This window comes from Enoplosus armatus, chromosome 12 (assembly GCF_043641665.1).
Source record: "Enoplosus armatus isolate fEnoArm2 chromosome 12, fEnoArm2.hap1, whole genome shotgun sequence".
NCBI lineage: Eukaryota > Metazoa > Chordata > Actinopteri > Centrarchiformes > Enoplosidae > Enoplosus > Enoplosus armatus.
This window is the reverse complement of record NC_092191.1, coordinates 5834245-5978423: the sequence shown is the minus strand read 5'-3', so window position 1 is coordinate 5978423 and position 144179 is coordinate 5834245. Positions and strand designations below refer to the sequence as shown.

At 39.9% G+C, this 144179-nt stretch overlaps 5 protein-coding genes and 1 long non-coding RNA gene across 8 annotated transcripts in view; 2 read left to right on the top strand and 4 right to left on the bottom strand.

The window, feature by feature from the left end:
* Positions 1–8483, top strand: part of LOC139294285 (uncharacterized) — a 72949-nt gene extending 64466 nt beyond the window's left edge. The window contains exons 5-6 of one of the 2 annotated variants that reach the window (XR_011598401.1): positions 4735–4955; positions 5038–8483. This is a non-coding gene — a long non-coding RNA (uncharacterized lncRNA). Of the gene's footprint in view, positions 1–4734 lie in introns of both variants that reach the window. The other variant, XR_011598400.1, reaches the window with a different exon arrangement.
* A 34244-nt stretch (positions 8484–42727) lies between these two features.
* Positions 42728–62252, bottom strand: bcl2l11 (BCL2 like 11). The gene is made up of 4 exons (XM_070916485.1): positions 62214–62252; positions 59371–59810; positions 54105–54223; positions 42728–42874 (listed from the first exon to the last, which is right to left on the bottom strand). The coding sequence occupies exons 1-4, from the start codon at positions 62228–62230 to the stop codon at positions 42728–42730; spliced, it is 723 nt and encodes a 240-aa protein (XP_070772586.1). The 5' UTR covers positions 62231–62252.
* A 23048-nt stretch (positions 62253–85300) lies between these two features.
* LOC139294396 (monocarboxylate transporter 12-B-like) lies at positions 85301–96249 on the bottom strand. The gene is given in 9 exon segments (XM_070916281.1): positions 85301–85817; positions 86057–86316; positions 86402–86748; positions 87810–87970; positions 88192–88287; positions 88652–88795; positions 89417–89520; positions 91490–91849; positions 96216–96249. Coding segments are annotated over 8 exon segments (1437 nt in total). The 5' UTR covers positions 91627–91849; positions 96216–96249; the 3' UTR covers positions 85301–85629.
* Positions 96250–104068: 7819 nt separating this feature from the next.
* pank1a (pantothenate kinase 1a) lies at positions 104069–122808 on the bottom strand. Of its 2 annotated transcripts, XM_070916053.1 has the most exons (9): positions 122526–122732; positions 117136–117156; positions 111452–111598; positions 110846–111051; positions 109835–110088; positions 107871–108047; positions 106372–106495; positions 104397–104522; positions 104069–104301 (listed from the first exon to the last, which is right to left on the bottom strand). In XM_070916053.1, the coding sequence occupies exons 1-9, from the start codon at positions 122626–122628 to the stop codon at positions 104242–104244; spliced, it is 1218 nt and encodes a 405-aa protein (XP_070772154.1). In that variant the 5' UTR covers positions 122629–122732; the 3' UTR covers positions 104069–104241. The 2 variants fall into 2 exon arrangements, with proteins under 2 accessions (XP_070772154.1, XP_070772153.1); XM_070916052.1 differs by lacking the exon at positions 117136–117156 and having other exon boundaries at positions 122526–122808.
* A 2347-nt stretch (positions 122809–125155) lies between these two features.
* LOC139294646 (C-signal) lies at positions 125156–127557 on the bottom strand. The gene is made up of 4 exons (XM_070916568.1): positions 127216–127557; positions 126459–126636; positions 126160–126254; positions 125156–125966 (listed from the first exon to the last, which is right to left on the bottom strand). Exons 1-4 carry the CDS (start codon positions 127540–127542, stop codon positions 125775–125777), a joined length of 792 nt encoding a protein of 263 aa, XP_070772669.1. The 5' UTR covers positions 127543–127557; the 3' UTR covers positions 125156–125774.
* A 679-nt stretch (positions 127558–128236) lies between these two features.
* On the top strand, positions 128237–136634 carry nphp1 (nephronophthisis 1). Its single transcript, XM_070916117.1, has 20 exons — positions 128237–128302; positions 129056–129117; positions 129354–129414; positions 129755–129888; positions 130186–130360; positions 130748–130849; positions 131185–131336; positions 131508–131556; positions 131731–131818; positions 132523–132617; positions 132755–132883; positions 133210–133284; positions 133446–133556; positions 133713–133795; positions 134194–134270; positions 134496–134595; positions 134709–134821; positions 134916–134989; positions 135346–135390; positions 135521–136634. Exons 1-20 carry the CDS (start codon positions 128237–128239, stop codon positions 135797–135799), a joined length of 2070 nt encoding a protein of 689 aa, XP_070772218.1. The 3' UTR covers positions 135800–136634.
* Positions 136635–144179: the final 7545 nt, after the last annotated feature.

Here is a 144179-nt window from a genome sequence, read left to right as displayed (position 1 = left end):
TTATCAGGCAGGGAGGACAAAGCACCGAGCCATTAATCAGACTGGTTAATCCGGTCCTGTCCCTTCAGTAAATTATTCATCCTAGTTATACGTCTTTGTCCTGAGTGAAAAAGATCACTGGAGTGAATGGGCATCCCCGTTTAATCCCTTTGTTTCTTGACTGTCTTGTATTTTTTTTAAAAAGTCATACAGTTTAAGAGAGCTGAGTGAGGTTTTGGGTCGAATGTTGCTGCTGGTGTTTCTCTGCTGAACAGCGCCTTTGGAGTTGTTAAAAATCGGCCGTGGTGTCTCAGAATTGATCTCTGAAATATGTGTTTTCATGTCCTGAGAATCTGATTTAATATATAATACTTGTACTAAAATTGACTGGAAAAAAAAAAAGCCACTCGTAGTGGAATCTTTTTCACAGCTATATGTTGAGTCTGAAACTAAGTGGTTGTCCACTTAAAAGGGCAACCGACTAATTAATCTCCTCAGCTCTTAACAGGATGATTAACAGCGTCACCAAAGCTGAGAAATTTCAAACTGTCTGGGCAGCAGTCGGTGTAATGGCTATGGTGTGAGGAAAGAGGGGTTATAAATGGAAGACTGTAATTTATCTTTTTTGTACTTCTTACAAGGTCTTTAATCACAGTGTCCATCTTTGGGACTTTAAGATGGCTGAAGACGTTCATCCTCAGGAGAAGAGCCTCTCAGTTGGTGGACAATGTGTATATGTGTATATATTACATGTATTAACATAAGATAGCTCTGTTTCTAGGCATTTTAACTGCGTCTACCACAGACAACAGGATACATTTGTGTGCGTACAAATAATCTTCATCTTATCAAGTAATTTTTGTCTATCTTTGAGCCATTAAATCCTTGTTTTCTTAAATTAAATTAAAGAATCCTCCAAGAAGGCAAATCACTGCACTGGAATCATGAAATGATGACACTTGATTATCAAAAATGTTGAGGTTGAAATTACCGCAGATTTTATCACCTGTTTTGAGAAAATAAGACTTTAAACACTCAATTACTACTTGATTAGATGGAAATTCTAGCAGTGCACTGCAACAGACTGCAATACGAATGTTGTAATGTAATGTTGTAATGTGTGTATATATATATATATATATATATATATATATTTCCTTTATTGTTCTTCTATTTACCAAAGTTTTCTCCTAAGTAAAACAACACATTAACATGTTGTGCTGATACGTCACCACAACTAGGCATAAAATATGCATTTAAAATGCTGCAGCCTTTGCAGAGAGAGTACATGCGTTTGGTCACCAGTTCTTATTTGTATGTGATGTCTTTAGTTTAAAATAAAATAAACCACACACCTGATGAAGGGGATATTCTGTCACCAGATTATTGCAAACAGAAAACATACATGTCGTTTCATCCACAGTCCAAACATCTCACTTGTGTCGTCTTACACAACAGTCAGTGAAAACTTTCCAGAACATCCTCTGTGTGTGTAAATGTCTGCAAACAGCTTTCTGCTTCATCTTTTCCAGTGATGCACAAATCTCTGAGGAGGAGGGTCCTATTGTCTGTTGTATAGCCAAAACGTGCGAGGCGCTTTTATTGTACCAGTGAGGCAAAGCTTCAAAGTAAAGCAATCTGCTTTAATCGGTTTAGACCGGGCAGACGGGGTCCATCATGACTAACCAGTGTGGTCAAATCAAAGAGACCCTAATTATTAGTCTTTAAAGTAAATCTGATGTTGTAAATTATGTTTATTCAAGCTACAGTTTCAGGAATTTTAATTGACCCTGTTCATCAAAACACACGTTTAAATTTAGCAAGTTCAGTTTAGCAAGTCCATGAAAACATGATAAACAATAAATAAAAGTTGGAATGACAGCAGAGTAACATTTTACTTCTTTGTGCAGAGATTACATTTTTTTCAATGTCTGCAGTAAATTATAATTTTTAACATGTCATGATGCGTACAGTAGTTCTGTGACAATAACCTGCAGCTGCTAATTGGCCAACAGAACACACTGAGTGAGCTGAGTGGATGTTTTGGTTACAATGAAAAACAAATTGAGGGATGTCCTAAATGTTGCACCTCTGTGTCTGTGCTGCAGACTGTGTGTTGTTCTGTCGTCCATTTCCTCTGCAGAGAACATGTTCGGTATCTGTGCAGGTGACTCGGTCTCCAAACTCTCTCACTTCTTCATGTCTGTGCTTTTAAGGCCGTGAGAGGCCAGGAATTGCTGCCTGTCGTGCTTTTATACTTTGTATTTCCTTTTACACTTTAGATTAATAGCTTAAATTTCGTGTGCCATAAAGCTGGTTTTCTGTGCGTGTAGCCTCAGATGTAGTGGTGTTGAACGCAGCTTAATAGTGAGACTGAATGGTCAGGGTAAAGGTACTGTATCTCCCCAATTTGGTATGATATAAAGATATGACTTTTAATAAAATTGAAGACAGTATAAAAGTGACATGTTTCATATATTTTTAAGGTTCGTTTAAGTTCTATTTGGTCTTACTCATTGAATTGATTTACAACAGTCAGGTCGACTGTTTTATTTTAGCTCTGGTGTAAAGTTTGTCAGATGTCCCTCTAGCTCCAAGCCACCCCCCCCCCCCCCCCCCCCAACACAAACACAAGTTATACGTTATATTAACATACACTGCCCCTGTCCCCCCTGCGTTACATTAACGCACGCACCCCCTACTGGACACTTTATCTGGACACTTTATTTTGGTCACTGCACTGTTTGCTATTTATCTCATCTTATTCTTTTACCTTTATATTTTTACATGCTTGTTGTCTGTCAGATTATATGTTATATGTTAAAAAAATGTAGCACCTTCAGACCACGGCAAATTCCTTGTAATGGATGTTACTTGGCAATAAACAGTTTCTGATTCTGATTCTGATCTGATTCTGATTTTATGTATATATATGCTACTGTTACTATTTTATTATTAGTTTCTTTGACAGGGAAAACTGAACTATTAATGAGCTGGTGCAAGAGGGCTGATTTTCATCAGTTGACCCTGACCAGATGTTGAAAAGGCACCGTTGAAAATAGAATAAAACTACATATTTGTATTGTTTAGCATTAGAAATATGTACAAGATAAAACAGCACACATTCACCAATGAATAATGCCGCAGTATAACACATGGTAGTTTGGACAAATGGGCAAAAAACAAGAAAGGATTAGCTGTTCTGTTTGTTTTTTTAACTTTTGGGCCTAAACGTACTCTCTCTCATTGTTGAGCGTCCATCTGTGACCAAAACACTGACGGAAAAAGAAATAAAATTCTGCTTTAATAAGAGCGGGAAGGTCATCTCTGGATTGTGACGTGTGTGTGTATTTTTAGTCAAAATCATAGCCCGACATTTCCTTTGTTTTTCGTCACTGCTGCCTCGTAGTGTGTGTGTGTGTGTGTGTGTGTGTGTGTGTGTGTGTGTGTGTGTGTGTGTGTGTGTGTGTGTGTCTGTCATGTGTCCTGTCAACAGTCTGATCCAGAAAGTCTGGAAGGAAAGCAGGAAGCTGCAGTGACATTGAACATTGTACACAGATGTTTATTAAATACAAGGGTGGTAGTAAAGAAATAACATATTTATGTTTGCCAAGTTGCTTTTTGTCTGGACTTGTATTTCTGTTTGTAAAGGCAGCAGTTATGTAAGTGCATGGACGTGTGTTTTTTACTATAATTACATAAAGTTTCCTAAACCTTGGGAACTTCACGGGGGACACATGATGTGCAGAAGGGGACTGTTAAGACTGATATATTGATACCATCAATTCAGATTTCAGAATAAAAATAAATACATGTATTATGTTGGCAGACTCTAGTTAATTATGGAGATTAAGAAGCTTAGGTGTCAAAGGCATATTCAGTTTTATGTATTAGATATTTGTAACATGATAACGACTCCTAATTAATAAATTGAACTCTGTCACGCTAAGCACGCATTAAAGAAGGAATGATTTGTTGAAGGTTAATCAGAGCATGAAGCTTATTTCTTCATTCTATTTTTTGATGCTAGTCTGAATCGGCAGAGTCAGAAAAAAGACATGTTTGATAGAAACAACAGCTCATCTATGTTAAAATACCAGCTCATATACCACTTCAATCATTTTGAAAGAAAAAAACCCAACATTTACCAGAAAAGCAACAGAGGAAAAATGTGTAAAACCAGTAACACAGTCCAGATTTTGATCCATCTGCTTGTTATGACTGTAACACATCAGTAGTGCCAGAAGTCATTATGGAGCATTACCTCAAGCAGGTCATTGCTTAATATCCTGTCATTAACAGTATGCACCCTGCGCTGTTTTTAATTAGCCATGCTAATGCAAGTTATCTAATGCAAGTTATTATATTATAGGTTGTTATAATACCTGGGGACGATCTGAGGAACCTTGATGAATCGTAGTCCAGCTTGTTCCTTTTGTTAGCTTCATTTTTAGGGAATTAAAATGTGTTTTCTTCTCTGTAGGTCTGTAAAAAAACACATTTTTATTTGTGAGCAATAAAATCTGATAGTTTATTGTGTTGCATTGTCTGTGCGTTCCAGCCTGTTGTATTTTATTGGCTGACAGTAGGCCTATAATGCACTTAACGATGTCCTATAATACCTGAGCACCACTTAATGCAGCGCGTCACCTTTTTGTTTTCATATTTCTAATGTTATTTTCCTACGTTTCCGCTCATGTTTTTTCTTGTTCTTTTCCTGCATCCTAACAATGTTTTTCTCTTGCTCTGTTCCAGTCGAGATGTTGCTGAGTCAGTTTGGGGTCATGACATCATCATCATGAGATGGGGAGGCTGGCGAGCGGCGACCACAGGCAGCGACAGAAGAGGTGGTGCCTGTGTGTCGTGGTTTTGCAGCTGCCTGGTCCTGGCAAAGAAATTGCGCTGTGGAGTTGCCTCAGGGAATAATTTGCTCAAATGTTGAAAGGAAGAACAAATTCAAAAGGTTTAAAAAGGCAGTAAGTAAGATTTTTATTGTCGCATTGCACCAAATGACCATAAAACACCTGCAGGAGGTTGATAGTGTTGTTAATTGTCCAGGTGCTGAGGGGCTTTTTTGGCTTTCCAAACTGTCTTTTCCGGCTTGTGGGCTGTTTGGGAGCAGAATCTCCACACCCAGTGAAGTCATGATGCGGCTGTTGAAATCCCAGCTGGTGGTGAACACCGCAAGTAACACACAAGTAAAAGATGATTTACCCTCTGGAGTCCTGAGCACTTTTTATTTACAATAACATAACTTTATTTATATATCATGTAGAGACAAGCTGAGAGCACCGGTTGAAAGTGCTGATGTGGAGCTTTCACACATTATCTCTGTAGACTATAACACATGTTATTTATCAAGAACATCTTTTAAAATGTTGAATTATTAATATTTTAATTTGGGCACAAAAACGGGTTGGGATAAAATAAGTTAATATGTAAATAGACTGTATAATATTTTTATTTCTTACCATTGTACATTTCTATAAGTAGCTGTGTCATTTTTCTTGGCAGCAAGGAACAAATAAACTGACAGAATGACTGAATAACAGACTTATAATTGAGTTAGTGTTTGAAAAGTGATACCATGCATGTGGGATGAGGACAGTTTAGTAAGTAAGCACTGCGTTTACGTGCTATTTTATCTGAAAAACAAATATTAAAACAAAAATGCAGCTTACGTATGACAGCTGTTGTTGTTGTTGTTGTTGTTCCATCACAAAACCTGATTCCTCTGTTGAGTCGAGAGTTTTAAAGCTCATCATTAATCAAAATTTTAAAATTAGGCAAGTACATTTTCTGTCCTCCTAATTCAACATTAAACTTTAAATAACATTTTCCAAAACACGAGTAAAGCCTGAATGACTGAATGGATTTGTTCTTCCTCTTGTGGTGCTGTAGGTACAGTAATGAACCTTGCCTGTGTCTTAATAATCAATATAATAAAAATAAATAAATCAACTTAAACAACTTATAATTCAGTTAAATCCTGCTCTTGTTTTGGTATTATAATGTAAGGTCATGAAATGCACCTGACACGTAAATGACTCACTCTAGTCAGAACAAATGCATATATCAATCACACATATCAGTGATCAGCTTGTTAATCATCACACCGTTTAGTGTTGTAACTAACGCTTGTTTTCATTATTGATTTTCTTATTAATCGTTTGGTTTTACAGCCATTACTTATAAACAAGCGAATTAACATAACTTAACTTTTTATGAAGGATAAATCAATATTTTCCGTGTGTTCACACAAACCAGTGGATGAAAAGCTTCAGCACTGAACATAAACAAGTTATTTTAACATTGGATTTATTCTGCGTCGTCAGAGGTTACACATGGAGGCATTGCAGGACCGTTCTGCACTTCCTCAAAATTGTAACTACATGTGTGGGCTGCAATATGGCTGCTTGTGTGTTTTGGCAGTAGAAGGTTTCCACTTCCAGAGCTGCAAACTGTCATGATTGGACCAATTTCAGTGATTAGGGCTAAAAAAAATGAGTCCAGCTGTGATAGATTTGTGTGAATAAGTGTGGGTGAAGGATTTATTAAAAGAAGAGATGTGAAATGCGACTACAGTTTGTAAAAACATCAAATAGAAAGGAAGTTAAAAAAAATCCTAATGATGGACAAAGTTTGTTTTTAAAGTTGAGGAATGATTCTCATAATAGGATCATTATCAAACTTTTATCATTTTAAGCATTTTCTAATACATCCTCAGATAGCACAGCTTTCATACAATGCTCTTCAAAAGTACGCAATAAAAAAATAATTTAATCAATTAAATGTTTCATCATTGATCAATAAACTGTTGATCATTAAGCTTCTGGCTGAGTGTGACTGCTGAGGAACACTGCTGTGTTACTATTAAGACTATTAACAGGTCGTCGTTTATGAGTTGGGTGAGTTTCATGGCCTTCAGGGCTGTAAAGCCACATTGTTAAATTTCAATCAATCAGTGAGAACTTGCATCGTTCCTGTGAGATTTACCATTTCCAAAACACACTTTCCATTTGTTCTACAGATAGTGACTTTCTGTTTGTCCTGAGATGAACCTTTGTCTGCAGGCACGGTTTCAACAGAAATCCCACAGTTTGGCCTGAGTGGTAATTGAGAGGTCCACACTAATGCAGATTTATAAATAACTTTCTGTCTTCAATCCACATAAAGCTTCATTTTCAAGCACTGAAAACTGCACTTGTCGTAAATCCTGACCTCCTGTACGATTGACACATTTTATAGTCCGGTGATCATTTGAGAGACTAAACGGCGCAAATTCACATTGAAAAGAACATAAAACTGAGCAAGCAGACCTGAACACGCCCAGTGAAAAAGATATTGCCGTTTTTGTTTCAGCACCTCAATATGGACGGCAATTTTGTGCGGATAAGACACACTTGGCACCATTTTCAGATTTAATCTGCATTAATGTGAACATGGTCTCTTTTCTACATCAGTATTTTTGTCCTCCTGTCTTCCCCTTCCTTTCTGTCTCAGGCCAAGTGTTGCATGTTGGATAAAACATGTCTGATTCTGACACACAAATCTGTATTCATTTTTTGGACTATTCGCTTTGCTTGTTTGTGAAATCATGCACCACATCACCTCTTCGGGCCTCCAACAGTTATTAAAACGAAATATAAGGTTTAGAGGGAAAATGTCTATTACATCTCACAGCGTGACAAGATACGTTTTTCCTGTCACAACCCAAAAATGTTGAGAAACACTGGTTTAATCTTTTGAAGATGCATTGTATTTTCTTAGTTTATCATATGTTTTGTTCATATGTCAACTGCGCCTGTCAGATAAATGTGGTGCAGTAAAAAGTACAATATATCCCTCTGAAATGTACTGGAGAGTAGAAGTGTTACTTCAACTATCATAAAATGGAAATACTTAAGGACAGGGGAAGACAAATAGCTCAGTTTCTCAGTGTGTACAGTTTATTTTGAGGGAGACAACCCCGGTAGGAGAGAACAGCCAGTAATTTGAGTTTGAGACTGATTTAGGAGCTTGTCTGCGTTTTGTTTTTATTTTAAGACGTTCTGCTGTCATCACAAAATCTCATCAGCAGCAGGCTGAAAAGCATAGAGAGAGAGAGAAGAGATCAAGAGTGAGAGGAAAAGAAATGCTGAAAAAAACAAAACAAGGAAGAAAGGCAGTCCGTGTGTGTGTGTGTGTGTGTGTGTGTGTGTGTGTGTGTGTGTGTGTGAGTGTGTGAGAAGTGTTTGAAAGAGAGCGTGTGAACTAGGAAGAGAGGGACAAAGACCGAACAGGAAAGAGTGCGTGTGAAAGAGAGCAAGACGGAGTGAGTCAGGGAGAGAGAGGAGGAGGAGGAGGAAGAGGAGGAGGAGGAGGAGGAGGAGGGGAGATACAGTATATTTGTCTGCCTGTAAAGCTCAGCATGCTTCTCGTTTTGGATTCAGAGCAAGTTTAGCAGAAGTGAATCCTGACTGTAAGAAACGATGATAATACACCAATAAAACATCTCAAACCGACGAAGATGTCTGTCGTTGTTGTTGTTGTTGTTGTTGTTGGTATGTTTGAAGGAGAACAGCGAAAAGTACATTTAAGACTTAACGTTCACACGCACGTTTGGCTCGACTAGAGAATAATTCGACATGAGGTGAAACCTAAACTGAAACCACAACACATCTCACGACTGATTCACACGAAAAATAAATATAAATGTGGGCGAAGGACACAAGTTAAATGTACTAACCTTACATTTTGAGCATGGACAGATACAACGGGAGTCAAGGCAGTGTTAGAGCTAAGATCAATACATTTAGCTACGAGTAAAACTACATCTGAAATTTAACAGTATATCATAGTTGATCCATGTATTGATTCAGATTTTAACACTTTTTTTAGACAATGGTTATTTATTTTTGAGCAAAGGAGTAGTATTGTTTTCATTAGGATCAGGTTAGTATATCAGACAAATACTGGTCTTTCATTAAAAACAAGCGTTTGTCACTGCTACGTAAACAAGTAGTGTTCTTTTGTTTAGAAATTACTTTACCATTAACACTAACTTAGCTGCAGCTGCAAATCTTGTTTTTGGTTTAGCTTCTTACCTTCCTGCAATGATGTGGAAGTGTAATTGAGGATGTGTCACTTCTGACCACACCCAGCAGAGGTGCATCAGACTTCAAACTTTCAACCAGAGAGGATGTCAAACAATGCATTTTAGCCTGGTATTAAAGGAACAGTAGGGCATTTTGGAAAATCTGCTTATCTACCATCTGACGGAGAGTTAGATGAGCAGTTTGATACCACTCTCGTGTCTGTACAGTAATGATGAAGCTACAGCCAGCAGCTGGTTAGCTTAGCTTAGCATAAAGACTGAAAACAGGGGGAAACAGCTGGCCAAAATGTAACAACATCTGCCTTCCAGCCCCTCTAAAGCTCATCCTTCCACTTAAAAATCTTGAAAAAAGATGCTACTTATAACTCCAGAACTTGCCTGAGAATCATGATGTTTTCTTCAGTATCAAAGCAATTCAGTGATAGCTGTCTGTACGTCCATGGATACAATGCAAACAGGAACTGTTAATAGCTAGTTCAGCATACTTTTGACAAACAAGCACCATTTAAACAAATTTTACGGCTCAAGTTGTAGCCCACAGCCAACTCACTGACTCCATGGCTACACTGTACTTCCTGTTTACGTCCCCAAAAGCCCACAAGTTATGGGAACTATAGAACTGGGTGCAGTTGTCTTGATTTGTGAGGGGGGGTCCTGCAGTGTTAGACTTTGAAAAGTCCCTCTTTAAATAAAGCCATTAGCTCATGAAAAGTTAATTTTCTAGAGACATCTGATGTCATCAACTATGTATAGTAAGTAAACTGAAAAGGGGAAAATCTGTGGCTCTACACTTTTTTTCTAATAGTGAAAAGGCTGGAAACCCCTCAAACAAGTCAAGTCAAGCTAATAAGAGAGAAAAGATGGTCAAGTATTCAGCCTCTCTTGATTTTAACAGAGAAATATCTACACTTATTTTATTAGTGCTGGAAAAAGACAAGACAGTACTTGTATCAGAATTCATGTAAAAAACAATATTTGGTGATTAAATTAAATATGAAAATGCCAAATAAATAAACAAGCATTTAGCGTGTGTCAAACAGAAAAAGGTTTGGACATTTTCTACCGTTGGATATCAGATATAATTATACCCACAAATGTCATTAAATGAGTCAACAGTTCAGGCAGCTCGGTGCTTCAGCTTTGCAGGGCAGACTAGAACAATATGTCTGTCTGTGGCTTTGGTTTCATCTGGTGTCCTAAACAGAGATCAGACAGACAAGAGTACAAACTAGGAAAAGAAAGGTTGAATTTTGACATTTGGATCAGGTCAGGTGACAACACACACACACCCTCAGAGACCCTGCAGAGAGACGGACAATTATCAAGAACAACTGGGAGTCAAAAGAGAGATGGTGTGTATGTGTGTGAAAGAAATTTGGGTGTACGTGATTAGAGACGTGACTTGCAAATCCTGCAGCAAGGTCACAGATTTTATCCTCAGAAACCTCCAGAATTTCTTTGAGCAAAGCACTGAACTCTCCAACCTGCTCTGGACTGATCATGTTGGTGATCCTGACTTTTTATTCCACATCATCATCAGTCAAATATTAAATTCGTCCAATACTTTTTAACTAGATATCTACACCTGCCTGAGCTGTACTTTGTGTTTAATGCTACTTTGCAAATGGTAGCATGCTAACATGCTAAAGGAAGATTGTGAACATTGTAAACATTATACCTGCATCCATCTGTAGCATTGTCTTTAAGAGCATGTTAGCATTTAGCTAACATGCTACAGCCTCTTTTAGAGCTGCTAGCATGGCTGTCAACAATTTATTAAAATTTCTTTCAAAGTGTTAAGTACCTTCCTCATTTCCTTTGTGCATTGCATTGTGGGAGAAGAGTATTTTTCACACTTCACGTCACTTTTCCTGTGTGAACAGACTACTATATACTAAAAACCTGCTTAGAATCAGTATGTAGTTCGGATTTGGGACACGCCGTTACTCTTGAGTGACAGTAATTTGTCAATGCTTCAGTTGTTTTTCATTTGAGTCCAGGTGCAGCACACAGGCAGACAGGTAGATGACCCAGGTGAGGCTACTGTAACACAGTGCCCTGATAACGGTGAGTCACTGGAGTCTTTTCGCTGCAGACGTCAGACAATAAGGGGAGCGTTTACAGATATTCATCACGATGTGCTTCACGTGTACTCTGGCACCTGGACTTCTCACTGTGTGCGTAAATGTTTTTCTTCACTGTGCTGACTCCCCTCTGTCTCAGTTTCACTTTAATACACTCATTTAGTTTTTAAGGACTTAAATAACATTAAATGGGCACTTGGACCTCCTGTTAAACGGCGCCTCTTCAGTGATGATCCAGTGCTGCACTTGTAAATGTAACTAAACTTTCCAACAAATAAATCCGTCTGTCCTATCAAATCAGACTGTGCTGTGTTTCACTCCAGAGACCTGTTTCAACAGGGATTACAGTGATGATAACATTCTAGTGGACCTGTTGTTGTTTTTTTACTGTTGCACCTGCGTGTGACTTGTCTTACTCTCTGTAACCTCCAAGTCAGAACATTATTTCCTGGAAAACACACACTTTTGGACTTGGATTCACCTCCAGATATTTGGATTAAACTGTTGATGAAGATGTTCCGGAGGGGTGGTGTTCATTTGCAAAACAAAAGACGATGCTTCAAACCACTTCTACCTTCTGTCATCAGGGAAACCTAATACATAGGCTTTTAGAAAACCTGGTTCAAACCAGACGGGTTTGGTCTAATTCTTTTAGATAATTTCAGTAACTGTTAACTGTTCAGTTATCTTGTCTATACATTGTATTTCTATATTTCTAACATGACAGACTACAGTAAACACTGTTACAAAACCTTCCCCTCACTGCTTTCCATTGTCATATATTATTTGTTTGTATCTTTATCGTTGACTATAATCAGTTTGTTTTTATTTGTGGGCGAGCTGACTAATTGTGAAATAACCGTGCCAAGCTGCTGTACAAAGTCTCGTCTTGTTTGTGAGATTATAATTACTGAACCGGGCGGCGGTGTTCATCACACAGACACTGTTACGTAAACACAGAAAACAAATACACTGTTCGATCATTTTTAACACTGTGATGACAGCCAGCTGATGGTTAAACACACAGGATCACAGGAGAAACACTGCCGAGTAAACAGATTATTTTTCTATTTCTTTTTCTTTTATTTCAAAAATGTTTTGATGGTTTCTTTTTCAGGGCATTGTTTGAATTTTCTTTAGGATAGATTAGTTTGTATTTATGCTTCACTGGACAATACAAACTACTGTCCTGTGTAGGTGTGTGTGTGTGTGTGTGTGTGTGTGTTGCTCAGTCATTGCAATGCCTCAGGCCTCTGCGCAGCACTGAGTGGGAATACGCCCAGACATGCCTAAGAGCAACCTTTCCACACACACACACACACACACACACACACACACACACACAGAACCTGCTACACACAAGCTTCCATAAACACAACACACACACACACACATACACAGTCATGGACTGTGGTTACAGCCAGCTGCTCAGCTGGTTTACAGCCCAGATAAGACAGTCCTGGGTTCAGCCTCACTCTGACACTGTGGACTCGCTGTTCTGGTAAAATTAACAACAACCTATGACCTCAATGACACCTTGCACAGAACAAGTCAGTGAAATCACACGTACAAGCTGCCCTCTTCAAAGATGAGCTTTGAACATAAATGACATTGTCACTGGTGTTTTTTTGCACAGGTGTTTAGGTATCCACCTCTCCAATACATTAGAGGTGCCCTGAACAGTTTTCACTGGAACTACTTTCTATCAGACATGTTGCTGTTGATTTTTTTAAAATTTAATTTTCAAATGTTTCAAGCAGCACAAATGAAATTTCGGTTTTGTTAAACAAACTCTGGTGCATTTATTTGCCCTGAACTCTGGTGCAGACTAAACAACTGAGCCGAGACCATCTGAAAATGGTGGTCCAAAGGACTGTGTGATAGTAGATATGTGATTTCCACATGAATTAACTACACTACTAAACCCTCTGAAATACAACAGAACAAGATACGTCTTACTCGTCCTCTCTGCGTCTGTCCTTCACTACTTCTGACATACGACGTGCAGATCTCGACTAACGATGCTCATAAATCAAATCATTTCTCGGTGAGAAGATAAATAAACACATAAGAGTCAGTAAAGTGCAACATGACGTGCTGTCAATCTTAGGAATTTGACTTCCTCACATGGGCTCGTATAGTGCTGATGATGCAGGATAACAGTCACCAAAAATGTCCAGTGAATGAGTTAATTCTAACTTTTAATTGTTTGTAAAAAGTCAGTGAGAAGAGAAACTGGAGGTGGAATAAAAGTATAACAATGCATCTTTTTTTTCCTGGTCGAGACCAAGTGAACCAAACTATAGGTATGAAAGCAACCTAAGAGTAAGATACAAAATGGGTTTTGTAAATTTGGTGAACCCACCCTTTTAAATAACTTTCAATAAATCAAGATATATTATTCCCCCCCACATCCCATGCTGTATTGGCATAAGCTGCAGTTAGCTAGCTCATCATAAAGCCCTAAGTGTGGTCAAAGTTCAGTGCTGCCAATAACATGTAACTTTAGAGTGATCATGTGAAAGGGAAGTGACAGGAAAAGAAAAAGAGAAATAAGGTGAAAGTGGAACACGTTTAGTATTTCCATTTACTTTCAGTACAGTCGCTAATGCTCTAATCTAGACTGACGGCACGAGAAAGCAGAAAGCTAATCAGCAGTTGTACACCAATGAGGAGAGACAACTCAAGACTCAGACTTCAGATTCACCATCTTATTATAAATTGTGGATCTGTGTCCTCTACAAGAACCCTACAAGTCTATTTTACACACTTTACACAGTAAAAATACAGATTTTTTTTTTTTTTGATGTGCAGTTGTTTGTTAAAACATTTATTTTAAGGGGAAACATGCAGAGAGCCTATTAGTGTTTGGACAGTGCATATATGAGCTAAATAAAAAATCATAAAAAGAAGCTACAGAGCTGTTAAAACCGACTGAGGGCTGATTCAGCAGTCCTATCTTCTACAGAAACAGATGTCACTTGAGATGCAGGGAAGGATGTCTCATTTCTTTAAACATGTGTAGATTGCTCCCTCCTCACATGTTCTCGTTGCACGTCTCCTCTCCTACACAGCCTTTGACAGCTCCCTCACAGCGCTGAGCCTTTTCTGCCAAATCAAACTGTATAACCATTTGATATAAACAGTCAGTTGTTTGACACAAGTGTCACTGAATGAACTCAAACCACATTAAACATATTAGTAATCACAGTAGCATACGATTGTGCTCAAAGATCCAACTAGCAGACACTTTGCCGGTGTCTGGCAACAAAAGAGGTGATTCACACTAGTTTCATCCACTCAGACGATCACAGGGCTGTGATGCGTTTGTGGTTACGTGTTTCATAAATCTGAAGGAGCATATTTGCAGTGAGGATGGTGATTCAAAGTGTGTATTTTCACAGCAGAATAACTGCCTTGTACGCGCACCAGCTGTCTCTCTATGAATGCTGTGTGGTGTACAACATAGCACCTGAAGTATTATATTGTTATTACAGTTCCCACAAAACAAATGAGTAGTATGTAAACATAATTTCTGGAAGAAGGAGTTGGGACGCTGGCGTGGTGGACAGGGGTGTAGCACATAGGACTCTGAGGAGACTTGCGTTTGTGTCCCATCACAGACCTGCAATTAAGGTTTTGTTTCTTTGTCTTTTTTTAAACCGTACCTATGATCTTTCCCTAACTTTAACCAAGTGCTGTGAATACCTAAACATAACACAAACATTAATAGGTTTAACCGTGCTGTAGTTGCTACGAGCGGATGTTGTATTGCAAGAGTAGACGCTGTCAACAAGTGAAATACGTTGAACATTTTGCAAATACGTTCAGTATCAACATTTTCCAACCACCACATATGTTAAATAACTTTTCCTAGTATGTTGATTAAAAAAAAGAATCCAAGCAACATTACTGCTTCCACCAAGACATATTAGTAGCAGATACACTTGGTTGGATGTCCGCACCTTTCTTTTCTGCCTCTCTATATAAAGGACACACTACTTCCTGTGTTTGCACTGAACGTTGGCTTTGGACATAAATCGACATAATCGATCGTTTAATATCAATGTCGGAAAATGGGCTGTTAAAATCTGTCTGACCGCTTGTGTTTCTTGCAACATTGGACGTTGCTGCATTCTCAGATATCACGGTGCGTTAAATGTTATTACCAATAGGAATGATGGCTAAAACTAAGAAAATAAAATAAAAAAATTGTAACAAACTGGAATTATCCTTTAAAAAATCAATTACTGTACAATCCATAGATTGCTTCAGGCTCTCTGGCGTGTTGTGAAAGTCCTCGGTTTAATAGATTAGACCTAGTAGACTAATTAAAAAAACCTAATTTCTGAAAACACTCCCTTTCTTTTCAATGTTGACACTAGTGGTTGAGTGAAACATGCTGCGCAGGACACAAAGAGGAAGGGTTGAGGCGTAGGAGTATCACTGGCACTGCACAAGGCTTCCTTGCATGAAAGGAAAATCGTTTTTGACCACAGGGGTTTGTAATTCCACAATTCACAACTGCATTTTAATATTTTACCTAGCAGCTTGTTTTCATTTTTCTTTAGAATAACAAATGACGGCTGGTTACCTGCCAAAGTGGCTGTCAGAGTTGAATGATGCACCAAGCACTGAATCTTTATTCCGTTTTATTCAGCGTGAAAGAAATTGTAATGTGTTTGCTACTTATGGAGAATTCATTTTCCAGTCGAGACCACTCTACAAGATTGGTGTGACAGTTAAATTGTTAAAAATAGGAATTGTGCAGAGAGCCCGTTTGTTGTACTAATTCAATGGAAAGTGAGTCGAATCCTGCCCTGACATGTGTGAAACCACACACACACACACACACACACACACAAATTAATGTAACACAATGTGCTATTTTGAAAGTAGCCGAGTAGATAAGATTTGCATTGGCGGTGTGGGACATATACTGCAGTGTGGCAACTGCAAATGTCAAATCTATTTTTGTGACTGCATGTTGAAGCTACACGTGAAGGGTTAAGAGTGAGCACTGGTTAAAATGGAGAAGCTTGTTGCTGTGAAGAGGAGGAGGCGCGCACACACACACACACACACAAACAGTGGTGAGGTTGCCGTTGAATCTAGGGAACACACTGTCTTTCTTGTTCAGACAAACCGGACATCAGGAGGACATGTTGAAATGTGAAACTGCACCGTCATACTCACCCTGATGTGGTCACGTATGATATCATCAGGACGTTTTGCAATTCTTGTATCCCTGAGTGTGTGATACTGCTCTCTGTGCCTTTTTTATTGTTTATTCATGAATATTGAGACCTCTTGCACAATCACTAGGTTTGTGTGAAAATGATGTTACTTTATTGTCTGTGTTCATGAAATATACTTACAGCCCGATTTCTTATAGGTCAACATCAGACCAAATGAGCATGGTTTAATAAATGACATTGTGGCATGAAAATTTGATGTTTTGAAATAAGAACACAAAGTAATAATTACGTCTCAATTTCACCCCATAATGCTGCTACAGATGACTGCTGACACTGTGGCTCTGTGCTTATAAACAGTCAGCTTTAGTAAAGGGCACTGAAGCTGAGAGTGTCATCATTCAGGATTTAGGAGTCCATTCTGGGCATTTGGAGAATCTACTGAGGTCAAGTCTGATCTTGAATGCTGCTCACAAGAAAAGCATTTAGGATCACTGTGGGGAAATTAAAATCAAAATATGAACTACAGAGAAATACAGAACAAAACAAGAAGTAGCAGACACATTAAAGTAATGAAAGCAGTAACATGGGACAGAAAAAATAGATGCTGCTGACAAGGAAGCTTCTAGTAGGTTGTAAGAGGATGAAGAAGATTGATTCACTGTTACGCATGGATTTAGAAAGTAGTAGTACTTGCTGTGTAGTAGGCTGCATGGAGGGTCGCAATATAATGATATCCAATACAATAACCCTTAATCAAAACCGTCAGACCCAATCCAAATAAACCAGAAGATAATTAGACATGATCCAAATTGTGGTCAAACGAGACAGACCCAAAGAGAAAGAGAAGAGCAACACTGGCAGCAGAATGTTTCACCACCAATTAATGAGCCGTCAAAAAGAGAAATTATACACGTCATTTTAACTGCACTTCACACTTCACGACTGTCATCATAAAACAAATATTTTTTGAGGCACCAACTGATCACAGCTTAGTAAGTCTGACAACTCTGGTCCTGGGTCGGGTCTCGGTTTCCAGGAACCAAGTGGACCCGTGAACACCTTTACTATAATCAGAGGGTTAATTTATGCGTTGAGCTCCCAGTCAAATTACTGCAGTGGCACAGTTAAAATGAGCACATTTCGAAGTGAAAGCATGGACGTTTGGCTGAGCGCAGCCTCCTCTGACAGTTGAAAGTAGCTTATGTGAATGTGGAAGTTATTCAGTCTCCGAACACTAATGTGAAATCTGTAGTGACACAGACTTTGGGCGTTACTTGTTAGCTCTGAAACACGTGAAATTGTAAAGGTGGAATTTGGGCCAGGAAACACGTCAGAGACTGTGGTTTTAGACAGAAATGAGGATTTAATGGAGATGAATAAAAGTCTTGTGGATTTATTTTTTTTTCTCCAAAGTTTGAGTGTATCGTTGGAGCAGCTGATAACAGAACAGCACAGATCACCCTCCATCCAGCCGTCTATTTAAACCAGATTATCAAACCTTTATTTTAACGCCATTTTGATTTCAATCTCAATATATTTCTTGGCAAAAACTGTAAGAAAGCCATTAAAAAGTAAAAATATTTTACATTAATCACGGTGTTAATGCACTGATTTACAAGTGAGATGTGAGTACTGGTGGCTTGTTTACTTCCACTCATAACCTGGATTAGTTTATAGACTTAATGTGTGAACAAGTGTTTGCAAAAAAAACCATACAGTGCCTTTAAAATCTGAACAACAACAGTCTCACTCTTGTTTAACCACAAAAAGCATCAAGTGCTGTACTTATTGTATAAAATTTGAGCTTAGAAAATTACATTTGGAAAGAAAATAAAGCCATGAAATATTTGTTTATGTATTCAGTTTTAGATCTGCTTCTACAGTGTCTCAAATTACCATTAAAAAACTAGCACAAAATAATGTACCTATAGCCGACATCATTTACAGGTATATCTTATGTTCCTGTCTGGTTGTTATATATTTAAACATGATTTTCACACAGTCAATTATCCAGCTGACTTTCAAATGACACTAAATATTCCAAAGAATATCTACAAAAGGAGTTTACAATCTTTTTACCATTACCAACTTGTGTACACAATGAATCTATGTAGCCTCCCCCTCTCTCTATGTATCTAAATACACCAACAAGGTCTCTGCTGTGTTTATATATCTGTACAAGAATAGCCCAGCCAATCACATGACAGGTACACTGAATCACCACCCAATCACGTTAATATTTGGAAGATGAGTCACAGCGGCTAAATAGAGGCAGGAATCTGATTGGTGGGAAGAGTTCTGAGTCACCAGGCAACAGTTCCTCATTGGTGGAAACGCTAACCAATGACAAGTAAGAACTTTTCGCGCTCAAAGTGAGAACCAGTTTAGGAGGCAAAAAATTAATGATTGACCTACACTTAAAAACATTTCTGACTTTAGCTAATATTAGCTCATATGAGCAGTGGACTGCAGGTTGGAACATATACAGAGTGTAGAGTTGCCTCTGTATTTTACAGATGTTGATGATAAACTACAGGTTTAATAACACTTTTACATGTTTATTTCAACTGGATTATATATATATATGTCCAACTGTCAGGCCCAGTTTACATTTGTCATTTCATGTGTCTTATATCCCGATACAGATGAGATACTTACACTGTACAATTAGCCACATATTTGCGTCTCTGTTGGCCACAAATCTGTTTGCAATCCAATACAAGCAAATCAGGGTCGGCCCTCCTCCAGTCCAGGAGGTGGTGGTAATGCACTTGAAGCTGTGTGTTGACTAAACCAAAAACTCCAGAAGAAGAATATCTTCTGCACTTAAGCAGTTTGGTTACAACAATAACAGTTAGCTGGCTAACTATCAACACAAACACATGACTTAATCGTATTTATGAATGAGCAGCACAGGCTCTAACTCATGCTGCTCTCTCGCCCACACTGATCCTTCATTGGTTGAACTGATCAGGGATCAGTAGCTGGAGCCGTTGTTCCTTTTTGCTTTAATGAGACAGAGAATGACTAATTTCAGTGTAATTTTATAAGTTCTGTGTAACTTTAGGAGACAGATCATGGTGTATTAAGGAAATCAGGCTGTGACACACATATATATGTATATACAATATATTGCGCACACACTTTTTTGGATTGAAATCTTTAGCCCAAGATTTCTTTCCCTTATCTGATCTCTAAAGCTGTAATCAATTATTAATCAACCATTAATGAAGCCATTAGCTAATTTGAGGTTTCAACCACATCTCACGGCCTTCATTAACGGATGGAACTATTCAGTCATCAGTCAAGACCGTAAGAGGCGGTCGAAATCTTCAAAAAAAGCTGGTTAGCAGACCTTGAGTTGAGAATATTTTGTCACCCCGTTGTCCAAAATGAACTTACATGCTCACAAGTCACAAAGCATTCAACCTTTATAAAGTATTCCTTGCAGAGGAAGAGGCCAAGCAAGTCTCCTGCTCCCAAAAACTAATATTCATGACAGTTTTTTTAAAGATTCTGTATCTACAGAATTGGTTAACAGAGCATGCATGACCGCCCACATCACCGCAGTGCTTCACATTCACGCAGCAACACATTTGTGGCACAGAAATGCCACGCCCGACCTCAACCTTCAGCGGCTCCACTGCTCAACTTCAGCTCTGTTTTCCCACTTTCTTTGCCCAGATTTTACCCACTTAGACCTGGATTTACAGTAAACCCACAAACTGCCAATCTCAACTCCACCTCTTCAACCTCCAGGCTACCACTGTCCCAGAAACAAGCATGAGCGTGGTGACTCTAAAGTACGAGACTCCCTCTGGACAGCGAAGGCACCTGGTGAACAAACTGTTTACTTTTTCTTTATGCCGCCAACTTTCCCCCACACCAGATGGGCTTATTTCTACATTTTTGTTTCAGCAGAGGTTTTCAGTTACATGCTAAAGTTTCCATTAAACACTTTGTGGTTTTGAATAAACACTAAGCGCTCATCTAAGGAAGCAGCTAATGAGAGCCATATCCAGGCTTTCTCCCCTTGGTTTGGGTTTTGGTGGTAAAAATGAAAGTATGGTTTTTATTAGGTCTGAAGACAAGTCATTGTACTTAGTTTTGTACTTTCGCTGATCGAGTGTCACAATTTCAACTCAATTTTGACTCAAATCAAAATTTGCCTCAGAGGGCTTTACAACCTGTACAACATACAACGCCCTCTATCCTTAGACCCTCGATTCGGGTAAGCCTCATCCTGAGATGAGACAAGATACATTCATTGATCCCCGAGGTGAAATTCACATGTTACAGAAGCACAGAAACAAGCTGAAAGGTAAGAAAACAAGCGCTTAAAGACATTAGAGAGGTGACAATAAAGAAAGTCCAATGGTGCAACTCCAGCAGCCATAATGTGTGAACTACTGAGTAAACTGTATGTAGTATAAGTGTATTTGTCTAGGTACTCTAATTTCCCCCCGGGGATCAATAAAGTATTTATGATTCTGAATCAATATATTATACAAACTATATGAATTAATATCAGTCAGCTGAGAGCAGAGGTCAGTATGGGAAAGGGCCTCATAACATCAGTGTGCTCGCCCCAGTTTCAGGGGAAAATCCCTCAGTTTTCTACTGGCAGCCCTGGGGCAACGAACAATTCATAGAAATAGACAAAACCTGCCCAACATCCTACCGTTGACAGACTAACTAATATCTAAGACAAAGTAGAGTGATGCAGGCGTCTGTTTCATAGTTTGCTCATCTCAGTTAACCACACAAAATACCTGCTTACTGTAAGTCCACGGTTAGGGTTAGTTAAAGCACTTTCAGTCAGTTTGCAGACTAGGTAGCTAATTAGCTGCTCAGCTGCAGCACATTAAACAGCATGTAAACGTAGCTGCAAATGTCGCTTTGGTCCAGTTATTTACATTTTGAATGCAAAGACGCCGTCTTCAGCAAACACGTGGCCCATGCCCGCTGAGTGAGATGTTGTGCAGTCATTGTGATGGTCAGGCATGGTCTCTCCACTCACCGGATGAACTAAAACTCAGGAATCAGACACACGAGCTACATTCAGAGGAAAACAGACTCTTGATTGTCATATGATGTATGTTTTTGAAGAATTAAAGACCCGTCTGAACAGGCTGATAACTGCTGTCAGATTAGCATTTTGAGCTCCTGCTGCTGCTTCATTTCCCCACTCTGGTATTTCTGTATTGTGACTCAGAGCTGATTCATGCCGTGATCAGTTCAGTGGTATTTTATACTGGACATTTGAGGACTATGAATATGATAAATATACAGTATTATTTATCATATTCATCATATTTCTATCTAAAGGCACAGCTTACAGTGTGTCAAATTATTAAAGCTTTTGCTGTTCTAAACTCCTCTACTCTCCTGCTACACAGACACTGAAGTTCGCTGCCTACAGAAAGAGAAACTAAAAACATTTTTGTGATAGGGGACAAATTCGATGGAAAAATGTGTCACAGCAGCGCACACACTGTATGAGGCATCTGGAAAGTGCAGTACAGATGGAAAGAAAACAGGCCAAAGTTTGGGTTTTCTGGATTTAGGACTTATTGGTGTCTTGGTCCTTGAAAAATTCATAAAATGGTGTTTTAGGTGAGATACAAGGAAGATAATTCAAGTTTATACATGTTTTAGAGCAGGCAGTTTATTCCTGCTGGTGGAAAGGGGATCAGAAGCTGCCAGGTACTTTCAGATGGGACGGGAAACTACCTCTCACTAAATGTGAAATAGCAACAAACGCGTACAATTTGATGTCTAACATGAATTGAGATTTTACAGGGTATGTACTGTAGATGGATGTAGAAGTGAAAATAGAATAATAACAATATATTTTACATGTCTGGAAGCAGGTTGATCTGCCAACACAAATAACATAAATATTATATTGGGGAAAAAGAAGCTATAATAAAGAAAATGAAAATAGAGTTGAAATGGTTTCTCACCAGCAGCCTCCAAACAGTCAAATCCAAAACCACTTTGTTTGTTTTTAAGCAGTAGTGGAAGAAATATTTGGATCTTAAGTAAAAGTAGCAATACTACAACGTACAAGAATACTCCACTACAATAAAAGTCCAGACCTTTAATGATGTACCTGGTCTGCGGTGGAGCTCATTTGAATAACTTCATATGCTGTTGTATTCACTTTGTTTTGCCTTCATGCTCTGAACCAGATCAAAGAACAATCAAAGAACTTCTGAAACTCAGAGGAAGAACTTCATCAGGAACCAACGACGCCACCAGCTGCGCTCCCATCCGAGATCACAGACTAACTGAGACAAAGAGCTCTCTGATTGGTGCATAGAGAAACAAAGGCGGGTTTTACAGCATGGAGTGATTACCAGTAAATGGGGATGGATCCTTATGGAAAGTACCTGAAGATTTTAGATGGGCCTGGAGTCAGGACAGGGTAAAGTGTATTCAACTCAAAGTGTGTGTGTGTGTGTGAGTGTGTGTGTGTGTGTGTGTGTGTGTGTGTGTGTGTGTGTGTGTGTGTGAGTGTGTGTGTGTGTGTGTGTGTGTGTGTGTGTGTGAGTGTGTGTGTGTGTGTGTGTGTGTGTGTGTGTGTGAGTGTGTGAGTGTGCCTGCAGGCTTGCTCCGCAGTGATTTGAGTAAACCTAGGGGTAAAACCTTTTTTCTTTTTCAATCAAGGAAATTAAATTGAGTGACTTCAACTGAACATCTCCGGTTCTCTTTTTATTTTTGCTCGAGTTTCAGGGGATAGCTGTGTCTTAGACTCCCTCATCTAACAAGAACAATCTCCTGATCTAGTGTTATTGAAGAACTTGTTGCGTGACATACCGTGACCTGTGTGTTTAATGAATTGGAAAAGCACTCACGCTCAGTCACACATGTCATGCTGGCACAAATCAGCTCAAAAAGACACAAATGATTCGTTTTAGCATAGAAGGAAGTTGTAGAGACGAAAACTGAAAGACAGATTGTTTTTTATCATGTCATGAATTCATGGATTTATTGAGAAAAGAGAGAATAAGAAGTGAGAAGATAGAGAGAAAGAGACAGACTTACGGACGGAGAGACAAACAAAGAGACTCTCCTCGCATTAGTGCAACCATACATTGTTTGCCTCAGTTTGGCTCAGTGACACATACTTTCCATGACCCTGCAAGAGGCCTTTAGATGTGGTTGACCTGACTGTGAGACGGCCCTGCGTCCACATCACAACAACTCCAAATGACACAATCATGTCTGCTGTAACACAAAAGCGTCTTTTGATTATTTCAAATATTCTTTTATATTATATATTAATATATATTTATATATTAAATGTTCTTGCTGTTGCTACAAATTAAAATACTAATATCTATAGAAAAATAATTCATTTTTAAATTAATTTCCATATACACTGCAGTCACTCGTAACTGTACTCTCATTTGGTGTCATGACAATTTTTCCATTTCTCAGATAAAACAGTTGCGTTAATATCAGACTCCACCACGAAAATGTATTGACAGATGATTATAGAATGCAAATACATTGAATGGTTATTGCTGAAAAAATGCCATAAACAGTTAGTTAGTTATTAGGCTGACAAATTAAAATTTAATTAATTTAATTGGTGTCTAAATGGACATTTATACAGTAGGAGTGTATCTCAGCCGTATTTTGTGCAGCTTTATGATATGAATGTTTCCATTTTAACTTGTTGCAGGAGCGGCTACCATCAGCTGTGTCCAGCTTGTAAATAACAAAAAGTCCTCCAAATTTAATCCTCTCTATTAACTGCATCAAACACAAACTCTTCATTATTAGTCAGTGCACAAAAATGGTGTCTTCCTCTAACAATCACAATTACTCAACTTTAGCCGCAGACTCCCTTAAATACAAACATTTCCCAATGACTTGATGAAGAAAAGGGAAAGGGAGATTGTTATATTAAATACGATCACACACTTACATAGTTAGACGATTAATTGTTCATTCATCTTTGCAGCTGGAGCTCCAGCCACACCAGGTTAGGTGGCCAGTCTATCACAGGGCATGAATCATACAATGATGGTTATTCAGCTGATGAGTATGTGTATGTGCAAAAAGAGACATTCTTGGAGTCCAAATCATTAAAATTAAATTAAATCAAAATCAAATTGTGACAAAGTTGTTTCTGTGTGTGCAACAGGGAACTTCACCCTCAGCCTCTGCAGTAGAGCTGCGCGGTAGATGACTGGGCGCACATGTCATCTCCCAGATATGCATGACACCATGTGAAACCGTGGTTGCCTGCTATATTGTTTTGACAGATGTTTTGACATATTTACTGTATATCTGCAACTGTTTTCTCTGGAAAGGTTTACTCACACTTACACGGGTAGCCCAGTTACCACAGTTTGTGGTCGAGTCACGAACCAAATTCTGTGAGTATGAACTTACAACGTCCACTTCCTTTTTCTGACTGTCTTGGTTTCCATTTCTGGGAAATCAAGGTATCTAAGAGGGCACGGTGAGCAACCTTTTCCTGTTTAGTTCCCTTTTCTGAAGTTCCAGTATGTTTGTGAAGCAGGAATGAATTTAAATTTAGTTTGTCCTACAAACTATAGGTGGGATATTTAAAAAAAAAACAAATGAAACGACAAAATACTTACATAGAAGCATTTTCTGATCTGACAGCTGGATGACATTGTTTGTCAGTACTTTCAAAAACACAAATCTAATAGTAAAAACAAAAGCATTTTCTGATCTCACACGGCTATGGTTTGCTAAATGTTAATTCACTTGGATGTTTGCTTCACTCAGAATGATGTATGTGCTGTTTGACACGTGAACGTCGAACAAGTTTGAGACATCACAGCTAGTCTGGAAGCCAGTCGTGGTCAAATATGCAACGTACACAAATGTGAAGTGAAAACTTGATGCCTTCCGTGCACAAACACTAATAATGGACTTTTCAGTGACGTAGGAGACTTTTGAAATGAAAAATATTTGCATATCAATCTGGATTCTGGATTTTTCAGTGAGGAAGTAGATTTAATTTTTTGAATGTATAAATAGGTAATTAAACTTTTTTTGTGGAAAATCATATCAGACACACATTTTTATTTAAAGCAGAGTATTTCAATATGTCTTTACACGTGTCTTCTTTAAGTTCAAGCCCAAAAACGACTTGCTGGGGAAACATCGTGGTTTGGGTTAAAAGTTTTTGGGGACCTTCGTCATCATGGTTACAATAATAACTACTTTGTTAACGTTGGAGGTCAATGGTGAATGTTTAAAAGAAACTAACATTGACTGCAGATTCGGTACGAAAACAGGAAGCAAACAGAGGTCTCCTGTGTCAAAGTACGGTATCCTGTTGGTCCACCCAACCACCTAGATCTTGAGGTTAAGAGGTCTTTGCTCTCGACGGACAAGATTCATAATTAATTGAAATACTTGTGACTGTTTTTATGGGAGATTCATTCATTTTACTCATCTGGCATCAGGTGACTTGATTCTTTTTAGTTTTAGTTTCATATTTGTGCAGAGAATAGTCTGAGTCAGTGTATTTCTCGTTTCACATCCTAATGTGAAGTCATTCCTACACTGACTCACTCGCTGAGCCAGATGAGTACACCATGAAGACATGCTTACGCTTTTCCTAAAAGGTATTTGAAAGGGGCATTCTAGTGCTTTAGTGTTGCGCTACCATAAAAAGACAAGACAGCAGGGCCTAAAATATTCCGATTTGTAGTCTCAAGTATGAGTCAAGCCCTCCAAAGACACTGAATCCTACATTTCCCATAATACAACACAGTAGGGTATTTCCTGCTTAGTGAATATCCACATATTTCACAACTCCACACCCATAGATTGTGGCCCAGGCTTTCTGTCTCAAAGTCCAAGCTCAGATGTTTTCAGACTTTGGAAAGCTCCTCCAGAACTGCAGAAGACTGACAAGTAAACTGAACTCCAGTGTCCCTTTAAGTGATCCTTTCTGTGATCATTTTGCCCTGAGTGAATGTACCTTCTCAGTTTTATGCCTTTTTTTTAGCAGCACACAAAATAACCTGATAAAAACAAGACAACAGCACAACAAAACGCAACGCTATGCAACACCGACCCTCAAAGCAACACTGTATGTCTAAAATAAATTAAAACAGTAAATGAAAATCTTATCAAGCATGTTGCACAAGCCTTTGGACTCTTCACTTTAGTGAGGTCTATCTCACATCATTTTTCCCCTGAGTTCAGCGAGAAAAATCAATTTCAGGAGCGTGAAGCTGGTAAGTGGCCTGAGGTGATGGAGCAGCTTTGATATCTTTGTTTTTGAAGATGTGAAACCTTTTGATTCTGAAACCTGTGGTAGAGTTTCTGCAACACCACCTGATTTTTTACTTAAGTGGGGTTTAAAAGGTGTTTCACCAGCTTCACAGAGATTAGATCTATTTGTCTGCGCGCCAGCTTTACAGTGAGTCAAACGGCTGATGAAATATTTCAGAGTGGAGCGATGAGGCAGGAGAGGAGGAAGTCTTGCGATGGAAAACCTGAACATGTGTTACTGCTAAACCAGAGCTTCACATGTAGTGTGACTCTACTGTTTTTCATTTTTTTTCCTATCCAATAAAGCTGTCTTGTTGTGCGACGATTTACATGATCATTGTGCGACGATTTACATGATCATTTTTCAGCATTTAGTCAAATTCGGTGGGTGTAATGGAGGTTAAATAAGACAATTCGTGGTGGAGACAGAAGCCGTACACTCTGTGTTATCAATGCAACATGGGGTGAGTTTTTCTCCATTAAACCCACATTTAAACCCTTACTTGCATGACTTTAAATCACTTAAACAACGGCACTAGCCTGCAGCTATAATAGCAACGAAACCACTTGTCTGGAACAGCAGTCAGTGCACCATTATCAGGGCCGTAGCCAGGATTTTTATAAGTACTGAGGTCATGAGTCCAAGTCTGACCAATGCAACCTTTTTTTATACTTTATTTAGTTCCTTAACTGTCAAATTATGTACATTTTATTTAACAATTATGTTTTAAATGCTGTTTCAAATCCCTCTCCACTCTGCCAGGAATACAATTCTAGTTGGGGAACACTAAATTCTTTCTTTATTTCTTAACTTTTGTTGGCCTAAAAGTTGTCACACGTAAAATCTATTGAGTCTGGAAATACTGGAATGTGCCCCTAAAATAACCACCATGTGCAGGTTTTAACTGTAGAATATAAAAGCCCTCCAGTTCGCAAGAAAATGACCTCAGTGTCTTCACATTAGGAAGCCGTGGCCACATTAGGAAGAACGTGGGCCGCATTCTGCTGCTGTCAGACAATCACAGGTCGGATGTTGTGCAGCACTTAATCATGACACTCTTTCCATGCAAGTAATTCAATTCAACTTTGAGCAAACTTTATCCTAAAACAGAATACGTTTGAAAAACTCCCGAAAAGTTTCTAATAGGAGTCACTTAACTTTTCTTGAACCACAGGAGAATAACAGCTTCTTTTGTTTGGGGATCATGAGACAGAATAACACTGAATCTCGCTGTGAGTCACTGGATGACGTGTTTGCTCTGCTAACTGCCAGCGATTATATGTTGTGTGAGACAAACCTGTCATTAACCCAGAGGGCACAGAGGCAGCAGCCCGGGCTGAGCACCAAACTTCCCCGAGCAAAGTCAAAACTGTTAATTTGGATTTCCAATATTCCCTACACGCTTGAGTGACATCAAAATGTAAAAAAAAAAAGAATCTATTTTCGTGTTGTTTTGTTAATGTTTTATTGAGGAGACGAAACTACAAACCTAAAGCCATGGTTCTGTATTTGTCAGATGTAAACTGACTGACTTCCTGAACTGTACAGTATGTAGATGCTTTTGCCCTTTTGCCCTCACAGACTCACATGGCATTTGTCACACACGCATGTCACACTTACTGAGAAGAAAAGTGACACAGGATATCCAGAAAGAAAGGGAAGATAAGACAATGTACTTGTGACTGCGTGAACCAACTTGCAGCATGAAAGAGCTGATAAAATTTTTACTTTCAAAATGCTAAATATAACAATAATATCAAAGTCCAGCTTGCAAAACAAAGTCACCAAACAAATATCCATTTCCTTACCTTTCCTGAAGCGTGGGGTAATGTAAATTAAAGGGAACAAAACCAGCATATTAATAATTAGTCCAAGTCCATTAAGACCTGAGCAGAAAGCACTTATGTTATCTTTTTAAGCAGAGACAGATACGATCCCGGGGAACATCTACTGATTTTAAAACAACTGCAGCGCCTGTCTGTGACTTTGATCCTGTGTTTGAAAAACGTCCTACCGTGCAAATTCCCCATGTGCTGTTTTTGGTGGAAGACAAAGGATCCTGTGTGAGTGTTTCAGCATTCGTGCATGGTCTTCCTCCTGTCATAAAAAAAATATGAAGGCACTTTTATTCAGTTGGTCTTGAGAGGATTTCTTGATCTTGAGGATTATACAAGAGTCTCATCCTACTAAAGAGCATTCAAATTACCAAACGTAGACTAGTAATGTAGTAGTTTTTAGCAAAATAACATATATACAGATCATGGGGTTGAAAGTCCACTCATTGTTCAACCCACACAACCCAAACCACAGTGAGATCATGTGCAAATGTCCACACTTTAATCTCACATTTTACAGGAAAGCAGAAATGCCATGACAATAACCTCTATGTGACTTACTTAAACTCGGCCGGGCTGCAGGCTTTGGGGCCGGTGTGTAGCATTTCCTATTAGAGGAGCAGGGGTTTGTGGGATGTTGGAGCTGTAAACAGGAAGTTAATTTGAGCATGAGAGCCAGTACAGGAAGTGCATCAGTCAAACACAATTTATCATTTCCAATAACTGGATTCAGTTTGTTGCCTTTTACAGTAAGTTGCAAGTTTACAGGCACAAAGTGCACCACTTTTACATAATGTGGAAATTGTTGTTTCCATTTTGTCAAATAGTGATAATGATACACACTTTGAAGGTAACTGACCATTTTCTCACTATTATTCCCTAAATATACAAAGCCACTTTCATGACACAGACAAATCAGATGAATCCAGATTTAATCCTCTCATCCCTTATTTATTTAAATCCAATTAATAATGATTGGTCACATTTCATCCATTTTGTTGGTCTCTGGTTCTCAGCCGCAAGTCCATTAGTTCATAGACGTAAATCTTTAAAAACAGGAATATATAGTCTCATTTTTTAAGAGGTATTTTCCTAAAATGTCTCAGCACTGTAGTTTTAGCAAACATAACTCAAACAGGAGAAAATAGGTCATTTGTTGGGGACTATTTAAGCCACAGATTGATAAACATTTGGTGCGGTTGTGAGTATTTACAGTGGGAAGGTGTTTGTGGGATTGACTAAAAATGTAATAGTTTTTGGACAACAACTCTGGATACACAGACAATACTCAGTAGGACCAATTCATTGTTGTCTTTTGTCCTCTTAGGGAATTTATTAACAATAAGAAAAATGGAGTTGTGAAGTGGGAGGAGTGCTTAGTCCCATTCATTTTTCCCATAGAAAATTTTACGTGACTCACACTTGGAGCACTTCTACTGGTTGGATCATCGGTACAAAACATTGCGAGCTGCGTAACAAAATATCTGGTTCATTGATAACGACGACTGTGCAAGCCTGTGAGCATAAAAAACAATCGGGGTAAAAGTTAACTATGACTCCCATGGTGCATTTTAGAAAGAAACATCCAATCAACAAGCTTAAAATTCTGTCCTGTGTGCCGATAACTGCGTGTGCAAGGTAAAGATTATCGTGTGGGGCTTACATCAATTCACTTTTCCCAACAGGAATCTTCTCCATGGCAACGGCGGGTCGAGGCTCATGGGTATTGTGTCAAATGATTCCTTCGAGTTGAGTAGCTGGAAAGTCAGTTGGTCAGTAGATGATTCGGCTCAGGTTGTTTGGTTGATTGGTTGATCTGAACACTTAGCAGCTAATTTACTCTTTTGTGTGTTTGCTAGCTGGTTTATTTGGTTTGTGTGGGTTCATTTTAACTAGCCTGGAGATGTTTTATTGTTATCCTGATTATTTAGTCCAGGGTGGGTTGGGTTGTATTTGGTTTTCCTGTTTGGGCTCTCTGGCAGTGGGTGTTGTGGTTTGGTTTACTCTGACATGTTTTGTCCAGGCCACATTTGCTCGGGACTGTTGTGATTAGTCTCGTGGACCAGCCTGGTCTCCTGAGCATATCAAGTTAGTTAAATTGATTGCGTCTGTCTGTTCTGCTTGCTTTGCTGTGGGTTGCCTAAGTTGGTTTTATTCCCTTTACTTTGGTTCGCTTGCGGTTTGTCCCCTCTTTAACTGGGATTTGTTCTGTGACTCTGGTGGCGGCTGGCTTGATTTGCCTCGATGACTCTGGTGATATACATCGGTCTGAACTGTTACAGAGCTGCATATCTGCTTCACTGAGGCTGATGTAACTCTGAGCCAAAGAGCTGCAACACTGTGCCTGACACTGCAGTGCTGCTCACATATAGAGATGCTTTGATACAAGACAAAAACAGGCTCATATACTGTATGTGCATGGACACACACACACACACACACACACACACAGATTCTCTCAGAAAGCCACAGCCGTCTGAAGAGAGGAACTTTTTTTCTTGCAGCGCTCATCAAAGGGACATCACAAATCATAGGAAGTAGTCTAAATTTTAATGAGGACATGTGAATAAAATTTTAAAAAGAAAGGAGCGGGGTCACATGATGTAAGCGTCTGTGTGAGGAAACATGTCATGGAGAAAATGTTGCAGAAGAAATGTAAATAAGCAGCAGCCCCACAAACAATATTTTAGCATTCAGCTTTTGACTGTGTGTGTGTGTGTGTGTGTGTGTGGGTAGGTGACGGTGTGGGGTATTTCCACTTACACACTAAGGGGCCTGTTGACGAGGCCCAAGACAAAGAAAGGATAACTTCCTTAAAATGGAGACTTGCTCTACCTCATCTAAAAGTACACAGATAATAAAATATCTCACTGCTCTTCTCTCTGATGCCTGACAAACAGATATATAATATGGCTCACTGCAGAGTTTTCTCATAATTAGGGTACAGGGTTTAGGTTATATGTTTCTGCCTGTGGTAGAAGTTGGTTCCTTACTTTTCATGAAGCGTGCTGATTTCATCATTCACAACGAGGACTCTCAGTTTGGAGCAGTAGTTGCAGACATGCTGGTTCAAGTAAACCCAGAGCATAAAACAAAGGTTACACTTTTTTGTTTTTGTAATCTGTATTTCTTTTAGATTTACAACACGTGTGTCGACAATATTCAGAAATGTGTGAGTAAAAAGATTTGTATTGACAATGTTTGGCTCATCTCTGCACTGCTTTCGTCTTTTTAAACAGAGCAGTTCTTCCTCATCATTGAGGAGTTGTAAGGCAGCGCGCGTAGCCATGTTTGATGTTCTTCCGGTAACACTCGTTGACTTCTTTGGCTTTGGTGTCAAAGCTTTATCTCCCAGAGAGTGTATACTGTATACCTGTCTGGTAGCTTAATGGCCCCGTCACATCAGGGTTTACATAAAAATGTGGTGCAAAATCAATTCCTTTAAATGGAATCACCACGATCATCAGATCTGCATGCTGGGGCGAAGATCGCAAAGTGGGTGAGGCCATACAGCGTGACACAGAGCTGGTTCATACTGGTTTTGTATAATGGGCGGTGTTGGGTAGTCCCTCTAAATCACATTTAATTGGATAAATGTATGTATATGCCCCCGAGTTCAAGATGAGCCATCGATATTATTATAATGTTTTACAGAAAGAGAAAAGAGAGGGATTTTGTTGAATAATTATCAAAAATGGGTTTTATGTTTGGATGGCACAACCCCGCTCCGTTAGCTGCTTTGACCCACAAGCTAACGGTAAAGAATGGTTTTATATGGTGGGAGGTGAAAGCTGCATTTGACTGGATACCTTTATGCCTCTGAGTGTAGGATGAGTCATCAAAAAAATAAAATAAAATCAACATTTAGAGAAAGAGAAGGGCACAGGAAGGACACAGCAGAGGTGAAACTCTTACAGAGAAGAATGGTGTAAGTCGTACAATGTTGATATCTGTCTTGTGACCTTTGCCGTGTCATCCCTCTCATCGCCCAGCACCACAAAAACCATCTCAAAAGCAGAACTACTACAAAAAAAATCTCTTTTTAGAGTTAACACTGTAAACATATTGTAAGCCTCAATTCATTACTACACTCACTTCTCACTCCTGCAGCAGTTTCAATACAGTTTTTCAGCTGATTTTTCAGCTAATATTATAGAGAGTACGGTCCAGACCTGCTCTATTTGTAAAGTGTCATGAGATTACTTTTGTTATGATTTGGTGCTTTATAAATAAAGTTGAATTGAACTGATGTCATATTAATTCCACCATGTTGCTAAATTCATCTCTTTGGCTGTTTTCTGTTCTGCAGTCAAATGAATGTCTGAATTATCTGTATTGTCTCTTTTTTGTTTGAAGTGGTTATTGGTAATGAGCCTTTATTTGTTTATTAGAGGCAAGATAGCTGAACAATAAACATTACTGTACCAGATGATATCTGATAGCCAACTCGAGTGGGTATTTTCCAAAGTTGCAGTCAGACATTCGTGCTCGTGTGACTGTGCTGTTCCTCCACTGCAGCTCAGCAAGGAAACACCGTTATCTCTGACATTGGAGTTGTACAAGGAAGCATCTCTTTACGGTCAAGTGGAAAAGAAAACTGAACTATTCTTCAAATTAACTGGTAACTACAGCTGTGTAAATGTAGTGGAATAAAAAGTACAATATCTGTACTTGAGTAAGAGTACTTAGCTACATTCCTCCACTACTGCCAACACGTACGTTGACGCTGATTTATCTGTGATGAGCCGATATCAGCTGATGACATTGGCCTGCCGATAGACAGACTCTGATTCGCACTCCAGCAGGCAGATTTCCATCTAAACCCTAAAGTTTTCCGTAAACCAAAACCAAACATCTATTTTGCATTTCCATAAGCCTTTCATAGCATCTGCTTCTCCATATTTGGTTGTCTGGGGTGTCAACAGATAGTAAACAGGTGAGATCTGATACCTGTGTGATGCAAAGCCTGCTGAGGTTTGTGTACAGATACCTTCTTATGTAACAACACAGAATATCCAGTAGGAGATACTATCTGTTGTGTCAGGACGGTTTAGCTGTTTGTCACGAGCTGGACTGAATATCATGAGGCACAAGGAAGTGAGCGTCGGTGTGTGGGAGTTTGTTATCAGGATCAGCGGCACATCAGGTCTGTTATGTTGTATTAGATCCCTGTGCCGTGTCTACATGTGTCTAGTATGTGTGCCAGTGTCTTTGTGGATGTTTGGGAACGTTTATGCATGAGGACTGCACATCTGGGTGTGTCAATTTGCATGTGTGTCCTAGAAATAACGTTTTATGTGCTGCAGAACTCAATGACCAGATCAGTTCAGTCGTCTCAGGTCACACAGTGTTGAAACAGACTTCAGTTTAAATCTTTTGATGATGATTTGATACCCAACTGAAATTAAATTGCATGTTTCTTTTCTCTGCTGCAGCATACATACACATATCAGCTCTGTGATCCACATGTCCTGTATTCTCCTTTGTGAAAACGTCAGAAACCAAAAGGGAGAAATTTATATTTTATATTTTCTGGCTTCATAATGGTGTCCCCTCCCTTTGGATTAAGTGGGAAGTCCCAGCCGTTTTCCCCATAGACAATGTCACGTGACTCACAGTTGGAGCACTTCTATGCCTTGAAGTTTTGTAAACTCTCCCGGTTAAAAGATTAACAACTGCGTTAGAAAATATCTGATTACACATGACATGTAATGGAAAATACATTTTCTAAAGTATTGTAAAAAGAGTATTGAGTTACTGATACTTTACCTTTTTATTTTTTGCTACTTTCTACTTCTATTCCACTTAATTTCAGAGGGAGATATTGTACTTTTTACTCCACTACATTTTCACATACAAAACACAGTGAGTACTTTTACTCGGGCCCTTTGCTGATAATACTTGTGTACTTGCACTTGTGAATGCAGGACTTTAACTTGTAATGGCTTACTATTACGATATGGTGTTTGTACTTTTATTCAAGTAAAGAATCTGAATACTTGCGACACCATTGGTGGCTCACACTGCTCACACACAAACAGCAGTCAATAGAGGAAGAGAACAGACTGGAGGTCTCTGACCACAGCATCCTGAATATGTCTCCTCTTGGCCCCAACACAGCAAACACACAGCAGACTGAGCTGCAGCACAGGCTCACATACGTGTGTGTGTGTGTGTGTGTGTGTGTGTGTGTGTGTGGGAGAGAGAGAGTGACAGAGAGAAGTTGAGAGTGAAATGTAACAGTAAGGAAACGATGTGCACACCTGGTTCCTGCTGTGTTGTACACAGTAGGTGGTGGTAGTTTGGAGGAGGTTCTCTGAAAACCGCAAGGCTATCCTGCTACCAGGATTAGAAGTGCTTCCTGTGTAATCATGGCCTACGTTTTACTATTAGCGGTATTAATATGTGAGACACCACAGGTAGGACTTCAGCTGCTCCCACACTGGACCAGGTCAGGGCTGGACAGCAACTTGTTGTATGGCACAGATGTACATGAATGACAAAAACTGCACATTAAAGACATGAGGGGCCTTTAAAGTCCAACTGAATCACGATGTCCATTCCTGCTAGGGGGCACTGGGGGCAAAGATGAGCTGCTGGGCAGTGGGCACCAATACACCCCAATCCCCTCTTTAAGTGTGTAGTGTTCATAAGCTGAAATATCTGGCCCCACGTTTGTAGTGTGGTCATTTGATTAAACACAAATTCATTTAGGGGAAATGCAACATATACTGAAATGAAATGAAGAATGTGTTAAAACTAGATTTAAGACAGGGCCTCAAGATCAGGCAGTAAAGGTGGACCCACATTACGGCTCTTATCATGTCAGTTGATATTGTGCTTCAGTGGCACATACTCCCAAACAAAGTTACACTTGAATTACCAAACACAGTTGCACAGGTGCTTTTGGGGTCCCCTGGCGGCCCGGTGGCGGTTGCAGAGTTGCCCAGTTTTCAGGCACGCAGACACAATGTTGCCGTGATGTGTTAGCAGTGGTATTGAAGAATAAAGAACAGACCATTTAGCATTGAAACATGACAGATATGTGCTACAGCCAATTAGCTAATTAGCTTTCAAACTGACTGTCGCAGTGCACTTTTCTCCCGGTGGATGTTTGTTTGAAGGCTCATTCAGCGAGCGAAGATGAATACACAACACACATGTCCATGTTTGTCCATAAGAGGAAAAGGTGATACTTTAAGCCCCCTATTTAGCATTTATAAAGCATTTATAAACATGTAATAAATGGTTTATAACACAGCTCTTTTATAATATTGTAAAAGATAAATTCCAAATGTCAAAAAGAATACGTATCTTTTTATGACGCCTCTTTGCTCCACTTTTCTTCCTCTATCATCTGGTCTTTCTCTCTCGGGTTGAAAATCAAGCTGTTCCACTCGGCGCTTCCCCTAGAGGCCGGATAGCTTTTTTCTTTTTCTGGTGCATTTGTTCTCAGAGTTTGTGTGTTTTTGACTTTGCATTGTTTCTTTATTTGCAGCGTGTTTGCTGTTAGTGTATTTGTTTTGGCTTTCTGTAACACGTTTCCGTTCTTGTATTTGTTTTGGATTTTCACATGTGGTTGTGAATTGGTGTCGTTTCTGAAGCTGCAACACGTTTCTCCTAATGGAAATGTTTTGGGCAGCTGTAGCACGTTCTGCGCTTGGCCACCGTAGAGAAGTTATAATAGTTGACCATATACAACCACTTAGAAATGTGCTTATGTCTGCTCACAACTACATTATAGTGTCGTATAAATTTGTTAAATGTTTATATAGTGCTTATAAATGCTTAATGGAGGGGTTCAAGTAAAGTGGTACTGAAGTAGACATTAGCTAGAAAGCTAAAATGGGTTGCAGTCCTTTTTGTGTTTTGGGTTGTAGCTGCTGTGTGGCTGTTGATCAGTTTTATTACCAGCTAATGACAGAACAGTGACGGTTTGAGTAAGTTTTAATAAGTTTGAAATCAAATGATTTAGCAGAAAATACTCATGCGAGTTCAGTTGAACTTAACAAAAGCAAACCTGCTGTAGGAAAGTAAATTTAGTCTTTTTGTCCTCTCACCTTGAAACCATTAAGGGTTAAAAGTGTAACTTCTCTCTTTCTCTGCAGATGGAGGAATCCACCCTGCCGGACTGCTGCTCTGACTCATGCACACATGTGTGTGTGTGCACGCCGAAGCCATTTATGCGCGTGACCATGCGTACGTGTGTTAATGAGTTGTGCGTATGTGTGTCTGTGTGTGGAAGACGTATAATTATCTGAGCATGTGTTTGTGCCAAACTGTGGAAGGCACCGTACTTTCCGTGTCCTGCAGATGAGTGCACACACACACACACACACACACACAGATGCATAGAGGACATGAGGAAGAAAAAAACAAGAGAGAGAGAGTCGGCCTCAGACAGAGTTACACAAATAAAAAAAAAATCTGTCCTCATTTCACCTAAATGAACTTTTAAGCCAACAAAGTACAATGACCTCAACTGAACTGCGATGCTGCTGGTGGACCACAGATTTCATTAAGAAAAATATATTTTTGTGTTTTTTTCCTATAATGTGTTGAATGTTGTGTTATTTTTATAACATACTTGATTAAGACTAAATGCTAAAAGAGAAAATTGAGGACAGTTAGTTTATGGTATAGTTGATTTGTTATGTGTTGTTGTTTTTAATGTTAAATTTTAGCATGAAAAATAAAGTACACTGTAAAACACATACGTACAAGAATTTAGTGGATTCAACCAATGTTTTCTGATTAACTTGATGTAAAGTTTTGTCAGTTTCAAGTTAATTTACATCAGAAGTTATAAACATGAGTTCTTCTGACTTGATGAGAGAAACATCATCAGCATATCAGCAGACTTCATGTGTTGTTTGAGAGTTAAAAATCTCCTTTTTTGTAGTTTAAAGGATATTATTTTTTTGTATTATTATTATTGAATTGATTCATTAACAAGTGAACAACATTGTTGTATCTGAGCTAATCTTAAATTATTTTAATTTTAAATACTTTAAATACTGTTTGGTGGTTTAATCTGTAACACTGTCATATTCTATGTCTTCATCTGCAAAGTATCTACAGTTAGATAAAAGTACAACAACTGCCTCTGAAAAGTAGTGGAGTAGAAGTACAAATTAGCATGGAATGGAACTACTCAACTAGAGTACAAGTACATCAAAATTGACAAACAAGCACTTTATACATCACAAATGCAGTTTTATGTAAAAAGATGTAAAAGCTTTATTTAAAGCATTTTAAACCAATTAAAACAGCATAATTACAATATTTTCAGTGTACAATAACAGTATAAACCAAAAAAGACATCATGTTGCTACAGTTATACTGGGTCATTTGGAGTCGTTCAGATTCATTTGTCTCTGTTTCTCCAACGGATGCATTTCTGTACAGCATTTGCAGCAAAGCACAACCCACCACAGTGTCTCTCCACAGGGTCCCCTATATTCGTGTTTTATCTCTTTAATAAATCCAATGAAAAAACAGTGAGTATAAATTTTTGCGTATAAATGACTTTGAATGATTCTCCCGTTCTATTAATCTTAAAAGCTCAAACAAACACAGCGGCTCCAGCAGTGTTGATGCGAGTCCATAAAACCCTGAATGTCACACAACCGTTTCTGTACTGTAACACCTACAAGTGATAGGCGGTGAATCAACACATTACCAGGTTTCCATATCAGTTTCAGAAGACATTAATTCATCTTTCGGTTTCCTCCCTGCCATGCTCTCCTCTCACACTCCAGCTGTAATACAGTACTTCAAAATGAGGTCTTAGGTTTCACATGGCACAATATCACAAATCAACATGCAGTCACAGCGCTCTCAGTGTCACAGTGGAGGAAAAGCAAAGCGAGTAAATATGGCGCAGAGGAAGACGAGCCTGAGACGTGTGCATTTCCAAAAGGATACTGTATGTAACGAATCGAAAATGTTTCATGTTATTTCATACATTTCTCCAGCATGGGAAGGTTTAGGACGAGGAGGAAACACAAGTAGAAACAGAAAGTAGTGTGATACAGTGTGGTGAAAATTAAATGTGGACATAATGACACAAGGTTCATTTTTTGCGTAAGTTTTACGCTTTCGACGGTGACCGATGAATGAAAAAAAGAAAAGTGATGACAAAAGTGTGGTTTTAGGTGTGGTTTTGTGGTCATTTTTGGTCTATTTGTAGTCATTTCTTTATGGCCATTTTAAGTCTCTGTAGTCGTTTTGTGGTCTTTTTATGTCTCTTTGTAGTCGTTGTGTGTCTCTTTGTGGTTGTTTTACATCTCTTTGACATCTTTTTAGGTCTATTTGTAGCCGTTGTCTCTTTGTGGTCATTTTGCATCTTGGCTGTGCCCAGTAGGCCTGCTCAGTAATCCACCCATGATACTAATAAGTCAACCTGTCACCCTCTGACTCTGGTAGCACGGACACCTCCTGGAATTTGATTGGCCGCCCCTCTGGCCCCGCTTGTCAACAAGCTTTGGTTACAGAATAAACTGCCTGATATCAACCCATTTTATAGAACAGCTGATTTAACATTATTAAAACATGAGATTACACAGATGACAGAGTTGTTGAAATGATAGTTTAGGGATGATGAAAGCCAGGATCTCACTTAATCTGTGATGCATTTGTGTTGACATAACTGTGGTGCAAACATCCAAGCTTGGCTCAAACGCAGACGCAGATGAATTTGGTTATCGATTGTGTTACAACAAACTTGCTGCTGCTCTGATTTGCTGTACTCCTCACAGGGAGCAATGCAACAGTGATGAAACTAATTTGTTTTAGAAGATTACGTCCAACACACATAACAACACAGTATCTGCAATTTCATTTGAAACACGAGTAAAGCTTTGAATGCAATGTGTGATTCCTGACACTGAACTTATTCAGATCTTTTTTGACAGTAATTGATGTTGCCAAACATAAAACGACAAATTACATTTCCATTTTTATTCCAGTCAGGCTGAAGCAGACACGCACTGTAGCTGATTGTGTGATTGATTGGTACCAAACAAAACTACATACAGTATGGCAGAGAATTTGGTAACATTCGAAACAAACCAGAAAGCAACAGTTTTGCACAAATCTCTTTAGTCAACATTCACACTGCATCAATGGACTTCTAAAACACAATGTTTGATATTTACTACTGTGTAGCTCAATGGGCAGAACATGGCACACCCAAATCCAGTGTGGGTTATGGCTAGACTGTCTCATCCACTGCTTGGGAAACATACACAGATGGTTCCATAGAGAAGCTCAGGGAAGTGGCTGCGCGCCGCTCTTTAACAGAGGCGGGGCGGTTAACCAAACGTACATTAGCCAAACCAACCACTTAGTCTTCATCCTTGAAGACTTTTCTCTTGTAAAACCTGAAAAATACAATTTGAAAACATCTCAGATGAAGTATAAATCTCACCTTTGTGTGCCTTGTCCAACTAAGTGTTTTGAATGTGGCGTCTTCTTCATCTCCTTCTACCATAATGAGCTCATTACTGCCCCCTGAGGCCAGACAGAAAAGAACCACTGCTACGTCGTAATGGCTGTTTTTACACCATTGCCACGAGGGGCAACAATGAGCCCATTCCACACTAGAAGACAAACTTGGACAAGCCACAGAAAGGTTACATTTATGCTTTATCTGAAGTGTTTTCAAACTGTTTATTGGTTTTACAAGAAAGAATGCTTCAATGCTGAGGATTAACTGGTTGCTGGTGAATGCACATCTGGTTAAAGAGCAGCCGCTTTCCTAAGCTTCGATATTGGAATTCTTCTTAACAACTGTATATTCAAATACTTAACATTGTTCAGTTAACTAAATGAATTGACATATACTGAAATGCATCCTCCAAATGGTAAGAAATCCAGATATTTGTATACAAAAAAGCAGGCATTTCATATTCATTTTACAGAATTATTGTTATTGCTATTATTATTATCAATAATACAATGGCCTACTTTTGGTAGTTCCTCACATGACAACAGAACGGGTATGTTTTAATGAGCCTAAAGAGTTCAAAGATAGGAAATTATGTACTTAATCTGAAGCCCCTATCACTGTTTGATATATTGCTGTTTGCTAACTAGTTCAATGACAAAACCCTCTTTGAGTCTGCATGATTCAGTGTTTGGTTGTTGTCCAGAACTCTCTTTCTGAGAGTGTTTAATGACCTGGCAAGCGCGAGGAGACTTGGCCGGGTCTGAATCACTGAGCTAATAAACGGATAACATGACCTTGTCAACAAACCAATACTTGCCAACTACATTCAGTCTGGCTGCTAATGTTAAATCCAGAAACTGAACCAAAGAATGGTGGAAGACGGTACTGTGTGATCAGTTAAAGAAGAAAAATGCTTTGAATATTAAAGTCAAAGGTTTGGAAATACAGAAGGTAGAGGATGAGTAAACAAGAGAGCAGGAAATGACACTGTTTAATGGTTTAAATGATTGACATGACTGCATTATTGATTTTGTTCATCATCTTGCTCTTTTGAGTTTCACTCCACTAATAGGGCAGTTTAATGACAAGTACTCAGATTATCAATGTGCAAAATCCACTGACTGCATTTACTGATAAAAGTGATTCTGAAATTCTTGGAAATCTCTGAAGTCAGATTTTAGTGAGTAGAGAGGAAGTCACACGCCTTCACCATTCAATCTGGTTCTAGTGGTTACAGAAACACACAGGCTTTTCTGTACTGAGGAAGATTGGTATCAATTACTTGAAGGCTGGTATAGTATCATCTTACTGGTATCAGGGGATGAGGGTTATTTATGCAACGCTGAACCATACAGAGGGTGAAATCTGGGCTGGGAAAGGTCATAATGTCTATTGTGTACCAATAGCTGTTTAATAAAACATTAAACAATAAAACATTAACATTAAAGAATAGAAATATCAATAATATAGATGTTTAGAAAACTAGTGGTAATTCAAAGAAATATGCTCTCTTTTTTAAACTGCAGGACTGGCGCATCTACTTAAAGTACCTTTGAAGGGTTAATAATCCTGATTACAGATGTGTAGTAGCAGGAGAGCTACTGTAGCTAAAACTTGACCCAGGGTGTTGAAATATGACACAAAAAACAAAATGGACACTTTATGATCAATGCAGACAAATACGGTATTAAGCTGCATTCGGACAGGATTCATTTCTCTCTGGAAATCTTAATATTGCATGTGCTGATCAGTTGAGAGCGCATTTTTCTCCCACTACCACAGAATTATTCACAGTTCCAGTTATTTTTGCAAGCAGAGATCTGCTTTTCCTGTGATTTTGTTTTATCAGCTCATGGTCATGCTGATTTCCCCTAATGTCTTTTACCACCCAGAACAGGGAGCTCAGTTGCTGAGGACCGAAGCAAGTATTTTATTACCCACCTGGTATACCGATCCTGTCCAAATGGGGCTTTAGTTGTAGAAAAATACAGTATGTCATGGCATTTGATGATCTCTTAAGTCAAAACCTGTGTCATTTAGTACTCAAATTATCAGGACACAATTCATTTCTGGGGCTGAAAACACTGGTGTGCAGCTGGCTCTTACTAACTAACAATGTTGAGATAAACAGATTTGTAATTCATGGTAACAATATGTTAAATGGCACAGTAGTTTAGGAACATTATGAGATAAAAATGTTGGATAAAAATTATTACTTTGGCCCAGTTGGTTCCCACCCCGGTCACGAGTCTGTTGCATGCTGCATCCTGACATGACAGGAGTGCAAGATCACTTTTTCCTGCCTGAAACCATCAGGGGGAAAAGATACGGGAATAGTTTGTTGACTGGACCCATGTACTTTAACAACCCAGGGTCTGCAGAGTTGATCACGGGAGAAACACCTTAAAAGAAGCTAAAAAAGGTAAACAACAGGAAACTGTACAAGGCACGTTTGAATTTCCACAGGCGTAATTCTGCACAGAGGCATATTTAGGTGACATGACGGCCTCTGCGCTGGAAAGGAGTGCAAAATCCCGGCTCTTTGGTAGCAAGGCTCAGAGACCGTGAAGGAAAAACAGCGCTGAAAAAGCAAAAATCCAGGCATTTTAGAGTTTTTTTAAGGGTGTTAACGAATCATCTCCATCCAAATTAAGAGTCCAATGTCCCCTTCCTCAATTGGGAAAGGGAATGAAGCAAAGTAAAAATTTGTTCCCGATAAACAAAAAGGATATTCAAGATGAGATAGATCCAACAACACAGATACATTATTAAAGAAAAATGCTACGTCTGCTGGGTTTTCCAAAGGCTAAACCTGAGAGTGGTCGTGGCTGTCCGTGTTGCCTTGCAAGTAGATTATCCGTCCAATCAGAAGGAGCAGGAGGCCCACGCAGAGCAGCACGGTGGGCTCTGGATTCGGATGGATCACGACCCGTCTATATCCGCCTGCCTCATTCTGGAAAAAAAAGGAGAGAGAGAGAAAGAGAGATGTTACAGTATTAATGAGAAATATGTTTCAAATATTGAGCATGATTGCGCCAAACTGAGAGAAAAATGTGTTTCAAGAACAGGAAAAGATTGAAGGGACACAGAAATAAGGTAAGGATGGTGATGTCAGGGGAGGTGGATGGGCACAGACAATAATCTTTCACTATGATGATATGGATTCAATGGACCGTTCACTAATCTGCTAATCTGTAAAGCTTTCCATTCTTGCACAGCTGTCACATCCCAGGCTCAGTGAGGGAGACCACACAAGTTGCAGTTCACAGTTGGATATGCAGTTCACAATGATAATGTCTGCAGATTTACCATAGAAACTCATAGTAAGTGGTTGATTTCAGACAAAGGTAAACAAAAGCAGGATTCTTGTTTCTAGCTTGCAACTCAATTGACGGTTGCTGGCTACAAATTTACAACTGTTGCTAGCAGATTTTATCAGATGTAGCTGGGTAGCTAAATACGCTAACATTAGCTCCACGACTGTCATTGACTCCTTTTAAAACCCAGTTAAAAGGGTCTGAAATTTGCACTTGGTGGCCACATACATGATATTGTGCTGAAAGCATCCCGTTAATGATCCATGTAGAAGACATGCCAATAAAGACACAGCATTGCAACAAAAGTGTGAGAACAGCATGTCCAGTTCATGAAGTTCATGTCCACATGAATAGTAGGCTAATAATAGGCTTTTCCTTAGTGTGCTCTCATTTCACAAGATGTGTGAGTGTGTTGTAATATACATCAAATGTTCAGATAAACACCTTGAGGTCCCTTGATGATTTAAAATCAAAGAGACTCACACATACTGTATGTTTACATCCACAGGAAGCAGGTAAGTACAGTTCTCTACATCCTGCCACAACTCTCTTTACTTTCTCCGTCTCCAGGTGTGATTTCCTTACGTCCGTGTGTATATGAATGAATATGTGCAACATTTATATGTCTGAATTTGTCTTAAGGCTTTTTTTTTAATGACATTTCCAGTGTTACAGCACCTGCATACATAAAAAAGATTTAACTGTCCATTTTAAAAGATGCTGCTGTAACTGTAACCACCTTTACTCAGAAAGCACACATGAAAACAAACTTGATGAAGACGATCAAACGGACCTTTGTGTAAAAATGGTGGCGTGGCCAGTTCAAAATCAACTAGTTCATAAACTATGAAGACAAATGAGACATTCAAGGATTATTGGCGTGACTTTCCCCAAATTTCCTTCTTTAAACTCTGATGGGAGGCAAGTCAAGCTGAGTCTGAGTCTTGCTGGATTGTGCAAGATCTTGTTAGAAACATCCAACAAAGGGATCAAATTCTGGCAAACCCATGCTGTCCAGTCTTCAGGCATTTCTTCCATAAAACGTTGCAACATTTTCAAGTAGAGAATTGCATTAATAAGTGAAATCATCTTCTGTAGTTTTGATTAGGACTCTAATAGTTCCTTCACATTGTATGCCTCAACTGTCTTTCCTGTCTCTTGCTATTTTGAACAGCCTCTCTGCAGTCATTCCGACACACTTGGCACGGTGTTGACTCAAGCAGGTGTTTTCTTTTCTGCTCTCTCATCCCTGCAGTCGAAAGCCCTGTGCCTTGGCCTCGGTCCATCGCTCCAGCAGCAGCAGCTTCTCACCAATAAGAGATCTGCCCGGTCGACAGAAGAGAAAGAACATTTCGCCTGGGTGGATGCGCACCGGGAAGATTGGCCCAGAAGAAAACACTCTCCAGAAACAAACATGGTTCCTGTTGCAAAGGTGGAAACGTGGGTGGGGATCTCCACAATGAATGACTTGAAAACTATCTGGTAACTGCTCACACCAAGAAACGCTTCTAATAATAGTAACTAAAACTTTAGTTACTTACCATATTTTTTCCCTATTAGCTCCAGTTCAAACCTATATTAAAAGTAAAGTTTTTCTTATTGAATTAATGAACTTATGGTAAAAGCTCACAAACAGCTCGTAGTGGCCGACAGTCGAAGGCTGTGGTTGCACTATGCAGCTCTCAGGTGTGAAATCTTGGAGCTGTGTGAAAGTGAAAAAAATCCATCCTCAGCTACTCTTTCTCTAATAAATAAAGGTTAAAAAAAGAAACCTTACACTCTAACTGAAGCATTTACAAGAATAACTGAGACGTTTACAAGAGTAGGAATCAGTTTTTCCGCTGGAAGTTGAATGTCCTGTTTTGGCATGAAGCCCTTAAAATACAGCCCAGCCAGATGGACTGTACAATACCATCCAGACTTCAACTGGCACAGAAGAAGCCTTTTGCCCCGGGGCGAGACTGTTCTCTGAAAAACAGGATCTTTACGGACGAGAGTGAGAGAGGAATATCAAAGCTGTGTGGTTTGATTCGAAAAGTGAGCCAAAAACCACAGAAACCCCTCATGCCAGAGGAGGAAACAGGTGAGGGGAAGACTAGTTAACCCTGTGATGGATCAGTCTGCGTGTAATTCTGCTTCTGACTCTGACCAATGCAAACAAACAAGCTGCCAGAATACTGATTTGAACAAGACTTGACCCTGATTTCCGGTGCAGAGCCAGTTTGACAAGCCTGATTTATAAAGATTCGTAGAGACAGAAATCTGCATCCGCAATATCTGAAAATAGACCACAATGCAGACACAAGCTATATTTGCGGGAATCCATTTTCTTGTCATATATTTTTGGTTCCAATGCTGAGCATATTTTTTTAGCCATGCTAGCGGTTGGTTGGTTCACCAATTTGCAAATGTTAGCATGTAAGCACCCTAAACTAAAATGGTTAACATGGTAAACATTACACCTGCTAAACATCATGTTAGCATTGTTATTGTGATCAGTAATCATCACCTTATGAACTTTAAATCAATATTTGAGGAGACTCCAGTGTCGGAGGTAACTGATAGAGTCTGTGATCTGTGAGACTCACTGCAGCTAAAACTGAGCCTTGATTTCCCTGAATGTCATCCAGGGACCGAAGTGTTTGACACTGAAGTGAAGAGCAAACACTGCAAACATTGATTTTTGGGGGATTTGGTTTCATCTCCACAAACTGAGCTTCTCATTATTATCATAAATCGAGACTTGTGTGGGTGTAGAAGCTTAAGCGAACACCTATTAGTTCCGCCTCTTTCATTTGGCAGCACAGATTAGAGCGTCGCCTTTGTTTTGAGTTGAAAGTTATAGTGGATTTTTCAACTGAAGAGCCACTTTTGTAAAAGCAGCAAAGGGTTGAAATTTTCCTTCAGTGATTTATTTTCTCAGGTTACACCATTTCTGGCCTTTAGATATGTAATTATACTTTTCTGTTGTGAAAACTTTACAATTATTGTTATTAATGTTAATTTGCTTGCAGCAGCGTTTATCGTATTGCACATTAGAGACTTGTCTCTCCTCAAAGCAGCTTTGGAGGACCGACGCAAGCTTTGTGGTTTTTAAGTTGGCAGAGTTTCTGTGCTCTTTCCTCACCTCACGAACCGCTGTAATGATTTAACTGTCAATATGGTCTGCAGTTTGCAGAGGGAAGAGACCATGTTGTCAGATTTATGAGCCTCAAGACAAAAGGCAAACTTACTGAAAGCTTGTATCACTGTGACATGTTTGTCTGGATACCTGGCTTTGTAACGAGGAAAGGGGATAGTCAGCTGTCTTAGTCATTTTTAAATGTTTGTATATGTTTGCAAAGAGCATGAAATTTAAGCTCCATGCCCACTACAACCACAAACTGAGAAGCACTTGAGCAAGGCAATGTCCTTCCACATTACAGCATACCGTGCTCTGCAGTCATGGTCGGCACTTATTGCATTTGACATCCACAGCTAAAGAAAGTGCAGGAGAAACTGTCAATGACAACATAACAGGAGGATGTGGTGTACCTGGGAGGAGCTCAGACTTGATGTATGTGGTTTAACACAGCAGACGCATTTACATCTGACCAACGTCTGTATACAATGTGTCTCAAACCACCTCTGGATCAGATCATTGTCCTACCTCAGTGCGTCTTGGGTGCATTTACATCTGGATTCATTTATATGAATCATTGTCGCACAGCTGTCTGATAACAGGTGGAGCACACTCAGACTTTCTTCAACTGGTTTTAAGGATTCAAATGAATAGTTCGTAAACATTTTGGCAAATACACTTATTTGCTTCCTTGCTGAGTGTTAGATGAGAAGATCAATATCGCTCTCATGTCTGCATGGTGAATATGAAGCTAGAGCCAGAAGGTTATCTTAGCTTAGGATAAAGACTGCACGCAGGGGAAAAACAGCTACCCTGGCTCTCTCCAAAGAAAGAAAAATACAGTTACAAGCACCTCAAAAACTCACAAATGAACATGTTGCAATCCAAACAGTAATGTCAAAAAGGTTACAGTAAATCAAGTGTTCTGGAAATACTAATAACTACCTAAGATTAAAAACACCATGTAGACAATGGAGGTCATCTGTTATTTGGGTGATTGGTTGTATTTCACAGTCAGGATGAGAGGTTTGATTTCCACTGCAATGAGAAGCAGATGTACTCCTCAGCTGACAAACTGCAGGCTGGGAGCCTGACACAAAGCCAAAACCAGTTTCACCAAACACTCTTGATATTTATCCTTATACCTCAGGATTACAGAAAAGGAAATACACACACACACTCATGCGCACACAGACACACATTTGTAATCCTCTAATAGTTTCCTCATTTGAACTCTTACCTCAAATAACCCCTTCCATCATCTGAGAATAGAAAACCTGCTGCCACAAATCGTTTTCCTGCTGTCACTGCAACTGCAGGCATCTAACAAGTAGTTCAACTGGCACGCACGCACACACACACACACACACACACAGGCACCACCATGTACAGTCCATGCTCTTGCACATACACATGCACACAATAGTGTTAGTGTGATGCAATATGAGAACCGACGGATAAACATGCAACAAAAAAAAAAAAAAAAAAAAGAAGCAAAAAGCAAAACATCCACCACACAAGACCAAGCGGGCAGTCAGCCAATCAACTTACTAGATAAGTCAACCAGAAAATCCACCAGTCAGAGTAAGTCACAGCACCAGTAAGTCAAACATGATGATACAACTTGTGTGCACATTATCTGCAGATCTACTTTAGACACGCACAACGGCAATGAGAAAAGAGACAAGATGTTCACTGTGATGAATTGCCCATCTCAGGTTTAACGTGTCTGCAAGTTCATTTATATTGAAATTAATGGAAAACAATGGCTACCTGGAAGACAGGAAGTCTAATACTTATGGAACGCTTTACAAAGTGGATGGCAGTATGTGTGATTTGTAGAAAGGGATAAAACACAAACATGTTTGAATGACTGCTCAGTATTCAGTTGGGACACAACCTGGAAAATCAAGATGATAGGATACAATTGAGACATCTCATATATTTTCCATATTCTTCTGTTTGGGTTTGGAAACTGAGACACATCTCTGAGGCAGAGGATTTCAAATATCTCATCTTGCTTTCTTGCTCTTCTCCTTGTCATTTCACAGTGGAAACATTGAGTCAGCCTGTTCCAAAAAGCTCATGTGATTTTGTTTGGTCACCACAACTTACTATGCTGCCTCTCAAAAATAGCTCTCTAAACAAGGCTACACTTACAAGCACACACACACACACACACACACACACACACACACACACACACACACACACACAAACTGCAAACTGCTAACTGACTCAGGCTTTGTTATATTATTTCTCCATCTTTCTCACTCTTATCATCTCCCTGCTTCTTAAGTGACACTATGCAAACCTCCCCAAACACCATAATTTGAAAGGTTTTACCTCTTTCTTCACGCATAAAAGTTTAAATACAAAAATATGCTATCCTTTTCATGCAAACCCACACAACACATCAACACTTACACACAGTGTTTGCATTAGTGATGTTGTGGTACTGAATCTGACTGATGACTTTCAGCACATACTACTAATAATATCTCTTTTGTCTTTTTCACCAAACATTTGTGGCCACGTTGTGACTGCAAAAAAATATCCAACAAGCTTCTCTCTGTTTGATTCTGGCACAAAACGTAACATTTGTTGTGTCCATATCTGTCAACAGCTGCCATTACTCTCTGCTGAATGTCCACTCATCGCACCTTCGGTTTTCACACTGCAATATGAGCATCATGTTTTAAAATACAAACAAGGTGCTTTACGCATGGAAAGTGAAGGAAATTGCACCACTTCAGCAGGAAAGAATAGTGAAGAGGACACATAACTAGAGCTTGTTGTAGTCTGACACTGAAACAATACAAGAGAAGATTTCTTTTGTCAGAGGAAGTTATTTCATTTCAAAGGTTTTCCTCATTAAACCAGAAATCATGGTTTAGCTGACTATCATTCCTTCAAGTCCATATACTTGCCTTGTACTCTTCCTATTCCACATGTCATCAATATTTAAGAGTTTCACAACATCATGACTCATGATTTTATACTTTTCTCTGTGTCTATCTAGCCTTAACTGTTGAAAATATTGCATACTGATCACATTTTGTGAGTAAAGTAGAGCTTAGAAGGAAGGAATTTGTGCAATATGGAGTCATCACAAAGCTCAGAAAATAAACAAATATAGTGATGCTGAAATAAAACTTTGTGAAGATCTTCCTCGTGTCTTTTATCCAGGACAAGCATTCAGCAAAACAATCCATCTGCTAGCAGGCTGTAAACAGGCTACTGCTAAAAATAAATCAGTGTTTCATTCCATTGATGGAAACAGTGATACACTCTTAACTCATGGCTTAACAAGGGTTAAAAACACTGCTGCCTTTCTCCCGCTCTTTGTTTTTCACGCACACTCAAGCACACACAAACAAAAACACAAGCAGCCAGCCAGTGACACCCGACTGCTCCACAATGTTCCACAGAGTTATTTCTGTCTTCAGGACAAAGGGTTTTACCTCTTACTGAAAGATGACAGAGTGTGTGTTGGAGTTTGTGTGAGTGTGTATGTGTGTGTGTGTGTGTGTGTGTGTTTGAGTGTATTTAAGTGTGCATGTGTGTGTGTGTGTATATGTGTGTATATGTGTGTGTCTGTGTGTGTCTGTGTGTTTTGGCAGGATAATTAGACCTTGTGCTTTGCTCCCTGAGAGTTCTTTAACCACAGGGCTGAGCCATAATGAATCTACACTGTCACGGACACTAGACTGTCACACACACACACACACACACACACACACACTACACCATACTAAGCACGTTTACAGATGTTTGAAAACAAACACGCACACATTATCATGCACACATTGTGTAAATGTTTAACTGAGAGAGGCTGGATTAAAGGAGGACAAAGGAGAGAGAGCCAGCGGGAGAGGACTACTGAAAGACAAATTAGTTACTCGTCATTGTATTAGTGATTACACACTGCTGTACGTGTTTCCCTGACAAATTATTAATCACCTCAATATGGTTTGTATGTAAAAGTATTTCTAAAAAGTGCTTTGCTAATTTCTCAGGCAATAAAATGAAGTGAACCGAGAGGAAACACCTGTGTGTGAGTGTATTCTCAAATGATGTGAGTCATTTTAAAGCCTCTACAGCCTGAAGTGATGCAGCTCTGCCTCTTGGCCGACGCCTTCAGGCCATGAAACTAAACACGCATCCTGAGAAGAGCATGGATGTCTGAACTAAATGTAATGGCAATCCGTCCAATAGTTATTGAGATATTTCACTCACAAAACAAAAAATGTCAACCTCATGGTGGCGCTAGAGGAAAAGTCAGGGGACCCCAAAAGTTAATCGGGATCATCCTCTGGGAAACAAATTTAATGGCAATTAATTCCAAATCTGTTCTTATCTTTGCTGTTTTTCTTTGAATTTTACCTCTGAAATGTATTTAGAATAAAAGGAAAGAGGAGAGAAAAACGACTCTTTGGTTGAAGTGGTCATAACTACCAGAGGGAAGCTAGAAAAGGGTTGCAAGTAGACATTGCTTTTGTTTTAAGGCGTCACCGGTCAAAAAGGTTGGGAATCACAGCTCCAGGTTCCAGATGTTCAGCCTCCCGTCCAGGATTTGAGCCAGATATGATTCACGATGATTCGCATATCCTGTTGGGCCTGTTTGATGGCAGTGTGATGTTCGTGGCATTGGTGAGAATTTTCTTTTTCTCACAAACGTCCTCAAGTTCCTTTCAGATCTTTCAACCCTCCAGCTCGAGTTGGGAGGCGTAATCCCTTCAGTGTGTCTGGCTTTGATCCAGGTCACATTTCAAGGCAAAGATATGATGCCTCAAAAAAAACTGAAAAGCTCAGAGTGTCACCTGGAATAGAGACACTAAGGCTCACACCTGGAGTCAGGCCTTGGAGTGGTGGTCTTTGTCGAATGCTTGGTGGTGGAGTGAGCCCTGTAGTTTGGCCATGCACAGACACGGGACCATTAAATTGTGGAGGGCAGGGAGTTTTCTCTTCTCTTATACTGTGTCTCTTGCCCACTGTTAGCTAAGGGAGAAAATAGGCAGCTGCTTCTTTTTACCTGCCAACGAGGAAGTGAAACATATGTCGTATCCTCATAAAATCCCACCCCTTCCATGCAGGCACCATAACCCAGTAGGTGTTGCCAGTACATGTAGTGAAAAAGACATGATCCCTCACCAACTTCCCACAGGTGTGTTCAACCACTATGGGGAATTCAAACTCGGATCTCTGAGGTGGTTTCCAAGTGTTCTGCCCTCATTTCTTTAGCCACGTGTTCATTTTGTGAACGTTCTGCTTGGTTTGTTTCAGCGACGTCTTTAAGAACGTCTTTCTTCTGATGATTAAGTGTTTTAAAATCTGAAAAACCTGGAAAACATGTTGTGCTACTGTGGTTATGAAATCATGAGTAACCATGCATGTGCACTTGTCCACAGCAACACCAACACCTGGCAAGAGAACAGGGAACAAGCCTCCACGTTCCTCTTTTCTCTGCCTCCTCAATGTTATACAGCACGAACAAACACACATTCACACACTTTCTAGATAATTCTGTGCCCAAGTTCACAGTAGGCTACGACACATACAAACACACACAGTCCTCTTGTCTTTCTCCTCCTGTCTTCTTAGTGACTAGGTGTTGAGTCACAGCCTCGACTCATTACGCTCTCACATATTTCTCCAACCTCCCTGTGTTTGCTTCGGCAGCTTGAGTCACAGCTGTGAAGGCCAAACCAGCCTTCCCTTGCATGACTCTTGGCACATACCTTATCCCAGCTCCTGGGATTTTTCATTAATGCATCCAGAAGGCAGGTAAGTGACCTGAGAGATGCTCTGTTAATGATGGGTTTTAGAGTATGTGAATGTGATGACTGCTGGAACCACAAGTGCACTCAAATAACATCCCTTAAGGGGTATCATGGCTTTGTTAGGGGGGAAAACGTAGAACCAGGGGGGCAGAAAGGGTTAACTGTCTTCATGTTTGATGCTCATTAGCACCCAGAAGGTTAAACACAGCAGGAGAAAAACATTTCAGACTGATCAGACTTCTCGGCTGGAGAGTTGTCGCTTCATCGCTGGTAAGCTGAGGGAGCATTTTAAGCTCTTCACTGGGATGTAACAGTCCTGTCATGTCTGTTTCTTGACTTTTATTTTTTAATCCGTTTCTCTGATGAGATTAAAGTGAATTCAAACCAGCTCTGACCCCCCCCCCACCCCTTCCTCTCTGGCTTCCCAAAGCTCCAGTCAGTTCTTTGATAGAGGAGTAAATAAAACTGTGATGATGCAACATGCAGAAATGTTGCCAAGGAAACAGAAGCCAAGAGGAAATGAACTCTTATTGCAACTTCCCAACACACCCTGCCTGACTGACTGACGGGTGAACTGCACCATTCACAGGATTTATATTCTCTGCAATAATGTGATTATCTCTTCAGTAAGGCAATAGTCAGACGACTGTCAACCGTCATTTCATGTCATAATCAGAGCTGATTGACGGAGCTGGATTACTCATCCATCTTTCAAAATATTCTTGTCATGTATTTTCTTAAATCTGCAAACCCAATTTTATTTTTATTGTTTTAATCGCGCCACATTTAGATCCATATTTGCTAGCTTGCAGTCTTCTTTTACTGCCAAACGTTGATAAGCAGAACAGTGTGAAACCAGTGGCAGGAATATGTATAATATTGCATACAAAGTTTAAAATGTCTCCATCTTTTCATTGCTGCAAGTAGAGACTCTGCCTATGATTTTAACTCCCTGTGATAGTTAATCAACTGTAACACCACAAAACAATAATACTATTCATAGACATTTACATCCAATATTCACAAGCTAAATTCCTTCCTCTTCTCATCTGCCAAGGAAGAGTCAGCATTCACAAACACCTCCACGTACATCAGTTCTTCAGTCAGCCAACAAATAATGGCTGAGCAAATAGGCCTCGCTTTTATAATGTGAGCAGTCAATGAGCTTCTTTGGGTCTCACCACATTTAAACACCCAAGTTGTACCACTAACTTTTGTTTTTGTTTCTCTCCCACTGCTGCAAACTGACTGAGGGCTTCGCAGAGGATAATGGGACCCCCCCGCCCCCCCGCACAACAAGTCCATCTTGGCTTTTTTTTTGTATCATATGTCTTGTTTTGGTTTTTTTTAACTGCAGTGGTTACTGTGGCATCTGGGTTTTCTGCAGCTTCAGGCTGTCTGCTTGGTTATTTTCTGATCAAAAGTCATTTCGTTTTTTCACCCCGAGCGCAGTGGAAATAACCAGCTGGTCACAGGCTCCTTCAGATCACCCACGTGGCATTTTAGAAGCAGATTTGTCCTGACCCCCCCACCCCCCCTCTTTTATTTCTTGCCCTGCTGAGCATATTGCTCATTTTCAACAGCATCCTGCTTCACATTCACACAGTTAAATAGCCGCTTGTTTGACTTTATTTGGGTTTGTTTTGATTTCTGTACTGCAGTGATTTGATAAACACCGACTAATCAATTATGGCAACCATTAACATTAGTGAATTGTGTTGGATATTCACAATCATATCTAGATGGGACTCGACTTTTGACAAAGTTGACAAAACTAAGATAACCATTACTCCAACATGACAGAAAAGACAAAGACAAAGTCATTTACATGTTAGCTAACCAGTCTTCTTCTGTCTGACAATCAGCTGTTCTGCTGCAGCTGTTGAGCGTTCACCACAAATGTAGTCGATGTACCCTCTATACCCAGATCCCCTCTCCCACACAGTGTCTGTGATCACTGACCCTCATCAGCAGTCTATTGAAGTCGTCTCCAATGCGTCGGAGATCTCGTCCGATTGCCTCCGCCTGCATGTCCCCTGCTGCGTTTCGTGGCTGCGTGCTAGAGGGGCTGGGAGAGTGTCCTGAAACAGAGCGGAAAAACATGCCAAATTTGCTAATAGAGTACTGTTTTGCAATGATTCAAAGGTTTAAAATGCATGTTGAACTTATCGTATTTCGATGCTTCAAGTCAAACAAGAGTCTGCAACTTTATGGTTGGTGGTCAGGGATTTAAGCATGAAAACATTGTTAATCTTCAGCACCAAGATCTTTAAAAAAAATGACATCAACAGAAACCAGAGAGGGACGAGACTCTGTGGATGTACAGAAATGAAATACAGAAAAAATACAGTGTTCCAAGATGGCGGCACACACATCGAATGATGAGCATCACCAGACCTGCAGTTCAGACTGTGGCCACTACTTCAAAATCACCACACGGCCTGTGAGCTTGATCGATTCATCCTCTGATTTTGACTCTTATGACAGACGGTGAACACACGTGAACAAAAAGCAGACAACGCTTTTTTTTGTGAGAAACTGTCCAGTTTTCCAGCCTACACATGAATGCAGAATAATGGTTACAGTCACAAAAATGCATCCGGATCATCAGCAAAACCCTATCAGCAGTAACAGTTTGAGGAAATGAAATAACAGACAAAACAAAAAAACCTCCAGACAGCCGAGTGTGATTCAGAGGGTGGGTGGTTCACAGTATCAGAGCAGACACGTCTTTAGTTTTGATCCAGTTGAGTTTATTGATGTTATAAAAGATGCTCACAATGCTGAAACCCACAGAAGTAAAACAGAGTACTTTTTCATGTAGGTGAGACTGAAAACAACATCCTTATATTTTTGTTTTTACTGTCACAAACTATTGTTGTCACTTCATACTTTAGATAGATGTATAGATACCTGAAAATCTAAAGCATGACAACAAATATGTCTGACCGCGTGTACGTATGTGTGTTTTCGTGGTTAATCTGTTATATTTTCAGTCTGAACTACAGTGTGACTATGAAAGGCTCTGACCTCTTACCGATCTCCACTTATGACTCATGAAGGCTGTTATGAAACCCAGACTTTTAATATTTCTCACATCCTCCAATATTGAAGAGACCAACACAGCGAAGAGGCTGCGTTCCAATCAATCCATCAGGCTGCCGACTACACCAACAACAGCCACAGAGTGTTTATGACGGCAACACAAAACACTACGTGCCACATGCCACAAAAATACATCAAGTGTCAGAGAAGTCCCTCAAACTGTGTCGCTGAATTATCCAATTACTGTTTGCCCTAATTTGGAAATGAGTATGCAAAGGCAGGTTGGAGAGGATTATGCTGCCAGGTGACAGTGATGCCATTTGAACACTGGAAACACCAAATGATGGCACAAGGATGGCTGAAAATGTCTCATGGATATGGATGCAGTTCCTCATTCCCCTGAAATTGAGGTCTGAACTGATGTTCATATTCATCTCCCAATTACAATGAAAAAAGACGAAGAGCTCCGGTGAGTCAGTCATGCAACGTTGAGGTTAACTGTTGTGTCATTTTGGGGCTGGTTGTAGAAAGATTTGCTGGCCTGGAGTTAGATTGTTTCTTATATGGCCTGAATGACAAATACAGCGATACAATATAACTACAATAAGCTCATTTTAGCCGATATATTGGTCTAGCTCTAGGTTTTAGTGTAAATTAGCTTTTTAACATCCATCTCACTTTTGGGGTTTTTGGCTATTTTTGATCATTAGACCATTTGAATTACTTTGTAAAATAAAGCTCAGGATTTATTACATTGCTGGACATCCAGACTGCTTTGAAGGTAGGTAGACACCATATTTTTAGAGTTACTTACTTTACTTATAACAAGCATTGTATCAGGATTATCTGGTGCAGTTTTCATATTATTAGCAGTCTCTGAAAGTTCTTTACATGGCTTACAGTTTGTGGTTTGCGAATGCTGAAGGGCAAGCAATTAAAAGGCAAATCATTTTGAGACAACACACATCTAGGATCACTGAATTTCCCTCTTGAGTCTTGATTTACCCAGAATACGATGGATGACTCCTACTTAAGACAGTCAATTATTAGTCAGCTTTGTGCAGCCTATTATTGTTGTGCAACCTACTATACTCTACTAGAATTAAGATTAAGATATGAGATTTACAGTTGAATAATTAAATATAAATCAAGCAAAGACAAAAAGGCATCAGAGTGGACTTGTTCCACTCTGGCTGAGACTGAAGAAACCTGACTGTAGGTGTGATCTTCCTGCTGCAGCCGGAGGAGGAAGTGTTGCGATAGCACAGCTGTAATCACGCTGTCAGAGAGCAACAACAACAAGATGATAAACCGACTCTATCTCGCTCTCTAACACACCATCAGGCCAGCATTCTTGATAACCCAGACTTTTCGTGCATTGTATGATATTTTGTATGAGTGTGTGTGTGTGTGTGTGTTTACCTCGTATCTGTTCCTATCTGATGGACTTAGCGGACTGAAAGAGAGGTGAAGGGTTTCTGTCTGCATCTTACAAAAGACCTGCAGGCCTATTTTGACTGCCACACACACATACACTGAAGCCTATTTTGATTGGCGTACTTAATGAATGACACACACACGCGCTGGTCTGTTTTGACTGGTATCTTGTCTGTCTGGCTGCAGTGAAAGACAATAAAAGAGACACAAGGCAATCAGTGAAGCTAATCACTGCTATTATAAAAAGCAGAGTCATTCGTACAGAGGTTACAATGCACTTACAGAGGTTTTATTTCAGCCTCTGGGGATTACTTTCTTACTTACAAAACACCTCTATCCTCCAGATAGATATGGATGTGGTTCAAGCTTAACACGCAGTATTGTGCGATTCTGCATCTGAAACCGCTCAATTTGGAGAATCTGAGAAAAACAAATTAGTCAAATTTCATCAAGACAAGAGAACAATGTCATTACATAGTGGATATATTTCTCATCCACTGCACCAACACTGGGAAGGGATTTACTTTGTTTGTTTGTTTTTTTTCTTTTTTTGTGCCAAATATCTCAGCCTCATGCCACAGTTTTGTTTGTTACCAAGCAACAGGATAGGCAACTTTAGCCGACAGCGTCATAGCTAAAGGCATGCTCTCGCTCTGTTTTTGTATCTAAATAAACAGCAGGAATAAAAACAGGATCCGGGCTGTAGGAAGTGATGAACGTCTAACAAACACTTTGGTGGCTCCATCAATACGAGCTCAAACCTACAGAGCTTTATTTAACTTTTTATTCTAGACACTAAAGTTGTCAAATAGATATTTTATCAATTACATGAAATGACACCAAAGGGATTTTTCAATCTAAGATTTTGGTGCAGTCATAAAACAATGTTGTCATTCTTGACCTTTGAGACCAGTGTATGTCATGAAATAATCTAGTAGACTTCTGTAAATCTCTGATCGAACTGTTTGTGGTCAAGTTGCATTGTGGGTAAAGTTTTGACAAAGACGAGGAGTGCGTGGAATAAATGTTTGGTTCTGCTGCATCAATTTGTATACTTTTAATTGTCCATCGTGAGTTGTTGTAAATGTTGTTAAGTGCAATGCTAAGTTGGTGGAAAGTGCTTAAACTTCAACTGTAAATCTTTTATTTTAATCTTATCTTGTTCCATATAAGGTTGGACTTATTTCACTTGATATTAATTAGTTAGTGAGGACAGACTCATTCATGTTTTCGAAATACAGACTGATTGAAAAAGTATTTTTCCCCTTAGTTCCTCAATGGATGCTGCATCATTTCTTTTCATTTTTAATGTGATGGTACACACACACACACACACACACACACACTTGGGCGTGGTTGGTTTTTCCAGAAGTCAAGACCCTTCTTCCTTCCTGTGAATCTGAGTCAGCAGGTTTCCATGAATACTGTGGATCCGAGGCAGCGATCCAACATCAGCAGGTCTAACAAAGCCTGCTGAGACGCCCAAAACTCATTCACAAAGTGAGTGATGCCAAACACAGAAAAAAAATAGAAATACATTATGTGTTTGAGTCCAAGAGGCCAAAGGTCTTCACACCAGAAAGTAAAGATGATGACAGACTGCCCCCCTTTCTCTTTCAAATAGATGTATATTGGACATAACTGTTGTACAAAGTTGTGAAGTTCCGATTGGATTAGGCTTCTGTATTTGGTTTAAATGTATCCTGTGATGTTTGGGAGGGTTTCACACACTCAAAAGGCAGTAGACATTACTCAACAGGAAGTAAAGTAATACTATGATGGAATGAAAACATAGGAATCAGCACAAATGGCAGCGCAGAGGAGTCATGTTTCTGTGTGTGTGTGTGTGTGTGTTTTGAATCTGCATGTTTCAGCCTGAATTTGTCGGATTTCCCTCTGAGGGCCAGTGGAGCGCGGCGTGCTGGGTATTAGTCAATAAATCTGAATATGAAAACAAACACGACTGATTTACTCATCTGAGAGTAGCAAAAAAATGATAGAGTGGAAAAAACTCTTCCCTCATGAGTAACATCTAGTGAGAGGGGAGTACAAAAACATCCTGAGTAGGTTTTTGTTCATTTCTTTTTTCTTTTTTTTTTACTGTCATTGCTAACATTCAACACCACCACCCGCCCAAACCCCCAAATCTTTGATAAAGGAAGCTTCAGGGAGCTTGTGCTGAGCTCATATCTAGTTTCATATTTTGCTGTACACCCACACAGCAGCAGCAGCAGCAGCTGAATTTCACAGTAAAAACAGCCAGAGAAGCTTGTATTTGGCTGATTCAGACCAGGAACCTTCACACACAACAGTTACTGTATTTTTTAATGTAGTATCGGGGTGCATTCATGTATTTAGACACCTACACTTACTTTAAAACACTTCAATTTGCAGGAATTGAGTTTACCACGTTCTTAAAATTTATTCTGGATGAAAAAAATTAGTAGTGGAAAAATTGTTTCAGGCGTTATTAGAAGCATTATTATTAGTTTTTTTTTAAAGGTTTTTATCACCTGTAGCAGCCGCAACAAGACAAGTTAAAAATATGATTATTGCAATGATGGAAAGTGTTAGTATAATTATTTTCTTTCGAAAGTACATCCGAGTTATTAAATTTCAAAGAAACATCAGTTTATTCGCCGCTATATTTGTCACTGCAACACTTGTAATGAGAAACTCTTCCACCTCCGTGTATTCAGTATCGGCCGTTAATCATCGGTTATGTATGCAAAGTGCCTGTGCTCACCGTGCTGCTGGTGCACCCACGGTCCTCCGCCGTGCGCCTCAGCCATGCGCTCTAGGGCGTGTGTCATCACCTGGCCGGTGAGGCTGGGAGTCTGCGTGGCTCTGTCGACCGTCACTGGCCTCGGGGAAAGCGGGGAGCTCGGCAGCGAGTCGCCGTCGAAGGAGAAATATCCACTGGAGGCGCGGCGAGGGAGGTGGAATATTGACCTCGTCTGAAACACGCCTAGGCTGTCGAGAGGGGAGATGGGTTTGGTTCTGCACCGGGACCACGAGTCCGGCTCTGGTCTTCCGGTGGAATTGGGGTTGCCAAAGCTCCGCTCGCCGTCGTTATCTGAACGGGAGGTTTGCGCTGATGCTCCAGCGGCACCGGCGGGTGGTGGATCTTCTCCGCTCCCCTGTGTCGCCGTTAGTGCGGTCGAGCCATCGGACCGGTTTGGTGGTCTGTTGGGTGAACAGAGCGGCACCGTCAGCCTGGGCTTTCATCACTCTGCCCAAACAGCCTACAGCCTGACGTCTGTGCTGCCTGTGGAGCTGCAGCTGGATATGTAGCAGCGCGCTGCTGCGTCAGAACTGGACCTCCTGGATGCCTTTTCCTTTAGATCTGCGGGATTTCTGTAATTTAAATCTGATTAACTTCACAGGGAATCGCGGTGACTGGCGCGCCGACGAGAACCGACTTTAATAAGCTGGTCAAATAGGTTTGTCTTCTATGAAACGTTACCATATTCTAGCTCACGTCCAGCTGCTGCTGAAAACCCACAGAAGCGTTTGGAGTTGAGTGGGTGTTTGACTAGTTTAGGTGCAGTGAATGTGTCCCTGTAGCCCAGGTTTCCTGCCCAAACTGGCCGCCCGGCGCGTCTCTATTGTTTGACAGAAGTTGCTGATTGCAGCAGATCTTTGTTTGACTTGTGGGCAAAAAAAAAAAAAGATCAGGCATGAAGGAAGCGGCTGGAGTAACTTCAACTGCGTCACATACAAACAGCCTGCAAGAAACCCGTCTCAGCGGACCAGAGTCCGTCTGGAGGTTTTTGAGTAAATCAACAAAAAAAAATCTGATCGGATATTTCTGCACACTGACAGTTGACGAGGGACTTACTGAATCAAGGTCAAATTATGCAGATGTTACTTATGTAAAGTCACACACTGATTTTCACGGAGATAAAACACCCTAAAACGTAATTTTCAGTTTTAATCACCGAAACTCAGACTCTCAACGTGACAGTCTAAAAAAAGGACTCAACATGTATTTTGTTGCCGCGCTTCCTGTTTGTCCAGACTAAACTACAGCTTCCTAAGCGTTCGGATTCCCAGCGGCAATGACCTACTTCTGTGCCAAAATGACCTAAAAGTATAACCAACCGCTTTTCAGCACCAAGTCTCCATGCACCGACAAACACACTTTTACGCACCTTTGAAGTAAATAGTCATCCTGCTTTTTACGCATTTTTACGCACGGAGAAACAGCGGCAACAGCAGCACTTTAACTGGACGCGATGTCTGTCCTCCAGCCACATGAAAATGTAAACCCTTCCTGTGGACTTCAGCGCAGATCCGAGCGCTACGAGGAGAGATATTAAGCGTGTCAGGCGGCACGTAGAGAAATGGCACCAAAAAGCACCGGAGGCCACCTCAGCCGAGAGGGAAAAGCACACGGAGGGAGGAAAAGGAAACCCGCAACGCCGGTACCAGAAACTAACAAACATTTGATCAGGTGCTCTGCTTTTAACGAGACCCGTTCAGCGGCACGTCTGCACCGTCACTGTAATAACATGGAGAGGCAGGCTGTAGTTTCTGCGTCTCCGTGGGCGACGACAGAAGGGTCTAGTCTCACCGGAAAAACTGACATTTCAGATTACACGATAAGGTTTCACTTTACTATTAAGACAAATATATTAAAATAATTGAGCAGCTGTCACATGGACGGCTTGTGTCACTTGGATTAAAATTTCTACAGCTTTCTTCTTCAAACCCCGGCGGTGCGTGTGCGCCTCCCTCCGGAGAGCGCGCTCAGTTCGTGTTTCTTGAACTGTGGCAAAAGTGGCAACATCATCCTTTACAGGCGGGTAGCTTTTCTGGTATTAGGACTTGTGTTAAAATGCAAAGGTGGACAGGGCTGAATGGGTCTTAAAAACCTCACGTGAATTCATAACCTGACATGGAGCGGCAGCCCACACTACGAGGCGGCTGAACTCTGTGACCTCGAGCATAACAAAGCAGACGGTCTCTCATCTCTGAACACAAATCAGCTCTTGTGTTAGAAGGAAAACATCATATCGTCGAACAAGTGTGACATTACTTAGACATATGTATAGTGCTTAATGCCTGCACCCTGCAAATAAAATTCAGTTTATCCTCTGCATCCCTGAAGACAAAGCGACACACGCATTTAGACCCAATACAGCCGTTAACCCGGGAGAAACGCCGTTTACGCTTAACTAATAGGTTATCTGGAGCTGGAGCCGGTGCACTGCGTTGCCAAACATACCCGCAAAGTCAGAGGATCACTGCAAAACGCACAAACGTAGTCCTAAAGTCCGATATAATACAAGAAAATCGGTTTTGAGTAACTTTTTACGCACGATAAACACTCTTCAGTGAGATTACAGTGACATTTCACAATAATAGACAGCATTACAACGCAAAAGCAAAGCTATTATTCATTTCCTGTATTTTAAAAACACTGACAATAAACATTAAGGGGGTATAACTGCGGCTGTTTGCAGCGTGACAGCTGACATGCCGGTCGGCACAGAGGGAAACTGGATGTTTGTGAAGTAATTGTTTAAAGAAAACAACACACACACACACACAAACACACTTCTGCTCCCTCTGTCCCAAACTCACCTGGACGGATGATGCATGTCAGTAGCGGGACATCACCGCTGGCGCCGAAAATGAAACGGTGACAAGTTGGCTGTAAAATAAATATGTCTAAATAATATCAATGCGAGTCCATGTAGGATCCACAGGGCCAAAGTGAGCACAACATCAACTTCTAAAAGCAGAAACAAAGCGAATAAATCCCAGAGTTTTTGCTGACGTTTGCCCGGGAGGAATGGTAGAATAATCCGCCTCTTCCGAGAAGAAACTGCACTAGAGGAGGTAAACAAAGTCCAGCCAGAAGCAGCGCGGCACCGAGAGGCTTTCCTTCGCTCTCCCTTCGTCTCTTACACTCCACTGAACTGGCTGTGCGCTGTGCTGTTATGAGACGATTCTCCATTCAAAACCACCCACCGGTAGGTTCAGCCGAGTAGGTGGGTGGGGTTTCTCTCAGCTCTTTTCTCTGTCCTCTGTCTCCCCCTGTCTTTCACTCTGGCATTAAATACTCCAGCGTCCGGTGCCCAAAGAGGAAAAGTGACAGAAAGAAAAGCGATTACAACAACAGAAAATATTTCAATAAAATATGCAATTGCAGTCTCTCACTGTGACTGTGCCTCTGTCTATAGCTGTGTTTCACTTTCATACTAACCAGATCTTGAGTGTGTACTGCATCAACACTGACCACCGAATTAAGTGCATGCTACTAGAAGATCTCTCAAGGACACTAAAATAACTGCAATACAGTTTTTGATAAATCCTTTTATCCAGACTCTGTAATGCTTTATGTGGGCCATCTGGAGTCGTGACCTCTCTGGTAGCAATGTAACATCCTGCCCATTACTTCATTTGTATTATTATTAATCATCAGGATTAAGCTTATTCCTGGACATGTACTCTTATTTCTTGTGGTTGCTGATTTGCAGTCATTGCATCTTTGAATATCACTATTCGTTATGTAAAACTGAATTAAAAAAAAAAAAAGTATTAATGCATGTTTGGGAAACATTTTGGAAAAATGGATAAATGCACTAACTTCTTGCACTAAAATGATACTTTGAGGATTCAAGTATTCAAATCCACCATTAAATCTAATTTGTCATCAAAACCCCACAGAACTAACATAAACTCCATCATGAAATGAAATAGTAACTTACAAATTTGCCCTTTTCACCAGTGTTTCCCCTCATGCACAAGAAAACTGAATGTGCTTTTAATATTGACACATTCACAATTTGGATGAAAGTGACGCCCACACTTGTACTATGACGGCTGGCATGAAAGTAGAACCCAGTATAAACTACTACTGAAGTTATGAATCATCCTAAGAGCTTTGCTGATGCCAAGCATTCAGTGACAATATTTTTCCACTCTAATACAATACAGTGATCTCTGCTTTGTAGAACGTCTCGCACTGTTATTTTTGCACCGTACGTGAGCTACGTAGTCCCTGCATGTGTGTGTGTTATTATGAACTATTGTCCACATTTCTGATTGGCTGGTTAAAATCAACTGAAATGAACTGTACACAGGCAGAAGTCCATTCAGAAGTTTTGCATTTTCTTGTGACAACAGAACAAAGGAATCGTGGCTCATGCTGCCTTACAAAACAAATAAACAAACAAATAATAAATAGCTCTTGCACCTAACATAACTGAGACAAACATCAAGTCAGTGCGCGGTTGGTGACGCGCAAGAGGGCGTCAGGCTTGGTTCCCACCACCAAGGTCGCCGGAGAAGAGTCATCAGTTCTCAGCTGAGACCCGCATCATGTCTTTGTCGTCGGCAACCGATGGCATTAATCACATGTGACAGCCTGTAAATGGCCGATACGGTCTCAAGGCTTGGTGTAAATTAATATCCATACACATGGACAACAAATCATCTCCCCAGTTCTACCTGCTCCTTGACTATATAATGCAAGAACTGACTATACATTTGTATAGGAATTGTTTCCACTTACAGGATGTCATTACCGCATTCAGAGTTTTCACATCTTGCTGGTAGCGCTGGCTCTGTGATGCCGAGGCCGAGTGGGCATGGTCGGGCGGAGAGGAGAGTAGTGATGGGTGCCTGGAAGTAGCAGGAAGATCCCATCCATCCACACACACACACACACGAGCAGACACACACAAATCAATACAGACAGACAAAAGGGCGAGACAATCAATATCATTTACATGTCATCAATAGCGATCAATTCTTCAGAGTGTGGGAAAATGTGTGTATCTGCCTTGGTTAATGTTAACTCGTGTTTTCTGTTGCTGCTTCTGTTTTTCAGTTTTACTCTCTGTACATCAGGCAGATTGGAGCTCTGTTTAGTGTGATGATGATGATGATGATGATGGTGGTGATACTGCCGGGACAGCCACGCTAACCCAAAAGAAAATGGATAGATGTTTGTATGATTTCTGTGGGCCATGAATGTGATGGGCGGGGCATGAGTGTAATAATAGAAATAAATTCTTAGTTATAGCTACAGTGAGGCTTTAATAATATCAATACCTGCTCACTTGTCACTGGTCATGATGTATGTTGAGGAAAAAAGAATCTAAGACAGTTTCTCATTGAAGGCAAATTGGAAATAGCACATAGCAACACGTATACTGGCTAAGTGTGGCCGAGCTGTGCAGGAAAATACAATGAAAAGTCAGGTCAAACTAATCATATGACTCATGCTAATGCTAGCAGCGTGTTTGTGGCCTTTGTCACTTTGGTCTGTGGTTGGATGAATTGTCATGATATTTGGTACAGATATCCATGTTTCCCAGACGATGTATGATAATGACGATGTGCTAAAAGACAGTGAGACGTCTTTACTTTTATACTTCATCATTATTTTAACTATTGGATAGATTGCCATGATATTCATGTCCCCCTCAGGATGATGTGTAGTAACTTTGGTGAGGTTAACATTTCAATTTGTCAAATACCTGCAAAATGATGACATTCCCATCAGCCTCGGGTCTGCCTCGTGTTTAGGGCTTACTGACAAGTGTCAACATGCTAACAAGCTAAACTAAGATAGTGCCCATGGTGAACATTATACTTGCTAGTCATCAGCATGTTAGCATTTAGCTCAAAGCACAAAACAAGCTGCTAGCATGGCGGTAGTCTCTTGGCTTGTGGTCTTTTTAATTGACAAACAATTGATAAAACATCAAATTTATGGAAAGGGTTCATAGTGCATACATCACACGCATACAGTCGCCACTGTCCTTGCAGAAATCAAATGAAGCTGCTGTTTAACGCCAGTATTAAACATATGAGCTAAGTATAATTAACATGCAATTAGAGAAAGTGAGTCACATTTTGAGCCCAGGTGACAGAGATGCATGCATCATGATTTTGGGTCATTATCACTCCCATCGACTACCACTTCTGCCGAGTTTACAAAGAGGACGAGATAAGAAATTGGGGGGTTTTCTGCATGGCTGATTTTATACAAGTGCATTTAAATGTTTCCCGCTTTATGGTGATGTTTGTGGTTGCCCGTGCTCTCCTCTGCAAATTTGCTTAAACAGGCAAATCATTGTTGGAGCCCGACACCACTGGAACATCGAAACCTAATGAAGTTTTATGGCATCATTCAGCAGCCCTGAGGGAATTTAAGGGTAATTTCAGATTACTCACTACAGTAGACGCCATTAAACACAATAGAGCGTAAAGAGCTGTAAATTAGACTGTGGTGCGAAGCCCACAATTTTGTGCGAGTCAACAAACAAACTGATGGCCATACAATAGGTCAGCTGTGTTATGATATGACAAGAGGTGACGAACACTTCCCAGTTTGTTCATAAAATCTATCAGTTTCTATGGACACAGTGGAAGTCCACTCAGCTAAACATTAGTTCCTTATTGAGAAACAGCTGCAACCTCAGAAGTTGCTGGTAATGTTGGTAATAAACGAATGACTACTATTATTTTACTGTTGCAATCATGTGCAAAACACAGATGTAAATCTCTATCATCAGCATGCCTGTGTCGCCTCAGGAGAGGCTTCATTACAGCATATTGACCCATTTGTGAAAGTCAGTGAGGCGTTAAAAATGGGTGAGTCAGGCTGCTGAACACACTGTTTACTGAGAGACGACGGAGTGTGTGACTTGTTCAAAATAGTGGGCGCATTTTACATATAGTGAGAGGGTAATACAGTTAATATTGGTAAAACTGCTCTGGGAAACACTAGCACTTTAGTTAAATTAATGTGCACAGAGATACATTTTTACGAGTCACCAGAAAAGTAAAAGTTAAGCGAGATTATGTAATAACAAAATGCTCAGAAAGAGACTAAGCTAAATGTGTATGTGAACCACATCAACCTGGCATCAATGTGTCCAAATGTTCAGTCCATAACATTTTGACTTTATTAAAACATGTCCACCAACCACCAGATACAGCACTTGACACCAGTGTTAAAAAAATAACACACAATGTTAAACACCATAAATGATATATTTGAATCAAGCTGTGAAGCTGACAGTTCCCCAGGCTCAGAGGCAAAGAAACACAGATTAACAAAAATCTAACCTCAACAGTTATCATCTTAAAGCCAGTTTAAGATCCTCTTTACTGCCACCTACTGCTTAATTACTACTAATTACTGCAACAGTCACCATAAATATGACAACACATCAAATTCCACGACAACTGAGCAAAACCCATTTACAGATGAAGACCTTGTGATGCAGCTGAAATCTCCAGAAGAGGCTACACGTTAAGATTAGTTTGTCAAGCAACATAAATATTAAGAGTTTTTATACTGATAATCAATTAATTGTTAAACTAAAGCCCCTTTCACACATGTAGTCTATCCCCAAAATGTTCAGCAACATTTCCTGCATGGGGCCATGTGTGAAAAGGCGGAAATGTTCCTAAACGTAGCTGTATGTGTGAATGGTGAAAATCACTAGCGGTGCCTGAAAGGTTATCCCAGTAATTTACTGAGAGCTATGTGTGAAAGAGGCTTAAATATGCATATCAATTTGTGTGTGAGTGTTCTTTTTTGTTTTTTTACAGATATTGACTACTGGTCATTGAGTGCTAATGGAAAGCCAATCTGTTCCCATGCAGTGAACCATGACCCCCCCTCCTCTCCCACTAAGACAATACTGACCACCTGGACCACTAGTGTGTGTGTGTGTGTGTGTGTGTGTGTACATAATAATATTGACTGGTTGTAATGTGAGAGGTCAGGACACAATAGCACTGTGACTCTGAAGAGCTAACACCATGCTGTGAGAGGTCACAGCTATGTGTCACACAGAAACACACACATACACACAGATGCTTCTACATCACTTGTCCATCTTCAGTCAGCCTGGCTCTGCAGCTGATCTCCTCACGTGACTCAGACGTTTTTTTTCTCTGATCTGGATCTCGTGCAAGGACTTTAGAGATGTATTGCTCCCATTTGTCATGGTTTTAATGGTAAGTGGGTGATTATGAACAAATACTCAATTATTTGGTTCGAGCAGACTTTCATAAAGGCTGCAATTGATCATAGCCAAGACATCACATGCAAGCTTGAATGCAAAAAATCATTATACTGAAGAAACAGAGGTACTCATTGAAGTATTAATTCTTATCAATGTCTTAATGTTAATTACTTCAACTTTAACAAACAGAACACACCAATATAAGAAAGGGGGAAAATACTTTTTTCAATGGGGACCCTCTTAAAAATGGTCACGTGGAGCTATGGTATTCAAATGTTGTCCTGCATATGCCACACTAGCCAAGAAAAGACAACATTTAGGCTGTTGTTAATCTATATATCACGATATTGACTACGCTGATCATCTGTCTGTGTTGTTACGGTGTATTTGCTGATGGGCCTGGCAGCACGTCAATGTTGAAACAGATCTTCACTTAAGTTAGAAATTGACAGTTGTCATCCGTTGCTGCATGACCGTGTTCCTTAATCCCCTAGGAGTTTGAATAGCCTGAAACATTTCTGACACACTACATTGCTTTGTTTACTGATTTGCAACAAGCCCACTGCACAGAAATGGAGGAGGGTTATTTGAATGCATGGCACGATGTCTGTTGTAACAAATTTTTCCCTATCACTCCGCCCGTCTAGTCTCTCGATCTTTATCTTACAACTCTGCCTGGAACTGCGTTTATTCATTTCCATTTGGTACTCTACTGTGAAACAGGATACGTTGCGCTGACTGAAAAACATTGCTGCATGCATGCATGTGTGTGTGTGTGTGTACTCTGCTTGTTGATAAGTTACAGCAGTCTGGTAGTACAGTTGTTCTCACTTTGCTGTGATCAAACAGTAGTGACAGACACACTCCTCTCTCTCTCTCTCTCTCACACACACACACACACACACAGTATGTCATGCAGCATGCTAATTAAAGACTGTACTGTAGAGTTGTCATGTTTGGAGTCCATTCATCCCACCGTTTATCCTTCAACCGAACAGACCACAATGACTAGCGCTGACAAAGACCAACACAAATACTGCCTCACATGCTGTTAAAATTTGCACTTGAACACACCACTGGGACTACAGCTGATGGCCAGCTGAATGCTGACATGCATGTATGTTCTGTGTCTGCAAGATAGGAAATAACTAGTCAAATCTGAGTGTTTCCGTCTAAAAAAAACACAAAACACCACACACAGCCCACTAAAAATGCCACTCATATCTCGTCATGTGCATGGAATAAAAAGTGAAACTGTTTGAAAAGTTGCAGAAAAGGTTTCCTTAGCTTTCCTTTGGGACGGTGTCATCTTTTGCTAAATGGACACTAAATGGCCGAAGTCACTGATTCACCAGGCTGAACCGTTAGTCAGACAGTTCGCTCTCAATGACTGCTGACGCTTATTCCTGAATCCTACATCCTGAATTGGCCAAACAGACAGATAAGGGGTGACGCATCGTAAAAATAACAGTCAATGGTTGGCCACAGGCGGCCCAACGGCACCCGTTGGCTGACTGACTACTTGGTATGCCAGAGCCATAAGCCTATTTTGGCTGCTGGCCTTTTGTTGAAAAACTAAATTTTGCTTTTACTGTGCCTAACAGACTGCTAGCCAAGATGCTTAATACATCCTGACAACTGTGGATTACATGACAAACATTCAACAACCAGATACTCTAATCAGTAAGACAACAAAACAACTAATTAAGCTTTTTTTTATAACAATCGCAGGCATTCGAAGCAGCACTTTGTTTTTGTTAAAAAGGCATGAAGTAATTTCTTCGCTTTACTGACTGCTACTGGCAACAGGAACTGCAACAACATTGACACCCGGTGGTAAACTACATTAATGTGTAAAAAAACAATGTAGTAATAACTTACTGATGTTTAAGGACTGCATTGGTTTAGTCTGTTTCACATGAATTTTACCTTACCGCCAACCATTTTCAAAAACATGCTGTAACTGTTCAGATTATTAGATCGACTTCCAACATTTCAGGCAGACTGTGGTTTCACTTCATGTCAATGCGCTATGGAAATCAGTGTGCAAAGACTTGAAACTCACCTGAGACAGATAAAACCTCTGAGTCAACATATAATCTGCAGTGTTTTGTCGAATTTGCATAATTTAATAGTAACGAAGGGACTGTTTTGAACATTCTTCCTAGAATTAAGAAAGCTCTGACATCCAAGACTTCAGAGCTGCTAACGGAGTTAGCAACAGGTTATCTTCACTGGATTTAAACTTCGGATAGATTTTACTGTAATTTCACGCTTACTAATCAATACCTGCTTACTTCACTGCAAATGTAATTTCTATCAGATGAAGTTTGCTATCAATAATGAGGATGCATTTCAGAGGTCTCTTTGAAATTCAGAGGTCTACTGAGGTGCTTCCTCAATGCTTGCAACTTTCCTCTGCAGTGCACTGCAGTGGAAATGTCAGAGGAAGTGCGTAAATATGATGGGCGTCAAATTCTCTCTGAATGCTTTTTAGATGCTCCATGCCTTAAATCTAAAGTTGACTTACACCGTGTCTACACAGGCGGCATAGCATGAGCAGCACGTTAGCAGAGCAGCTGCTTCAATCCTCCATCTGCGTCTACAAAAGACGCGTTCAGGTACAGTACTGAGTGATGGTCACCTACGTTTTCGCAGCACTCAGGGCCAAACTCACAATCACTGCAGTTATGCACATAACACTTTCTGGGCAGATATAAATTCAATTAAAGTAAATTTCATTCTTCCTCAGCAGACAGAGTTTGTCCAGTACTCCAGATGTTCAAATTTCCTTTTTTCTGTGCACTTTACCTTCCTAGATCTTTATATGTAACTTCATATGTTAATGGGAACCTGATTTGATTGAAAGCTCCAGAATAACTACTACAACCTTGCAATGAGATTTTCTCAAGTGCAGTTTCCAAGGTCAAGAATGAACATGGACATGAACGAGGAGTCCTTAAAGTGCTCTGAAAAAATGGGAATTTGAACATTTACAATTCCATGACCATGTGATATGATTGAAAGCCCCATAACCGCTACTAAATGGACAATGTAGTGAGATTGTTTTCTCAACTTAAGTTGACTGGTCTCCAACATTGTGAACCTTATTCATGTGTTGACTTCGGTCTGTCTGTTGCATCTACATGTTTCGGTGTTCTCAAGTCTTTCAAGTCTCAAGTCTTTCAAAAGCTCTCCTTCTCAATAAGATCGTTAGATTGAAGTTTAAGTTACGTCTCCATGCATCTGTATTAAAGATGCTGCATCAAAACAAACAGCATAGCTATTAAATTTTTCAGTCATGTCAGCGGTCGTGTAAATCTTCAAACTGAAACACACATATTGAACTGTGTTTTGAGCTGTTTTGTGAGTAGGTGGTCAATTTGGTTATGGGAAAAGAAAAGCATGTGGTTAGTGAGACACCTAAACAGCTCAGTGTTAACAGAGGAAATGGAAAAATAGACATGGTTGCTCTAATAGATGGTCTCTACTGTGTTTGTGTGTGTGTCAGTCTAAACTGCCACATGAGGTCAAAGCAAAGAGTGGAAAAACACATTGTGAGGTGCACACACACACCTTTGTGTCGACATTGTCACATCTGAGAAGAATCAATGGGTTTATCCGTCTATATCTGTATATATTTGTTCTACGTGCTAAATTTAGTTGTTAAAGCTTGTGCAACTGCTGTAGGTGCTTTCATCCAAGTTTGGATGTTTTGGATAAAGTTTTGGTATTGCAGCCCCTTTATCAACTGTTAATTGGCCCTTACTACATCCCTGTTAAACCCATATTCATAGTAACCACATAACATGTACTTTATGTGTTATAATATAATATAAATATAGTAACACATACTTTATGATATGAGTACATATCTTTCTGATTAAATCATTGGAGCATTTCCAATGTTGACAAATACATCATGCTACACCCAAATTACACACAGATGTTAAATAACATTAACGATGTCTCTCTACTATTTAAGCGTCCCAGAAAGCCATGACAGCGAGACAGTGAGCCGGCATGCACAATACCAGGAGCTGGAAACGGGCAGCTAAATGGAATTGAGCCATCATTCTTTTTATTATTTACACCATGAAAAGGTCTTTTTGCTGAAAATGGAAATCAGCCACAAATGGAAGCAAACATTTGAAAATCCAGAAAACCTTAGATTCTTTCTCTGAGTGAAAGTCTGGAGAGCCGTGAATCCTGCTTGTGAACAGAGGGTTGTAGGTTCCAAACCCAGTACAGCTGGGAATTTATTGGAGCTAAGCAAGAAACTGTTTCTTTTTTTGATAACTATCATGAAGGCTACCATATGCTTCAAACCAAGTGCCTGTCTAACAGCACCTGAAAGCCCTTTTCTGACAGCAAAACAATGCTTCAAAAATTTTACAAAGCAGGTAATCACACTTCAGCGATTGGCCAGGTGTGAAAATAGGGCAGATCAGGGAGTGATGTGTGATGCAGCCAGGAGGCTATGATGGACAGCTTTTCGCCCCACCCTCAAGTGTGGCCACTCTGAACAGGTATAAATACTATGGACGTGATCGCAGGAACAGAAAACATCGAACAAAAACTAGTTAGTTTCAAGCCCACTGAAACCTTTAGTGTGTTCTTGAGCAAAGTGACAGGAAATGAGGCAGGACAAGAAAAGAGAAAACACACTCAGTAAACATGTGCTTTTTGTACAAATTCAAATCTTTTTACATTGGCAGCTTTCACACTGTTCATTTGACCTCAAATGCAAATTTTGGCAGTACATGATTTGATGATGTAAAAACTCAGCTATACGTCACCTTTTACAGGTGTAAATGTAATTGCATTGCAAAAGGAAATGTTGCACTAAAACAAATGTCATGAAATAAGACCAGAGCGGATGTATGCACAGGGAGGAGTGACCTCACGACATTTTCTCATCTGAAACACTGAATTCTTTAAAGTAACGTCTTACTTTCTTGCTCAGTTTCTCTAGTCTCATGCAGCACAAACTCCCCAAACATGTACATACTCACTAACAAACGTGGGAAAAATAAAACCCACTACAAACTTTAAAAACCTTAAAAAAAACAAAATATGATATTTCAGAGGCCGGATACAGATATTCAGATGAAGGAGGGCAGAGACAGTGCAGAATGTGCTCTCGGTGTTTCCCCCCGCAGAGGGTCTGGTGGGGTTTTAGCCCCACAAAAAATATTACTGCATAAATATTAAAATCAAGTACAGGAAATGAAACCAAAACACACAGAATTATGGGTAGAAGCAGACAGGTGCAAGGGGTCTTAAAATCCCACCAGATTATCAACCCCTATCTTAAAGCATTTCTAATGCTGCAATGATTAAACAACTACTCCGCAGTATGAGCGATTAGTTGTGAGGAAAGGTCTCACTGAGTGGACGAGTTACATTTCTCTTTGTAATATTTGTTTCGAGGCAGCGATAGCCTTTCTCTCCCTCCCCTCCTGAAGCTGTCCATGGTTCTGACAAGTTCTTTAATAGCCACAGTGTCGTTCAAACACGGCTTGGGAAGGTGAGCAGAATAAAATAAAGTCCATTAGCCCATTGCAAAGAGACAAACTGTCCCTGGAGCTGATGGAAAGTTACACAGATTTGTTGTAATTACAGGTTACCAGACGTGTGACTTCAGCGTATAAATTTGATTGCAAATAGGCAAACAGACAACAAAATAAGTTTTTTGTTTCAGGTTTAGATCTAAGGAAACAAAGTAGGAAATTGTGAGCAGTGTTTAAAACTTTTTTGCTCTCAGACATTTAGAGGAGGCAACTGTGAGTATTTTTGTAACAAAGAACTTATAGCAATAGCACTTAACATGATGCTTTTTTTAATCGTTGTTTAATTGTCGTCTTTGTTATATTTAGATCTATTTTTTTAATTTGTAAAAAACCTGACAGATGCACACATGTTAACGCCATGTTCCGTCGTGTGCCATGTCTCTTTGTTTGTGTGTGTGTGTGTGTGTGTGTGTCATTGTGTGTGTGAAGTTTCCAGAGAACAGTGGGCTGACTCAAAATGAGAACTCAGGGTTTCCTCTACGAGCCTGAGAGACTGAAGACGAGTGGAAAACTGGTTTCACACACACACATTATTCTACAAAACTATACTATACTAAGTTATACACACACAACAAACAACATGCCCTGAAAAATGAGAAATGCAAAACACAGTAGCGCGCACACACACACACACACACACACACACACACACACACACACACACACACACACACACACACACACACACACACACACACAATCACAGCGTACTGTGCACACACTGAGACAGGGACAGATACATATTGTATGTACATTGTGAAAGAGACATAACATTACACTCACCTGCCCACACACACAAACATACCTTTGTTGGCAAGGCATGGTAGGAACCGTTCAACAGCCAAAGCAAACTGCTCCAAGGTAACTATGCAGAAACACACAGGGGGCTAAATAAACAACACGATTGCCACGAGGTCAAAGGTCAAAGAGTACAAGCATTATAATGTAAAGACACTGGACCAAAACAAAAAAGTTAATGAAGGAGCAACTGATGTTTTTATAAAAAATAGAAAACCATTTAAACATACATAACAGTCCTCTTAATTCCAAATATCTGATTACACTTATGATATTTTTATGACGCCAGAGGGGAAATTAGGTCCATTTCAGCTATAAATCTAAGGCTATAGCAGAAGAAAACAGCATAATATAACAATAGAACACATCTGACATTTCAACTGTAGAACATGGGGAGCAGCATTTATGCAGGATTCACAAAACCCATGCAGCAGAAATGTTTTCACAGGAATAACTACTGCACCTTCTTTGCTTTTTTATTTTCGTAGGCAGCAGCATAGACTCTGAGCTCACTCTTCCAACAGCAGCGGAACATACCATATACAAGGTTTAACAACTTTAATATACAGAATTATACACTGTTCATGTGTGCAATTGAGAATTACCATCAAAACGCAGACATTCTGCAGTGCCTGTGTTTCAAAAGTTTGAGTTGAGTTACCTTTCCTCTGTGAAGTACAGTTTCTTACTGTTAAATATAGTTGTAATCAAATCTCTTGTGGTGAACATAAAACAGCATGTGAGAAAAGGCAATAGCCTGCAAGACAAAGGAAACTGCCACAACAAAGCAGCACACCTTTTACTTTTCTTTTTGCGTTTCTTTCTTTACCATGTTTGTTTTTCATCTGTGTTGTTTCTTGCATACTGTGAGGTTTTAATATTTAAACACAAATCCCCTCTCATACTGTGACTGTTTCAAAGAGCAAACCTGCCCCCAACCTCGCTTATCTTCTCCCCTTTTTCTTTGTATTTTCTTTCTCTTTTCTTTCTGTTACCTTATATCTGTTCCAATCCAATTTTTTCTTCTTTTTCTCGCGTATCCTTTAAAGCAACTGTCTGCAAAGGTGTGTGTGTGTGTATGTGTGTGTGTGTGTGTGTGTGTGTGTGTGTGTAGGAGGGTGGCGAAGAAAGACTGTAAAGGTTATGGTCTTAAAAGGTGTGAAAAATTGTGTGGTTTTCTTTACCTTGAACTATTTTAAGAAAAAAAAACTGAAGTAACAACTTACAGCAACATAAATCACAAAAATGATTCCCGAGCGCCTTACCCTAACATGAACCACCACAACTAAGCCTAACCCCAAACCTTTTTTCCCCACTTGGGACGTAGTCCATCTCTCTTCTAACCTGAACCTTAAAACCAAGTCTGACCCCTGGACCGGACAAAAATGTTCTCCCTCCCAAGGTCTAAAACTCAAATTGGTCCTCACAAAGGTAGATGTTCGAGTACACACTCTCAAAAACAAACACTACACACCCACACATACAGGTAGATCACATTCACGCTCTCATGTCCCCTACACATTCTGAAATAGTGTATTTTGGGTGAAGAGGACATGCACACACACACACAGACATGCTTTTAAGAAAGGACTTATTGAGTAAAATACATGATCTGTTACTAGTGTGCGTGTTAATGGTATAATGTGTGTGAGACTGTTCTGAGAACAGTATTAATATTATGAGCCTCACATCCCAATTTTTACAGATTAATGCTGCATCATTCGTGTATCAGACAATCCTTTGTGAGCAAATTATGTGTGTGTGTGTGTGTGAACTCAAGCTCCAGGAAGGGTACTTTTTAAAGTGTTCTAATGTCACTGTCCGATCACAAGGCCACATGTAGCGCTGTACTGTCAACAGGACAAATGTCTTCACTAAAACCTCGTTTCCCCCGACTGTACTTCAAGTCAGTCAGTGTCACGTTACTGGAATGCAGAGGAAGATGCATTATTCATCCAGGTTTTATTAAAATCAGGTAAGTGGTATCTGAGATACTGGGTAGATGGATTAACTAATTATGCAGCGTGTCCCCCCTCACAGATCAGTCTAATTTGAAAATGTGACAACACATAGTGGTCTTGTCATGCATCATCATCTCATGTTACAGCAAAATACAAAGCATACTAAACGTATAGCGCACAGCGGAAAGTAACAATCATACTCCCTAATGTCTCTAACGCTCTGTAAAATTTCAATGAGTGGCATTCAAGGTTCTGTGCTTTAAAGAAACAAACACTGTGGCCAAACTTGTGAAAATCGATCATCAGCAGAGGTTGGAATCCCTAAATCCCTTTATTCGTCAGCGTCCAGAGCTACTTTAAGTTCAGGCTATTGCTTCACTTGCCGGAGACACTTAAAGGAATTGACAATTCATAGCAAAGTTATAATAGTACAAAAGTATAATTTCCCCCCCCCCCGGGGAATAAAGCTAGACTTCGTAGAAAAGACTCGAAGGCAGACTTATACCAACAGCCTACATCCTGTGAGCCGGACTAGGTTATAATCGTTTCGTTGTACACCTGCATGAATGTGATTGCATGTTACGAGGCAGCTTACATCCACACATAATATGAATGAGTCATAGAATGAGCCACTTTAGTGCTCTGCCTGCTACGCTTTATTTATGAAAAATATTAAAAACACTTCATGAAGGGCATTCTGTTGGCTTAATGGATGTGACACATACCATATGGCCACAACGTCCCCGGTTCGATTCCTGCTGGGGACCTTTGTTGCATGTCATTCCATCTCTCCCTCTGTGCTTGTTTCCTGGCTGTATGTCCACTGACTGTGCAATAAGGACAAAGATCGTCTTAAAAAACACTTAATTTACAAATCTACAATGTATCATTGAACTGAAAAAATCCAGTACTAAACTATTTTACTGCTGTGGTGTTCCAAAGGGGATACAACTCGCACAATCAGAAACATCTTTTAAAACTTTTATCGACTGGACTTTATGGGATGTGACTTGTTTCCTAATCTTTTCTACCTCTTTAAACCTTTCTACATCTTACTTTCATTCTAATCTTTTTAGCCTAAATCCTTTTTTATACTTTTATTCCTATTATGCTCTACATTCTGTCTTTTCATTCCCTCTTTTAGTACAATTTGACTGCTGCGTACATGCTCGGTCCGGTTTTCTATGCTGGACCCCCCCGGTAGCTGCAGGACCACACTTTGAGAACCATTCATCAAGCAGAAACACCACTTCTTCTTGGCATTGGCCTTGTTTTGATGAGAATTATTTTAAGCCAGACCCATGGAGATCTGGTGTTTTCCAGCATAAACAACGTGTGTCCGCATGGTGTTCTCACTTGGCCGGAAAAAGTGAATTATGTGCCTTTGTGACTATTTTTCTCCACATGTTGTGAACCACCACCAAACAGGGTCACTGAATCTCCCGCCAGTCTTCAATGCGAGAAAAATCTGATTTGTCCGCATTGCAAGTGGTCACTTAATGCATTCTGGCTTCAGCGGTGGACAAAGATCGCTTTCAAATGTCAAGTGGAGCGGGGAAGCCTTGTGACTGAACGTGAAGACAGATGAGGACAGAGTGTTCAGTTTAAGACCAAACTTGCAGGCCTCAAATGCTCACTGTCTTTAAACTGGACGACTAGTTGGTTAGCCAGTAAGTCGAGATATCAGAATTAGAATCATTTGCAGTGCTCAAGGACATGCTGAAGGAGCACTGCTACTCAAGGTCGACCTATAGTATAGTGTGCATGTTGGGCATGTTGGGCAGTGCCGTGCTGATTCGCAACACATTCCTCCATTACTCGGAGGCTTTAAATCAGACATATAATTCATGAAGAGATGGAAACGTTGCATAACACAAGGATTAGATTGGTTTCTTAAGGTATCAAATAAGGACAAGCAGTTCAGTCCTGGTTAACTTTTTATCAGTCCAACTTCAAAATAAGACAACAACCATTCAAAGTTAGATATAGCAAATCTAATTAACTGTTTTCTATACACAGCATCTGACAGTTGGGACAGTCCAGCACTGAAGGTTAGTCCAGTTAAAGAATAAAGTTAAATGTGTGAAGACAATGAGACAGTCCCTAACAAGACTAGCAATCCATAAGCATTTTAGGCTGGAAGTCTGTAAAACATAAATTCAGTAAGTAATTTGAAACATAAATTGGGAGTCAGAGCTAGGTGTTTGAGAAGGCCAGAAAACTCAATTAAGATATTAGCACGGTGAGTTTACCCTCTGTCCTGAGACAAAAGCTTGACACTTCTGACGAGAGAAGACATTTGAAGCTTTGACATGCAATAAACCCTGAGCGTGGCTTAGAAACACCAGATCCAGACCGAGTAATTGTTGCATCACTGGCATCAGACATCCAGATCATTCATTCATTACACAGTCTACAGATACACAACATTATGGTGAACATAATATTTCCACAATAGGACAAAAATCATACCTGCTGACCGATCTTAGCTACTTCAAGTGTCACCTGACCTCTTACACGTTTCAGACCGATACAGTGAACACATGAATTAACCCGTGTACGATGTTGGTATAAAAAATGTCTTCATGGCCCTGTGCTCGACTGTGATTCGAATGTGAAGTACTGCATTCATTTTTGTAAAGTCATCAAAAAAAAAAGAAAATGAAGTATATAAAGTTGTTGTTGTTGGTAACCTGATGGTAACGCTGAGAGCAAGAGTTGTGGCTGCAGGAGGCATCACTTTGAGATGAATCTGTTGAGATGAATTTATCAAAGGTCTTCCCCACAAGAACATAAAGATGGTCTTGCGAGCATCTGTTCATTTGGCAACACATATACAAGGCAAGTGTTCATAACACTGAGGACATCGAGTTAAACCAAACATGAAAGCATCACTGTGTTTCCACATGATTGTAACCTGTTTAAGGGTTATCATGCCCACTGTCCTAGACCTGCAGTCAAGAGTTTACAGGTTTCAGTGATCCAGTTAAAGTGTCACTGTTTATAACCATCAGATCAAACTGATGTACTTCACGTAACCACGGGCATTGCTACGATGTGACTGTCCTGCTCTGTTGGATTGTGTAGTTCTGGAGTAAACATGACAGCTGAAATACTACAAAACAACAAATAAGATACAAGTCAGAGAAATAAATAAAGAGGGATAACAAATAAAGTCTACAAGACAAGTAAGGTAAAGATTTCATGAGGTAACATACAGTATCTGGCTGCATGTGGAAGTGTCTACATGTGTCCTTTTCACCTGTACTTCCTCAGGAGTGTCTTGTGTTTCGTCGAGTGTTTGTCTTCCCACAGAAGTGTGTATGAGTGATGTGGTAGCACACATACATGCGTGCGCGCACACACGCACACACACACACACACACACACACAGAGGCATTATGCACCTGGCTGCAGCATGACAAAAGTTTATCAGCAAGTGAATCTAGTGTAAACCAACAACGCAGGTGTCTTGCATGAGAGAGAGAGAGAGAGAGAGAGAGAGAGAGAGAGAGAGAGAGAGAGAGAGAGAGAGAGAGAGAGAGAGAGAGAGAGAGAGAGAGAGAGAGAGAGAGAGAGCTTCCTTCCTTCACGCTTCCTGGCTGACATCAGTAGTGCTGTTCTGCAGTTCATCAGTGTCTGTGTTTAAAGTAGCAAGAAATATTTGATTTAAATCAAAATTAAAACCTGCTCAGTGCTTCTCTCCAGAAGCAAAATTATTGCCAGGCTGGAGACGGCAGCATATAAACATCAGTGGCACAGTGTATGATACACTACACAAGCACCACGGGGACAATGCAAAAGGTCAAACTGATTCTGATCTGACATATGAAAATGTGCAGTCCAAACTTTTCTCACTGCCTGTGTGAACAAATGAAAATGGAAGAAGGTTTAGAGAAGAATCTGACAGAAATAAATAAGCTTTTTGCACTATTGGAGAATATATAAAAAGCACATGGTGGCCATGTTTAAATGCTCTGCTTCAGCATCACATAGGCTTTGCCTCCCCCATGTGGATTAGCAGTCTATAACTTCAGAATACAGTGAGCCCAACATGCTGATGTGAGCATGCTTGCTTTGCAGGCAGTGATTATATACACTGCATGGTTGCATTATTATATGTATGCCCTCATCAGGACGAAAGCCTCCATTGAAACCTGGTACCATAAGAAAGAGAAGAAGAGGGTACTACTGACACATTCTACAATGCATTGTTGTGTGCTTTGGTGTTTCACATCAATTAAATTAATTCAAACCTGAACATCAGGAAGACAGAAACAGAGGTTTTATGTGTGTGTGTGTGTCATTACAGAAGCAGGGGAAGTCCTTTTCTCTTCTGTGTCTTTTTCTGTTCGGGGATGCCAACCTCAGAGGAAACCCCTCCTCTGCCTGCCTCCCACGCATCCACCTACACAGTGGAAACTTCTGTCTGCAAAACACACATGCGCACACGCACGCTCTCACACACACACACACACACACACACACACACACACACACACACACACACACACACACACACAGTTTGATCACAGAGGTCGCCTGTGGATGCTTTCAGGTGATGTAAAGCACCATCTGGCAGCCATGTTGGAAGTAATTTGAGGAAACGGTGGCATTAAACAGCTGGTCTAAACATCAAATCAACCATCTCACCAGAATAGATTCACTTCACAAGTTTTGATGACATCTCTTTTTCATACCCACTAGTAAATACATTTGATTTGTACAGTAGATCTGCGTATTAATGGCTAGAAGTTGAGTCAGTGTTTCCCACAGTTTGAAAATGTATTTGTGGTAATAGACCCGTCAGGATCCTCTGCTGGCGGGACACTGTGGCCCAACTGACACATCAGCATCAGCAAAACAAGTGGCCTCTGAAAGCTAACCACCAATTACAAAAGTAACTTTTCCAATCTATGCAATTTTTTCAGATCAGTTTTGGATTACAGACTAGGGTTTAACATAAAACTGTTTACTAGAAACTGCCTTATCAGATTGCTCACTGTCACACAGAACATCACTGAATTAATCTACAGACAGACAACGACAAGCTATTTCAAACCCGGCTGTTACCAATCCTTTCTCACAGCAGATCATGCAAGGGACTTCTGTGAGATGCCATAAATGTGGTTACAAAGACATGACAACATAACTGACAGTCACATTTAAACACTTTTAGAGACAGTATCTTCCAGTTTTATTAACTGATATTGACTGATGACCTTCTGGTTTCATTTTGATCTAAAACTATAGATATACCTACATATTATGAACTCTTTATTGTGCAAGCCCTTTATACACAAAAAGCATTTTGAAGAACTGAAAGTGACTTAATTTCTGCTTGACACACACCAGCGTGAGTTAATAAAGACTTCATACAAATAAAACAAAAACATCAGCTGTCAATAAACAACAGCATACACACAAAATAAGAGACTGTATGTATAAAATGAATCCAAAATACAGGCTGGCAGATACTGTGTGATGGTACAGAAAAACACATGTCACATTTGAGGATGCAGAGAAAACATGCAACCGTGGTTGCAGCAGCGGAACAACGCAGGGCTCCCTGTGTGGGGGAAGATACACTCAGAACGGGATGTTCTCTTTGGTGAAAACACACACACACTTCGTCTTACATGCATACATAACAAACGCTGCACACCCAAGATGACCTACACAAAAAAAAGCTGTGTGTGTATATGTGTGGAAATTGACGTTTCACAGTCAGTGCCTGCTCCAATGTGATCAATTTGGGATTTTGTTTTTGCAATTATTAATCATAACAGTCCAAATTCTAACCAGTTTTCTAGCACTTCTGGTGTCTTAAATCAACATCTTGGCAGTTGGTAATGACAGTAATTTTTCTTCATGAAACTCAAAGCTTCAATATTACTAGTTTGACAATATTTATCAATTTATTATTCCATCATGGAGACTAAAAATAAATTATGCCACCCAATTATACAAGTTCATACAGTTTAGATCTATCGAAAGACAGCATAGAGTCTGTGGATGATTTTTAAGAAGAGAATTTAAAGCTGTTTTTTTTTTTACCTTGTTGTTTTGGTTTCATCAAGCAGCATTTTCACTTCCTCACAGTCCAATAGCTGCCTGCTGGTAGACCATTTGTTTTGAATAAACTTCAAATCTTTTTTTTTTGTAATGTACAAAATGATCAACTGACTGACTAACTGATGGACTAGACAAACTAAAGCTGCACACATGAGTCTACAGCCCCCTAGTGGCTGAAAACACCAACTTCACCCTGTTGGACCTTCATGGCAGCTGTAGCTTGAGGAACCCAGTCTGGAGGATGTGGAGGCTTCCAGCGTGGAACAGAAACATCTTTTTCAGGATGGGAGAGGACAACACCTGCAGACAACCTGCCAGATCTATAACACACACACACACACACACACACACACACACACACACACACACACACACACACACACTTAAAAGGTGGTGTGCAGCTAATTAATTTAATTTCTTCCGTTACAAATTTTCTACACAGCCAAAGGGATCTCAGCTACATTTACATTTCACAGCTTCAGCTGACAAAGTTATTCAGAGGAGAAAACAACACTGCAAGCAAAGTAGTAACAAGTCAGTCAGAGGTCAAATGGTCCCCTGAACCTTAAATCTTCAAGTAGAATTGGTGGCTAACATTTAAATAATATCTATGGATACTTGGAGGTGGTTAGACATGGTGATGTTGTGATGTCTGTAATCTCTTTTTTTGGAGTACAAACGTTCCTTCAATCTATGTTACTTCAGCTAATGATGCTCTACAACTCACTACAACCTGCATGAATCTGTTGTATATACTGTAAAGTTGTTTTGATAATGGTTATTCACTGGATAATTGTACTTCCATCTTTAGTCACTTGAAAAACAAGGAAAAAAAGACTTGATGTGTGTCTTTTCCCTGTATGGCTGCTGAACGTTAACAGTGCTTAATAGCAGCTCTAGAATCATCACACCACCACTGCTACAATCATCTTGTTGTGGCATCATGTCCTCCGTCTCTGGCACACCGCCAACAGGAAACTAAATGAAACCAGAAATGCAAAGTACATCTCTAAAAGCTTTTTAACACAACAATGTGTGAATAACATTATATCTGATGCATCTTACTTTAAGTTGTTAGGCTGATTCCAACTAGAGTGAGAAGTGTTTTTCCCAATGCTGAGAGAAACTGTAGAATAGAGTATAATATAACAACACAGAGAAGAACAGAACAAAAAATAAACAATTAAACAGAACTGAATAGAATAGAATAAACAGAAAGTAAGATATCAAAATAAAACAGCAGAGTACAATGGAAAAGAATAGGATAGAATCAACAGCACAGAATAGAATAGATCCAATAGAACATAACAGAACAGAGTACAATACAATAGAACATATTAGAATAAACTCAACAGAAGTAGATTCAACAGAGCAGCAATAAATAAACTAGGCTCAACAGAACAGAGTAGACTAGAACATAATTGAGCTGAACAGAACATGATAGAAAAGAACCAATTAAACAGAACATATTAGAACAGAATAGTCCAGGTGACTATTCTTTATCTAAAAATCTAAACGCTGGATTAAATATAGTGCAGTTCAAGTATAAAGTAGCTAACATAAAACGGAAATACTCAAGTAAATTTACCTCAAAACTGCACTTCAGTTCAATACCTAAGTAAATGTACTTTGTTATTTTCCACCGTTGCTTGAGTGAGGACATCTTAAGGACAGTTGGCTGGTCCTCTGTTGTCCAAAAGAGGCGTTAGAGGGTTAACAACGTGGAGTCACCGAGGTAACCACCGGTTTCTTCGGCCATCTTTGTTTACATTCGGAAACAGAGGCGCAACTCCGGAAACGGAATATACGTTTGATTATCAACAGAAACGGCATATTTTTAAATGGCTTTCTGGATATTTCAGACATCGCCTGTTAATTACCTTTTGGCGAAACCGATGGTTACCTCTGAGTGTATGCTAATAACGTTACACGGGAGGCACGTGCTGGGGCTAGGGTTGAGCTAGCCCCATTTATGACCTCAGCACTTGTACGTTAAAGGTCAGTTTCAAAGCACGACACCGGTCCAAAACGTTATTTTTGTACCTGTTCTCCGGCAGCTGCACCTTCAAATTAATCTACGTGATCTCAAATTTTAGCCCGGGGCGAAACAAAACGTTTAAATATTAATATTTCTATATTATACAGACACCACCGAGTTGCTGACAGGTGTCACGCCAATTAACTGATCGTCCGCGGGAGCGCGCGCAGCCTGTTAAAGCTGTTTTTTTACCAGTTGAAATATCTTTAAAGGGCCAATGCAACCAGTAACATGCAGTTTCCACTTGCCAAAAAGTGATTGCAGTTCCTACCTTGTGACTTAAAGATTATTTCTGCCTCAAAAGGACTTGATTTCATTCATGAGGGTTATATATGACAGATTATAGCCAGTCCTTTTTACCTGTTGAAATACCAATACAACCACTAAACACTGGCCAAAAAGTGATTTGCATAGACTTTCATGGTCTCAAGTGATATTTTTAATGTGATTTTCATAGTCAAAGAGGTTAATGGTCCCTGTAAGAAACCTCAAAGTCTGAAACAGAAGTTCACATACTTTTCAAATCAGACATAAGTCACTGGAAATAGTCACAGTACCCTGACATCAGCACATTGCCTTTGCTTGTCTCACCCGTTTTGATATTTGTTGTTGTAAATAATAACATTAATCATACTAAACATCAAAATAATAAAACTAAATCACAAAATTGAAGTCATAGGAATGTATGGGGGGAAAAGGAACTCCAACATTTAAAAAAAGCAAGATTCATGTCCTTCAAGTAATCCCTTATATCACTAATCACTGTATGAATATCACATTTTCCAAATATTCATCCCTCAGAGACCAGCTCCAGTGGTGTAGGTTAAAAGACAGTTTCATATTGTTATAACTACTTGTAGTGCAATCTGAGGTATTGAAATTATCGTTTGTTTCCACATTAATACAATCAAGTATACTTGATGAAAAATGGCCACTATAGATTGTTCAAGATTGATCATAACTTTATGGTAGTGTACTGACCTAGACATCATAATGAAATACAATATGGTAAAAGTGATGAAAAGTGTGCAGTATTCCTTGTCTATTCTCAGTCTGCATTGTTTTGGTCCTGTGCATCTTCCACTAACACAGCGGCAAACTGGCAGCCAGCAACACAAACACAGAAATCACATGAGCAATGTTAAAAAGTTCTACTAGAACAGAGGTATCATGATAATAAAAAACCTAAAAATAAAAGCAACACTTAAGAATGTATTCAATTGGGAGTAAACAGTTTGTACATCTCAATATTACAGGAAAGCTCACTAAAGCCTGTGAATGTTAAAGGCAACCTGCTTGCAAATCTTGGTGTCCAGGAAGTAAGAAAGCCCTTAGGTTTTACAAAACAGAATATCCACATTAAACAACAAACAGAAAACTCATTATAACACAATCGGTGTGTCTTAAGACAGCTTTGGTTCTTCTGGCTCTTGTTGAGCCTGAACTTGGGACCTCAGACATCAAAATAGCACCTTTACTATATTCTTTGTAAACCCACATTTCAGTAGTGGTGAGGTGCACCTCCGCGCAGATAGAGGAGCAGCATCTTGATTGGCATTGTCATATGATGCCCTCCCGAGCTCCAGCAGCAGTGAGATTGGGACTAAAATGTGCAGCTGAGTTAGACTTGGACCTCCGGCAGTATCTGACTAACATGGCAGCTGCTAGAACCACAGAGCTGAACATGAAGGAAGCCCCACTGAGGAAGAAGGTTGCTGCGTAGTTTCCGGTCCCGTCTACTAACCAACCTGGAGACGGTGACACAGGAAATATGTTATACCTCAGAGGCAGGTAGCTGTGGTACATGTGGTCAAGATTTTGAGAAACTAGCACTGCTAGAACCTCTGAAATTAGATTAAAGCCACCAAACATCTCAAGCCTGGTCTCACATGTTTATATGTCAAGAGGAATCACTGAATGTGACAGTGATACCCACAAGAATTTTACAGGACACCTTCAAACAGTTAATAAACGTATGAACACTTACCTCCTATTGGTGGGCTGACCAGGTAGGGGATGGCATGCAGGAAGTAGACCACACCCAGAGCGGAGGTCAGGTAGGTGGAGCCCACGACATCAAAGGTCACCACTGGGATGAGCGCTACATACGCTCCATCAAAGTAGCCGTAGAGTACAGAAAATGGGACCAGGAGGGAGAAGGAGTGAAGGAGGGGGATGAACATACAGCAGAGGCCCTCCATGCCTATCGCCAGCATGTAGCTTAGCATGCGATACCTCTTCACACACCTAGAGGGAAGGAAATCTATCAGTATTAGGCTTTATACCTGCCATTTATTTCACACACTAAATCCCACCTCCAGCCCCTACTTACTTCCTGTCCGTGATCCATCCAAAGGTGATGTTACCCACAATGCCGCTGACTCCAAATATGGACATTAGGAAGGCAGCCTGCTTGTGCCCCACCCCCACGCTGAGGGCATAGGGAACCAGGTAAACTATTGGAGCACTGCAGCCATAAGCCAGAAACAGGAGGGACAAGGACAGAATCAGGAAGTCGGGTGACACGAGAAATCCAAACTCCTCTTTGGACTTGAGAAAAAAACAGCGACCTCTGGACAACATTTCTGTGTTCACTGAAGGTTCTGGAGGAGGGCTAACGGTTTTATCTAAGTGATAGGCATCTGTTGGTTTGGTGTCGGTGAGTCCTGAGTCTTCTATCTTAGCATCCATGTCAGCTGCCTTGTTGTTCAAGTTTATACTTTCCACCAATTTCAAGTCCTCAATTGAGCTACCATTTGCTAGTTTGGCATCTGAGAGTTTGGTCTCCCCTAGCTTTGTGTCTGTTAGCTTGTTGCTAAATAAAATGCATTCAGCCATCTTAAGATCTGTTAAACTAGGATCAGGCAGGCTTGGGCTTGATAGCAGCGCTATGTTCCCCTGACTTATTTTGTGGTTTTCAAGTGTGAAGTTTTTGAGTGCTCCATTGGCTATGAGTAGCCCTTGAGTGTCCTTGAAGTGGTTAATTTCCAGCTGCTTTGAACCTTGTTCAGTGTCTTCGGAACAATCTGTCTCCAGGTTTGCCATATTGTTCTCCAATAATCTGTAGATGGAATAGAACAGAATCGAAGAAAATACATTGAAATAGATCAAGAAATTGAATTGGGTACATTTTAGTCCTTAAAGGATTAGTTCAAGATTTTGAGAAATATGCTTATTTGCTTTCTGGCGAGAGTCACATGAGAAGATCGATACCACTCTCATATCTGTGCATTAAGTATGGAGCTACAGTAGTGCCAGGACACAGTTAGCTTAGCTTAGCATAAAGACTGGAAGCAAAGGGAGATAGCTAACCTGGCTATGTCCAAAGTTAAATAATCTTCCTACTAGCTCACTAATTAACAACGACAAGTTTTGGTTTTACAGGAGGCTATGTGCTGGACTATTTCTTGGACAGGGGCAGTGACTTCCTGGAGTCTCCGCTGGTTGCCTGGTAACCTCTGTGACGACAAAACTTCACTTCAGGAAGTCACTGCTCTCTACAAAACTACAAGTTGTCATTTTTACTTTTCGGCTTGTCTATGAATTAAACAAACAACATATAATCTGTGAATTACTGAGCTTTGTAGATGTCCTTATGCTAAGCTAAGCTAACCGGCTCCTCGTTCTAGCTCCATTTATTAGCACACCGACAAGGGTATCCATCTACTCATCTAACTCTAATTAAGACAGTGAATAAGCCTGTTTCCCAAAATGTCTAACCATTCCTATAAAGTGAGGACTTACGTTTCACCTCCTCTTGGGTCCAGCGGCCTCATCAGAGCACCACAGACACACAGGTTGGAAACAAATCCTCCCAGGACGAGCAGAGCTCCTCTCCAGGAGTAATGCTCTATAAGCAGTTGGACTGCAGGAGCCAGGATGAAGGTCCCAATGCCACTACCTGAAGATGAGGTGAAATTGGATTTGATGGGATGAAATGAGGCAAGGAGAGTAGAGGAGAGGAACAGGGAGAGGAAATTCAAAACAGACTAGAGAAAAGCACACAGGAAAACAGTAAAAGAAATTTGAAAAAAGGAGAACGAAGAGAAGTAGAAGAGAGGTTGGGAAAGTAAGGTATGAATGAGAAAAAACAAAGCAACAGGTAAGTAAAGATGTCACTACCAGACAGGGCGATGCCATAGGCCAGAGCTTTCCTCTCACTGAAGTACCTCCCAACCATCGCTATGGCTGGTGTGTAGCTGAGAGCAAAGCCAAGACCTGCAGAGGATGGATAAAAGAGTTCGGAGTTTGGCAATACCAGCTAAATGATGCCAAATCTGAACTGATCTGATACGCCCTGCTATACATGTATTACATTGCATTCACTTGGCAGATGCTTTTGTTCAAAGCGACTTAAATTAAGTGCATTCAACCGGATCATAAAAATGTGACCCCCCCCATAATGAGCAAAAAAGAGTTTACATTCCCAACTGGTGAAATGCAGCTTGAGGTTGCATTGAGGAATTTATTGCTCCAGTTGACTACATTTACCATCAACACTGATTGGACAGTCACATTAAAAAGTGGTGAATTTTCCCTTTAAGATCCTCTATGAAATGGTAGGCATTAGGTGTTTGTGTACCTGTGAGGATGCCCAGGAAGATGTATAGATATTCCAGACTGGAAGCGAAGGAGCTGAGGACCAGACCAGCAGAAGACAGCAGACCTCCCAGGATCACTGTAGCTCTGCAGGAGAGACGGTTCCCCAGGAAACCACCCAGAGGAGCTGGAAACACGGTTTGTATGTATTACTCTTATTTCACTGACTGATGGTTGAGCAGTTGCCTATATGTTCACCCACAACAATTCATATCTAAAACTTGTAAGCTTCCTTTTGCACTTTATTTGAACTGATCTCATATTGCACTCCAGTTTTGATGTACCCAAACACTACTCTGCTAAACATGTACCCTGGTCCTGACGAAAACAAAATTCATTTCAACTGTAGTTTTTAATACTTGGAATAATAAATGAATTTGAACTTGAATTCACTTTTGTACATATTTATTATCTTCACTGTCTAATTTCTACCACTGTCAGTGCTGGTTTTTAAATTGTAACATGAATCTTGTCCATCAAATATATCACATCTGCATCTGGATCTGCATCAAATAGTGAATGACAATTCAGAAAACGTGTCCGATGTTTTCATTCACGTAAAGGCCGTAGTTCAAGAAAATGCTGAAAGCTTCTCACAGTTTCACAGTTTAAGAAATCACTGCAACACTTGCACCTGCATCAAACAGGCCAATGGGATCCCCAACAAATACAAGTAGAGTTTGCTTTGCCAAATCTGGTTTAACTGCAGCATTGATCTGCCATCATACACTGGTAGCGATGGTCTTACCACAGAGCATGGTGGTGGAGTCGATCAGACTGTGGATCCACGCGGTGGTGGAATAATCCTTCTCAAAGTGGAGCTGGAACTCCACAAAGAACATGGAAACACATCTGGATACAGAGACGGGGAGGTTGGATTGAGTGCATTTTTACATAATAGTCTGCAAAAAATGTCATATTGATAAATGTCCATTTTACTTTACTATGACTATGCAGCACAAGAGTTATACCTATACTCTTTTCATAAATAAGATTTTCTATTTGCTGTTGAAATTCTGTCACAGTCTGGAAGCTCTTTCTCAGATACAGTATGAGGGGGAGAGTTAGACTAGTGAGTATGAGCAGCTGAAACAAAACTTCATTACCAGGAAATCCAAGACAATACCGCTTTAAATGAGGCAATAAACTGGAGACACAAGGTTTATGACAGGGATTCTTTTATACCAACTTACAAAACACATTTATTATACTCAGAGAGTCACTAAAGGGTACTGAAGGTGAGAGCTGATCAAAGATTATCAGTCAGTCTGTTTGACTTGACATCGCATCTGCAGGTCAGGATGAACATTTGTCAAGGCAGTCAATAGCAAAATTACTTTTCGCTGTCAGGGCATGATTTTGAGCCCCGGCCTTATGCAATAATTATTAGATGACTTAGGTCGGAAGTTGATAAAATAGAGTGAGGTGTTTTTCGGTTTCTGGCTGACATTGATATCAGCCAATCTAGGCGCTCTGTCCTCCCTGTCCTGTGTTTTATGACTCTCATTGTCTATTATGTAACCTCAGAGAGTACTCCCCAGTCCCATGGCACCTGACCAGATCAGATCAGGCCTTTGTCAAAGTTGAGGCAAGAGGGAAGAAAGCCAGTCACTGATAAATTGTAAAAATGACTACAGCCATTTAACTGTCATATGTAAACCTGTTGTTCTCTCTCTTTCTAGTTCTCTCTCTCTCACACACACAGGTGTGGTTCGTACTCTTCAATACCATTTGTCTGCCCATTACTTGTAGGCTACAGTGCAAGTTTGTTTTCTTTGTCTGTCGCTCCCTACAGTGTAACACCGGCACTCTGACAGCCTGTCAGCTGCTGTCAATCAAACACAGACATTTTTAATTCAGATTTTCCCACTTTTTCTCCATGTTTGGAATACCCAATCACATCTGCACTACGGTCTTAGTCATTGCTAACTCTACTGCTGACCTGAAGAGGAAGCAGAGACAAGCACTGCCAGCTGAGCTTGTTGGAACACACAAGCAAGGTGAAGGTACCACGACTAGGAACTGTGTTTGTTTCTGCAGGGGTGGAAAAAAAACTGACCCATGCACCTGCATCACTCATTGCATTTGATGGAGAAAAAAGAACTACTACTGTATGTAGATTATGACATAGCTCAATTGAATCTCTGTCAATGTGGCAATGGCAGTGGAAATCATGTGTCAGCTAACAGCTGAGTTGTGGAGGAAATGTGCTGACTGTGCAAAGTTGGGCGATGGAAACATCTCAGCAGGATTTCAAAGTCTTAGTGGAAAAAAGAACATATTGCTGCTGACTCAGACTAGTGGCTTAAACAATATGAGCTGTGTGGGAATGGAGTCTTGCCAAGTAATAACATAGAGGTGTTAATGACCAAAGCTAAGAGCATGAAGCTGTGTTGAGAACAGCTACATGGCAGAATTGTACGCCACACAATACTGCAAATCCAGAAGCTACAAATGTCTCACAGGTCAAGTCATGTTCAGTAGCAGGCAAGAACAGGAGAATTCAGCCTCACTGTCTGATATTGTTCCAGGTAAAAGTATGATGTTTTCAGTGTTCTGACATTTAATAGGAGCTCAAATCTTCCTGACATGGAAATACGAAAACGTACAAATCCATAACCAAGCACTTTTAAAGAACTGAAAATAAAAACTTAGCATATTTATAAGTTTACCAAAACTCCAAACTGTAAACTCACTACATGTCACTGCATCTCTATGTATGTATGTGCTTTTGTTCTTTGGGAGGGTAATTAGAGTTTTAGAACAATCCTGCTGGTCCTCTCTCTCTCTCACTCTCTCTCACACACACACACACTCTCACCTGGTCACTGCCCGGATGCAGATGGTGGCGAGGAAACAGCCAGCGACGACCATCCAACCCCAGCCACCTTCTGGTGAGGTCGTGACCCCCGATGCCCTTCTGCCTCCATCGAGCTTCTCCTCCTTGGTGACGGCCATCGCTCCAGCCAATCAAAAGGCAGATTGACATCAGTATCCGCTCCCTCTGTTACAACGGATGCTGGAGGTCAGAACTCCTGAATGTTCTCCCTTTGTCTCTAAATTAAAAGCACGTTTTCATTGGCTGGGCTTGTTCTGTCACTTGATTAAAGATCTTCAGTAAACGTCAAGGACCTCCTTCCATTTCTTTTTAATCCTTCTTCCTCCTCCTCCTCCTCGGTCACTGAGAAAACACAGAAACCACAACAGGCGGAAATTAAACCATGATTGTCAGCATCATAAAGAGTTAAAGCGCCTTTCCTGTCCATTCATCTACTTTATATTTTGCTGTATAAAATTACATTTTGTTTTTGTTTGTTTCATCCAAACTAGTTTAAAATGAGCGCTGCCAGCTACCAAACACATTACATAAAAAAGACATTGGTGAAGTAACATACAAGACTTCTTGGATGTTGCACTTAACTGTTAACAATCATCCTGTGAGCAGAAGATGACATCTTGTTTCAAGCTCGTCAAAAGAAAGCCTGAAAATGTCTGATCTTCAACAAGAATACACATCCAAACTCTAAGCCACATTTGGAACTTTTATCATTTGAAATAAAGAATCCAAGTAATGTGAAGGTCCCACACACAGAAGAGCCAGGATGACATTTTAAATTATATTTTTAAATTTGTTGTGTGTTTGTCATATGATGAATAAGAGGAATCAATTCATATAAAATCTCGCAGCTGATTAAGGGCCAATTCTGGAATAGTGTCATTCAAACATTAGGCATCTACTATTCAAAAACAAGAGAACATTTGTTTGGATTACTAGAAGAAGAAGTAGGTAGTTAGTATGAGCAGTAATAGCTGAGTAGACAGGCAAAGCGCCAGAAACTCAACTGCATTCATGTACTTAAATTAATCTAATTAAATTGAAACTTGAAAATCTCAAAAAATAAAAGCAACTTGTGTTTTTTGCACAATTGTTGTTTGCCAACCAAAAGTGGAAGGAGACAGTTCAGACATTTTCCTGTTGAGTGTGAAATGAGAACTTTTTAGAATTGACCTGGAAACAGTCTCAGTCTGTCAGTCTGTGTACACTTTTTGCTGCAAGATAAAAGTGGGTAATTTGCTGAAAGCAATAGTGTGACTGCTTATAGTTCTGCTTCTGTTTTTCCTCATTCATGTCTGTGGCTGAAACATAAGCCTGCTGAATAACATCAGGCAAGAAACACTGGCCCACCTGCTCTCAGAACACTGGAAAATATTTTCTTTTAATTTTCTTTATCTTATTTAAGTTGCTGTGGGTGTGCTTAAATGTTTGTACTGCACAGACCACACTGGCATTAAACAACAGGCAGCGTAGCCACTAAAGAATAGATAGTAATTACAGGCAGCTTGTTTGACACCTTTTGTCCCCACCCGCTTATTTCCATCTCAAAAAGCAAACGCTCTCACTTCTTGTTACGCAGCAAAAACGACTTCTTTCACTGTTTTCATTTTGAAACAGGACACCAAACAATTACTGCAACAGCTGTAAGCTAAAGGCATGTATTAAATATTAAATATTAAATCTCAAGTTAACACATCGTGTATTTAGCATTGACATCTTATTGCAACCACAAAATAATTCAGTGTTTTAATGACAATTGTTTTTATGAATCTGTGATCATGCTGACAGGTCAATAAGCTAAACTAAACTGTAACTATATTATAGAAACTTAAAGATGTAGCACAGCAGCCATGTGATAATCTTATGGCTGCTGTGATAATCTTCTACTACTACTCCTCTACTTATAAAAGGTTGTATGTTATGTTTGGTCAAACACCAGATCCAGTTTCCCAGAAGCTGGTGGCAGTTCAGTGTGTTTGTGGTGGGATGTTAACTGTGCTAACATTACAGCATTTGACAATCACACCCCGAGGCTGAGCTCCACAGTCCTGGTTCATCCCTTTAATGTGTCTCAAGTGATTGTTGGTGCAAACCAGCAGCAGTGAAGCAGCATGTGTTTACATTTGAAAAGCTCAGGCCTTCACACCAGCTGTGCTGCTTTTGCATTTCAGGTACTTGGTCTGATTTGGGCCGTTACGGAAATCCAATCAGGCGAAAGCTTGAAGAATCTGGACAAACTAGCTGTGTATGTGTGTTGATAAGAAGGTGGGAAAGGCCAGAGACTTCAGTTACACGAGAGAAAACTTTCAATTATGAAATAAAACAATAAAAGGAACACTGACAAACTAATTTAAAACATAAAAAGAGAGTAAATATGAAGAACCGTCATATCTGTGCTGTTGAAACTGCTCTCATGCACACGTCCAAAGGTTTCTGTGCAGCTTCTTTTGCTTTGTCATTTGTTGCTCAAACAGGTTGTTCAACAAACGAACACGTTGTAAAGTTTGCGTGTGTGTGTTGATCGACAGCATCACCAACAGAGAATTTCCCTCCTGCTGCAAAGTAAACTGGCACTGAGCCACGAAAACAGCAGAGTTTACAAGCAAATAAACTCCAGTTCAAGCAGCAAGAAGACATTTGCATGAATTCAGAAAGGGTTAAATACATCTGAAGTTTGTCACAAAAATGTCGAGAAAACTATATTCTCATATTTTCTCATGACAATATCAAATCCTTGAAATTGGATTTGCCTTTTAAGTCCAAAATTGTATATTTAGACCATTTATTTTACATTTATCTATTTTTGTTGCAGTATGTAGATGTATTTTTGTTTAGTTTGTTTGGATGATAGAAAAAAATGAGCCAAAGTATATACAGTCATGGAAAAAATTATTAGACCACCCTTGTTTTCTTCAATTTCTTGTTCATTTTAATGCCTGGTACCACTAAAGGTATATTACCTGAAGAATACAATGAACACGACAAAAAATGCAGCTGATTACATAATACTTTATGTCCTATTTGACATGCTTAAGCTTAATTGTATTCCCAGGGTATATAAGAGGCCATTTCATGTCATAAGCAGCACTGCACATGCAAAGGCCAGGAGTGGTTTCCTGCTTACATTCAAGCCGTAGCACAACTCAGAAGTTGTCAGCTCTCACATAATGCCTAAAACAAAAGAATTATGTGAAGCCACAAAGGCAGCCATCTTGGCACTGCTGGAAATTGGCATGAGTGAGAGACAGGTAGCCAAAAAACTGAAGATCTCCAAGACAGCCGTTCATTACACCAAGAAAAAACAAGCCGAACACGGTACTACCAAATTGCTAGCTGGTCGAGGCAGGAAACGTCTTTCTACCCCACGAGATGACCGTGCACTCATCCGTTCCTGTGTCAGGAATCGTCGTCAGACCTCCAGGGACCTTAAAAATGAGTGGGCACTGTCGAGAAATGTGACTTGTTCGGCAAGGACGGCTCGAAACCGACTTCTTGAAGATGGTCTGAAGTCACACAGGGCACGGAAGAAGCCCTTCATCAACGAAAGGCAGAGGAAGGCCCGGTTACTCTTTGCTAGGGATCACAAGGATTGGACTGTTGATGATTGGGTTCTCTTCAGTGATGAATCCAATTTTGGGTTGATGCCCACTCCAGCCAACTTACTGGTTAGGAGGAAACCTGGAGAAGCCTACAAACCAGACTGTCTTGCCCCTACAGTAAAACATGGGGGTGGATCAGTGATGATCTGGGGTTGTTTCAATATGGGTGGAACAGGGCAAATGTAATTGCGTGAAGGGCGAATGAACCAGGTCATGTACAGGGCTACTCTTGAAAACAGTCTTCTTCCATCAGCTGGAAAACTCTTTCCTGCCTCGAATGACTGGATTTTCCAACAAGACAATGCCCCTTGCCACACGGCAAGGTCAGTTAAAGCCTGGATGGAGAACCAGAACATTCGAACCATGCCTTGGCCTGCTCAATCACCAGATCTAAATCCAATGGAAAACCTGTGGAAAATCATCAAACTCAAAATGGAGAACCACAAGCCCAAAAACAAAGCAAATTTGTTTGAATTTGTGCAACAGGAATGGGCTGCTGTGACAGCAGAATAATGTCAGAAGCTGGTGGAGAGCATGCCAAGACGCATGGCTGCAGTCATCAAAAACTATGGTTATGCAATCAAGTACTAACTCCTGTGTGTATCATGTGACTAAAACAGACAGAAAAGAAAACATGGAATGCCTAAAAGCACTGTTTTTGGCAGCACAATGCCATAGCTATTGATGTAAGAGCTTAAGTGATTTTGGTTATTATCAAGAAAACCATGGAAAATGGCTAGATATCAGCTCTTAAATTAAACTCTTATGAGCTATTTTTGTTGTTATCATTATATTTGTCCAAACAAATGTACCTTTAGTGGTACCAGGCATTAAAATGAACAAGAAATTGAAGAAAACAAGGGTGGTCTAATAATTTTTTCCATGACTGTATATGAGATTGAGTGTACTACTATTCATAAGGTAAAATGGTGAAAGTTTATTTCCAGAAAAACAAAAAATGTCAATAAAGAGATTGAGGCGGAGGGGAGACAGAGACATAGACTGAGACTGGAGAGAGAGTGAGCGAATAAAAATCGCCCCATCAGTGCAAGTCAAACAGGATTAAAAAAGACACAATAACAGAAGTTAAAAGAAAGTGTGTGTTGACTTACGTCTCTGCTACTCTGTGTCACCGCTTCATGGCTCCACGGTTCGGCAGAAGCACAAACAGGCGATTAAAAGTTTCAACAAAGAAAGTTCCCCTGCCGCATACCTCTGCCGCAAACACCCTGAAGGTGCTCTGCAGCTCAACTGAGCCCGCAAACTGAACATAAGAGGGGGGGGAGGAGGGAGGAGGAGGAGTCCCTAAATATTCCCACAGAGACACAAGCGTGTCTCAGCAGTAACACGGTCCCTATATTTTACGATGTGGTGTTTTTTTTTATCTCTACATTTTATAATAACTCCGTAGTGTTGCGTTATAGCCGACTGTAGCCTACACACTTCCGGTACAAGAGGGCCCTATACAGACTTTATGATCATGTTATATCTTCATTATTTTATCCACTGTGGTGATAAAATTCCTGCAATGACTTCGGTGTTTCTGTAGAATTTGTTTATTACCTGTTATTACTTTTTTAAACGCCTGTTTTATAATGTTCTTGTAATGTTGGCGCATTGATATGGAGCCCCCAAACTGACAAAAGGCAAACATATAACTTGAACAAGCAACACAGATGAATGAAACAGTTACTTAAAACGGAGCGTAAAAATAAATGTTTCCTTCCTATTAGTTTATAAAAGTAATTTAAATCTCATTTCACCCTTATTCGTCTTTCAGTAGCTCATTGTATTTTTCAGCTCCATTTAGTTCTCTGAGAGCTGGCACCATTCAGCAAGCTACCTAGCTGAAGCTAACATGAAGCTACCTAGCTGAAACTATCATAAAACTACACCAGCTGTAGATAATCCTAATCATCCATATACTGCTGTAAAATCAGTGTATAAGCTCTTGTAACAGTGGCTAAAACATTTTATCCAGCAAGCTAATGTTAACAAATTAACTTTAGCTGATGAAAGCTAGCTGCAGCTAGCTAGCTAGCTAAAATGTCTGGTACCTTTGTTTACTATTTATTGATGTATTCAGTTATTTTATTTAGTCATCTGATAACTTTTTACTGCCTTTTGTTTTTCAATAGCATACATTTAAGTACTGTGCTTTAGTACAAATTTGAGGTACTTGTACTTCAGTATTTACATTTTTTACATTCCCTTTATAGTCCACAGTTATATTGTACTTTTTTTCTCCACTACATTTATTTGACAGCTACAGTCATGCCTCATGTACAGCACATTGAATTGTCTTGTTGAAAAGATACATACAAAACATATGGTGTGTGAAATTGATTATTATAGATCAAACCCAACAGTGTGTTAAATAATCTAAGTACATTTTGCTAATAATACTAATGTACTTTTACTTAAGTACGATATTCAATGCAGAACTTTTCCAGTGTGGCATTGCTACTTATAAACAATAATAATAATAATAATAAATAATGTAAAGGATCTGAATACTTCACCACTGTCTGTTTCAGGGCTCCATATGGTGGCTTGTATTTAGTCTATACAGAAAAGTGAGATTATGCTGACTTAAATGTAGGGTTAAGGCAGTTTGTATACGCAGTGGTGTGCTTACAGTTCCCTTGAGACATTCCTATAGTCTTTCTGTAGTAATATTCTCTTGATATATATGTTCAACTAAATCTCAAAACTTGAATGATTGCTATTGGATTATACAATGTGACTGCATCCCCCAAACACAGCTTCACTTTAAACACATTTTTCATTGTTAGTAACCATTGGTATAACTGTTGAATCAGCAGCCACATCTTTCTTCTGTAGGATTTTAAGCTCCCATAGATGTAGAAATCTCACCTAATGATGTTAAATCCTTTTAAGGAAATGACTGTCATTGCTTCTGCTATTTTTGTCTCATTCTTGCTTGCTGTTTTTTCTGTCTTATCTCATTTATTTGTCTCCCCTCTTCCTGACATTTCTTGCTTCCTTTCTTTCTTTTCATATACAGAAGAGTAAATAAACACCCAGAACACATCTCATCCAGTTTTAGTTTAATTCCTTTTTAGAAAAAAAAAAAAAATCTCTTCACTTCAGTACATACGCATTGCACAAGGCAGGAAGCCGTTTTTTTTTTTATTGTCTTTTCTTTTTCTTTTTAACCCTTTCTGTTTTCAAACCAGAGTTAAAAGCAGCAGCAGAACAGACGCCAACAACCAGCACTGGGCTTCCCAAAACTCTCACACCGAGATCCAGATCACAAAGGAGCCGATGTGAACGACCGGCACTGAAATCCAGCAGACAGAGAACAGACACCTGGACTTGATGCCAGTTAAAGTGTCTAGGTCTAATTCAACATACCACATTTCCCCTCCAGTTCTCAATCACCATTCAGAGTAAGTATGTATTTAGCATGGTTATTTTTTAATAACAAAGTAAAATGGACCTGATTGGTGAATGCCAGAAATTTTAGACAATCACAGAAAAACATCTAGAAATGTATCTAGTCCTAATGAGGAAAATCTCATCAGTCATATACCACAAGTAGGTTAAAACAGGCTCCTAAAAGTATTTGCTAATACTATTCGTCACAGCTCTGGTAAAGTTGTTGGTAAAGGTGGTATAGCTGCAGAGGAAAGTGGTTTGTCTTGATGCGTCTTCTGTCTGCGTTGAGATTGTAAATCAAGCACAGAGTCGTGTTTGGGAAACCTGACCCTGAACAGTTGAAACAACTTTATCAACAGACAAGATTGCTGGTGTAGAATATATCATATTAATATTATTTACAAAATCTCTGTACAATCAAATACACAAGGGTGAAAAGGTCTGTCCTGCCAAGTCAAGCATTCCAGAAGACAGTTTAAAGGCTGGATGCGTTCACGCAACAGGATGTTCGACCAGATTAAGGACCTCTGAGGAAATCCTGAAAAGTTTAAGCTCAAAACATTTGACAAGCAAAAGGTCAGAAAGAACATTATGTCACTGTGAGTAGTATGCAACATGAGGTTTGACAGCAACAAGGTGTCTGATATCCATCCTAAACTAACACTTAAAGATAAAAATGAACATTGTCACAGAGCTCCAGCTCTACTTTTCAACCCGGTATGTTCTTACTGTATGTGGCAATGATCGTACAGTGCTGTAGTACATACATATTTAACATGATTGGGTCACACAGATCACCCTGCAGACACACGCTTGGTATGCTCATTTTGGTGCATAATTTGGCCTAAAACATCCTGTTGCGAGCATCCACCTTAAATAGTGTTAACAACTAAATCAGCAGGACAAACTTCAGGAGGAGAAACTCTCTCCGCCAAGATTCAAACAGGATTTCTAAGTAGGGAAAACTAACAGGGTTGCATATATATATATTTTAAAAACATTTACAAACAAGTCAAATCAACTCTGGTAGCTTTAGAGAAGAGGTGAGTGTGTTGAAAGGGACAAAGAGATCCATGGATGAGTTACTGCATAGCCTGTTGGTTAGATTTCACTGCGGATGACATAACATTTGCCGTTCGGTGGGCGCTGTGAGCCAAAGCTCCTTACAGGACCGAGAAATACATACTGATCTGAGTACAGATGGTCCCGGTGGGAAATGAACCCTAAACGAACTGTTGGTGAGGTTCAAACCCCAAACTCTATAATCACAACTCAGTCTGTTATCCAAACAGACGAACACCCACAGTGTTGAGTCATGATAGCAGAAAAAGCAATCCTTAAAAGTGAATTTACTTAAATGACTGAATTCTTGCTTCATACTGTATCTGCGCTGTAGTTACAGAAAATGTGTGAAATACTTTTTAAAAGGACAAAATTTAACAAAAATGTCAACTACGGTGCAAGATGTGATACTGCTCTGAATGATGGGTTTCACGAGTGTTGTTGCTGAAAACACAAACAACACCACCAGCAAGTGTTATTAATTTGGTTTTTGGAGTCAGAAACACTGAAGCTGCAGCAGTACATCAGTAAGGTCTAAAAATACTACAAGTATTTGAACTCATGATATCACAAGACATTCTGTAACTCTGGCTTGGAACAGTTTCAGATTAGTTGAGTATGAAAATTATGTAATAACTTGCAATTATACTGTCACTGGAAACATACAGGTACACTTTAAAATTAACAACTTTAAAACACATGTCATCTATATTGTGCAGACACCAATGCATCATCTTAAAAAAGTCGCCATGTATGTCTTCATTTATCTAGTTCCAATCAAATATAGCACTATAGACACCAGGACTGAGCCACACGATGAACAGCAGTAAAATGCTCCTTCTACTTGGGTTTTCACCTGTTTTGAGATAAAAGGTTCTGCAGGACAGTGATGATATGTGTTTCAAAAGGTACAACTAGTAGTGAGATCTGCAAATCACAACATGTTTGAAAAGGCTTCTTCAGCCCGAGCATGATAACAGGGATTTGCATTTCTAGCAACAATCACACTGGTTCTTTTGTGCCAACCAAAAACAATCAAACCATGAAAAGAAATTCAGTACAACAGCATTTTCAAATTACTTGGGAAAAACACATTAACTCACATTATTACTTACTACTGGCCACAAAAAAGCAGGATAAAAATAATAAAAGGACATATCTTGAAAAATGTTCCCAAACCAAACTGTTGCCCCAAAAACATAATCAAAGGTTGGAAAATTCCAGTTTTCCAGATTCCAGTACTGATTATCAATGATCTGTGACACTTAAAGAATTCTGTGGCTTTACAAAAAAAACCATTTCATTACCAAAACCATTGCAGAGCTAGTGGAAGTTAACGTTATTTTTGTATATATGTACATATTTGGGACTAGTAGGTGAGTTGTGAATGCTGAACACTAAATATTCAAACTGTGAATGTGTGTTAACTGCACTGAATCTGTTACAGTAATAGCAAAAAAACACAAAACAAACAGAAAGCAAAAGTGAAATCCAAACATAAAGATGCATCGGCATGCACGTTACACTGAGGTGAAGATCAGCAGGTAAGTTTTTAAACTGAAGGGCACAAACATGGTGTAGCCAGGCTAACACACAGTGAAGGCAACTGATTGGGCTTTTCAGAATAAAAGAACAAAGGGCGGCACAAGATAACCAACACCAGCCTGATTTAAAAGCTGCCTGGCACCTGACAGGTCGAGGCCACTATTGTTATCCAAACATGAGTTGGAACAAGGCAAATATAAAAAAAAAAAAAAAAGAACAAAAAGCACCCGAAAAGAACATTTGCAGTGTCGTCACAGCTGAAAAACAAGCAAGATCGAATACATAGGTGATTCAATATTTTCAGAGGAAATAGTTTTACTCTTAACACTGGCATAAGTGTTGACATTTGGATTATTGAAACCAATAGGTAATAAATGAAGCCTGTTGCACTCAATATATCCACAGTAGAGAAATACCAAAGGTTTAAGTTTAAGTATGCACAGACTACAGGGGATGCACTCTGTAAAAAATGTGATTATTCTGTTGCCGGATGACTTATGAACTGTTCATCTATTTAGATTCTGTTCAATCTATAATTGAAAACATAACAGCAAAACCTTTTAAATGTTAGTATATTGTTAAATGTTAGTATATTGTGAGCTGCTGTGGATAAAAACTGCAAAAAATAACGACTTCCTAAGAACTATGTGGCCTATAATCCAGCTGCATGTGTGTTTTTACAAATTAACTAAAAAGAAAGAAAAGAACTGCATAGCAGCAAACATGTTTTGTGTCAGGGTCAAAGGGGGGTACATTAGACGATGAAGAGCAGTTAACTGTAATCACTTGGTTTTGTCCATAAGACTTTCAGAATACTTGCATGACATTTAACTAGCTGATAAGGATTAAGAATATCCCCAGTGCTGAACTAACACTTGTATATCAGGCTCAAAAACACAGAACTAACCGACCTGAAAGTGTTGGTAGTGATGGTTTGGAGGTATTTAAACAACAGAGTACAAAAAAAGAGAGCTGGAGGTGAATTGCACAAAGAGTGATTCCAAAAAGGGAAAGAGCACAGTTTCTCTGCTGAAGAGTAAAGGCATGTAGACAGTGGTACTAAAAATATAAGCAGAAGACAGTAGAGACTGCACTGTCCAGCTTTGTAGTTCAGCTGCTTTGACATTAAACAGACATGAAAGGCTGTAAAGATCCAGGCTGGGGGGGGGGGGGGGGGGGGGGGGTAACATTACCATGACATTACAGGAAACTATACACTTGTGGTACATGTTTCTCCAAAACAGCTATGTTCAAAATAATTCTATAATTCACACTAGCATTTCAGTAAATACACAAAGATCTCTTGAATATCTTCTAGGTTGCATGTGCGAGAGTGGATATGGACAAACAGAACAACACTGTTCTTATCAGAGTGATAAATGAGGCCATTTCCTATTCTGAGGTCGAGGTCTTGCTTGTGCCACAAGTTGTGTAAGTGTGGTTAATTCTGATCAAAGCCAATTTTCCTTCAAACATAAGCTTAGTCAATCTGGACCTGTTCCATACCCCTGCTTTCATGGTTGGTTGAAATAAAGCACAAAGTATCTGAAATAATCTAAAAGAAATACAAAGTGATCATCGGGTTGTAGCGGGAGAATGTTGGCCAACTACTAAAACATATCTTGTGGGTACAAAGTGGGGGGAATAACTCAGCAGCACTGAGAACAAATCACCAACTGTCGTGCACAATTAGACAGTAAAACACAGTCTAGTCTACGGTAGTTGAACCGAATCTGCATCAGTGTATTTTACATGAGGGGCAACTCTTTGTCCCCATTGTCTCCAAAAAATGTGACACTGTTCTTCTACATCTGCTTCTACAGAACCGCTTTATGCCAGAATTCACATGAAGCTGAGCCTGAACGCCTCATTAAATCACACTGCAACATCCAGACAAGGCAGCAGGGTGGCAGAGGAGATATAGGGTGAGGAGACAGGCGTCCACCCTGCTGAAGACACTGACAGACAGGCAAGGGCAAGAGACAAAGAGAAGATGATTCCCTACAGAGATAAAAAAAAAAAAAACCGAAAAAAAAAAAACAAAGGTCGCTGAGCCAGACTGGGTCCTGAACTGTAGTTGTAGTGATGCTAGTCAACAGAAATCAACAATGCAGACACAGCCGTAGGAAGACAATGTCTTGGTCCCGTCATCTAACACTTAACTCAGCAGGTTAGGTACGCATATGTGGCAATCTGGTGTTGTTAATGTTGTTTACATGTAGGCAAACGGAGGAGAAACAAACAAAATGTAAAAGGCCATGTGCAGTGGAGCAACAGAAAGAATTAAAGAGTGTTTTTCTGCTTCCCATCTGAGCTGAAGGAGGCAGGTGTCGTACGAATCTCAACAGGATTTGGCTTCAGTGCACTCCTTAGAAGACTGTAGCATGGTGGGCAACTTTTTGTGCAACAGACAGGCAACAACAAAATGCCTACCAACCCTTAGCCACTGCCACGACTGCTGTCCGGCTGCAGTTTGGAGCTGGGTGACTACAAGTTAACATAACTGAAAGCTTCAGCTACTGCACTCCGACAGACGGAGGCAGGAGGGATTGGTGGTCATATGATGTTTCTGTGGTTGCAGAAAAGGAATTTTGAATCCCTGGCGGTAAAAATGCCCAATTACTCATTCAAGAGCAACTAAACTTCTGTGCTGACGTCCCATCTTACAGAACTGTTGCACAAATAGTCGCCCGGGGCACCACAGCATCCAGGAAGTAATGCTACAGTAGCTATTCACACAAACACACACAGTAACAAAAAACACTAAAACACTCTGTGTCGCTGTGCTTCCTGACACAGGACTGATTACAGGAATCAACAGAGGTGATTATAGGAAACCATAAATTAAAGATTACAATATTAAAACCTCTATGATAGGGGGACTCTGTTTGGGAAATTTAGGAGATTAATGTTAGAGGTTATTATTTACAAGTGTTAAATTATTAAAATGGCTTTTCTCAGTTTCTGCGTCCCTCTCTTAGTGTTCCTTGAGCGGCCTCTGCGAACGGGACCTTTCAGCAGCCTCAAAACTTGATGATGTCACAGCATCGAGAGTTGATGACATCACAGCGTTCAGGGGTGGATGACATCATCTTGTCGAGGGATGACGATGTCACAACATAATTTCCTTCACGGGTCCTCTGTCGTCTTGAGCAGCTCCATCAGCGCCCCGACAGCTCCAAAATAACCCTGGTGCAAACACAAACACACACATACAGAGTTTGTTTTCATGTTCTACCTGAGATATTTGGTTTTATTTAATTTAGTCTAGTACTAGTGCTCACCTCGTGTTCCAGGAAGAGGGCTCTTAACTGTCCTTTAGACCAGAAGTCCATGGCATAGGCTAGCAGTTTTGTGGACACTGTGTTGATACGAAGGAAGTTTCCAACAAACACCACGCGCTCGATTTTCTGATTTGAAGAAAGACGTGAAAAAGATTAATAGAAATTAAGCCCCATTAAGTGTGTGACAACTTTGTCAAATGTGATAACAATAACATAAATCCTCATTTGAAAACATGAAAGGCTGAGGTGCCCTGGTGGCCGATCATGAACAGCTGCCCTCTATGAAACAGACGTTGTGAATGCCAGTCTCTTTAAAACATTCTTTGAAAGTGTTATAATCTGTCCTTCAGCACATTAATAAATAAAAAGAATGACAAGTATATATAGTCACAAAATAAAGTGCTTAAGGTCATGACAGATGTCATAAATTCATTTTTTAACAGATCAGTGACTGTAAGCAAAATGCAACACCTCTTCCAAACCACATGGTGGTGCTGGAGTGCTGATAAACTGGTCATCAGTAAATCTCTTTTGGAAAAGACCTTATGGTCTTTACTACTGGTGGCGTAACCCTCAGTAGCACTAAAAAAAAAATCAGCTACCGACCAAACGCTGAATTAAATCTGGTATAACACCAAAAACTGAAAAGCTTTCAAAATTGCAATGAAGCCGGAAAAAAATAATAAACTGCTAAATGCTGCGAAACCTTTTCTTGTGTGTCATGGAAACCAAATACTGTAAAATGAGCTTGGCTAGACCAGTACACTGATATGCCTATATAATGAGCAAATACAGGACTTATTGATTCAATTTATCAGGTCAGTATCCCCTGATAGGCTGGAGGTCCCTTGCTGTCCACAGCCAGAGGAAACACTAGAAAACACTTCTTATGTTTTATGTTTAAATGTCAAATATATCTAAGTGTCACCGAAGAGCAGGTATGATGGGTCACTTGGTCTGGAATTTCATCAGTCTGACTTTCAGAGGAGACTTTTAGTGTCTACATTTTTATCCCTAAAACCGTTCAAGAGAAACACTTTCTTACATCAAGATTAAAGATAACTAAAATCCAAACTGGACCTATCGGTTAATTCCATAAAAATAAAAATCAATATCAGCCCTCAACCCTACAGTAGGTGGACATGTGTGCGTGTCTTCGCTGCAGCTCTGTGTGCAGTGATAGCCCTGTACAATGCTGCTTGATCGCCATGCCACAAGGCAACACTGTAAAGAAGCTCACAGCACACAGAAAAGTGACCCTGATCCTGACCCTTCACTCCAGAAAATAACAAGACCGAAAAACTTTCAAATCCAGCTTTAGTTTCAGTCATTAAACTATTAGACTATTAGTTCAAACTATTTTTGGTTGTTTGCATTGTTTTTTGTGATACACTAGCTGATTTTACTGTGACGCCAGTTAGCACCCACAATCCCAAAATTGCCTGGAAGCTCACAGTTGATTATTTGAAATTTGTTTACATTCATAGTCAAAACTGTGGGTGGGGGCTTGTAACATAACCAGTGTAAGCAAATTTCCCTCTAATTTCTCAGATGAACCACTGACAATAAACCATTAATACAAACTTAGGTAGGAATACGGCACAGACATACATTGTGAATATACCTTTGTATTTGCATCTGTTTTTAACAAGCATAAATTTGCTTCACTTTATGTTGACAGTCATGCCCATTGGCTAGAAAAGCTCTAGGTTAGGTGTGTGTGTGTGTGTGTGTGTGTGTGTGTGTGTGTGTGTGTGTGTGTGTGATACTGACAGAAGACGTGTCGACTGTAAATCTACTGTCAACCCCATATCATTAGTCATGACTAAAGCTGACTAGTTTAAGCATTTCAACACCAACATGTGATAACGGATCATTACTGGTGAGAGTATTACATAAACCACACATGCTCGTTGTGGATAGTATGTTGAATGATAGTGACCAGCATTCTGTGTGTGTGTGTGTGTGTGTGTACCTCGTTGACAGCACACATCCGTGCTATGGATCCTATGTTATTAGTGATGGTGACCAGTGTGGCTCTGGCCAGGTCTTCCTTACTGATGCTGTCTCGCTTCTCTTTGCTCATCATGTGACCAAAACTGTAAAACAGACCACATGAAACACATCATGTAAAAAAACTCAGTCATTTTACATGTAAACATACACAGACACACTTTCATCATGTGTACTACTCAAGGTAGATTACCTTTAAATACATTAAATGAAAAAGATAAACGAAAACAGACACAGAGCATGAGTCTCTGTAAATGTCACAATAAACTTTAGAACAGTAAACAAGGGTTATTTGTGTGTGTGTGTGTGTGTGTGTGTGTGTGTGTGTGTGTGTGTTTCAATAAATGACAGAATGGAACACCATAACAAGAAACGGTGATAATACTCAGTGATAAAATCTGTTTTCACTTTGCTTTATGGATCAACCTTTGAACACAGAGCTGCAGGTTTACTATATACAAGCTAAACCCAGATTAGCAAGTAAAGGTCAGAGTGTGCGAGTTAGTGTGTGTGTGTGTGTGTGTGTGTGTGTGTGTGTGTACTTTACGCGTACTATTACCAGCTATTATTCCGTACACCATTTGCTGGTATGTGTCTTTTGTATTTTTGTTACGACTGTGTGTGTTTGTGCAGCCATACGTTCACACAGAGCATGAAACGGCACAGCGTTCCACACACAAGTCAATTCCTGTTCTCAGCATTATTTCCTAATTAATGTGAACTAATAAATCAGTCCTTTAAGCTGATTCAGCAAGTTCCAAGCTGATTCCATCCACTTCACACAGTTCGTTTAATCATTTTCATTATATTTCTTAACTAGCTTTATATTTTGTTGAGTAAATATCAATATAGGTTCATCCAGCTTTTGATGAGGCACAATGAATCTGAGAACTGTTTAAGATTTACTTCAGGGACGTACCCAAAGCCGACTTCACACGAGCCGAAGCACAGAGCATCGGAGCAGCGAACTGAAACGAGTCGCACTGCTCGGAGTCGCTCTGCCCTCAGTTTCCATCACTCTTCTTTATTTCCGTTACAGTTACTGTTTTGTAGTTCTGTAATTCGTGCCTTTATCGTGCATGATTTGACTAACAAAATTGCGGTTCGACGCGACTGGTTATTCGAGTCATCGACGTTTGGAGGGCAGCCCTAATTTACTCACAAGAATTTCAAATGTGATTCAAGGGTTTAATGTTAGTTAGAAACTATTGACAATGACACCGGTATAATCAATATGCAGATGGTCTGGATGCTTTGTCTTTAGGGAGGATTTGTATTGCTCCATACTTTTAGCTCTTAATGGTTCACAAACAGTTCATCGCATACTACAGGCCTGGGAGTTTCCCAGTATAATCACAATCTTTTTATTAATGGCCCTTGATGCAGGATTAAGTGTCTTGATGAACTGAAACTGTGGCATCGTTGTGGACCTTCAGGTGACAAAGCCCTCATCACACTCACCTGGATGCGACAGCGGAGCCCTGTAAGCCAAAGCGCTCGTAGTCTCCTCCGTAGATATCTTTCACCAGTTTGTCCACGTTGGTAGAGTCGCCCTTGCTGGCCATTTCCAACGCCTCCTCGAATGTCTCGCAGCCCGTCAGCAGACAGCAAAGGCCCAGGAATGTACCACCTCCCAGACTGAGAGAGAGAGAGAGGAGGAGCAGGATGCAGCAGGAAGTAGAGTGTAAGGGAAACAATAATAGAGGGGAAAGAGAGGAAAGAAAGACAATGATGAGGTTGGAGAGGGAAGAGAAAAGATGTGAAGAGAAGGGAATAAATGGATAAAGAGAAAGAGGCAATAGGAGAGAGAAAACAAACGGTATTGAAGATGTGATTGTTTGCTGTCTGACATGAATATGCAAAGGTTTTCTTTACTAAATAAAATTCCCATCTTCTTCTGTCCTCAGCTTAAAAATCTCCCCCTAGTACTTCACAGGAGTTCTGTTTGGGGGATGCAGACCAGGCCTCTAACCTCTGGACAAGTTTTAATTCCTGTGTCATGAGTTTCATAAGCAGCATAAACATCACACGTGTCGGCTTCAACTGTAAAATGTGATATATTAGCAAATATACTAGAAAAGATACAACTGGATGAACGGATAAGGGAAAATAAATAAATGGAATTCAACACATGGTTATGGGACAGTATCAATATAACATACGTTTACAGTGTGCTTTGGATGACAAAGCAAAAACACAGAGAGGTTGGAGCTCAATGATTATGTAAAAGAGCTAAAAAGATAACAGAAGATAAGGAGGGGGAATAAACAGGATGAAAGGCATTTACACAAAAACTGTAAAAGTGAGTCTAAAGAAAAGATTAAAAACCCACACACCAGAACACACACACACACACACACACACACACACACACACACACACACACACACACACACACACACACACACACACCTGACACACCCACTCCACCCACTTGACATGACCTCACTTCTCAGTCCCACAACATCTAAGTTTGGTTTGCTCATGTTTTCATCTTCCTGGAGAAGCATGAAAGATTGAGATGGAAGCCTTAGAAACACACATGCAACACACACACACTGATGTCATGGTGAGCAGCAGCAATTAGACACACTTGCCATTTACAGAATAAGGAAGTAACAAATGACCGGTGGTGTACTATGACAGCACTTGTGTACATGAACACATCCACACTGACTGGCTTACTGAACTGTGGTTGACTTCGACTCGACTAGTTTAATGGGTGAACTAAGTTGAATAAAATATAGAATTTGCACGTAAAAAGAACTCCTATTTTCTGTGTGGGAGGGACTTTCTTTTGTTTTCCAAATGTTGTCAGCAGTTCACTATCTAATCGCCATCTAGTCCTCCTGTTATAAGTACTAAAGGTACACAAGGTGATTATAGATGAAGAATGTCTAGAAGTCAAACAACTGATTCTGATCTGGCAGATCTACTGAAGCTATAAAAAGTATCCAGCCACCTTCACCTTTTGCACATATTAATTCATGCAAAACAACTTCAAGTTCAAAGCTCATTGATTTTGATCTTAAGGTTGACTTTAGTGTAACAAACTAGTTTAGCCTTTCTATTGTTTTTGAGTTTTGAACTCACTTGGGCCCAATTATAATCCAAAAATAAAATCAATCAATCGATAACATTATGCAAAATATACCTGTGAAAAGGCTGCTTTACTCCCTTTTCACTAGGCCCTGTTCCCCAACATGAACATGCTTAATAACAACACCGGATTTAGCTTGTTTTGTCATTGGGCCTCATGCAAGAACCACTCATATCAACAGATTTATTTTAAGTGACACAAACACTTGTTTCACTTGAGAATCATAATGCCGTGATCTGAATGAATTGATTGAGTTTAAATATGATACTGAACTAACTAAAACAAACTTTAGATTCTGTTCACAGGATCATTTTCTCCTCCTCACCTGGTCCCAGTCACCCGTTTGTAGTTGTTCTCAGAGTACACGGCCAGTATGGAGACCCCGGAGCCGATGTTGACCAGCAGCATGGGGAAGGGGTTGTCCAGGGTGCAGGGCTTCTTCACGCAGCTCTGGGTGTCTGATGGGTTCTGGAAGTAGTAGCACTCTGGGTGTCCATTGAAGCCCACCCGGTCGGCGTACAGCAGGCCGCGGATCAGGCAGTCCAGCTCGTCAAGCTTCAACAGCTCCAGGTCGGCCATCTGCAGCACAAATGGAGGAGGGTTCAAATATTCAGCGGACTCTCAATAAACACTATCAATGGGGTTTTAACTGCTCAAGACGATTTAAAGTAAAAGATCATCACGTTCCTTGGAAGCATCGATTTGTCGGCTTTATGAAGCTAAAATTTTCAAAGCACTTAAAGAGTCAAGTGTGCACAAGGTCTTGGTTTAGCTCAGTTTATGCTGCAGTGTCCAGGGACAGTTCATTGATCCTACTGCACTGCAGAAAGGGTCAATGAACTCAGGTAAACACTGAGACACACACATACCAAATGCACTAACTTCAAGTGACCAGAAAAATGCAGTAATGTATGGATGGCTTAAATCAACTGCAAAGACATCGAGGCAGACAGAAAGTTCGGCTCTAACTAGTGAAAACTTGAATTATACTGCAAATGTGACAGAAGTGTTTTCATGGTTAGCATGACAACTAAGTACAGCGATTATTTTTCAATATTGAATACTGTGCCGATTATTTTCTGGATTCATCGTTTGGTCAATAGAAAACAGTGAAAGATGCCTGTTGCAATTTTCTAGAGCTCAAGGTGTCATAAAATGTTCTGTTTTGTCCAACCGACGGTCTAAAACACAAAGATATTCAATTTAGTTTAACGTCAGACAAAGAAAAGCAACACATTCTCCCTTTTCAGAAGCTGGAAACGTCAAATGTTTGGCATATCTATTTTGAAAATGAATTTTGATGCTAATCAGACATTTTCTCTGGCCACGCACTCACCGTTCTGAAGTCATTCTCGAACTTGTACGCTCCGCCTCCGGTGGCGCAGAGTGTTGTGTGCAGGCTGGAGAAGTTCTTGTCACGTCCCATCTGGATGAAACGGGGCATGGCCTGCGTTGGGAAACGGATGAAGTGCAGGTTCCCCGTCCTGCCGCACATGGTCAGGTTCCTCAGCTCCAGGTGGACGTCACGGACGCCTGTTTTGCCTGAGTGAGGGAGGAACAATTTATGTAATATAGGATTCTGGCCCGACTCCTGTCGATTTAGGGATTGCAAACACACTCTACTAAAAGCTGTGGTTTAAGTTCATCTGAGCTCTTTTATGACCTAAAAAACATTATATCGTTGAGGTGTGGTTATGCTTCAGAACTTTAGAGGTGAATAATCTGGTTTCTATAATTGAACCTGAAGTCAAGAACAATACACCAATCTTATCATCAATCTTATGCAATACATTAGTGACACACTGTAAAATATATCCTGCTATGTTCTTGTAAAGTGTCCTTGACCTGACTTCCCCTGTCTTAGATACACACGAGTTAACAAATGCAAGTATGAGGGTGTGACAACTGTGTTGTGTGCCTGTGTGTGTGTGGGTAAACATACCATAGGCCACGTTTGAGGTGAGGTAGCGGCGGATGGACTTGAGGTTTTCCACTTCCTCCTGCTCTTCCTCTGCAGTTATATCGACCGGCTCAAAGTACACCAACTTGACCAAGGTGCCACCGATGTCCATACCAAACCAGGGGAAGGCTGGAGAGGAGAGGGAGGAAATTGTAATTAACTAATTAATTAATTAAAAACAAAACATAATACAGGTCAAAATGAGAAAACCCAGGATTTGACTGATGTTCAGTAGACCTGCGTCCTACATGCACCTGCTGTATGAAAGCAGTATTAGTGGGATGGATAACATTACTGCACAGAGAAGGTTGGAGAGGAGTGGAGGGAGGAAACAGCCTGGTCTACATAGTTAGTTGGGTAGAACATTGAGTTCAGCACAAAAAAAAAATCTTCCAGCACAACCAGCTAGAAAAAAAAAAAAAAAAAACACCACCACAGCTCAACAAGAGCCACGGTCGCCATGGAAACAGACAACCCCCCCCTCCATCATCTCCCCTTCTCTCTGTGTCTCTCACACACTCTTCAACCTCCTATTTTCTCTTTCACTTAGCTTTTCCTCTCCGTCTCTCAGCCTCTCTTACACACCATCTATCTATCTATCTATCTATCTATCTATCTCCATCTACACCAACTGGATCACTCTCTCCCATTTGGTTTCTTCCTTTTTCATTTCTTATTCTCCTTTCTTACTCCTCCAGTTTCCTATTTCCTTTTCCCTTTCCTTTCCTTTCCTTTCTCATTCTCTCTCGCTCCTCTTCCCGCCTTTTGAGCGCTTCTCGTCTCTCTATCAATTTAATTAAATTCAAGTAAGATTTACTGGCATGGATGGAAAAGAACTGATACTGCAAGATATTTTTAATGCACTGCAAAGCAGCTACTATATTTAACTTAGAGGTACATCAGCCTTTCTTAGTTTGTCAATTGGTTTTGTTTGCGTGATAATTAGAGCTGATGTTGATTAATCGATAGAAAGAAAGCAAAAATGACAAATATTCACTAGTTCACGCTTTTCCATTATGATGATTTGTTGTTTTATGTCATTGTAAAATAGATATCTTTAGGTTTTGCACAGTTAGACAAAACAAGCAATTTGAAGATGTCAATTTGGACTTTTTTCAAAACGTTTTGACATTTTGTACAATTAACAGTTAATCAAGAATATAATCTGCAGATTAATCGATAAAGAAAATCATTGGTTGTTGCAGCAATAATGATTAAAAATAATTGAAATTGAGTCATCTGAGTTGCCAGAATATAAGAAAAACTAAATAAATGTGAACTAGGCTTTTTGCCTTGAAAATTTGAAAAATGTGATCATGTCAAGAAACAGCCTTAATTTGTATAAAAACCTGGATTTTATGTGGTTTATTTTTGGATCAACAAAAACACACTGCAAACAATTCAACAATAAAATCTGTTGCTATTTTTAGAAGCCACCTGTATCGAGTCACTTCTATTTGCATTGGCTGTTCAACAAATACCAAAGATGTTGTTCAACACTCAGTGAAGTAAATGTTTGAAGACGGTGTGCTCTTTACTCCTGACAGCCATGGTGAGACAATGAGGTTACTGACAGTCAAATTAGAGAGGGCAAGGAACGACAGTATCATTTTGACCAATCAGTGTGCCTATAGTTTGGAACAATGAAAACCCTGTGCAACTGTTTAAAACAACACGTGTTCACTAATACATGTTGTTATTGTTGTGGAAAGCAGCAGCGTTTAACTAAAGAATGTGTTGAATCCAAATATTTAGTGCATGACGATGGGCCAAGACACTGCAAACCATGGTCTGTTACGACAGTGCTGGACATCCAAACTCAGGGACCAAAGCTACAGGTATCTCTGCAGTGTCTTGTTTTATCCAACAGACAGCCCAAAACAGCAAAATATTAAGTTTATTGTCATATAAGACAAACAAAAGCAGCAAATCCTTACAAGTAAGAAGCTGGAACCAGGGGGGAGTTTTGGCATTTTAAATTAAATTAAATTATTAAACAGTTATCACAATAGATTAATTTTCTGCCAAGTGACTAATCGATTCAGATGAGCTACATTCTGAGATCTTTAGAGAATTTTTGCACAAGTCTTCCTGACTGGTTAAACATTAGTGAAACACCAGCACACCAGAGATGTGGGCCCTAAAAGTCTGCTTATGACTGGTGTGACTTCTTAGCCTATCCTGGTCTCTGTGCCTTCAGCACTCCCCTGACATGACGATCAGGATATGTGATTATTTCACAACAGACTGTTGAAGGGAACAGAATGATTCTGTCTGGCTTATTGAGGCAAAGTCCACCTTCAGATTAGAGCCACCAAATTTGAGCTTGGGATTTCAGGTCATGGGTGAACATGTCAACATGTATTTTATGCTTTTGTTAGCTTCTCCTTGTGTTAGCAATGTAAACGTATGCATGCTTAACTGTCTCTTAGGTAGCACTTACATATCTGTTGGGTCATCAGTCATTAGGATAGACAGCAGTAGAACATACTGGATGAGCAGCCAGTTACAACCTTCACATGCTTGACTGAACTTGAACAACTCTCAATCTAGTGTTTATTGTGAATCATATTGTCTGTGTTATATGATAATGAACAGTGAATGCAAGGCAGCATATTGTCCATTGAAGTATTAGTACTAGAAAACAATATTAGGCTGCAGTCAGTTAAAAGTGACACCAATTTTGCTGTTCTTTTCTTGAAGTTTTTTGAACACCTGACAACATAATAAAATCTAATACACTGCCAGAAATAGCACCTAATAATGCTCACTTTTTGGTTGAAGCTGTGTCATAGTCTGAAGTGTATTGAACTGCATTATATGCTCAGGTGTTCATGGTAACTGAAACCAGCGGTATGACTGCTAGCATCACCACTGCTGCTGCTACTGTTACCAGCTGATGCTACAACTATTACCATCAAGTGGTTGGTGTTTAGTTACTTTCAGCAGGAGTCACCCATCACCTACTTTATTGTTTGGTTGACTTTTTGTTACCGTCCCCTCTCACCTACTGACATGCTCTTATATATATAAACATGAACTGAGAAGCATACATTTTGCAGCACCGTCTCCTCTGAATTGTTTTTGTTGCTAACATAGCTTCAATATACATTTTCTTTAACAGCAACTTGATTTTGCTATGTATGGATAGTTTCAACTAAACTATCTTATCATATTTTCCACTTGAGGCAGCATTACTCTCAGATACATTATTCAAACCAGCTACTAAACAGAAAGGGGGGTTGATATATTTGTTTTTCTCCCCTTTTCATTACCAAAAACTTGTGCGACACACATTTGTTTCCTACAGCAGAATTCTTAATTGAGGTCAGCTGCTTTACCTTTGAAGCCATAAGAAGTAAAAAACAATGTAACAAGCACCAAAGCTAAAGCAGAATTGTGAAACACTGGAAACAGAAATATGATATCCTTCTCTGATATGAAAGGGATCACTGAAAGCAAAAGCAACACTGTTAAGAATCCAGCCAAGCTACATTACGTGTGTCTGCCTTAAGGGACAATCACATTTTCCTCCACAGCCACAGTCAAAAACACACACTCATAACCAGCATATGACATGATCTAAACAGAATATCTACATTTCTGCATTTTGACATTACAGAACCACAAATCATGGCTTGTTGTCTGAAATAAATAAACAAATAAATATACTGGCATTTTGAGTTGCTAGGAGACAGCATTTTGTGTTAATGCTAATGCTGTGACATCAAATTGGACCTTTTACATATGTATGTGCCAAGAAGCTGCACACTTCCTGTGTTTCCCTTCCTCAAATGTAATGTTGTCATAGTGGAAAGTCCTCAAATTGTATTTACTGTGGGCCATGTGACACTAAAACACTACATTGAAATTAATACTAATAAGGAAGACAATTCTATTCAGTGAGGGAGGAAAATAAAATACTTTCCCTCACACCAATTATGGACTAACTTCCGATACATTATTGCCACCATGTTGAAAATAAATATGACAGAAGACAAATGTATTGGCCTTTTGTTTTTTGAAGACTTTAGTTTTCTACCTATATACACAATGTTTAACCTTTACCTCAACCCTGAACAAGTAACCAATTTCTAAAGGATGAACGCTTTTGCTGACGAGCCCTAAAAACGGCCATTAAAAGTCGTGTGTCTATGTGATGGTAAAGTACAGAATTAAGGTTTGTTCATACTTCGACATGGACAGTTGTGCACTCGGACGTGAACACCCTTCTATACATATTACAAACAGGTGTCTGCATGCACATTAGAAAACAAGGTAGTGACCTCACAACAGTAAGAAGAAGAGCTCCTTTTTTTGTTGTATTTACCGGAACAACAAGAAGTGAAAATAATTAAATGGTTTGCCACCACCATAAATAGGACCAAGAATGTTCCTGTCTGTCAGTGTTTGGGTGTTATTTTGATATTTACAGTTTGTCCTAAAACAGACCAACGTCCACCGAGTCAATACAGGTCAACATTTGTGGTGCTGTGCCAAAGTTTCCACTTGGTGAAAAATGTATTTCCTGATTAATGTGTGATTGTTTTGCCCTCAGTCTGTTTATCCACCCACACACAGAGATGTACTTATCAAATGTTAATATACAGAACATTTCCTAATGGCATCAATGAGCGCTTGTGGTTTCGGATAACAAACTCATTGTGAGGCAAAGAGGGAGACTGCTGTTTGGAGGTTTCTCTCATTCTTTCAATACTGGGCAACATTTGTGCACAAAAATGAAATTTGATTTTTTTTTGTGGCATATTTCATGGCTAAAGTACGAGGAACAGATTTTCTTTTTTGAATTGGTACGAATATTGAATCTGAGTTGAATTTCTTTGTAACTGTAAAATACTTGAAACAGGTTTGTTACCTGCATCGCTGAGTCACACCGAATGACAATCACTCTTACATCTGAGCTCGTATCTGAACCACAAGCATCTTCTGAATCTAAGAAGTTATTTGGCAGGCTTTGTCATTAGTCCACTTGACATTTATTGATTGCATTTCTCCCATGAACATTCCCTTGTGAGGTGGAAAAACAACACTGACAACAAAATTGATACATGACGCCAGGGGAAACATTACTGCTTCGCTGTCACCTGGCTGTCAGTAATGTCAAGAAATATGGCCGCACTGATTGAAAAGATGTCACAGGAACACAATGTACTGGCCTACATGCTTTCTTTATCATTTATTCACTGAAGCCCTGTGGCTAAATTCCACATACTGTACATTTCCTTGGCCGAGACATTCAACTCCCTTACAGCCATCAAGTGTTGGCCATTACTAAAGCATTGCTGGACAATGCTGAAAAACCGACTGCCTCCAAAAACTAAGTATGAATTTAAATCTAAATCAAATGTCTCCCTTTTCCTTTGTGTGTCCTATACTCCTCATAGGTGCCCACTTATCCAAGGTTTCTATTTAAAAAGCACACAGGCACTGTGTTCAGCCAAAGGTCAGTGTAACAAGGAGTAGGGTCGGGGGGGGGGGGGGGGGGTGAGGAGTGATTTGCGTCCATGTAGGTGAAAGGTCTCTGGCCTAACACACCTCCACCGTGCACTCCCCACGTGATGGGTACAGCGTTTGCGTGTGTATAGTCTGACTTGAATTACAAAGTCTATAAGTACTCATAAATATACTTTTTACACCATGCTTACCGTTCAGGTTTCCAACGTGACCTCAGGGATTATCAACAGCAACCGTTTCTATTAAATTTCCTATTGTTTGACCTTTAATCACAGGTTTCACAGAGAGGCTTGGTGTCTGTGTGCGTTACTGCATTGCGTAGAGAGCACAGGACAAGAACAACACTTGCACAGCATGCTTGTGTGATAAGACAAGAAACACTTTGTGTATGCAGTGGATACGATAACATACACTCATTACAAAGCATAACATCACAGGAAGTTTTGGCCTCTGTTATTCTTATCACTGATGTTTCACTATTATTGTCCATCACCTTCTCTGTGCATCTCTTTTACTTAACTAACATATGATTCTGATTATTATGACAATGCTACTACAACTACTACTCACAGTACTATAGCTGTTCCTCCACTGCTACTGATTTTATGACTACATCATAAAAAGTACTATACTAGAGTAGACCTGATACGATTTGTCAATTAATCGATTAGTCTATTGACAGAAAATTAATCAGTAACAATTTCTATTAATCATTTAAGTGATTTTTCAATTTACAATCATATAGCAGCAAATCCTCACATTTGAGATGCGGGAACTAGAGACGTTTTGGTATTTTTGCTTGAAAAATGACTTAAATAATCAGCAAGCAGATGTAGGTGTGTGCACAGTTTCAGATAGAAGGAGTAGTTTCGGTTGGTTTTCGGGTGTGCCATAGATCGAACAATTCCCCTCATCTTGATTTACATGATCTCTGACACACACACACCCCTTCCCAAATCACTGGTGTAGGTGAAACTTGTTAGCACTCCCTGTTCATGATCCATCTGCAACACACAGTAGTAGAACACTGACTCCACCTTTTTAATGGGAGTTATTCTGTTATGACATTAAGACACACACACACACACACACACACACACACACACACACACACACACTGTAACTGTCTACCAAAACCAGCTGGAAACTGGGTGTGCCATTGGGTTCTTCTCTTTAAAATGAAAAAGTGACCACTTGATTTAACCAAGAAACATCTACTTCAGTCCTGATTTAAATTCTATGATTTACAAGAGCTTAACTGGACCATACTTTCATTTTCTAGGAGCACTGCCGATCAAACTTATCCCTCCCTGCAAAAACTACCTTGTATCGGCAACCAAAGCCTAGTCTCAATAGTCATGCTACTACAAAATATCTCCTTATTGAGATTCCAAGTAGTGTTATTTTCCTGTCTTCCTACCTCACAACACCCAGTTATCTGTGACAAAATGTGAATTTCAGTCAAAACACAAAGGCACACAAAATTGTTCAAGTCAAAATCTCTCAAAAACTGAGACCAAACAATGCAGACTGTCTGACTGTTCTGCACATTCGGATTTCTTGAGAAGCTCAGTCAAAAACATACTACTGCTGCTGATACTATATGTAAAAGAGTGCTGTTGCACTATGATAAAATCTGAATTGTGCTTCCTCTAATGGTGTTTCTGTGTGTGTCTTTATCAAGTGTGTTTTGTTGGGAGCAGCTCTGTTACTGCAACCACTCAAAATACTATATACTGATAATAATATAGCCTACTAATACTGCTGAGCGTTCTGTTTTTATTTTGAGGTGATCCCACACAGCAGATGTGACGGTGCAACACGCTTCCTTCAAAGCCAAGTGCCACACATGGACACACAAGCAGCGGACTACAACACCTGTTCAAGACACTAAAAACACAGGCAAACTGTATATGAAGTTGGTGGGGTAAAAGAGAAAGTTTTCTCCAATGTTATCATTGCAATGACTTCCTGGTGCTGGGCTGCCAAGCTCAACTTGATTGCCCATCCACCTATTCTACCCACTACTGACCACACCCCTAAGACCACATAATGTTTGACTTTAACAGTACGTGCCAAAATGCCCTCAAACCCATTTTGGTTAAACAGGGGGATTAAAGTATGATACAAATGGTTATACAAATGAACACACATAACATTTTACTATATGTCCTGCGCACTGAGCATTAAATAAAGCACAATTATGTTTGCTGGGATGTTTACACATTTCCTGTCTTAATTTTTCCTATTTTCGTGGCTTTTGCTCTGTGTTAAAACACGACACATTTCCTCATACAATTTTTAAGTAGTGTTTTTTGAGGTTGACCATGAAGGGATAAAGTATTTATTGTCTGCTTAAAAGATCTGTATGAAAACAGGTAACAAAATCTCATCAGTTTTAAATGGAAAGTAAACAAGTAAAAAAAAAAAAGAAAAAGATATGAACTATAAAAATAAACTTCTGTTGGTTAAAATAAAGGCAATTCTGTTCCAGAAGGTAGTCAATGAAAATTGCTGCCAAGTAGTTTCTGGTGTAAACAAGGGGTACTGCAGGCAGTGTTACCTAAAACTAACCTCGATCCTAAACCACTTCAAACCCAGAGTACAAAAAATCTGAGGACAAAAGTGAAAAATCACATCCCGAGGGGAATACATTCCAGGGTCGGCCCTCGGTGGGGAAAAGCTTAGAGGGTTATCCTGGTTTATCAGGACGGCTGGCCTCCATCCAAGGATAACTCAGCCATAAAGCAGAGGCTCTGACCGGACATTTCAAAGTTTACTGATGAGATGTCCCTTTAATTACGTAATCTGAGCCAATTCTGGTTTAGGGCCTTTCTTTCTCAGGCCACTAAGCATCACAGCAAAGAATCAATGCGTTATCAGCTGTTCATTACAACATGACACTTATTACCAGTTATTTGTACATTTATAATCACACCAGTAGAGACCACATTATGCTAGATGAAAAGAATGTCAATCTTGTGTTCAGAGTTTTCTCATGATGACTTTCCTGTTTTCTGACTGGTTTACTGTGTTTTTCATCACTTCAGTGCAACTTACAAATGAAATATCTCATCTCGCTCACAGATCCAGAATCTGGAGTACATGCTGTATATCTACAGTGGTGTGTGTCTAACAGACTCAACATGTCTTTAACACCAAAAGAAGTTCTTGTACATTTTAGCACTTGGTGATTGTGTTTTATCTTGTTGTGTTGGCATTTTTTTTAAGAATAAACCATTGATAGCAAAATTACTCATCTCTCATATTCAAGTGAAAGGAGATACCCAGTGCTTAAGTTAACATTGAATGAATTTACATGCCACCTTTACTAAAGTCACCATCCATTAAGCAGAAGAGCAAGCAAAGGCTGTGGTTAACTGGTCTTTCACAGGTATAACCTGTCGGACACAAAGTATGTATGCTGGTGGTAAACAAACACTTGCCTAAAGAGGAGACTGCTTCAAAATGTTGTAAATACTCACAAAACCTTCACAAAACAACGTTATCACAAAACTGATGTTGCTATATTTACTTAAATGCATGGTATGTAATTTCTATCGCTGGGAATCTCTCAATCAAAGCAATAATAAAATATGTAGTTTAATGATGTTGTGAAATAGCGTGGGATCATGGAAGTTGTTATCGTACGCATTAGCTTGGTGGCTGACATTAGCCACTTGTCATAGTTGCACATCGTGATAAGCTAGATTGATGTTGAAATATCGTATCAATAAATTAGGTATATACTGGATTACTGTGTTACAAAATGGCATGCAATTAATGAAAGATTTATACTGTGTGGCAGATAAAATGCTGTATTGTTCTGTTATTGGGTATAATACTGTGACATTGTATTCCTTCCTTCCTCACTCTATGCGAATCATCTGGTGAGGAGGTAAAGGGGATGTGACGCCATTGACAGGTGACCAAATGAAATGCACTGTTACCTTGAATAAAATTACGGATTTCTCTGGGTTTGAACATTGTGGGAAAATTTTGGATAATGTAAGTACACAACGCAACAAAATTTATAACATAGGTCTTATTGTTTTTAGACATCTTGGGTAGAAACTTAACGTGTTATTAGTTTTTACCTGAGAACGATTATTCAATAGTTGAATATGTGAATTCTGTCATTACAAGATCATATGGTGAGACAATAAAAGATAATATTGAACAATTGGCCAGCCAGCCCTGCTTCTAATTAATGCTGCAATTTGCAGGCTTCTCACAGGTGACAGAAACTTTCCTTGAAAGCAGAAACCAGAACTGATGTCCCCACCTCTCCTTTTTCTCTGTCTCTCCCTAAAACAATTACTGATAAATGTTAAGAATGCTGACTAGATTACTTGGCAACAATGTCCCTAAACTTGCAGCTGGTCTCTCTGCAATCATTTCCAAGAATAATAACAAGTTTCACCATGACAGCCACATTCAGTCACAACAAATCCTGCGGCTTTGACTGCGCAGCCCTGTAAAGGAGCTGTGAGGAAGTTAGCCTGAAATTTCCTGTCATGGACAGAAAACAGCTGCATGCAAAAGCATGACTTTAAACAGCAATTTAGCACTATCATGTTTCAAATGTGCAACATTCTCATTAACCACAGTCTGACTGAAACATTAATCTATGAAGATAATGCATTTAGGAAATTAAGAGACTTTAACGATTTGTTTTCATAGCCTAACAATAAGTTATACAGTGAGACTTAACCTCACTTAAAGAAATACATGAGCAAAGAGATTGAAATGATTTCTAGGTTTTAATACCTAGGTCTTCTCAATACAATGAGTCACAAACCAACTCACACTTACCAGGTTTCTTTTCACTTATAAGCTTCATAGTGGGGCAAAATATCAGCTCACAGGTGCATACAAAAAAATCTTAAAAAACGATATTACACCAGCTTGTAGGAGAAACGCTTTGAAGGCCTCAGTCGGCCTTGGATATTTAATGAGACTCCACACAGCGAAGAAAACGACACTTTCTACATTCTTCGCAAAAACTGCAAAGTTTTCCTGGATGATCTTCACTCACATCATCCGAAATACTCAGTAAATAAGGGGGCGGGGTCCCGGCCCATTCAACACTGCCTCCTGAAGACAAGAGTCGGGTGTTGATTGGCTGACGCAAGCCAAGCCCACTTATCAGGAGCTTTTTCACCACCGGGAACCGACCAATCACAGCGCACCAAATGCAACCTGAGGGTTCATACAAACAAGAGGGGGTCTCCCTGACGACGGCAGGCTTGTAGACTGGACAGATCTGTCAGAGGCACTGGCCACCTAATCTTATCAAAAAGATGAGAGATGAAGGGACAGGATTGTGATCTGAAACACACATTAACCATGAAACTATAATAGCACTTCATAGAAAGTGAAAAGAGGATGCACGCGATGTGTCAGAGGTTGTCTCTCTCTCATTGCAACATGGTATGGTTGTGCAAACCCCGGCTGATCGGTATTGCACAGTCAGTGGAGGTTGCGGTTACCCGATTTACTTGTCACGCAAACACAATGTGCACAATTTAACGATAGTAGGCTAACAATCTTGGTTTTCTCCACGCTCGTTGTCACTTACGGGGTCTGCTCCGTCTCACCGACTCCGTCCTCCTCCGTAGCCTGCACCGCTTGGCCGGAGACCCGTTGCACTCCGCATCATCCCCGCGGTGCAGATGATGCATGTTCTCAAACGTGCTGCTGTTGGGTCCGCTGCTCGAGCCGAAAGCATTGCTGCTGCTGCAACAGCTGCCGTTAGCGGCCACAGCGACGGGGCCGTGAAATCCCCTTTGGGTTTGCCCATTGTTGACATGAAAGGGTCCCGACGCTCCTTTCTTGTCCATCATTGACTTGGCTTTATCCATGGCAGCAGCTAGCCTAGCCTAGCCTAGCTTAGCTTAGCATCTGCAGGAGAAAAACGACGTAAAACCCCGGCGGCTAGCTGTGAGAAACCGGGCTACTTTAGCTTAGCTAGCTAATGTTAGCCCCGGTGCTTGCAAGCTAGTGAGACAGTCGCGCGAGCAGCAAACGTTAGACCGTATCCTTTTCCGCAATGTAACGTATTTTACCCTAAAATATCGAGCTAAAATTTGACGTAAAAATGTCCTTTATTGTAAAATAAAATGGAAATGCGAGTAGTCGCTAAAATATAGTGTTTCCTTTGAGGTCACTCGCGGTCATTTCCCCACATTGAGATTCTGGCAGGCGCAGCAGCAGCAGCCGGTGTGTGTATGTGTTGGTGGACAGCTACGTCACACCAGCTCCTCCAGTCAAGGCCCGAACTCGTTCACCTCCTCCGACCGGTTTTCTCTCCTCTCTGCGGTAAAAAATTACGCTGTAATTCTACACTTAAACACACAAATCACAATGTGGTTGCAAGAAAGGACTCGTCCTGTGTCGCCAATGGTACAATGAACCGCGGTTGCTCCCCTCTGGGATATTAAACAAAGTCTAACAGACACACACACAGTACCAGTCCGTGCAGCTGTGGGCGCTTTATTTATAAAAAACGTCGCTGTTCGCTGTCATCCTCATTCCCCGCAGTCCTCTCCACGCATGATGTGCGCACAAAGCTGCCAGTCAATATGTCAGTCACGAAAATGAACTGTAGTAACCCTGTTGTTCCACGGAAAAGCACAGCCAATTATAGAAATGTCAATAGGAATTCCTGAAAGAAATGCCAGGTATGGCCTCTAATAAAAAAACCTTTTGTTATCCCGCAGATAATTGTTATATCTGATTTGTGTATGTTCTCGGGTGTCTGTGAACAGCTTTCTCTTCAGAGATCTTGAGATCCACAATTGCGTCAAAGGAAATAAGATGTAATAACATAGCAAAGAAATGGTCCGTCATTTAACAGGTATAGTCACAATGAGATTAAGATTTATTTTAAAAGAGACCCGTGATATTATTGTTTAGACCGGATATCATATAGGGCATTGGATAGCGAGCACAGTTAAGTCAAGATACAAAGGTCAAAAAACAACAATCTCAGCTTGATAAAGGAAAACAATCACTAGAACCATTTAGAGGCAAATACATTTCTTTCTTTCTTTTTCTGCAATTAATTCCTGATTTAAATCTCAGCTCTTGGTTAAGCTATAGAAGAAGTCACAGACACAATTGCAGTTGATTGGATAGTGAAGTAATACCATAAGAATTACTGTTAAGATGAAGAGGTACCATAAGAGAAACGCACCATAATATTTAAAGTCACAGGTGGAACAAAGCAGATATAGTCTCAATCAGTGAGGAAACAGTATGTTATGTTATATCACTATTACCACTGTATCAAACACCATCAATTACTGGAAATATACTGTAATGAAGACCATCATACTACAATAGTTAAAGAAATGCCATACATTTCCATAATGTTAGTTACTCACTTAAGAGAAATGTGAAGATTGTGGATACCAAGTAGCACAAATGGAGTCTTGAAATGCTGCCATCTTCTGGTTAAAAGTAATTAACTGCTCCTAAGATTCTGCCCACTGAGTAATTGAAAGAAATGTGAGGATTTAAAAAAAAAAAAACTATAATTAAGGCTGAGTAGAGATGAAATTAGTAATATTATTTAACTTTTTGCACCATATCGTTGTCTAATATATTAACCTGGTAACTTGGTAAGTAACAGATCAATGTATAAAAATCCCATAACAGGATTAAGTTCAGTCATTACACAGCCAATTAGTCATAGCCCACTGTGCTTTGAGTCTCTTCTCTCCTCTCCTTCTGCAAATAAGGCCTGCTCAAACATAAACACACTCACATATGGTGCTGCAGGTTTGCTTCTGAAAGCACCAAGAAAAAAATACATTTTCACAGAATTTCAGAAATAAAATGTAAGTGATTTTCCTTTATTTTGTTAAATAAAATGGCCTATTTCCAACATGAGAAAATTGGCTCTGCATGAATTTCAAATGTGAAGATACAATGCTTTTTCCTCAGCATTGTGACTGAGGATGTGACACACTTAAAAAACACTTTCAAGGTGTAAATGCAGTACCCCTTTTTATACCACGGGAAAAACTGTTTCAAAACTATTTGGGAAACAATGAGAACAATGAATGAATGTGACACATAATTCAGCTGTCTAATGTCATGACAAAAGCTGTTTTATTCAACAATAAGGTTTGAAACACTACAAGGAATATCTGAAATTGTGTTTAGACATCACACTTAAAGGAATAGTTAAGACATTTGGGGAAATATTAGCTTTCTTTCTGAGAGTTAGATGAGGTGATCGGTGCCACTCTCATATCTGTCAGGGTTTTTGTACAGCGACATATGTTATGTGTGTCTTTATGGTAAAGTAAGCTAACTTTCTCCTGGTTGTAGTTTCATATTGAATGGACAAACATGAGAGTGGTATTGATCCTCTCATCTAACTCTCAGCGAGAAAGTGAGTGTTATCTCCCAAAATGTCAAACTATTCCATTAACATAAACCACTTGGAGATATTAATTGATACTGCAAAAAACCCTCAAGATTAGTATGGCATTACATTATTTCTACCACCAAAATGAGCCTCAGCGCGCTACATTAAATTATTAGTATAGTTACAATGGTGTCAAATCTTGAGGGCACATAAGGCCTTTATGTGATGGAATTATTAACAACATATGTGTTAGAGGGGATTTAAGCACTTTGGCTGGTTATGAGGTAGTGGAAGAGGTTTGTCTGTGACTGTTTAAACTGTACAGCACTAGCTTACACTTTTCAGTGTAAAGTCCAGCTTATTGCACATATTGTCTCGACAGTGCTGAGAGATTTAGCATCAAGAATAAAAGTGAGTGAATTCATCTCTCTCTTGGTCCATTCATTGATTCTACCAAGGAAGTTCAGTCCCGTCCCAGTTGTACGCCTTGCCAGTCTTTTCGATATTCAGTGTGTCTATGATGCTCATCAGACAGTTCACAGAGTGATCGGTACCGAACAGCCTGTCTTTTGGCACATTTCTGTGATAAGGCCGGGAGAGGTCTGTGTTGACTGTTCCTGGATGTAAGGACACACACACCACCTGGAAAATCAGAAACAAGTTCATCAGCTCTCTGTCAGACAATGGTCATGGGGTTATAAGCATGTGTGAGGGCATCATCCATCCATTTCCCAACACTTTTTCTCTGCTGGTTTTGGAGGAGAGATAGAAGCTACTGACTGTCTCCACTCAATCTCATTTGTTTATGGTATTTTATGAGAACACTCAAACCTACCTTGGGTCGACTGCGGCCCAGCTCTATAGACAGATTCCTGGTAGCCATGTTGAGAGCTGCTTTAGACATTCTGTAGCTGTACCAACCACCAAGACCTGCGAGGAGGGGAGGTGGTGGAGAGACGAAAACATAGAGGCACACAAGCTAATCATACCATACTTAAGCATGCATACAATACTTATTTCGTGATTCAGATTTATATTTTACTTTCTGATGTACCTTCTTTACCTCAAATTGCCCTGTCCTTGCAGTGGTGTAATCTACATGATCTGTGTACAGATATACATCACAATGCCTACCGTTGTCGCCAATGGATCCCACTTTGGCGGTGATGTTGACGATGATGCCGCTGTGCTGCTTAGCTTTCTCTGCAGGCTGTTGACCGAAACCACCTCCACCCTTCTGAAGGAGGGGGGCAAAATACTTGGCCATGACAAGGGGACCCACTGTGTTGGTCGTCAAGGTTGAAATGATACCCTGAAAGGGCAAATGAGTCAATCAATACTGATCAGTGGTTAATCTGTTAACATACGTGGTTTAGATGAAACTAGTTTATTATTCCACAAATAACTTTTAGTGAATGATGTGGTCATTTTGTTCATCACAACATCAACACAGATCACTGGGTGGTTCCATGGATCTCAGCTGGGTCACAGACACCTGCAGGATAGTATGAGTCCCTTGAGTGGCTGGAAGAACAATTATGTAGTATGGACCAGTAAATGGACTTACTTCAATGCAGAAAAATAGCACCAATCTCAGACCTAAACTCCTATCCTGCCATTTAATGTAGATTTTCATTAAAAAGTAAGGTCCATTTAAAGTGCACTACACACTACACACTACAATGACCTGAGGGGAGTTCAAGGACCCCATTGGTAAACAGTGTTGTGGGTTCTCAGTCGTTACAAACGTTTAAACAGATTTGACAGAATAAGCTAATTTAAAAGCACATTTAGTAGACATCTCAGTAGACAGAATCATATCTCACTTTTATTCAGCGTTTCATGTAAAGACAGCAGCTCAAACAGTCAGAACACCATGACAGTTACCTACCTGAGCAGAAACATCTCTCAGGCTGGTCTCTCCTTTTCCGGAGGGATGAAGCATCGCCGAGGAGTTGACGATCAGATCAAGCCGACCGAAGCTCTCCTTAACCCGATCCGCTGCTCCGCGGATGTCCTCCTCCCGGTTCACGTCCAGCTTGAGGACCGTCAGTCTGCCCGGGTGTTGGCCGGCCAGGCCCCGCAGCTCGGCCGCTCCGTCCGGGTTTCGGCATGTCGCTATCACGGCAGCGGGGGTTTTGCTTTTCAATATATGTTTGCAGAATTCAAGCCCCAGACCTCTACTGGCCCCTTGAATGAGTGCGATGGGGGCAGCCATGACAGGTAAATGACTCAACACCGGAGGAGAATGGAGAGAAGTAGTATTTGCTGCCTTCACTTCCACCAGAAACGTCGTATTTTCATTTTCGGGGCAAGATAGAAAGGAAATATGCTAACAATTGACTTTTAGAAGGAACGTAAGTGACTTTTTCCAGTGTTGTCTGTAAAGGCTATGAAAATGGGTTTTGAAATTTGAATTTGAATTTGAAAGAAATTCTTTAAATAGAAGCTAACGAGGAGAACTTGAAGGCAGCATGTTTCACAACAAGTAAACTACGCCCTCTGTAGGTCACTCGAAAGGCAGTTACACAACTATGCATTTACACGTGTCTTCTCATCTAGTTTGGTCATTTAATTGAGTGTGCATAATGTTTGCAGAATACTGTGTGCTAGCCAGATGTAGGATAAAAATATTCTGGCTTGAGTTCGATAACTGATTTTTCCCAAACCATCGCCTCACTTTTATAAACCACCCATAAGCCTTTTCCCCTCTAGAAACAGAATCTGACGGGTCCATCCTCCAGTCCGGTAGGTGGCGGTAATTTATTGTCAATAAACCCGGGAAGAAAGCATGTCAGACCATAGTGTCAGACTGGTACTCGGTTGCCTAGCGACTAGTGGAAGTGAAGCGTTAACTAGCTAGCTAGGCGATCTGCTAACACATGGATTATGCCCCATAAAACAGCGCGTAAATGCCACCAAAAAGAAAAGGACCTTTGCAACTTGTCCAGAGAGAAGTGGACGAAATCAAAAAACAGGTGTGTTAGTGAATGGCGCTTGCTTGTGTGGTTCTCGCGGTCATGTTTAAACTCCACCGTGACTGAAAAAACACTTTGGAATTGACTGTCAAACATAAATCACAGTGAGTTACTGAATATACAGCCGTACCACTAACCGACCAATTTCCAAATAAAGTAGCAGCTCTGAATGTGGAGGATACGTCTTGCCCAAATTTATTATAAAAGCGTTTTACAGATGTGCCTTGTGCTAGCATAAATGTCCATAAATAGCTGAAGGTGAATCACATTTGGTCGGTGTTGGCCACTTTACGGCTAAAACACCGAGCAGCAACAATAAACGAACTTATTTCCATACGTTTGTTTCAGTAAGCAATGTAAACAAAGGCAAAGGATGAGAATTCCCTAAAAGTTAGTGCTTTTTGGTTAATGAAGTGAATGCCGAATTTTCTAGAATACACTAAGATACAGGCTTTTTGACTTGTTTAATGAAGTGCTCAGTCAAGAAGTAGGGACACATTAAAAGGCCAGATTTTAGATGAAGGTTGGCCAGCACCACACATTAAAAGGAGAGGCTCGTAGGCTGGCCTGTAGTTTTGTTGCTAATGAAAACATCCAGAATATAGATCAGAGCTATGTGTGTAACAGAAGTGTATCATTAGACAGCAAGTATATACACTGTAAAATGTACAGATGCAATTCAACCTCGACTGCACATTAGCATCATCATCCCTATATTCACTGTTAAGTAATCTAATTGCTCTTCTAATCTAGGTTGACAGTCTGGTGAAGGATGTGAAGAGTCAGGTTGGATCCACTGAAGAGGCATTACGGAGGTAAACAGATCTGACAGAGCCACAGCAGTGCCTCCTAAACTGGTTTTACTGTAACTCCATTTAAGACCAGGGCCCTCATCCAGACTAGCACTGAAACTATTGAAGGGATATGGCTTTACTTTGCTTTTATTCTTATTCCTTTTTTTTCATCAAGTTATAATTTAGTTGATTTTAATCAGCTTTTACAAGTAATGCTTTGAGGCTTGATTTTAGTCTAAATGTCCAATTCCAAACAGATGTCAAGAACTGCAGATGACGGCAGAGAAGACACTAGGGACGCTGAAGAAACTGACCAAGGTTAGTGCTGTAAACGTATTATTTTATTATTGAATATCTTCTTTTTAATAAATAGAGACGTACAATTATACAGTTCAGATTACCACAATTGCAAGCAATCAATTCTATTGTATCCTGTGAATTGACGTTATTTATGGTCCCAAACTAATATACTCGTCTCCGAGGCTGCATTTTAATCATAATGGGATGCCTATCAACAAAATTAACACAGCATTGTATGTTATTGATTAAATAATTAATAAGATACAATTTACAAAGATACAGATATCGCTAACAGGTCAGATAAGTAGATTCTTAAACTACCTAAATTGACACCGTCATTTTTTGCTTGATTTTCAAGGCTGATGAGCTGGCTCCAGTGGGGAACTATGACCAGAGGAAGCAGGAAGAGGAGAGGCGACTGCAGAACATCTTGGAGCGTGTAAACACACTCTCTCTGGAGCTTTCACCACCAGGACCCAGTACCGCTGCGGGGTCAGTGATCTGTGTCAAGTACAAAAAGAGATATGATAGGGGTCATATATGGTTGTTTTATTATGTACACACTCTCTCTTTGTTATCCAATTATATATATCATATTATATATTTCCCCACAACAATTTTATCTACATTTATTCTTTGTAAAGCAGTTGCACAGAAACATCAGTTTCAAAGCATCGATTTAGATTTCACATCCAGTGCATTTGAATGTTGAAGCTCATTGTATTTTTAATTTGACATCTGATCCAAAATGTTCAAAATCTTTTCACTTTACCATGTTTTGATCCACAGCGATGTTTCAAAGGAAGATAGCGAGGGCGATGATGACGAAGACAGTAACGATGATGATGTTGGCGATGATGAAGATGAGAAGCGAGCTGCGAAACCGCCCTCTCAGTCAGACCCTCGCATCTACACAGTCCTCAGTGATTTCAAAGGAGAACAGGAGGGAGATATGTCTGTTCAGGTGAAGTACTTCCTGATTCAGAAACAGAGATAAAACACAGACAGGCTACACGGCAGCAACATGCTTTAATGTTGCAGCAGGTGGAGCTAATTATAATGACTTTATCAACCTTCCTATCAACCTATAATAATCCATCATCCTGTTGATTATGTTTTGTGTTATTAATCTGAAATAGCAAATTAACTAGTAACTAAAGATATCGCATAAATGTAGTGGAGTAAATGTAGTAAATGTACTGAGAGAGCTGACAGGGAAACAGTATGAAATCAAGTATTCCCAACAAGTTTGTCAACTACACACTTCATTAATTCTAAGCAGAGTGTGTTTGTTAGTAATGCACGGATAATGTAACGTTACATGACTTATTTGTTTCCCTGCTGTTTTCAGAGGGGGCAGGTATTGAGGATTATCAGGACGACAGCAGATGGATGGTGGCTTGCTCAGGACACTAAAGGCAACAGAGGAGTGGTTCCTAAAACCTACCTGAAGGTACACAAACCAGCTTAACATCTGCATCACAGTCAAGTGTCCAACAGTTGGACTTTACTGTTCATTTAAAGAAGCATCTGAAGAACCTCAGTACAACTTTTTCTAAAATGTGTGGACATGAAAACACAACTTACTGTGGTGTGCTTACTTACTTGTGCAGCATTTTTCCATATTTGGACCAACAACCTTTCAGTAACAAGTCTGCTACTGTAGTTCCTGTGGTATTTGTTGTCTCCACTACTTTCTCCACACACAATTTTCAAATGTAAGTAACTGTGTTGCTGTAAACTGGTGAAACTTGGGATCTTTGGCAGTTAAAACCACTCACTTTTCAGATTGGCTCTGGTGTTGATGATAAAGAGGATGATGATGAGGATGACAGCGACGATGAAATGGACGATAATGACGATGAAAATGATGAGGAGGAGTCAGAGGAGGAAGAAGAGCAAGATGGTGAAGAACTGACTGATGACAGAGAGAAACAGAGGTTCTACATTTAACCTACTTTTGTAGATTTTGTAGATTGACTGTTGTGGTCAAAAGGAACCCGCCAGTGGTTCTGACTAATAAAGTGAAATGAGAGACGGCTCTCTATCTGCATGACTAATACTCATAAATTATCAATCAGTTCAATTTGAATTCCTCTGTTCTTCAACAGCGGTTTGTCACACTCCAACTGGTCTACTGTCAGAAAGGCTTTGACTGAGGTAAATATCTACGAACTCTACAACTGCTCCAACTGGAACTCATGCTACTGTTAATTATACTATCAACAAATATTAAATCCACAATATCTGAATTGTACATACAATATATTTAGAGTTTTCACTCTGTGTGTGTGTGTGTGTGTGTGTGTGTGTGTGTGTGTGTGTGTGTTACAGATTGATGCAACAGATGTGCTCTCTGCCATGGGGGCTATTCCTTCAGGCTTCAGACCATCAACTCTCAATAAACTGCTGGTGGAGGAAGGTCATTATACACTCTCTAACAAGCACACTCACACACGCACACACGCACACACACATTCACACTTAATAAGGTATGCCAATGAGCCACGGGATGTGTAGTTTCAGAAGCACTAACAGGTTTCAGTAGATTTAAAGTGACTGCCTTGCAGGTACCGCTTACAGCTGAACTCTATCACACTTGTCTCAGAACACACTAAAGATTAATCAGCTATTTTTGGGCTGCAATGAACGATTATTATCATTATCAATTATTTTCTCAATTCATTGATGAATTGTTGTGTCTATAAATTGTCAGAAAACCGTAAAATGCAGATCGGTATTTCCCAGCATCTAAGTGGCGTCTTCATTTTACTTGTTTTGTCCGACCAACAGTCAAAAACTAAAAATCATTTATGACGAAGGACAGCAGCAACTGCTCACATTTAAGCTGCTGGAACCAGAAGATTGACCGATGTCCATTGTACATTTTGGTGTGAAAACTGAAACATTGAAGTAATTATAAAATTTGTTGCAGATAAATTTTCTGTCGATCAACTAATCGATAAATTGAACTACAAATACAGTTTTTGTAATGTGCAGGGGTCATTTGGGGTCACTGTTACAACTGCCAGTGGCGCCAGTCAGTATTAGTACTACTTCTTCTTTAACTAATAAATGCTGTATGATTAAAAGGCAAAGCAGCAACTGTTTGTGTCTTTTTTCTAGGTGTAACATACAGAGGAAGTCACTATATTCAACCTGAGCTCAGCCAATCACAGCTCTCCTTTTGTGATCTCTTCCTGGACCCAGACACTGGCAGGGTACGACAGTCCCTCTGTCTGTTATTCAGTGTTAAGCTGTGATGAATAAAGAAGATGTTCTCAGATTTCTCACTCTGCAAAGCATCCAGTCACGAACATGTTTCCTTGAGAAAGGTTCTGAACGTTCTGTGTTGTAGGTTCGTGCTCGGCAGGTCAGGACTTGTGTTTGTTTCACTTTGTGGAGCTGCAGGATGATTCCCACTCCCGGGGTCGGAGTTCAGGTCCTCAGCAGACACATCCGCCTCTGTGCCTTTGATGGAACTCAGGTGGGGTATTTCTGTTGTATATACAGCTTTTTACCATGCCGTTCTTCCTTACCCCACCCAAGTATCTGCAGTGTGAAAACTATTTGATAAATATGGATGATTTATTAATTATTAGCTAATATTAGTCTACAAAATCCATTTGCAAACCACCTGCACTGGATGTGTAGTTGTGTACAAATTTCTCCGATCTCCTTGATTTGTTAGGGTTAGGGTTCCTTTTGGTTTGTTAGATTATTCAACTGTTGCATGCCATATCTCAGACAACTCAGGGAAATTATGAAATTATATCTTTTCATTTTTCAAAATGAGCTGTACTTGTGTTTCAGGTGTTGAGTAACATTCACACAGTGAGGGCAACCTACAACTCCAAGAGCCCCAAGACCTGGAGCTTCTCTCCCAGGGTATGTTTACAGCATTATGAACTACTTCTTGCAGTCAAACTCTGATGGTTGTTACTGCGATGCAATGTTACAGTTTGCTGAAATGGCACCTGAAAAGCTTTAAACAAAACCACTGGACTTGATTTTGTGCTTAAGGCTGAATTTACATCTGTTTGAACCAGATGACAGGTACCCTACCCACCCTCCTAGATGGAGACTGTTTCCTACGCTGCAACTCTGCATCTCCTGACCTCGGTATCCTCTTTGAACTGGGAGTCACCTTTATACGGAACGTACGGACAAACACACACACACACACACACACACACACACAGATACACATGTGATGGTGATGAGATGAAGTCTGTGCAGAGAATGGAAATGGAAAACCACTGTTGAGAGTTGTTGTTTGGGAAGCAGCTGTGTCTGATCTTCTGTGTGTGTTTTAGTCTACAGGTGAGAGAGGAGACCTGAGCTGCGGCTGGGCTTTCCTCAAACTGACCGATGACGCAGGGAATCCACTCCGCAGCAGGTACACACTCAAAAACATACAAAAATTACAGTATTATATATACAAAAAGGCCAAAAACATTGTTTTGTACATGTAGTCATTTATGCAGCCAGCCGTATACATACTCACAATATGTCCATATGGATACACACAAACACAGTCTTATACTGTAAACAGACAGACATACACAGTTAGATCAACACATAAATACATAAATAAAATATGAAATCACACAAACGCACACTCACAGTCATCCATTTTTTTCTACATTCATGTCCACTTTGAAAGAATGAATGGATAGCTGAAAATGAAACCTACCACATCTACCTACTGTATGAGCGGTGTCTATAAAATAGGGATGGACTTTAATGTTCTGCACTTAATACTTAAAAATCTAATCTAGTCTAACCTGTGTGTAGGACCTATGAGCTGCCAGTGAATGGTGGCACTCCCTATGAGAAGGATGTCGCGGTGGAGGCATCAGTCACTACAAGATGTAAGAAGACACATCAAGTCCAGTCAGAAAGTTTCTTCACAAAACAATTAAACGATCAGATGTGTGCCAGAGTGTTCAAATGAAAGCATACGACACAAAAAACATTTATAGTATTTGTAAGAATGAGATAATCAGCAGATTTGAAACTTGCTCAGCACATAAAAACTTTTTGTAAACTTAAGATAAGATGTAAAAAAAACAATCTCTCCTCCCCTCTCCTCTCAGCTCCAGCTGGTGTTTTCCAGCAGATGCTTCAAGCCAGGCAGCAGCCCAAACTGATTATAAAGTTGAAATCAGCCAACAGCCGTACCAGAACGCAGCTCAGGTGGGAGGATGAGCAGGAAAACCACAGAGCTTGAACACATGCAGTGGAGTATGGTGGTCTATGCATATGCAATGTACTGTATATATTAGTGACAAGTACGTTTTCTTCTCCAGTCTCCTTCCAGACACTCTGCTGCACTGCCTGAGCTGCGTCCACCTGCTGGCTCTGCACAGGCAGCTGCTGGCTGACAGACTACTGATGGACAGGCCAACCATGCAGAACGCAGGTAACACACACCTTCAGTGCCTCTTTGTACAAAGTGCAGATATTCATGGTTCTCAGAAAGAACTCTGTTGAAATACACTTTCTCTCTGTTTCAGATCTGATATGCAGTCCAATACTTTCTACCTTCCCTGTGCTGCTGGACCAGCCAGATGTGCTGGATGCTCTCAGGGTCAGTAGGGAGGTCATCATGGTCAAACCTACCCCTAGTTGCCTTTTAAATGGGGTTAATTGCAAGATCACGGAAACTCTTACAATTCTGTAATTTATTGCTGTGTCAGCTCATAATATACAGTACATTTTGACCAGTGTGGGTTTTACAGTTGAATTCTACCTGCTGAGAGGTCATTGTTTGTCCTAATATATTTCTAGACTTTAAAATGACAGTGATGAGCTCCTTAAGCATTGTGACCCATCTCATCTGGTTAATCCTGAATACATCACTGCCTTTATGATTGGATTTACAAAACAACATCAATCAATAATTGTGCAAAATTTAAAATATGTGTTACTGGTGTTTTCTTTCAGAATGCCTGGCTGGATGCTGAGACCAACATGAGCAGAGTGCAGAGGGTCAGTGTGTGTGTGTGTGTGTGTGTGTGTGTAATAACAGCACAGACCTGTAGAGGATGCTGACAGTACGAGTTGAGACGGCTGACCAGGTGTGTATATAAACTGTTCCTCTCTCCCTGTGTGTTTGCAGAGAGACTTGTTCTATGTGAAACAGGAGTTTGTTAAGGTCTACATGTCGTCCGTTTATTTCCTCCTGCACTCGCCCTCGCTGCCCTGTCATCGCTGGGCGGACCCGCCCTCAGAGGAGCAGCGGGCCAGAGTCATCTTCGCCACCCTGGATGCTCTCAAACACACCCAGCACACCACCGGCCAATCTGGAGGCCCGGAGGTCTTTGTCGACCCCATGCACCAGCATCTCGCCTTTGATGTCACAGAGTTGACCTTTGACCTCCTCCGTGTGGCCCGGTAGAAGTAACATCACATCACTCCCGGTGATGAGGGAAGATGCAATTGTTAATGATCTTTTTTAATGTCAAATATTTAAATGAAGTGTATCAGTTTGGTTTATTAAAATGAATAAAACCCTTAAATATGCCATTAATACATTTTGGAACATTTTTAAAATGAGTGAATTTAAAGGTTAAGGCTGGTAGTATTCTATATTTTTGTTACTGTCAATAAATGCCATGAAAAGACAAAAACCACAATACGGTAGTCCTTTTCTCTATACTTCCTACTTCCCAAGACTGTCAGCCACAAGTGCATTGTTGCCTACTAAAGGAATGAATCTTTAAAAACGGGCCAAATCATTTTCTAAAGTACCTGGGCACTAGCACTAAGTCTAACAGGAGTAAACTGTGTATTTGTTGGGGACTATTTTCAGCTGTGGATTCATACAGATGTGGACCATGTATGTGGGATTGACTCAAAATAAACTACAATGCGCATGTGCACTGTAATGAATGAAAACATGTCACCCAGGGCAACAGCGTCGCTCACTGATGTGTTTTTAATCTGTTTTGGACAACAATGGAGCTGTATCGCACAGAGGAATACATTTTATCAGGCAGAGACAAAACTTCTTTCCTGAGGATCAGTTCATTGTTGGTTTTGGTCTTTTGTGGGGATTTATAAAATACAGACTTATCCTTTAAGTACATGTGGCAGACCATAACGGCCTCTACTCTACATTGTGACAGGAAAATAAGTGGTCTCAGTTTTGAGAAATGCTAGAACCATGCTAACACATACATAACATACAGTACATACACAATGACATCTTTGTGTACCTTGTGATTACATGAGACGCTGCTTATGGCTAATGAGCCTGTTTATTGTCTGAATAGGTGTGAAATAAAAGGTCAAGCAAATGTGGACAGGGCTAACCTTATTATCAAAGATCCTCTTTAATCAAATTCTGAAGTTCACTCTGTTCCTCTTAAAGTAAACACTAAAACAAGTTACAGTAATAACAAAACTGATTTTTGTAATAATAGAACCAATAGTGACATTATTAGCATGTTTTGATACTGCTACTTATTGCCAAATGTTCTATTTTTAATAAACATTCTTTTAAAATCATTTGTCAATTTGTTGCAGACTTGTTTTCATGTACTAACCCCGTCATCTGACTGATCACTGAGCTGCTCCATTCATCTCCACCCATTAGTTCAACATTAGTCATGTGTGTGCGTGTAGTGTAGAGTTACACGGCATAAGAGCACTGTTCAGAGTTAATAATTAGTCCGGCGTCGTCTTTTTATAGCCTGGTATAAAAGAACAGGAGCAGTGAGTGGTTGGATCAGTCAGTGCGCACACAGGCTCAGATTATCCATCGGTTGTGGTTTCACATCTAAAGTAACATTTATTATTAGGATAATCATGAATCATAACAATGATACAACGTTTAGCGATACATTCATGGAAATTAGAATCAAACTGCCAAAATCTTTGAAAGGCTTGCAGGTTACTTAATCCTTCATAAATCTTGGGTCGTGAATCAGACTTAAAAATGTTACGGTGTTATTTATCTTTTTTTAATGGTTTAAGAATGTTTTTAAAACTATTTGAATTGACAAATTATTTCTTCTGTGGCCTTCATGATTCAAAGATGGCAAGAAACGCCCTTTTAAACTCACCACACATTCATTACACACTCACACATCTTAGGAATACACTGTACACCGTAACTTCTCGCTTTTACTCTTTGGTTTTTGCATGGATTAAACAAAAGAGATAAAACTTGTTCATTAGTGGGTAGAGGTGCTTGGAGGTAGGTTTGGCACCTTTGGGCAGAGCCAGACTAGCTGTTTCCAGTCTGCATGCTGAGCCAAACTAACCAGCTGTAACTTTGGTATGAAAGGGGTATCGATCTTCTCGTCTAACTCTTGGCAGCATTCTTTCGCTAACATCCCCTCAGACTTTACGAGCCAAAGCTTCTTACCTTAACCCTAAAACTAACACACATTTAACCTACAACTTAACCTCGAACCATCAAACGACCTCTTGCTCAACTGAGATCTGACTAAAATGCCTTTAAAAAGACTCTCGTCTTCCTATGTTTGTACAAACACAAACACATTAAGCCTTTCTTTGGTACAGTGTATTTCCAAAACCTGTATTTCCACATACCAGCGCTGTTGCCACGGTGATGGTGCCCGTAGTGACCAGAGACCGTTGTGTGTAGTGTTGAGAAAACTGGGTAACCATCAGAGTGATAGTAATAGAATATCTAAAGGCAGCAATAAACAAAGGGGGAGAAACTGTGAGTGACTCAGCGGGACAGAAGTTTACTTTAATTACTTCACTGTTGTTGCTTCATCACATAGAAACATCACGTAGACACAGAGCTATGGGATAGATTTGTTTGTTGCCTGTTGATTAAAGAAACATCCACCTGCTGCGCAATATTTATTAAAATTCTATCTATTAAAATAGCTCATTTTGTCTTATCGACAGTCGAAAAATCCAAAGGTATTACATGAATGACATGAAAAGCACTTTACATTTAAGAAGATGTGGACATCAGATGTTGGAATATTTTTCTTTTGATAAATGGCCTAAATGAATGATAATTAATTTAGTGTCACTGATGAACTATAATTAAACAACAATAAATCAGTGCTTATTTTGATTTGCGCTGCCGGCACTGAAAAACAACACATGCTACAAAATCAACCTGCAGAGTGCAATAAAAACAGAACATTAATAGATACACACACCACGCCATGCCACACTGTGATTGACTAATTAATTAACTAATCATTTCAGCACTAGTCCTTTGCTCTGGTTTGCTAAGTTATTCTTCTTTATTGTTAAAAAAAAGTCACAGTTTGCATGAATTAGAGGCCTGTTCAAGATGAGTGAAAGACCTGTCCATGTTGCAATTACTACATACAGCAGACATTGATGAGAATTATTAAAGTCTGAACAATGTGCAGGAAACTTGATATTTGGCAGCACTTGTTAGTCCTAAATAAGTTCCATAAATAGGTAGAACCTGGTTAATGCAGATGAAGCCTGGACGGTAACTGAAGGACGAACCATGTACAAATCTCTGAATATTGACCATTATTGTGTGTAGTAGAGTGATACTCGACCACAGACACACACCTCTTTGTAAACGTGACTGCTATCATCACCTGGAAACGCTGAGACGTTCTCACCCACTTCTCTTTCTGCCCCAGGACGACCATTGTGTCTGAGAAGGAGGAGGAGGAGGAGGAGGAGGAGGAAGAAGAGGGGGAACAGGGGCAGGTCAGGACCAGTTGAACAGGAAAGTGCGAGTTTCCAGGGAATAGTTATATACTGAGGTTGGAAAGATGATCCAGGAAACCAAGAGATGTTTTTTTTTTCTCCTTGTTTGAATAAGTAAATATCTATCTATTACAGGATGCGTTATGGGAAGAAAAAAAAAACAAATAATCCCAGAAAATATGACACATGGTGCACATATTCTATAATCTAATCTCTCTAATAATACCATATATTCAAAAAAGGATGTTCACTAAATTCTTCTTACACAACATAAAAAGAAAAAGGAGAATTGACAGTAGTGGCACAGAAGAGAGAAGAAGAAGAAGAGAAACTACTAGTTTATCATCTCCATTGTAAAACACAGTGATCAGTGTAGTATCAGGGGAGAGACCAGTGTGGTGATGACTGGATGCGTAACTTTCTTTTTCTTTTTGACCTGTCGCATCTTTTCAAAATACTATGATGCAATTCCAACCAAAAACTCACTCAATAGGAAAGTAGTCTAACTTTGTATGTCCTATTAGAACAAATTTCAGACGTAAGAAAACATATTGAATTTGTGCCCAAAACTGCCTGCTGAATGTGTAAAAATGTGTTTTTTTACTGAATACAATAACATCGTTCCTCGTTTCAAACATCAGCATTCGGGTTAACAACATTGAGGATTATGTTTCAGACATGTAGGATGTTTAATGTTGGTAAAGCATTTGTGTTTGTCATCCTTCCAGGAGGTCAGAGGTCAGGTTCAGCTGCAGAGCAGATCCCCTGGAGCTAGCAGGAATTCAGCAGAACGGACACTTGCAAACAAAAGGGCTTGAACCTGGTTCCTCAAGTTGAAGTGCAGTTTGTCCAACCAGCATGCCGCCCTGCTCACCTGGAGGTCAGAGTTCACAGTGCGGTGGTGGTGGTACATTCTTTTCATTTTCCTTTTTTTTGTGGATAAAAAAATGTGTGTGTTTTTGTCATTCAGGATACAAAACACAATGCGTTCTTTATCATTGCTTGTGCATGTGTGTTACAGTGTGTACATAACTACACCTGACACTGACAAATAGCCATTGTATTTTGACCAAGCTGGCAAGGGTTCCCATGGAAGTATTTGTGTATCTATGTGTGTGTGTGTGTCAGGGTTATGGCCTGAAACCAGATTCATAGTGGAGGAGCTAGTTCAAGGCGTGTCTCTCTTAACACTGGCCAAACACAACTGGTTGGCTGCCTGGCGAGTGTAACCCTGTTTCTGTGTGTGTGTGTGTGTGTGTGTGTGTGTGTGTGTGTGTGTGTGTGTGTGTGTGTGTTGTCTGGTGGTTAAGACAAGCCTGAGATAGTTTCACATTTCATTATATGAGAAGATAACCTCAATGAAACTTCCCATGGATGAATTTTCAAGCTTTTTGAAGTAAATTGTGAATGAACTGTGCTGAGTGGATGACTGTCGGGTTAGTGGGGGTGAATCTGTGAATAAGTTTTAAAACAAGGCATGAAGTTATCTATATTTCCCCTTTTGAATTATATGTAAAGCATTGATAGAAAACATTGATGTCATAAAATTTAAGAAGTTCAGATTTCTGAAATAGATTGGCCGATGGGGTGCAAGGATTTTAACAGGTTGCAATTAAAAGCATAGTTTTTTGAAGGGGTGTAGAAAATGAACTCGCCATACTATATTGCACTGCAAGCGATTTTCAATTTAAAGCTGCTCTTGTCAGTATTTTTATATTAATAATGGACAAAACGACTATGTGTAATATGAAAAGGGTCAAAGAGAATTATTATCCAACTCTGCAGTTCCCCTCAGCTCAGAGTCTTTTAGTGTCTTTCAGCTCATTGTTTTGGTTTTTACGGGCCACAAATTCACTGTTTTGAATTACACTGATAATTCATAAATAAAATAAGATAAAGATAAGATAAAGTAGGCAACTAGTTGGTGAACATTTAGCGGCTAAAGAGCCAAACATTTCCCTCAGGAGTTAGTGGACAGCAAAATAACTAAGAGGAGAGTGAACATTGGCATTACATTCATCAGGTGGACTCAAGCACACCTCCAAATGAATGATAATGTTGCTCTGTGTCTGCTCGAAGCTGCTGTTTGCTAACACATTCAACATATTAACTCTTAAACCTCATTCAGCACAACAAGATGCAACATTAAGATATTTTCACCTTCCGAGGTTGTTAGTGCAGCTTCAGTGATATTGCATTACACATTTATATATTCATAGATTTTGTACATATATAGTAGTTTGTACATAGATAGTAGTTTTGTTAATTGTAGTTAAGTTAAGGGAACTGTTGGGTCTCTGTAATAACATTATAAAGAGTCGGTCTAGACCTGCTCTATTTGTAAAGTGTCAAGAGGTGACTTTTGTTGTGATTTGGCGCTATATAAATAAAATTGAATTGAACTGAAATTCAATTAAGCATTAAGCTAAAGAAGCTTTGAATGATGATGTTAGAGGAATATGTGACATCTGCTTAGTTCATTACAAATGACACTAACTTGGTATTTATTTTCTTTAGAACTCATAAAATGAGTGTTCATTTGTGAAGATTACCTCATTTTAGACATTTGAATACTGTGTCATCAGACCAAACCACATTCAAAAAGCCCTTGAGGTTATACTGGAGCGTGTGAACTTCTGGTAGAGGTGCTAGGTTATCCCTTCAAATCAAATAGAATAAAATGACTTCACAGCTGAACTAACTTCATTCACTCCAAACAAACTTCTGCTGCTGCCAAAAATAGGCTATCTGTTCTTGTTTGTGTTTAAACAGCAAACGTAAGAGCTACAATGAACCGGAGGGAGCAACACTCACTCCATTTAGACTTCTTGGTGTCACTGACCTTTAAGCTTTGTAGCAACAGAGGAGGGTCTCCAAACACGCTTCAGTGACCTTTGCAGAGGCTAACGGATGAACAGGTGTGTCAGAGTCTGCAGAACAAAGCAAGTTTCTGTCTCTGAAAGAGACATTTGGACAACATGAAAGCCACTCTTACAGAACGACTCACTGCACAACATTAAAATGATGTGGTACCTTTTAAATGGCTAATTAGCTAAGTGCGTCATTAGCACAAATCCCAAGATTAATTTTATAAGAAACCAGCCATCATTTGGAGGCTGCTGCAGTCAGCTGGTAAAGTAGTGAACCGAAACACACATGCACAGGTTAAACATGATATTGAAGTGAATGAGACATTCTTTACCTTTAAGATTATGTGTAACTTGAGCCCATGGTCATTTCCAGTAATCTCTAATTTGTGACTCACAAACTTGAAACCACAACTTGGAAAAGCTTTAAAGCATAATGTCCTGTGCCTTATTGTTAGTATGAAATCTGTCAACACATAGTACAAAGCTGAGGTATGTTAATTTAAACAATGGTTTTCTTCAATAGGTTCAATGCGTCCTTGGTCAAGACCCTGAACCTCTAACTGTTCACACACTAAAAAAAAGTGGTTCAGTCTAGAGCCAGGTGATGAAAACCTTAATTTCAAGCGTACAGAAGCTCTTTCTTAACACTCTACTGACCTGTATTGTGTAATTAGCATGAGAAGGAAAAGCCACAGTAGCTCAAATCTCATTCACAGAAAATTCAAAAGAAAAAGATGCCACAGCAGAACCTACACAGTCTGACTGACAGGTGATCTCTGCAGAGCGTTTACCAACAGAGATAAAACATTCAAACGTGTGTGTTTATTTTGTGACGACACAGATGTTGAATTGAGACAGAGATAAAAAAGACTTCAGAATTGTCCTACACAATAGGTTTTGTATAGTGTGCTGAGTTTTAATCCCTCAGCCTGGAAACCATCACGCTGTGTTTGGCAGTTTGACTGGGTGACACAAGCAGAGACAAAAGCGCAGTCCGACACACAGCTGAGAGACATTTGAAATCATCTCTGACAAACAATAAACAAATTGTAGCTTAATATTAGCTTCGTCTTAAAAGGAATAGTTTGACATTTTGGGAATTACACTTATTCGCTTATGTACTGAGATTTAGATGAGAGGATTGATGTCACTCGCAGGTCTGTATTGTAAATATGAAGCTGCTACAAGCAGCTGGTTAGCTTAGCTTAGCACAAAGACTGGAAACAGGCAGGTATGGCTAGCCTGGCTCTGTCCAATGCTAACAAAATTACTGACCAGCACCTCTAAAGCTCATTATACGCATTATATCTTGTTTGTATGTGTAAAAATGTACATTTGACATTTTACAGGGAGTTATGTGGTGGACTATTTCTTGGTTGGGACCAGTAACATGGTTCACTGGTTGGATCATTTATTTTGTGGTATGTGGTGGAAAACTACAGTGTAACAGTTGATAAATTAAATCCCAGCCACTCCCAACCTCTCTATTTCTCTCTGTTTGCTCTTTGCTTGCACTCTTGTTTTATCTTTTCATCTACATGTGTCCCTGTTTGTCCTTCCCCATCCTCCTCTGGCTGTCTTCATCTCTTTTTCTTTCTTGATCACCCCGCATGTTCACTCTATGTCCCTCCCTCCATCCCCTTTATTTTAGCCTTGAAGTTAACTTAGCAGGAATGTAGTTCAGTGGGTTCCCATACAAACACATGCAGACAGACTCACAAGTGAACATTAACTCAGGACCACATTTAGCTGGTAAGGACTTAAAAGGTCAGACATATAGCTCAGTGTTAAATGCTGTAAACTTAAAATGAACAAATGAACATAAATCATGAATAAATTCATGTTCATTTTTATTCATCTACAGGACAAATAAACAGAAAAAAGATCATATTTGGATTGAACAGTTTTGGGAATAGGAATTAAACGAGGGTCCCAACTTAACGTCTTGTCATGTTTGAGCACATTGTCTAATAAATGATGACCATGACAAGAAAAGGAAATTTATTTCACTACAATGATACATAAAACATATGAAGAGCTTGTAAATGAAACTCGCCAACAGTACATAGGAGTACAGTGGCAACTATTTTGATAATTATTGACAAAGTATTTCATACTTCTCAAATGTTTTCCTTTTAATCATTTTAATTTATTTTTAATGATTTTGAGGTTTTGTGCTGTTGTTTGTATTGTGAAGGCTTCACTTTGGGATGACAGCATTTT

Coding starts and splice junctions, on each gene's coding strand:
- nphp1 (XM_070916117.1), top strand. CDS start 128,237: ATGCCACCAAAAAGAAAAGGACCTTTGCAACTTGTCCAGAGAGAAGTG. Junction 134,596..134,708: donor CGTACCAGAACGCAGCTCAG/GTGGGAGGATGA, acceptor TTTCTTCTCCAG/TCTCCTTCCAGACACTCTGC. Junction 134,822..134,915: donor GCCAACCATGCAGAACGCAG/GTAACACACACC, acceptor TCTCTGTTTCAG/ATCTGATATGCAGTCCAATA.
- bcl2l11 (XM_070916485.1), bottom strand. Junction 54,224..59,370: donor GTGGGTGCACCAGCAGCACG/GTGAGCACAGGC, acceptor GCTCTGTTTCAG/GACACTCTCCCAGCCCCTCT. Junction 42,875..54,104: donor TCAATAGACTGCTGATGAGG/GTCAGTGATCAC, acceptor TTTTTTTTCCAG/AATGAGGCAGGCGGATATAG.
- pank1a (XM_070916052.1), bottom strand. CDS start 122,808: ATGGATAAAGCCAAGTCAATGATGGACAAGAAAGGAGCGTCGGGACCC. Junction 108,048..109,834: donor AAACGGGTGACTGGGACCAG/GTGAGGAGGAGA, acceptor TCTCTCTCTCAG/TCTGGGAGGTGGTACATTCC. Junction 104,523..106,371: donor GGATGTGTGCTGTCAACGAG/GTACACACACAC, acceptor TCTTCAAATCAG/AAAATCGAGCGCGTGGTGTT.
- LOC139294646 (XM_070916568.1), bottom strand. CDS start 127,542: ATGGCTGCCCCCATCGCACTCATTCAAGGGGCCAGTAGAGGTCTGGGG. Junction 126,637..127,215: donor TGAGAGATGTTTCTGCTCAG/GTAGGTAACTGT, acceptor TTGCCCTTTCAG/GGTATCATTTCAACCTTGAC. Junction 125,967..126,159: donor TGGGCCGCAGTCGACCCAAG/GTAGGTTTGAGT, acceptor CTGATTTTCCAG/GTGGTGTGTGTGTCCTTACA.